Genomic DNA, 144,179 nt, shown 5'->3' on the forward strand with positions numbered 1-144,179 from the left:
ATAACTTTATACAAAAGAGCTGTACATTGTACTTTTCAGTACAAGGGATTAATGACGCTTGGCGCATATTCAAATCCACAGGTGAAGTCTTCAGCGAACTGAGATAATTTCTATACTCCAAACTCCATTAATTTCCACCACACCACACACACTAGTCAGATGCTAGCACCACCTCGCATGCTGTGTAACTAAGGCCCCTTTCACCCGGGCTTTCCGATCCGGTCCGCCTGATCGGATGCTCCATGCACCCCTATGGAGCAGTGGACGTCAGCGGAGACATCTCCGCTGACCCCCGCTGCTATCCGATCCGATCCTGTCCATAAAATCCAGACGGATGGAAACCCTATTTTACATCCGTCTGAAGGATTGGATCAGATAGGATCGGATGAAAACAGACAAGCGGTCCATTCTCATCCGATCTCCCATAGAGGAGAGCGGGTGATGTCTGGTATAAGCTTCTAATATAGGGCATAAAATACCAGGACAGTTAAAACCCTACCCAAATGACCCCTTTTTGGAAAATAGACACCCCAAGCTGTTTGTGTCTGTTGATTCCATGGAATATTTTATATTTTGCCACAAGTTTCGGGAAAATTATGTTTTTTTTTTTTTTTACACAAAGTTGTCACCAAATGATATATTGCTAATGACACTGGCTGGGAAGGGGTTAACATCAGGGATGATCAAAGGGTTAAATGTGTTCCCTGGGAGTGCTTTCTTACTGTGTGTGGGATGGTTGCACTGTAGGAAGACCGAGATACATGTTCCTGCTTAGCAGAAATACAGGATCTCTGTCTTCCTTACTAGTAGAATGGCGATCTGCCTTGTTTACATAGGCAGAACGCCATTCTTCCTCTCTCGGGAATGATTGGCTGGTCCCGGCAGACATCTATAGCAGAGCACTCTCAGTACAACAAGTACTGATGAGAATTTTCCTTTAGTTTTCTGTTTGGGTTGGATCTCAGGGGAGCAAATCATGAGCAGTTTTTACGGTTAGGCTTTGGTATGTCTCCTCTTGGCCAGTAATGCCAGTTTGTACCCCTACAACAGTTCAGAAAGCCAGAAGTAGGCAGGAGTCATAAAAGCTGAGGTTCCTTTTGGAATGCCGGATGGCCCCAGGATTTTAGGAATTGCTGTGCACATTTCCCTTTCTGTGTCTCAGTCAGTGACGTTCATCGGAGGCTATATACATACACATATATATATACTGTATTTTTATATATGTGCAAATATATATATATACATATACATATATATATATATATATATATATATATATATACATATACATATACATATATATATATATATATATATATATATATGTGTGTGTGTATATAGTCCCCCACCCCCACCATCCCAGAGTTCCTGGGGCCCCCCTTGATGATTGTTCCACTTTTCCACTTTTAACTGGAACTTGCTCTTACAGTTTATATATATATGTTTATATGTATATATATATATATTTTTTTTTTAACCACTTCTGACCGGAAGATTTTCCCCCTTAATGACCAGGCCATATTTTGCGATTCGGCACTGCGTTACTTTAACGGACAATTGCGCGATCGTGCGACGCTGTACCCAAATAAAATTGATGTTTTTTCCCTACAAATAGAGCTTTCTTTTGATGGTATTTGATCACCTGTGCAATTTTTATTTTTTACGCTATAAACAAAAAAAGAGCGACAATTCTGAAAAATAAAACAATATTTTTCACTTTCTGCTATATAACATTCCCAAAAAAAAAAAAAAATCTAATTTTTTTAACATTTTTGGCCAATTTGTTTTTTGCTACATATTTTTGGTAAAAAAAATCGCAATAAGCGTATTTTGATTGGTTTGCGGAAAAGTTATAGTGTCTACTTACTACGGGAAAGATTTATGTCATTTTTATTGTTTCGCAGAACGTCGCCATTACTGAAGGGGTGGGGGGGGGTCAGCCTGTCAGTGCTCAGACCATACGCCGCACACTGCATCAAATTGGTCTGCATGGCTGCCCAGAAGGAAGCCTCTTCTAAAGTTGATGCACAAGAAAGCCCGCAAACAGTTTGCTGAAGACAAGCAGACTAAGGACATGGATTACTGGAACCACGTACTGTGGTCTGCTGAGATAAAGATAAACTTATTTGGTTCAGATGGTGTTATGCGCATGTGGCGGCAACCAGGTGAGGAGTACAAAGACAAGTGTGTCTTGCCTACAGTCAAGCATGGTGGGGAGAGTGTCATGGTCTGGGGCTGCATGATTGCTGGGGAGCCACAGTTCATTGAGGGAACCATGAATGCCAACATGTACTGTGACATACTGAAGCAGAGCATGATCCCCTCCTTTCGGAGACTGGGACGCAGGGCAGTATTCCAACATGATAACGACCCCATACACACCTCCAAGATGACCACTGCCTTGTTAAAGAAGCTGAGGGTAAAGGTGATGGACTGGCCAAGCATGTCTCCAGACCTAAACCCTGATGAGCATCTGGGGGACATCCTCAAACAGAAGGTGGAGGAGCGCAAGGTCTCTAACATCCACCAGCTCTATGATGTCATTATAGAGGAGTGGAAGAGGACTCCAGTGGCAACCTGTGAAGCTCTGGTGAACTCCATGCCCAAGAGTATTAAGGCAGTGCTGGAAAATAATGGAGGCCACACAAAATATTGATACTTTGGGCCCAATTTGGACATTTTGACTTAGGGGTGTACTCACTTTTGTTGCCAGCGGTTTAGACATTAATGGCTGTGTGTTGAGTTATTTTGAGGGGGCATCAAATTTACACTGTTATAAAAGCTGTACACTCCCTACTTTACATTGTAGCAAAGTGTCATTTCTTCAGTGTTGTCACATGAAAATGTAGCACTGCCCCTGTAGGAACTGCTGGATATTCACTCCGTAGGTTCCCCCCTGGCTACCAGCACCCCACCATAAGTAAAGACCAGTCCTTGATTTTCATTGACTCACATTTCAATAATCAATCTAGGGGTATTTGCTTGTTTTGTAGTTTATTGTAAAATGGGGATAGGAGAAGGAAATAGTGGGATACTATTTACTATTCACAGTAATTGAGGACTCCTCTCTTCTCTGCTTTACAATAGATTTGGAACAGCCAGGCCATTGATTCATCCTGCCACTTTGGATGAATGTGGATTAGGCCTCTTATCCTTGAGATGACTTGGTGAACAAATAGTTATCTTCAGGACACTCTCCCTAGTATCCTCTCGCTCCTCTTCAGCTGACACCCATCCACTGACTGTCCTACTAACAGGGGTGGCCCCCCTCATGTCAGGCCCCTTGACATGAGTCCTTGTACTCATGATACTGTAGTCCCAGGGTCTCCAGTGTCTCCCCTCTCAGTTAGCTCTCCTGGACCTCTGGGTTCAGCTCCTTTCCACCTCTCCTCTGGTCCTCAGGACAACTTCCTGCGACCGCGTGCCACTTCGAAAGAGGAGGAGGCAGCCACCCCCTCCCTCCGGAACTCTGCTCTCCAGCCAAATACCCCGCAGCACATGTGCGCCTGGCTTTTATACAGTATCCCAGAATGCACCGAGGCGACCTGCCTTCTGCCAATCATCAGGACTGTATCAAAAGCCTATGGACCCATTCGTCAGGTTTCCTCCCACTGTCCAACATGCCTCCCTATTGGACCAGCGTGAAACACTCTCTAGACTGAATGAATCGCATACTGAGCACAAAGAGCAGACCTAACTGACAGATCCTGCACTCTGGTAGGCAGGGAACAATATAGATTTACCTGCAGCCCCTCGTGTAAGCAGACAAAGCTCAAAACTATACTTTCTCACTAGCACCTACCAAGGAGGGTGCTACAAAAAGATATAATAAAATATTTACAAAAATGTGAGGGGTGTACTCACTGTTGTGAGATACTGTATGTATAGCTGACATGAAAAAAAGATTCCAGGATCCTGCTGTACAACAGTATTTTCTCAGTATTTGCATTTCCATGTTAATGAATACTTTGTCCAGTTTTCTGAAGTGACAGGTGACACTGTGGCTGTAGAGTGTGGGACAGATTCAGGAGCAGATATCACTGGGGTCTTATTTCTTCTTACCTGATTACTCCATTTCCTCCTCCCATGTCTGTCTCCATTGGGAATGGCTGACCAGCAAGCAACAATAGGCGCCAGCCTGTCTTTCTCTTCGAACTCCCTTGCTGGACTCCAAGGTGGATTCAAATAGGGTGGGCTAATGATAGGAGAATATATGGGGTATTGGAGGTTCAGTCATGCCAGTCCCCATTGGTTGAAGGAATGAGATGGAGGAAGCACAGCTGTAGTAATCCCGTGTCCCTCCTCATCCTGGGCTGGCCTGGGGTTGGGGGTGCTGGAATATTTGTTTTGAGTGACTGTCCATACTGACAGAAGTCTGAATGCCACCCTGATCACTGCCACTGCTGGGGAAAGAATTGGGGAAGCTTTCTATCCAGAGGCAGTCTCCTGAAAGTGAGGTCTGTCCCCAGAAACCGGGGATGTCCGGTCACTTTCTGATACCAACTAAACTTTATTGCAATAGCAAATCACATACAAAATTGTGTAGTAATGACTGAACACTTAAACAGGAACACATATGTGTCCATAATGACCCCCTTTGATACTGTAAATAAAACAAAGCAAAAATTTGGACATGAATTCCTCTTAAACTGATTTTAGCTTAAAATTGTCGAAATAGCAGATCAGGAGATAACTAAACTGCTGACTGGGTGCTGATATTTGTCCCACCTGGAGGCTAGAAGGTAAATGTTTTAATAAATACACGTGGTATGAGGTGTGTGAGAAATTAAAGATGTGACTTCTAAATTAAACTTAAATTAAAATTTATCTTTGCTTAACTTGTTTGCCTTCTATTATATAAGCCAACCCCATTCTTTGTAGGGTAGACCACCAACTGAAGTTTTCCAGCTGTCTACGTTCTCAGCACCAACTGAACCACCCGGTAAGTATTTGCTGGAATATTGTTATCTTACTGTATATTATTTTGAATATTATTATTATTATCATTATTATTATTATTATTATTATTATTATTATTATTATTATAAGGCAATAAACATTTATATTTCAGGTAAAGCTTAAATGACCCAATTCCAAAACTACCATAATGGCTTACTTTGCACAATGTTTTTTTAGGCAATTTCTCTTCCCAACTTTCTTCAACCTTTAACTATATTTAATTTTATATATAAAAGATGAATCAATTGTTTCACTATAATGGGTGCTAAAGGGGTACGGTCAGTTGTATGGTATGGTAGAAAATGTCTGTTTGTCAAAAATGATGACCTGCCTGCTCATGTCTGCATGACTTTTTTTATACCAATGTTCTTAGTGATTTATTTATAAAGTAGATCTACACATGTGGACTCTTGTAGGCTCTCTGGACTGTATTTAGTTTAATTGTTAAAGTTCAGACAGCTCTGAGTCAAATATCTTTTCGATAGAAAAATGTCATATACTTGCCAAATCATATTAGTTTCATCTCCGTTTAATGTTCTTGGGCATGCAGTATATTCTCTGCCCTGTGAAGATTCAGTAAGAAAGTCTTCTCAAAACAAAAAGGGCCATGCCTCTTCTTTCCCTGGTTAGCTTGAGTTTCAGCCTCTAAAGTTCCTTCTCAGCTCGTAGTGGGGTCCCGTAATAGGCTGATCAGTGGTCCTTTGTTTAACTTTATTTGTAGTACCTAACTAACTTTGAAGTAATACTCTTTAAGGATTAGAAGTGTTTAAAGATAAAAAGATACTTATTTACTTGCATAAAAGTAAAAAAAAGTGATTAACAGTACATTTTACTGAATAAGCAAAAAACAAAACAAAATAAAAAAACCTAATATACATTAAGGTATAGTAGAAACAAAAAATCTTTGATTAGGTCAGTTTTATGTGTGCAGAGTCTTTGTTACCAGCTGACCAGTAGAAAAGGGAGATGAGATATTGCCCTTCAATACATAGCAAAACCTAACATGCACCCACTGAATTACAATTTCAATAATTTTACTCAAATATGATTAAATATGCTAATACAGTTATACATGAAATATTGTCCTTCCATCATTTATGTCCTTATTAGCAAACAGTACAGTAGAAGGATAACACCCATAAGTTATATTCCTGATAATGATCAATTATTTTCACATAATCTCACTAGTCTCATTCTCATTCTCTCCAAACCTGGAACAAATTGAAATCACAGAGACAATTATCTGGGAACTCTTCTCATTGATACTAGAAAAATCCTAAATAAATCCTTAGTCCAGTTAGTAAAAACAGATGCATATACAGTAAAGTTATTTGAAAGCTAACATCCTTTAGCACTGCTTGAGTGAGGGTCAGAGTGTGTAGACCAGGTGAGGCAAAAGACATCCCCATATAAGATACAAAGCCCTGGAATGGACCACACACCTCACCTGGTCCGGATGGTTAGCAGGTAAAAGCAGTCTCAGCCAATTCTTCCTAATTCTGCAGTATGCTTTGGGTCTGGACGGACCTTTCCTTAGCCTGCACCCTCTTTAGTCAGCGGCATCCAACTCATTGGACTTTGACAGCCTGAATGGGGACCCTTAAACATTTATCATGGGTCACAAAAAGCCCTGGAAACCATAAATAATGGAGATTGGAACTTCGGTTTTTGTGAAGCATCTCCAATGGCATCTAAGAGCCTGCTGTGCTCTTTCTTTTGTGGGATTGAGGAATAAAAGAGACCACTTATTCATTGTTTAATCCATGATTAGCCAGATCCATCAAAGTCTAGAAAGCATCAAGCAAATCCATTAAAAAAAAAAAAAAAACGCTCAACCAGCCAATAATGAGTGTCAGGTGTATGTGATCTATAGGAGATAAAAAAGTGTAGCGCTAATACATAGTGAATAAGAGACCCACAAAGGAATATTAAATGGTTATGAAAGTAATCAAATAAGAAATACTCATAAAGGTGATAAAATGGTGTAACCAGTCCGATAAAAAGTCCAAATATAAGACAAATATATTTTGATTAGACTTAAAATCCCCAGTGTAAGAGTGACATGACTGTCCAAATGCAGTGATGATCAGGTGGAAAAGGAATCCCAACACCAACTGAAAGATGGAGATGTAGTTTGCTCACCAGATCTGTAGGACACAGAGTGCCATATAGCACCTGGGTCAAAACCGCTTGACATATATTAGGAAAGGAGATCCAGATATTCAGCAAGTCATGGGTGTCCAAGTGATGGTATACAGCAGATAAAACACTCAAAGCCTCTCGGTCAACCAAATGATGGTGCATGGAACCAGGGAAGGAGGAGAAGCAAAAAATAGTATAATACTGCTAAAAAATGGTATTACGCAAGTAAATAAAATTTACTCTTACAAACATTGCATGTAAAGAGGCATGGAATATGTAATGGTAGGCTGTCAGTAGCGTGGCCTTAACGCGTTTCTGCAAATATGCTTTCATCAGAAGATAATGTATATGTGATCCATTATGATGGATTAGATCAAGTGAACATTGTACCTTTTATTGTATTTGAACAATTATTTTATTTGTACCTAACATTAGGGTGCCTCATGATATGTGTTTTCAATTTTGTCTTTCCGTGATTACAAATTATCCACAGAGCCCAAAGATGTTCACCTTGAAGAAATCCCTCTTACTCCTTTTCTTCCTTGGGACCATCAACTTATCTCTCTGTGAACAAGAGTAAGTATATAAAATATGTTTTTAAACATTAAAAGTATAGACTTTTAAAGCTTAAAGTGGTTCTAAAGCCTAAGTAGGTTTTACCTTACTGCAATTTTTGCGTTAAGATTCACAACTCCCCATTATAATATGCACAGCATCCGTGCGTATGGGCCTACTTCAATATTATACCTATAACTAAAATATCCAATAATCAGATGTGGGAATATCAAAAATGTGCAGCAGCAGCTCACCACATGAACCCCTGTAAATGTATACAATGAATTATTAAAAGAGAATGAGCCACACTTAGCATGAACCTTAAATACATTCAAAGTCCAAATTTTTACCCAATTTGTGCCAACAAATTTATGATTTAATGTATGTGTGAATGTAATAGTGATAACTGTAACATAAATTACAAACAATCTTAAATTGTGATGTAAAAATATAAATCAAAAACATGCAGCAGCAGCTCAACACATGAACCCCTGTACATGTTTGCAAGGAATTATAAAAAGAAAGCCAATCTTAGCATAGACCTTAAATAAATCCAAAGTCTTAATTTTTACCCAATTATGTGTTACAAAGTTATGTGTGAATGTGATAGTGCTAAACTGTGCTAAATTTAGCTAGTGCTAAAACAATCTCAAATTGTGATATAGAAAAAATAATCATGTGTACAAATCAATGTGCTAACCCCCACAAAATATATGTTAAAAATTTCAGTCCAACTGTGACATAGTTTCCTAAACAAAATAAATCACATTACCATAAAGTCCAATGCCTCAATTTCCTTGTAGCTCGTGATCTCAAAATAATCCTTTATAATGTGAATGCACAAGACTTATAACCAGTTCATCACACCAGCATTCTGTGAATAAATCTTTACCACCTTTAACACCAATTCCTGCTTCAAAGGGCCCCGTTAAGTGTGCCCACTCAATGGATTTAATTGATCTCTTATATATAATAAGTAGGTCCAGCCAGCGCCCAAAATCACGTTTTCCTCCTCGAAGTCAAGGACACTCCCAGAGGGACATGAAGTTGGCCACCCAACAGTATTTATTTTATATATTAGTATGGTACATAGGAGACACAGACCCAAAATAACATCATTCTGCAATGCCTTTTTATTAGAAAATGCCCAAAAAGCATGCACTCACAATGCGTGGGTGCCCATCTGGCACCCAGAATCATGGCACAGTAATGTATCCAGGAAACCATTGCAGCCTGGAGCCAGCGTGCGTTCCATCTTCAGGAAGGAGATGGTCCAGGGCCATCTCCGCTCCAAATATTTACTCATTAACCCTCACTTTACCAAACCGAGTCACAAATATATTTAGTAATTTCAGGCATGAATGGTAATTCACTGGTAATAGTATACAAAAAAGATGTAAAGTAAAATGTGCCGTAATATATTACCCAAGTAAACCTGTATTGAAATCTCTATTTCAAACCGTTCAGCACCATCTTGTGGTTAAAAAGTCTACTACCCCCTCTGTATCTAATAGGTAAACCTTACCGCATCTAACATCACATTATGGTTAAAAAACTATCTATCCTACAGACTCATACTCATATCTATCCTAAGTAGTCATGTAGTTAAAAGACTGTTTACTATCTATCCCCCAACTCATATTATATATAAAAAATAAACTATCAAATTTACAGGATAAAATAATAATTTTAGTAATATTCATAATACATATTATGCACATAAAATATGAATATCAATGTTATAATGCCTTAAAAATCCCCTTATTAAACCTTTAAAAATCTCCAATAAAACAAATTAACAGTATTGATTTCTCCACATGGAGCCACAGAAGATGCTGAACAGCAGAGGTTCTAATCCTTCCATGTTCCAACCAAACCAAACTAAAAGACAATTTGACTGGGTGTCCCCTTTTAAAGAGACCCTGTCACTAACATAAGAAATTACAGGTGAGGTTAGATGTGATGATGTGAGCAGGGGAGAAGTTTGGTTAGGTGTACAGGTGTTGCGGTGGGAGTGGTGGGTGCAGAAACAATGTTGACAGTAGAAGGATGTGCAGGTGAAGTAGTGACACAGAGCAGCATGTGGATGGAAAACTGACCTGCCAGTCTTTGCTTAGCCCTGCAGCCCAACTGCTTCTGCAGCAAATGGTTCTGCAATACAGGGTTATGACAGTTACGGAATATTCACAGGATGTCATTGCAATATAGCACACTTTACCACAATGTAGGTAACACATTACTATACATGTGTTAGGCGATGTGGTGTCAATCATTTAAATAGCATCATAACACCTTGTCAAAAGATAGCAGCAAAGCATGTACTGTTTAAAAAGGTGAATGCAAGTTAGCCCACATGGAAGATAAATATATTTAAAATATATTTTTAAAAAAATTCATTTTTTTCCCCAAAATATATTATAAATATATTTGAAATGCTACAATTTTGGCCATATTCAATATATTTCTAAACATTGTTCCCTAAATATATTGGAAATATATTTTTCTTCCATATGGGAGCCTTTTTTACTGCAAAGCATATCTGTTGGAAGGTGCGTTAGGGTGCCTTTCACAATCAATGGCACTACATCTCACCAATGACAAGGAGTAATCAGGCGCTTAAGGAGAAGTGCCATGACCACACTTTCACCTCAGGCTGGGATGATGGAGTGGTGGCCAGACGTTATAAGCGTTGATGGCAGAGTTTGCTGTCAACAGGAGTATTAATTGTTCAAACCACAAAAATACAGAAAGAAGCACCAGACCAAAAACAGATAAATCAATCCAAGGTAAATGTTGGTAAGTATCTCATACATGCCTTGGATGGACTTCAGTCCTTCAGTATTGGAACATTTGAGGTGAATGGGGGAATCCTCCCTGCTGTTTCTTTGTATTCTAAAATTGGGAGACTTTCCCGCTGTCAGAATACACAGATCAGTACTGCAGACAATAGCCTATATTCCAACAGGGCGGCTGAATATAAGTATGTTGGTACATTGACTTCTATTCAACCACAGTGGCAATACAAGGATTGGAATTCGGTCGGTCCCTTCTGAACTTTGATCTATGTATGGCCAGCTTTATTCCATGAAGAGAGTTTAATATTGGTTCTAATATAGATCTTTGAAGTCACTGAATCCACCCAAAGTTTAACCTGTGTTGAGCCCCGATAAAGGGGGAGTGATGTGGCCCTAAACACATTCAACATTTTTGCATAATTTGTTTACAAGCAATTCAAATTACCTTGTACTCTTTCATCTGTCCTCAGTGCCTCTTTAAATAGGGTATTTTGGAGTAGAAAGATTGAAGGTGGAAAGTCCAAGGTCATATACAGGATAAGCAAAAAGAGAGGCACCTATGTCAGAGACTAATGTGTCTAGCAATTAGGCTGTACACAAACCATCAGGAGACCCATTAATATAGTCTAATGGTCTCAATTGATAAGTAGGGAGCCACCATATACAGGATGTCAATCTGGAATAGACAGGAGCAGAACCGTGAAGCAAGCCAGATTCAGAGCCAGGAGAGAAGCCAAAGCAGGTCAGGAGTAAGCAGAAGCACAAGGCATAGGAACACAGGATATTAGCTGACAATAATCCAGCAATTTATGATAGCCAATGATGTCCTTATATAGGCCAGTGGACACTGGCAATTAGCACGCTTTGCGTACGCGGATGCACCGTCGTGTATGACAATTTGCCATTGCGTGCCTTTCGCTAATGCGCATGCACAAATTAGCACAGCCATATTGGGCATTGGCATATTTGCCAGTTCTTCTTGGAATTCTTCCCTGACAGTGCTGCACTGTGTCCTACCGGTTGTGTGATATTTTCAAAAGAATCAGTGTTACCAATAACACTGAGAGTAGAAAGGTCAAGGATGATATAGATGTGATGTTAGAATCCATAAATTTGGGTATGATCGATACCATACAATAATCCAGATGGAGACAAAATTCCTAGAAGTGTACAAGGGGAGAGTGGAGTTGCTGATGTGAGAGATTAATTTGGGATGTCTGAGAGATGCCTGATCTCTTCTAAGGGACAAGGTGGGGTACAAGCAAGGGTATGGCAGAAAGGGTGTAACAAAGAAAGGTAGGGAAGGAAGGGAGAAAGGGAAAAGGAAGAGGAGGGTGGATAAAGGGCGAGAACGAGAACAGGGCAAGTGGATTCCAAGGGCACACCATCATTCAGAGGCCCAATAGGTCCAGCTTATATCCCACTGGAAGATAACACAAGGCCCAGGGGCATTACAAATATGTGTCCATTGTATCAGTCAGTCTGGCTTCTATTTTTTTAGGCAGAATGACTAAGATAACCCTGAATTTGGTTTCAGCCAAAAAAGGGGAGGACAGTTTCTAGGCCTTATCAGTTGTTTAGCTGAAGTAAAAACATTAAGTAGTTTGAATTGGATCTTGGAAAGGCCTGGAGGCTTGAGGTTTAAAGCAATATTAAACACAAAAGCAAACATTTATTATATTGCAGCTTACCAATTCTTGGATGTGGTGGCTGCATTCGTTTTCTTTTTTAGTCGTTGTTTTATTTTCACCTGGTGATCTGGCCAGCCAGTCTGTTGTTTTTCAACAGAACAAGCAGTTCTTCAGATGAATCAGTTAGAGGGCTGAGACAAACCATTTAAAACTAGCTATTCTGCTGACAATTATCAGCTTTTATTTATGTAAAGCCTTTATTCCAAAAGGACACAAACTGTTGCTGTAAATGTTTTTACTTTAATTTGTTTCGTGTATCTAAATCTGCTAGTAACCGCCCCCTAGACTGATAAAGCTGCTGTCCAAAGATGTCTGTTGCTCCTTCATCCAAAGTGTATGCTCCTTAATACAGGAAGCAAGTTACTGGTCAGATCACAAGGAGAAAACATGGGGAATAATGCCACCACATCTAATTCATCCACCACATCTAATGGTTGTTAAGGTGCATAATATTACATTTTGGCCATACACTGGAAAAATGTCTGAAGATTTAAATTTTTAAAAGTTTGGTTTGATTTCTTAATGGTTAGTGGGGTTATATTGATGATTGTTTTTTTATCGTAACAATGAGAACATTTGATGGAAAGTGATTTCCTTTATGGAAAGCTCGCACATATTGTAATGAGCATGTTCTAGCGCACAAAAGAAACCTTTTTAATACATCTGGGATTCCATTCCAGTAGAAGGTTGGGATGAATTTTTAAGGGGATTAAAACAATATTAGTTGGCTTGTTGATGGTAAGATCTAATGCTCTGGTGAATGAGTTTTCAGAATTTCCATATAAATAAGAAATTAAACCAACCTAAGTTTTCTCATTGTTTTGGTAAAAAAAAAAAAAAAAATCATTTATGACCCCACTAACCATTAAGAAATCAAACCAACCTTTTAAAAATGAAAGTGGACATTTGTTGGACTATAATTTTTCATATATATCTTTAAAAGAGATTCCTCATAATTTGATTTTTGATGCATATTTCACTAGATATATGTTATGTAATTTTGCACTGTTGCTTTAAGATATTTACATTCATGGGAGAGTTGTGCTACACCAGTTTGGGGTAAAGTTTATGTAATAAGTTTGAATCGATTATAGGTGTTGGCTTTCAATTCACTCCACACAGATTTTATCCTATAGATTATGCTGATTGACAACCCACACTATTTTTTTATTGTTGTTTTATTGACCGATAACTGTGTCTTCTCCCAGGAGAGATGCCGATGAGGAAGAAAGAAGAGATGATCCTGATGAAAGGGATGTTGAAGTGGAAAAACGATTTTTCCCAGCTTTTTTAAAAGTGGCTGCTAAGGTTGTGCCGTCAATAATTTGTTCAATTACCAAAAAATGTTGAAACTTGAATTGGAAATCATCTGATGTGAAATATAATTTAGCTAAATACACAACAGATGTCTGTTGAATAATAAAGATGTCACATACACTGAGTTTTCTTTTTTTTATTATTTTTATAAGAGAAATCTACAGTAGTTGGGGGGGATTCCTTCCCAGTGAATGTAATCATTTATGGACTTTCAGTTGGGTACAGCAGCCCCACTGATCTGGATAGATCCTTCACTTCAAGATAAAAGTATATAGAACGGATCAGTCCACACTATCTCTTTATACTTTCACTTCCTCTCTACTAATTTTTATGAAACATTTTCCATCCAGCTAACCGCTATTAGTAACGCTCACTGGAATTCATTGCAGCAACACTGATATTGCTATTCCCATATAAGATTAGCTGTATAGGAGTAAACCATTTCTCTATTTTCACCCGCCGTCCATTAAACATAGCAGCACACTATGTATAAAGATTTCAGTGAAGGAATGTGACAAAATGTTGCTATTCTTACTTGTCTGCATACAGAGTTACCCACGTTGTTGCTGGTGCAGTTAGCCTGCCCAACACTAGATGGCGCTGTTCCCATTATAGTATGGTAAGGGAAGAGTTGTAATTGGGTTATGGCTCCCTTTTAGTAAAGCCCCTCTACTGATGTCATGGTTGTAGTGAGTGCCAATAAAAATGTCAGTGTAGGATGGACCAAAGGTAGATGGGGAATGGGCATGGGCATAAGATACCCCAGTACTGATGAAGATGTAGTCCCTGCAGAACTGAACTAAAGAGCCCTATACAGGGCTGAAATCCCAGGTGAAGTAGTACAGAGCATGGGAGGATTAGCTGTAGTTGCTGGTCTGCCCTTACTTTCTTCTGAGGGTCCTGCAGTTGGGTGCTTAAGGCCTTGAAGGTCTAGACATAGTCCTCTTATGTGAGCAGTGGTGGAAGCCTGGGAATTAGTGTGCCATCTGGGAGTGTGCTCGGCTGGGCAAAGCTATAGAAGGAAATGGGAAAACAGCATTTAGTGCAGTGCAATCAACTGAATTAAAAGAGAGCAGCAGTGCTCATCATATTTCGTGTAAAAATGTGTTGTGCTGCCCCTTTAAATCACATGACTTAAACGAATGCAATCATAATAAATGTGATAATAATAATAAAGAAAAAAAACCTCAAATGTCCACATAAATTACCAAATCAGTGATTCTAATATTATATACATACATATAAAAATTAATAATCTAGTGATTCACAGTATAACAATGTCCATAAATTGTGTGATCAAATTCCAAGCAGCTTCTGTTATCTTCAGTGAGAAAACCTCCAGTGCTCCACCACCACTCACACTTATCAGAAGCTTAGACCCCAGATTATAGGAGGGCTGCAGCCAGTGCTTTAAGTGGGCCGGTATGCACTGGTACTCAGTACCGCCACTTCCAAATATGGCTCTTGAGCATACCGCCACCTCTCCGTGTGCCTTTGCATACCAGTTCGCTCATTTTGGACATCTGCGCCCTCAATTGCCCCCCCCCCAAGAATATTTCCCACTCCAGAGCTAGACCAATCACCACCAGTGAGTCCCCCTGCTCCAGGGTCCCAGCCCAGGCCAGGGGGGGTGCTCTGTGGGGACCCCCTGATGTGGGGTGGGGGGCGAAAAAATTTATAGGCTATAATAGAGTACCGGCACCTCTTTTGGGCCACTTAAAGCACTTGCTGCAGCATTTTGCAATATCCCAATCTAGTAATTGTGTAGCACTACCCCCTTGAGGTTTGCTGGTAAGTGTGTATTCTTCTGTGCCGCTTTGACCCTGTGAACCGTTTAGCCCTCCTGAACCCCTACTGGGTTCAGACATGTGTTAACCTTTAAATGACACAATGCACTGACCACTGACACAATGCAAATAGGTTTTGACTCTTTAGCTTTGCTTTACTCAAGAAAAAGGCTTGAAAAGAGTATTAAACAGCCAGGGCTCAGTTGAAGCAACACTAGGGAACAGTGAAAACAAGTTATCATAACAAGCAATTACATCAAATATACACAGTATCTTGCAGTATGTGAATGAAAGCTGTAAATTGCTATAATAAATGTTTTTATAAAGGGGAACCCCCGGGCCAGCCTATAATACCTGTATCCTACTGAGAGATGAGGTAATCTAGATACCAGTAATATGTCCCCTTTAAAAGCAATGTTATAGCAATGTTCTATTTGCAAGGCCTTGCTATGATCTTTACCGGCAGTTGGGGCTCAGTGACAAATGATTCCCCGGTGTGACACAGTGTAAAAAAAGGCAATGCAAGATAGCTGATTCTGATTATCAATGATCCTCTGACTGATCCAGATGTAAAGTGTCTGTGTTCAGTGTCTAAATAAACTGTAGTAACTGGTAACTGAACTCTGAGCAGGTGTTCTCTCACCAATCCTGCTGTCCTTCTTTATGAGTCCTGGAAGAACAGGCAGCAGCAACTCTCCACGCTGTGAGAGCAGATCCCTTTATAGTCTGTCCCACAATCCTCCTCTCCTGGAGCCCAAAGGTTTGCTGGGAAGTACAGTTCCTAAACAGTTCAGCAGTGCAGTAATATCCTTGTAGAAGACTACAGTCTTGACGATGCCTTTCTTCCAGTCTCAGGAGCATGATGCATGAAACCTGAGACCAACACTAGAGGAGTATAGAGACAGTCTGAGGGAACGGAAAGTAAGTCTGTAGTATCAGATAATAGTAGTCCGCTCCCGGCTACATCCTCCCCCCACTTGAAAGTCTTTGGTCCCCAATGACAAAATATAACTTAAAAAAAACTGACTGGATGATATCTAAAAGAATTCTGCTAATCAGAACTAGGGATGATCGAACGGTTCGGGTCGACCATAGGTTCGACCCGAACATTGGGTGTTCGAAATTCGGCCGAATTCCGAACTTTTTGCGGTACAAGTTCGGAATTCGGCCACCAGAACCGCACAAAATGCAATGGGACAGGAACTGGGCTTTAAAAGCTTGTGATTGGCCCAGAAACATCAGTAAAAGCCAATTGAGGGGGCAGGAGTCTGCTAGGAATGTGATTGGAGTGACTAGGGGGTCCAGAGGCCAATCAGGAGTGAATACGCCCCCCATACGCCCCCCCAGTAGATAACATAGCCCCGCCAAACCTCTAGCACTGTAATACAGAGGCTGTGGAATAGAGTGGAAGCTTTCTGCTACTCCTGCTGCTTGTAAAGCTCCAGTGTCATTTTGCAATTATTAGTGTGAGGAAAGGGATATGCAGTGTAGTTAGGGTACTATATACCACTATAGTTAGATTCAAAAATCTCGTTTTTGTAGGGATAGCTTTAAGTGTCAGGGTGACCGTATTGTAGTTTAGGGTGATCTGACTCTGCCATGTCAGGGTGACCGTAGTGTAGTTTAATGTGATCTGACTCTGCCACGTCAGGGTGACCGTAGTGTAGTTTAATGTGATCTGACTCTGCCATGTCAGGGTGACCGTAGTGTAGTTTAATGTGATTGGACTCTGCCATGTCAGGGTGACCGTAGTGTAGTTTAATGTGATCTGACTCTGCCATGTCAGGGTGACCGTAGTGTAGTTTAATGTGATCTGACTCTGCCATTTCAGGGTGACTGTAGTGTAGTTTAATGTGATCTGACTCTGCCATGTCAGGGTGACTGTAGTGTAGTTTAATGTGATCTGACTCTGCCATGTCAGGGTGACCGTAATGTAGTTTAATGTGATCTGACTCTGCCATGTCAGGGTGACCGTAGTGTAGTTTAATGTGATCTGACTCTGCCATGTCAGGGTGACCGTAGTGTAGTTTAATGTGATCTGACTCTGCCATGTCAGGGTGACCGTAGTGTCGTTTAATGTGAGTATATAACATAGCCCCGCCAAACCTCTAGCACTGTAATACAGAGGCTGTGGAATAGAGTGGAAGCATTTCTGCTACTCCTGCTGCTTGTAAAGCTCCAGTGTCATTTTGCAATTATTAGTGTGAGGAAAGGGATATGCAGTGTAGTTAGGGTACTATATACCACTATAGTTAGATTCAAAAATCTCGTTTTTGTAGGGATAGCTTTAAGTGTCAGGGTGACCGTATTGTAGTTTAGGGTGATCTGACTCTGCCATGTCAGGGTGACCGTAGTGTAGTTTAATGTGATCTGACTCTGCCACGTCAGGGTGACCGTAGTGTAGTTTAATGTGATCTGACTCTGCCATGTCAGGGTGACCGTAGTGTAGTTTAATGTGATTGGACTCTGCCATGTCAGGGTGACCGTAGTGTAGTTTAATGTGATCTGACTCTGCCATGTCAGGGTGACCGTAGTGTAGTTTAATGTGATCTGACTCTGCCATTTCAGGGTGACTGTAGTGTAGTTTAATGTGATCTGACTCTGCCATGTCAGGGTGACTGTAGTGTAGTTTAATGTGATCTGACTCTGCCATGTCAGGGTGACCGTAATGTAGTTTAATGTGATCTGACTCTGCCATGTCAGGGTGACCGTAGTGTAGTTTAATGTGATCTGACTCTGCCATGTCAGGGTGACCGTAGTGTAGTTTAATGTGATCTGACTCTGCCATGTCAGGGTGACCGTAGTGTCGTTTAATGTGAGTATATAACATAGCCCCGCCAAACCTCTAGCACTGTAATACAGAGGCTGTGGAATAGAGTGGAAGCATTTCTGCTACTCCTGCTGCTTGTAAAGCTCCAGTGTCATTTTGCAATTATTAGTGTGAGGAAAGGGATATGCAGTGTAGTTAGGGTACTATATACCACTATAGTTAGATTCAAAAATCTCGTTTTTGTAGGGATAGCTTTAAGTGTCAGGGTGACCGTATTGTAGTTTAGGGTGATCTGACTCTGCCATGTCAGGGTGACCGTAGTGTAGTTTAATGTGATCTGACTCTGCCACGTCAGGGTGACCGTAGTGTAGTTTAATGTGATCTGACTCTGCCATGTCAGGGTGACCGTAGTGTAGTTTAATGTGATTTGACTCTGCCATGTCAGGGTGACCGTAGTGTAGTTTAATGTGATTTGACTCTGCCATGTCAGGGTGACCGTAGTGTAGTTTAATGTGATCTGACTCTGCCATGTCAGGGTGACCGTAGTGTAGTTTAATGTGATCTGACTCTGCCATGTCAGGGTGACCGTAATGTAGTTTAATGTGATCTGACTCTGCCATGTCAGGGTGACCGTACTGTCGTTTAATGTGAGTATATAACATAGCCCCGCCAAACCTCTAGCACTGTAATACAGAGGCTGTGGAATAGAGTGGAAGCATTTCTGCTACTCCTGCTGCTTGTAAAGCTCCAGTGTCATTTTGCAATTATTAGTGTGAGGAAAGGGATATGCAGTGCAGTTAGGGTACTATATACCACTATAGTTAGATTCAAAAATCTCCTTTTTGTAGGGATAGCTTTAAGTGTCAGGGTGACCGTATTGTAGTTTAGGGTGATCTGACTCTGCCATGTCAGGGTGACCGTAGTGTAGTTTAATGTGATCTGACTCTGCCACGTCAGGGTGACCATAGTGTAGTTTAATGTGATCTGACTCTGCCATGTCAGGGTGACCGTAGTGTAGTTTAATGTGATTGGACTCTGCCATGTCAGGGTGACCGTAGTGTAGTTTAATGTGATCTGACTCTGCCATGTCAGGGTGACCGAAGCGTAGTTTAATGTGATCTGACTCTGCCATGTCAGGGTGACCGTAGTGTAGTTTAATGTGATCTGACTCTGCCATGTCAGGGTGACCGTAGTGTAGTTTAATGTGATCTGACACTGCCATGTCAGGGTGACCGTAGTGTAGTTTAACGTGATCTGACTCTGCCATGTCAGGGTGACCGAACTCTGCCATGTCAGGGTGACCCCACTATGCAGATTCTGGGTTAGGGGTATATATATATACATATATTTATATATATATATATATATATATATATATATATATATATATACATACACATATATATACATACACACACACACATATATATATATATACATATATATATATATACAGTGGGTACGGAAAGTATTCAGACCCCCTTAAATTTTTCACTCTTTGTTATATTGCAGCCATTTGCTAAAATCATTTAAGTTCATTCTTCTTCCTCATGAATGTACACATAGCAGCCCATACTGACAGAAAAACACAGAATTGTTGACATTGTTGCAGATTTATTAAAAAAGAAAAACTGAAATATCACATGGTCCTAAGTATTTAGACCCTTTGCTGTGACACTCATATATTTAACTCAGGTGCTTTCCATTTCTTCTGATCATCCTTGAGATGGTTGTACACCTTCATTTGAGTCCAGCTGTGTTTGATTATACTGATTGGACTTGATTAGGAAAGCCACACACCTGTCTATATAAGACCTTCCAGATCACAATGCATGTCAGAGCAAATGAGAATCATGAGGTCAAAGGAACTGCCTGAAGAGCTCAGAGACAGAATTGTGGCAAGGCACAGATCTGGCCAAGGTTACAAAAAGATTTCTGCTGCACTTAAGGTTCCTAAGAGCACAGTGGCCTCCATAATCCTCAAATGGAAGACGTTTGGGACGACCAGAACCCTTCCTAGAGCTGGCCGTCCGGCCAAACTGAGCTATCGGGGGAGAAGAGCCTTGGTGAGAGAGGTAAAGAAGAACCCAAAGATTACTGTGGCTGAGCTCCAGAGATGCAGTCAGGAGATGGGAGAAAGTTGTAGAAAGTCAACCATCACTGCAGCCCTCCACCAGTCGGGGCTTTATGGCAGAGTGGCCCGACGGAAGCCTCTCCTCAGTGTAAGAAACATGAAAGCCCGCATGGAGTTTTCTAAAAAACACCTGAAGGACTCCAAGATGATGAGAAATAAGATTCTCTGGTCTGATGAGACCAAAATAGAACTTTTTGGCCTTAATTCTAAGCGGTATGTGTGGAGAAAACCAGGCACTGCTCATCACCTGTCCAATACAGTCCCAACAGTGAAGCATGGTGGTGGCAGCATCATGCTGTGGGGGTGTTTTTCAGCTGCAGGGACAGGACGACTGGTTGCAATTGAGGGAAAGATGAATGCGGCCAAGTACAGGGATATCCTGGACAAAAACCTTCTCCAGAGTGCTCTGGACCTCAGACTGGGCCGAAGGTTTACCTTCCAACAAGACAATGACCCTAAGCAAACAGCTAAAATAACGAAGGAGTGGCTTCACAACAACTCCGTGACTGTTCTTGAATGGCCTAGCCAGAGCCCTGACTTAAACCCAATTGAGCATCTCTGGAGAGACCTAAAAATGGCTGTCCACCAACGTTTACCATCCAACCTGACAGAACTGGAGAGGATCTGCAAGGAGGAATGGCAGAGGATCCCCAAATCCAGGTGTGAAAGACTTGTTGCATCTTTCCCAAAAAGACTCCTGGCTGTATTAGATCAAAAGGGGGCTTCTACTAAATACTGAGCAAAGGGTCTGAATACTTAGGACCATGTGATATTTCAGTTTTTCTTTTTTAATAAATCTGCAACAATGTCAACAATTCTGTGTTTTTCTGTCAGTATGGGGTGCTATGTGTACATTCATGAGGAAGAAGAATGAACTTAAATGATTTTAGCAAATGGCTGCAATATAACAAAGAGTGAAAAATGTAAGGGGGTCTGAATACTTTCCGTACCCACTGTATATACCCCTATACAGAAGTTAAAAAAAACACCCAAAAAATGCCTGAAAAATGCTTGAAACAAAAACGCCCAGGTGTGAAAGGAGGGTAACACCATCCCTGCGCTACTGAAATTCTAAGAAAAATGATCTGTTTTTTTTCTGGTTCTGGACATGCTGCAGAGCTGAAACTTTACAGGTACACTTTTTAGACCCCCCCAGACACTAAATCCAAAGAAATCTAATTTTTTTCAATCATTTTTTCAATAATTAGCTCTCTATCAAAAACGACAATTTTTAAGAACTTTTTTTGCCTGATTCATAGTCCCTGGGGCATGACCCAGAAGCCTAGGCACTTTTTAGGGACATTTATTGGGTTTTAGGGCTTCAAAATTGTGTTTTTTAAATTACAGAAGTTTGGGTCCCATTGATTTCAATGGGGTTCTGGAATCCGAACCGAACTTTCGGGAAATTCGGGTGCTCTGGACGAACCAAACTTTTCAAAAATGTGATCATCCCTAATCGCCTGTACTTGTTCTGGCCTCAACATTAGGCACATTAGGCCCTGCCAAATACGGCTGCAGGTTCTGTCGCTTACTCGCAGCTGAGGAATGTGTTTCACCTGTGCGTGTAGCTAGCACAGATCCTTGCAACAGGAGCTCCACCAGCAACACCACGACCCAGGCCATGTCCCTTATTTGACCTTCTCCTCATATTTATTGAATTTTGGATCTTCCCTGAAATGGGTTTTTATTTCAAGGTACAATACAACAGTATGCAATGGATGTATCTCACTGTAACATATGCGGACAGGGCCGCAATAAACTCTTTTGTCCCCTAAATAGTTTTTTTTATTGCAAGGCGCAATACAACAGTATGCAATGGGTGTATCTCACTGTAAGATATGCAGACAGGGCCGCAATCAACTTTTTTTGCCCCTAAATGTTTTTTTTATTGCAATGCGCAATACAACAGTATGCAATGGGTGTATCGCACTGTAATGTATGAATGAAAAACTGAAAAATAATTGTCCCCTTAATTGGTGCTTGTTGAAAAGCAGATTTGAAATGCAGTGTCTGTCTAAACGCTGTAAGTCACAGTAAAATATGAAGGTAAAAAGTTTTTTTCTTTTTAAAATGCAGATTAAGCAGACACATATGCACTGAGCTTGCAGGAAATGCCCGCTACACACCGCACGCCTAACAGGTTGGATACTGTTGTTCTATTCCGCTATTGAATAAAAAAAAAAAAAAAAAAACATTTGAATGAAAAACTGAAAAATAATTTTTTTACCCTAAATACTGAAAAATAATTATTTTCCACCTCACATTGGTGCTTTTTGAAGAGCAGGTTAGAAAAGCAGTGTCTGTCTAAAGACTGTATGTCAAAGTTAAATATGAAGAAAAAAATGTTTTTTCTTTTTTAAATGCAGATTAATCAGACACATATGCACTGAGCTTGCATGAAATGTGCAGCACCGCACGCCTAACAGACTAATAAAAAAAAAAAATGTTCTCCTTTCTCCTCCTCACTTGGCTCAGGTCACGGCATAAAGATCGTGCACTGCACCCCCACACAATCAAATCAATGTAGATCGCTGTCTGATTAAAGAAGATTGTTCCTATCCTATGCTTTCCCTACAAGCAATCTCTCCAGCCTGGCCCTACAGTAAACTCATATCTCTCCCTCCGGGCAAAAAGATTGTGTACTGCACCCACCCCCACACAATCAAATCAATGTAGATCGCTGTATGATAAAGCAGATTGTTCCTATGCTTTCCCTACAAGCAATCTCTCCAGCCTCGCCCTATAGTAAACTCCTATCTCTCCCTCAGCAGCAGCAGCAGCAGTCAGGAACCTGTCCCTAGTATAGCTATAGCAGAGTGAAGCGCGGCGCTGTGTGACTCCAGCTTATATAGAGTCTGGGTCACATGCTGCACTGGCCAATCACAGCCATGCCATTAGTAGACATGGCTGTGATGGCTTCTAGGGCACACTAGTTAAACGCTTGCTGATTGGCTGCCTTGCACCTGTTGAAAGCGCGCCATTAAAACCGCGCCAAAACATCAAATAACGTTACCGAACAACGGACAGTACCCGAACATACAGTGAAATGTTCGGGTCCGGGTACTGAATACCCAAAAGTCCGGTATGAACACAAACAATACAGTCCGGGTTCGCTCAACCCTAATTATATTATCCAGAATATTTTTAAACACTAGGCGCGTAGAGTACACTTTCTTTTAAGTGTTACTTTCTACCTATACCTTTTCTTTGACCCACGCAGCCATGGAAGTGTATAACATCTTCAATTAATTGATTAATTCAATTAATTCAATTAATGATGTTGGAGTCGGGAACCCGGAACACCCATCCAAACCATCCAGTACCGCAGACTCTACTGACGTTTAACCTTGGGCCCAGGTGAAGAGGAAATAAAAGACACATCTGGACCCTTGCCACCAGAGGCCCCTGATCCACCTTCTGAAGATGCTCACTTGTCAGGTGACTCAGCAGATAAATAAGGTAGCCAGAGTCCTTTGTGGTCCAACCTTGGGAAGCATCCTGCAAGATATTCTGAAAATATTGTGTGAATTTGTTTACTGTTCTTCGCATTTATCACTTTTGTTATGGTTGTGTACATGTTGAGATGCTGAGGACATGGTTTCTCTGTTTTTTCTAGGGTCACTAGAGAAGCTATCCGATTGGATGCTGCTACCCCATGTGACTCTAGCAGCCATCTTGGGTCAGGCAGAGCTTATTTAAGGCTCCGGCTCCCAGGTTTTGCGCACAATTACGAGTAGGTAAAGTATGGACAACTACCCTGTCTGTTAGGGATAGAATTAGTGGCAGGGAAAGGCTTCTGATGAGGAGGGAAAGCATGAGGCTCACAACTTCTCTCAACATCTTTCCACTTGGACACATGATGGCCAGGCTGCATTCTGCCCCTCCTAATAGGGGCTGTCAGTTTGGCTGAAATCTGCTCTTCACAAGCTGTTAGAACCCGTGAGTGTTCCCGGTTGGGCTAACTTCCCATCCAGTTTTTTGTGAACTGTCTTTGCAATACTTCAATGCAAGTTCTTTACTTTGCACTTGGTATATGTGTGTTATTGCCACCACATCATGCTGCACCTCACCTATAAGCTGCTTGAAATTTGATCACAGAATTTATGGACTTTTTTGTACCATGATTTGATTTTGTGATACTCAGGGTAATGCACCGGGACACCTGCACCACTCCTATAGGAAATTGAATCCTAAGTTTAAAAAGAAAGTAAAAACCTGGTGGGACATATTGCCTCCAAAATGGTCCCAAGACATTTGAGATGGGATCAGGGCCAGTCCTTCCATGTGTTCCACTGTGTCCATCGGGCCCAGGTGGAATTTTAGGAGGGGTGGCAAATGTCATCCATTGCAGCGCTAATGCTCTCGGCTCGGAACTGCGCATGCCCAGTTCCAAAGCCGACCAAGAGACTACGATGATTATGTCAACTCTGGGTGCTTATGCTGCTATTTGTTCTCTCCCCCTTGCCAAGTGCACCTTATTTGACTTCATCACAGCAGATGCCCTAAGGCCGAGGAGTGGAGCCTGCAGTGGAGGACGGAGTTCAGCTTAGCAGAAGGTAAGCTGGCTCTGGGCTCAGCAAAATGTAGTAATGTCAGTGTCTTAGTGGGCAGGAGGAGGAGAGGAGGGATGGGCTCTCTGTAGCAGAATCCTCTGATGCAGTTAGATCTTTTTAGGTTTTTATTTTTTTGTGAGATCTGCTCTGCCTCTTAAGAGAGGATGTTTAATGAGATCTCCCCAAATCTTTGTTACACCATTCCTACCCATTACAGGCTCACCAGTCCAGTACACAGGCACAGCCTCCTCTCCTGCATGACCACCTCATGTGTCTGTGGCTGGAACACTACAAATCCAAGCATGTCAGGAGTGGGGAGGCAGCAGCAATATGACCAATCAGGCTGTTTTTTAGATGAAAAGTGCTGGTGTATAGTATGTGTTTGTACAGTGTGTCTGTAGTGTATGATCATTATATATTTGATTATTTATTTTGATGGTCTTAAGGTGTTTATTATGTATATACACTGCTCAAAAAATTAAAGGAACACTTTCGTGTAGCATCAAGTCAATTAAACTCCTGGGATATTCATCTGGTCAGTTAAGTAGCTGAGGGGGTTGTTAATCAGTTTCAGCTCCTTTGGTGTTAATGAACTTAACCACAGGGGCACTAGATGGGCAACAAAAAGACAACCTCCAAAACAGGAATGGTTTTACAGGAGGAAGCCACAGGCATTTTTTCCCCTACTCATCATTTCTGACTATTTTTCACTAGTTTTGCATTTGGCGAAGGTCAGTGTCACTGCTGGTAGCATAAGGCGATAACTGGACCTTATGAAGGTTGCACAGGCAGTCCAACTCCTCCAGGATGGCACATCATTACATGCCATTGCCAGTAGGTCTGCTGTGTCTGCCAACACAGTCTCAAGAGTATGGAGGAGATTCCAGGAGGTAGGCAGTTATTGTAGGGGAGCTGGACAGGGCCGTAGAAGGTCCTTAACCCATCAGCAGGACCGGCATCTGCTCCTATGTGCAAGGAGGAACAGGATGAGCACTGCCAGACCTCCAAATTACCTCCAGCAGGCCTGTGATGTGAATGTCACTGACCAAACAATCAGAAACAGACTTCATGAGGGTGGCCTGAGGGCCCAACGTCCTCTAGTGGGCCCTGTGCTCACTTCCCCGACACCGTAGAGCTTGACTGACATTTGCCATTGAGCACCAGAATTGGCAGGTCCGCCACTGGCTTCCTGTGCTTTTCACAGATCAGAGCAAGGTTCACCCTGAGCACATGTGACAGACATGAAAGGGTCTGGAGAAGCTGTGGAGAATGTTATGCTGCCTGCAACATCATTCAGCATGACCGGTTGGGTGGTGGGTCAGTGATAATCTGGGGAGGCATATCCAAGGAGGGATGCACAGACCTCTACAGGCTAGACAATGGCACGTTGACTGCTTTTAGGTATCGGGATGAAATCCTTGGACCCATTGTCAGACCCTACGCTGGTGCAGTGGTTCCTGGGTTCCTCCTGGTGCATGACAATGCCCAGCCTCATGTGACGAGTGTATGCAGCCGGTTCCTGGAGGATAAAGGAATTGATACCACTGAATGGCCGCCATGCTCGCCTGACATAAATCTTATAGAACACCTCTGGGACAATATGTTTTGGTCCATCCGACACCTTTAGCTGGCACCAGGAGCTCATGGACACCATCCGCTGTCTTTAGTTGCATGCCCGACGTTGTCAGGCATGCATACAAGCATGTGGGGGTCATACAAACTACTGAGTACAATTTTGAGTTGCAGCAATGACATTTAAGCAAAATGGGCAAGCCTGGGGCATAATTTTTTCACTTTGATTTTCGGGGTGTCTTTAAATTCAGCCCTCTGTAAGTTGATAGTTTTCATTTCCATTAAACGATGTAGCATCCTTTCATTCCTAACAAATTACCCAGTCCATATTAGTATAGATATCCAGCATGAATTTTTTTTCCAATTGAGATCTGATGTGTTTTCAAAGTGTTCCTTAAATTTTTTTGAGCAGTGTATTTTTTTATCTGAGTAAGTAGTGAGCACATTTGGTGTGGCAGAACGCTAGAATATTTTTATTTGATAATGGAAAGACAGAATGGTGGAGTGATAAGGGAGGGAGAGGGAAAGAGTGAGGAGTGAGTAAAGGATGGAGGTATAGATTGGGTGACAGCGAGACCGATAGATAAAGGTATGGAGCAAAGCATGGAGGGATAGTGAGAGAGACAGAGAAATGGAGTGATGGAGCAAAGGATAGAGGGATGGGGTGATGGAGTTAAGGAAAGATAAAGAGAGAAAACAGAATAATAGAGGGGGTGATGGAGAGAGAGAGCAAGTGAATAGAGTGGTGGAGTTATGGAATGATAGAGGGGGAGAATAAAAGAGGGATGAAAGTAATGAAGAATAGAAAGGGTGGAGGAATATAGGGCACAAGGATTGTTGTATGGACAGTATTATGGAGGAATGGAGTAAGAGATAAAAGGATGTGATGGAGTTATGGAAAGATGAAAGGAGGGATGGAGAGAGCGATAGAGTAACAGAGGGACGAGAGTAATGGAGGGTAAAGAGGTTGGAGTGACCTACAACAGAGGGATGGTAGGATGGACAGGAGGTGATGGAGGGATGGAGTCAGGAGGTGATGGAGGGATGGAGACAGGAGGTGATGGAGTGATGGAGACAGAAGGTGAAGGAGGGATGGAGTGATGGAGACAGGAGGTGATGGAGTGATGGAGACAAGAGGTGAAGGAGGGATGAAGTGATGGAGACAGGAGGTGAAGGAGGGATGGAGTATTGGAGACAGGAGGTGAAGGAGGGATGGAGTGATGGAGACAGGAGGTGAATGAGGGATGGATACAGGAGGTGAAGGAGGGATGGAGTGATATAGACAGGCGGTAATGGAAACAAGAGGTGAAGAAGTGATGGAGTGATGGAAACAGAAGGTGATGGAGGAATGCTAAGTATGGAGCTCCTAATGTTAAGGGGGGACTCATGATGTGAAGTGGGGGTGCTGTTGAATGTAAATCTGACTTTCTGATAAAATACATTTTAGTTTTTTGTTTTTAATTATCATGATATAAAACAATTAATGTGGGGGTCTTTTGGTGGGCGTGATTTTTTTTTGGGGGGGGGGGGTTGGCAGCAATTGTTATTGTTAAGTGCCTGTATCCCATTGTTCCATTGTTTCTGTCTGCACTGGGATCAATCTATTATGGGATGTATATGTGTATGTGTATACTCAAGCAGATAATCTCTCTGAAACAGCTCCGGACCTCTGCAAAGCTGCAGGCTGGGAGTGGTGTCGCCATGTGTCCATGCCCTCTGTAGAAGTCAGCCAATGACGAAACGCGTTAGAGCGTGGACACGCGGTGACCATAGCAACGTGACGTTCCGGATGTCTGACGTCACGCCGAACCCGGGAAGTCGTACGGCGGTACTAGCCGCAGCTTCGGCTCCACAACGGGGCGGCGGGAACCGTGCAGGTAGCCCGGTTCGGGACCATTGATTTCACTATTGGATGCTTTTACTTTCATCATGTTTGTGAGTGCAGTTTGTTTGTTTTATCCTAATAAATGCAAGAGTGTTTATGGAGTTACGCTATGAGCGCTTTATTTTCATTCACATCTATTTATGGAGTGATCCAGCCTGCAGCTTTGCGGAGGTCCGGAGCTGTTTCAGAGAGATTATCTGCTTGAGTATACATCTGTTTTGGCCCTGTATCCCCCGTGGTGAGGTACGTGTGCACTACTTGGGGGGTATGCCGGTGTGGTGATGGTGCACGAATATCTGTATTGAGTATGGAAACATCCTATATAGGAATTTATCATCACAGATGTTTTTATCTGGCTGGACTGTTATTATATGAATATAATATGACGCATTATGGACTATGTGATCTATTATGTAGCGCTGTTAGTTTTGACATGTGGTTTTACTAGATGTACACACCATTTTTTATGATTGTTCTTATTTATAACGGCTGCTGACATCTGAGAGGTTTTAGATGAATGTGTGATTTTATATCATTTTATAATTTTATGTATATATACCTATAATCGGATTTTGATATTTATACTTTTTATTACTGTATTTATGAGAGCTATTTATTATAGCCTGTAGCACCTTAGCGCCGAGTGGGTGAGACAAACAAGCATCCCACTGCGGTGTGTATGCTAGTTTTTTTTACTCCTTTTTTTCAATATGTGTATGAGGATTAGCTGCTCATTTTTAACATACAACATTGTATTCATTTTCAACGTGTAAAATTGTTTATGTTTTATAGTAGAGGTGCACAATAGTAGGGGTAATGGTATATAATATAAAATAATATTTAATATATTTTTAGACGTTAATGTTATTAATAAATGATAGGGTATGGTATATAATGTTTTTGTACTTCAGTCATCCTGAGGACTGTCATGTCGGGAGGTAAATGGTTTGTCACGAGTACGGCTGGCCGAGTAATTTTAGATGTCCCTGTCAGTTTGCCATTGTTACGGTGACTACCAAGAAATGACAGCATCGTCACGGTTTCCGGAGTATAAATGTGTAATGTCACTTACAGTTCCGGAGAGGGTGAAGTTCTTGTTTGAGTAAGAGTAAAATGGCAGGAGGTGACGTAGGCTGCTGTTCTCGTGGTAATGGGCACTTCCGGATCTTCCAAATTAGCCACTTGTTTAGAGTAATGGAAAAAATAAAAAGGGTGAATACTATGTCTGCTCCCCGCCTACTGAGGCAGCCCAATAGGAGGGTGTAACAGGTATAGGTGGAAGGAGCCGAGCCCGTGACGTCATACCAATGTTCGAGCATCAGCGATGAGCTGAGGATTTGTTAAGCTTGTTTTTAAGTCTTTTTTTGTAATGGTGTTCCCTAATTTTAAGTGAATACCAGGTTTTACAGAGAGCACTATGGTTCTCCCCCTTTTTTATTTCATGGCATGTTCTATGAAGGATGAGTAAAACTATACTCTGACCACTCATATTTGGATAGAGCAGAAGGCAGAGAGAAACAGGGACATCCAAAGGAGAAGTGCATAAGGCATTATAGACTCTGTAGTGGGGTCTGATGCAGGAGGTGAGCGGGCACTTCGTATAGAGTTGGAGGTTCAATGAACACAGTTGGGAAGATTGTTTTATTTGTCATAAGTTTTATGCACAATGGTGTAAAACTGAAGGACACTATCATGCATATATAGTCAAGAGTAGGGATGATCGAGTGGTTCGGGTCGACCATCGGTTCGACCCGAACATTGGGTGTTCGAAATTCGGCCGAATTCCGAACTTTTTGCGGTAAAAGTTCGGAATTCGGTCACCAGAATCGCCCAAAATGCAATGGGACAGGAACTGGGCTTTAAAAGCCCGTGATTGGCCCAGAAACATCAGTAAAAGCCAATTGAGGGGGCAGGAGTCTGCTAGGAATGTGATTGGAGTGACTACGGGGTCCAGAGGCCAATCAGGAGTGAATACGCCCCCAAGTATATAACATAGCCCCGCCAAACCTCTAGCACTATAATACAGAGGCTGTGGAAGAGAGTGGAAGCATTTGTGTTTCATCTGCTGCTTGTAAAGCTCCAGTGTCATTTTGCAATTATCTTATGCTGTATGGAGCTGTTCTTTTAGTGTGAGGAAAGGGATATGCAGTGTAGTTAGGGTACTATATACCACTATAGTTAGATTCAATAATCTAGTTTTTGTAGGGATACTTTTAAGTGTCAGGGTAACAGTAGTGTAGTTTAGGGTGACCTGACTCTGCCATGTCAGGGTGACCGTAGTGTAGTTTAGGGTGACCTGACTCTGCCATGTCAGGGTGACCGTAGTGTAGTTTAGGGTGACCTGACTCTGCCATGCCAGGGTGACCGAACTCTGCCATGTCAGGGTGACCGTAGTGTAGTTTAGGGTGACCTGACTCTGCCATGCCAGGGTGACCCCACTATGCAGATTCTGGGTTAGGGGTATACATTTATACATATATATATATACAGTATATATATATATGTGTATATATATGTATATGTATATATATATATATATATATATATATATAAATATATATATATATATATATATATATACACACACACACACATATATACACATATATACACATAAATATATATATATATATATATATATATATACATACACATATATATATATATATATATATATACCCCTATACAGAAGTTCAGATGTTATGCCTGCCTCCAAACGCCTTCAAAAAACACCCAAAAATGCCTGAAAATCGCCTGAAAGAAAAACGCCCAGGTGTGAAAGGAGGGTAACACCATCCCTGCGCTACTGAAATTCGAAGAAAAATAATCATTTTTTTCTGGTTCTGGACATGCTACAGAGCTGAAACTTCACAGGTACACTTTTTAGACCCCCCCTCCCCCCCCCCAGACTCTAAATCCAAAGAAATCTCTTTTTTTTTTTTTTTTCAAAAACGACAATTTTTAAGAACTTTTCTTTGCCTGATTCATAGTCCCTGGGCATGACCCAGAACCCCGAACCCTAGGCACTTTTTAGGGGCATTTATTGGGTTTTAGGGCTTCAAAATTGTGTTTTTTGATTCCCGAAGTTCGGCTCCCATTGATTTCAATGGGGTTCTGGAATCCGAAGCAAACTTTTGGGAAATTCGGGTGTTCTGGTCGAACCGAACTTTTCAAAAGTTCGATCATCCCTAGTCAAGAGATGAAAAGAGACTTTTACAATTCATTAGATGTTTGTTATTACTTTTCACAGGGTATATGGGTTATGACTTACTATGTTATATGAATGAATGCATTGCACTGCACTGTTATATTTATAATTTATCCAAATGAAAGTCGATAAATAATTACATTCCCTGGGAAGTGCGCTAAGGACATTATTTCCCTGAACTAAAGTAGGTTCATCACATAAAAATAATAAAAAAGAAGAATACACAATGTATGTGATATTTTTATTTTTTTATAAGACATCTGTTGTGCATTTTGCTAAATGATATTCCACATCAGATGATTTCCAATTTCATTTCCAAAGTTTCAACATTTTTTGGTTATTTGCCGAAAAGTTGACTCAAAATTCCTGCAATGGCTGGTAAAAATCGTTTTTCCACTTCAACATTACTTTCATCTGGCTCATCTCTTCTTTCTTCTTCATCGGCATCTCTCCTGGGCGAAGACACAGTTATCGGTCAATAAAACAACATTGATTATTACACAAAAACTGCATTTTACTGGGACCACAAATGTGTATTTTTAGGCCACATTGACTATTATTATTCTATGACCACATTATCAAGGTAAAGGAATATGGCACAGCGGGATGCCACAAACTCAAATTTCTTATTGAATAATCAGTTGGAGCACTCTCATGTGTTCCATGCTACGGCTCAGACCTGTCCCATCAGTAAGTGAACACAACTAAAGCTGCACATACACCAGTAGGATTTCATTCATATGGAAATTCTGAAGAATCATTCACCAGACTTGGTGTCATTGAGTCAATTATTATTGTTAAAAGCAGTGGCGTACACAGTGCCCCTTGCAGTCTGCCCTCCGTCTCTCTAATCACAGTTCCCCCTTTTGCACTCTCTGCCTCCCCTGCACAGTCCTACCTTCAGCATAAATAGATAGCTAATATTATTAGCAATGTGTTTAAGTAAGAGATTGGAGACTTGCTAAAGGAGATATTCAGAGACTACAGACATGATACAGGAGATGGTCAGAGACTGCAGACATAATACAGAAGATGGTCAGAGACTGAGGACATGATACAGGAGATAGTCAGGGACTGAGAACATGATACAAGAGATGGTCAGAGACTGAGGACACGATACAAGAGATGGTCAGAGACTGAGGACATGATACAAGAGATAGTCAGAGATTGCAGACATGATACAAGAGATGGTCAGAGACTGAGGACATGATACAGAAGATGGTCAGAGACTGAGGACATGATACAGGAGATGGTCAGGGACTGAGAACATGATACAAGAGATGGTCAGAGACTGAGGACACGATACAAGAGATGGTCAGAGACTGAGGACATGATACAAGAGATAGTCAGAGATTGCAGACATGATACAAGAGATGGTCCGAGACTAAGGACATGATACAGGAGATGGTCAGAGACTGAAGACGTCATACAAGAGATGGTCAGAGACTGAGGACATGATACAAGATATGGTCAGAGACTGAGGACATGATACAGGAGAGGGTCAGAGACTGAGGACATGATACAAGAGATAGTCAGAGATTGCAGACATGATACAAGAGATGGTCAGAGACTGAGGACATGAAACATGAGATGGTCAGAGACTGAAGACATGATACAAGAGATGGTCAGAGACTGAGGACATGATACAAGAGATGGTCAGAGACTGAGGACATGATACAGGAGATGGTCAGAGACTGCAGACATGATACAAGAGATGGTCAGAGACTGCAGACATGATACAGGAAATGGTCAGAGACTTCAGACATGATACAAGAGATGGTCAGAGACTGCAGACGTGATACAGGAGATGGTCAGAGACTTCAGACATGATACAGTAGATAGTCAGAGACTGCAGACATGATACAAGAGATGGTCAGAGACTGCAGACATGATACAGGAGATGCTCAGATTGCAGACATGATTCAGGAGATGATCAGAGACTGAGGACATGATACAGTAGATGGTCAGAGACTGCAGACGTGATACAGGAGATGGTCAGAGACTGCAGACATGATACAGTAGATGGTCAGAGACTGCAGACAGTATACAGTAGATGGTCAGAGACTGCAGACATGATACAAGAGATGGTCAGAGACTGCAGACGTGATACAGGAGATGGTCAGAGACTTCGGACATGATACAAGAGATAGTCAGAGATTGCAGACATGATACAAGAGATGGTCAGAGACTGAGGACATGATACAAGAGATAGTCAGAGATTGCAGACATGATACAAGAGATGGTCAGAGACTGAGGACATGAAACAGGAGATGGTCAGAGACTGAAGACATGATACAAGAGATGGTCAGAGACTGAGGACATGATACAAGAGATGGTCAGAGACTGAGGACATGATACAGGAGATGGTCAGAGACTGAGGACATGATACAGTAGATGATCAGAGACTGCAGACGTGATGCAGGAGATGGTCAGAGACTTCAGACATGATGCAGTAGATGCTCAGAGACTGCAGACATGATACAGTAGATGGTCAGAGACTGCAGACATGATACAGGAGATGCTCAGAGACTGCAGACATGATACAGTAGATGGTCAGAGCCTGCAGACATGATACAGTAGATGGTCAGAGACTGCAGACATGATACAGTAGATGGTCAGAGACTGCAGACGTGATACAGGAGATGGTCAGAGACTGTAGACATGATACAGTAGATGGTCAGAGACTGTAGACATAATACAGGAGATGGTCAGAGACTGCAGACATGATACAGTAGATGGTCAGAGACTGCAGACATGATACAAGAGATGCTCAGAGACTGTAGTTATGATAGAAGATAGAAGAGCACTAGCGGGGCCGGAGAGCACAGGCGAAGCAGAGAGCACTGGAGGAGCTGAAAGGCACGGTGGGGGGGGGACTGGAGAGAATTAAGAGGGGGTTTGGAAAGCATTGTAGGGGGGTTGGAAGGCGCAGGGGGTGGAGAGCACTGGGGGGGACAGGGAGCACTTGGGGGGTGAGCAGGGAAAAACAGGGGGGTGGAGAGCACTGGCGGGGACAGGGAGCACTTGGGGGGCGAGCAGGGAAAACCAGGGGGGTGGAGAGCACTGGGGGGGACAGGGAGCACTTGGGGTGCAGGCAGGGAAACCCAGGGGGGTGGAGAGCACTGGGGGGGACAGGGAGCACAGGGGGGGAGATGAAAAGCACTGTGGGGAGCTGAAGAGCATCGGGGGGGGCTAAAGAACAGGGGGGTCTAGTGCACTGGGGGGGAGGTAAGAGCACTGAGAGGGGATTAGAAGCACTGGAGGGGGGGGTTAAGAGCACTGGGGGGCCAGCGAAAGAAGTTGTATAGGAATAGGATGGGGCAGCTGCATATAGATGAATTGATCTTTCCCTATTCTTCCTGCAGGAGGGAGAGGAGGAGAATCAGTTATTCAGCAGCTGCAGGAAGAATAGGGAAAGATGATTTCCTCTATATGCAACTTCCCCCATCTCCCTCCTTTCCAGCACACACACTTGGGCAATGGGCACGCACTCACCTTCTTCCCTCTGAGGCTCCGCCCCTATCCAGTCCGTGGCTCCGCTCCCCTTATTCCCGCCACAGCTCCGCCCCCCGCTAGCAGCACAGACTGAAGGAGCTGCCACTGCAGCTGCCTTCACACTGCGATACGGGATCTGTCAGAACACGCCGGGCAGGACACCGGCGGCTGACACCCCCCAGTGCATGGCACCCGGGGCGGGCCGCCTCCCCCCCCCCCCATTGGTACGCCACTGGTTCAAAGTCCCTTAAAAGTTTATCCAGGCCTGCTGCATGGATGGAATCCCAAATGTATTAAAAAGGTTTCTTTTGTGCCTTAGAACATCTGCATTACAATATGTGAGATTTTCCCCAAATGGAAATCACATTCACAGCTAGAATTTTGCTCATTCGATCTAAATTTTCCATTTTATTTGTTTAAATTTTCTCATTGTTACGGTCAAAAACAATCATTGTTATATCGTTGGTGAAGTTGAAAAAAAAAGACACACCGGTCCATCCATTTCAACCTTTGATGTGTGTATGTGTTTATGTCAATAGTACATTGTATATCCCTGTATGTTGTGGTCATTAGGGTGCCCATCTAATCATTTTTGAAACTATCCGTGCTCCCCACTGACACCACTGCTTGTGGAAGAGAATTCCACATCCTTACCGTTCTGACAGTAAAGAACCTTTTACGCAGTTTAAGGTTAAACCACTTCTCTTCTAATTTTGGTATATGTCCTCTTGTCTTTTTAAATTCTCTTTTGCTGAAAAGTATGTTCCCTGTGCTACGGTCGCCAGTACAGTATTTGTACATCATCCCCCAGTTGAAGTCATGTGAAGGGATGTGGCGTAACGCGTAGAGGTACTAATAGGTGGGCAGGTTAGAAGTTATACATGTGAAAACGGTTGGAATTAGATTTTTTTTTTTACACGCTGTGTATTATCTTAATAAATGTGAGTTTAATGGTTTAAGCTGGGATTGTGATTCATTATAATTATTAACCCGGGTACTGCACTCTTGGAAATTGTCTTTTTCTTCCTATATGTTACTCTGGAGTATTCTTGAGCAGTGTGGAGCCATATAGAGAATGGACGCCAGAGAATACTTTCATATCTAGCTGTTCTGACCCCTTGTGGGTTTTTAATGGAGATAAGCAGGCACTTCACCTGGTAATCTGAGCACAAGATAAAGAGAGAGGATACACCCCGAGTGACCAATTTATGCACTTAATTGAAAAGAGACGTTGGAATTTGCACTTTTTTTGCACCTTAGTAGTTGTCTATTTTGGATTGAACTTTTAGTCACAGTGTCTCCTGACAAGCCTCAATCAGATAACCCAGGGGGACAATTGGTATGGTTTAATTGCTGTGTTTCCAGACAAGCCTTTATCAGATTGCCCAGGGGAAAAGTGGATGTAGATACGCCCGGACTCTGTTCACTCGTCACTCTCCCTCATGAAGATGCAAATGACAAGAAGGGGGCTCATGGTGTAGTATTTTCAAATATTTATTAGAAAAAAACATAATAACTTACATTTAAAATCTTGATATAGCTCTACCACAGCTCACGGGGTATAGGAAAGAACAACTTCCAGTCACGGCCGTAGACCAGGAAGTGACGTCACCCGGCTCCTCCCGACGCAAGGCAACGCAAGGGAGGCGTCGGGAGGAGGCGGGTGACGTCACTTCCTGTTTTTTTTTTGCTCTTTCATCCAGAGCAAGTGAGTTACTGGCCAAATCACAAGGACAAAACAGAGGGGATAAAGCCTAAAAATAAAATAAACTAATGCAGACAACCCATCTTATGATTACTAACTTGTAATATATATAAAGTTTTTAGAAGATTTTAATTTTTAGAAGGTTGGTCTGATTTCCTAATGGTTAGTAGGGTATATATATATATATGGCATGCATTAAAAAGGGGATTAATTCCAGAGATAAAATAATAATTGTTCCCCTCTACAAGACTTTGGTCCAGCCACATTTTGAGTATGCAGATCCAGTTCTGGGCACCGGTCCTCAGGAAGGATGTGCTGGAACTGGAGAGAGTCCAGAGAAGGGCAACAAAGCTAATAAAGGGACTGGAGGACTTCAACTATGATGAAAGACTAAAAGCTTTGAACTTATTCTCTCTGGAGAAGAGACGATAAGAGGGGGTATGATAGTGATGAACAAATAAAAAAACGTAAAGTAATTGTGCGCTACCACTGTGAATTGTAGGCAAAATTTGAAAAAAAAACCTAATAAAATAAATAAAGCTGCTGCTATCACCTAAATGTGTTCCCACATCCTAAGATTAATAACATGTGAATATGTGATAACGCTACTATTGATACATCCAAAAGAAATTGTAAACATATGAATAAATATGCAGTAAGGTGCTGACAATATAAAAGTGCATTGCAAAATAAAAGTCACTCTTGTCTCCATACTTCGCTTGTTACCATTCACTTTAAGGTGAGCGGCCATTTTTATCAGTGTTTGGATTCACTGCGGATATCGGTCACATCGGTGATAATATTGGAATTGAGTGCACACCACGTCAATTACATCACCGTCACAAGCTGCGGTGTTTGCATGGTTTTGCAATATATGTTTTAAGCTGGACTTTTTTTACTTAAGCACCATCACTTTTTTTTGCACTTTGATAGTAACACAGATATTTATGTTGTTGTACAATTCATGTATAAGCACTATACTGGTTACCTTTTTGTACTTGAACACTTTATTATATAAATTATTTTTCTGCTGATCAGCATTGTTTTGCACATAAATGGATACACAGATTTACCACCAGCACTTTCATTTAATCTCTTTATGATATTTTATGTGGACAACATATGTCAATTATTCTTGTTTGCAAAAGTTTAGATACATATTTATATATGTTATTAATGGAATTTAGCACTGATTTACCATATATATATACATATATATATATATTTTTCTCAGAAAATAGGTGCAGGAACTCCCCCTTCTAAGTTAATTTGTGTCTCCGCCCCTACCTACCTCCGAGCACTAACCCTTGGTTCCACCCCTTCCAACCTCCAAGCACTGACCCTTGGTTCCACCCCTTCCAACCTTCGAGCACTGACCCTTAGTTCCACCCCTTCCAACCTCCGAGCACTAACCCTTGGTTCCACCCCTTCCAACCTCCGAGCACCAACCCTTGGTTCCACCCCTTCCAACCTCAGAGCACTGACCCTTGGTTCCACCCCTTCCAACCTCCAAGCACTGACCCTTGGTTCCACCCCTTCCAACCTTCGAGCACCAACCCTTGGTTCCACCCCTTCCAACCTCCGAGCACTAACCCTTGGTTCCACCCCTTCCAACCTCCGAGCACTGACCCTTATTTCCACCCCTTCCAACCTCTGAGCAATGACCCTTGGTTCCACCCCCTACCCAGCTTCCAGTACAGCCCCTTTTAGAGAATATAGAGCCAAGTATAATTTTGTATTGGAATATATAGAATTAGGTTTTGATAACAAGAAAAGCAATAAAATAGATCCCCCGCAGCCAGCAGCAATAGACCTCCCCCCCAGCAGCAGCAAAAGATCTCCCAGCAGCCAGCATCAATGCACTCTCTAGCAGCCAGGAACAGTGGACCCCTCACTAAACAGTAGATCCCTTCTAGCAACAATTAACCCTCAGTATCAAAAGATCCTCCACCAGCAACAATAGATTGCTATGCAAAAATAGATCCCCTCCAGCAATAATAAATCTCCCAGCAGCTAGCATCAGTAGACCCTCCAGCACCCATTGGAGGTGCCGGAACTGCGTTCCCCCACATTCCCGCTGAAAAAAAGCCCTGTATATATATGTATCTATATATATATATATATATATATATATATACATTTCAGTATGTGGTGACACTACTAGAATTAGCAGATATATTCCTCATTATTAATCCCTATTTATTGCCTTTTGGGGCTATCTGCATTCTCCCATTATCATTACTTCAGTGGCAGCACATTAGGCTCTTTGTTCTTCCTTTGATAAAGCTTGGAAATGTTCTACTCTTTTTTGGCTGAAACCAAATTCAGGGTCAGCTTAGTCATGCTGCATGAAAAATAGAAGCCAGACTGACTGATACAATGGACACTGTGACAGGTCAAGACTCTGTCACGGTGAAAGTGGTCATTTAAAGGACACAGAGTGTGCACATTGGCTCTGTGCAGGACTACAGAGCGTAGATGTGCAGTGGAGAAAACTGCTTTTGCAGCTTTCTTCAGGTTTTGATATACCTCGATGGGGCTCTGTAGTTTGGAGATTTCATAGTGTCTTGGGAGGGACGGAATCTCCAACTCTGTGTTCATGTTTTATGGATGACCAGCAGGGTGTGTGCTCAGGTGCACACAGCCATTATAATGAGGGTCTAGGAAGACCTCAGAGCTCCCAGTTAGAGACTGCTCCACCCAAAGGAGACAGGTGGTCTCCAGTAGTCGGAGAGGCTGCATGTGGCAGTCAAAGCCTGAGTGTCTGTATGAGACAGTAAACGGCCTGGGGCCAGAAGAGCGTTGTACGTTAGTGTGGAGCCATGTGCGTTAGTGTGAAGTCGTCCACACCAGGGCCGGACTGGCCTAGCGGGATACCGGGAATTTTCCCGCTAGGATGCCTGCCCTGGGGCCGCTTTGGGGCTGGGAAGCTGCTGCGGTGCCTGCCCAGGACCGATCCCGGGCGGGTCACGGTGGCCGGGTAGAAAGAAGAGCGCCGTGAGATGACACAGAGGGGAGGGACGTCAAAGTCCTCTTCTGACCTGCGCCCAGGAGCTGTGAACTGAACACAAACCGACCGTCCTTTGACCAGCTCGGCTCGAAACTGCACATGCGCAGTTCCGGAGATGCTCGAGAGCCAGCCCCCCGAGACGATGTAATCCGAGTCTCTGCGGCTGCAACAATTGCTCCGCCCCACCACCTCTCAGCCAATCAGCATTAGAGATCGAATGTTACCCGCCCCCCCCCTTCTGCAGCCCGCCACATTTGAAAAGAAGATGTGGGCACTGCAGCCAGAAGATGCCTGGTGGGATGTACTGTATCGAGGTGGTGGGAGTCTGCTGTAACCAGGTAAATAAAAAAAAACTGATTTGAAGCTCTTGCAGATGTGGGTTGGAAAGAAGAAGCACTGGAAGTGAGCAGAAGTCTCTTTATTGTGTTTGCTAGGCAGGACGAGGTGGAAGCAGATGACACCTGCAGAGGGATGGGAGGAGGAGGTCACAAGGATGGATCTCAGAAATTTTTGCTGGGACTTGACCCCGTCAGATATAAGGGGTCACATCCTTAGATCTCAGGGGTTCATGCTGGAACTTGTAGTCCTGCACTTTTGGGGGATCACGTTCTTAAATCTCAGTGGCTCATGTTGGGACTTGTTGTCCTCCACTAGTTGGGGGGGGGGTGTCACATCCTCACCTCTGAGGGGTTCATGTTGGGACTTGTACTCTGTCACTTTTGGGGGATGTGACCCTCCCTAAAGCGAAGAGCTGCAAGTCCCAGCATAAACCCTTCAGAACTGAGGATATGTTACCCTCCCCCAACTAGCGGAGGACAACAAGTCCCAATAGGCGTATATTGATTGGTTTGCGCAAAAGGTGAGAGGAGGTCAGGGACAGCGCCATCAGGCAAGTCTGAAGGGGGAGGGTCAGTGATGTAAGGGGGGAAGGGGAATACAATAATGTAAGAGGGCATTAATATAAAGGCTCCCCTTATATCATTACCCCCCCCCCCACACACACACACACATTCCCAGAGGTCCTGGGGTCCCCTGGATTGCTCCACCTTCACCACTTTTAACCGGAATTTTCTTGGCGTAAATGGCGTTATGATGTTGGGTTGGTATAATAATGCTATGGGGCTGGTATGAAATTATTTCCAGGGCTGGTTTTTATTCCCAGTCCGGCCCTGGTCCACACTAAAGGAATCTGTGGTCTGTGTGACCAGAACCAAGAGCAGAGGTAGTGCTACAGCGAGAGAGCCAGGTGGGCTAGCATTTTCAGTTTATATATATATTTACTGGAGAAGAACCCCTGCGTGGGAAACTATGTTATGGACTTTCCTTATTGTTTTAATAAAAATGGGCTGCCATGCCCTTAAACCACAGTCCTGACTACAGTGAATCACTGAAAAACGCAAACTGCCTCTGAGCTAATGGTCCCCCATGTTACAACACTTATTTGCAGTGTCCCTGGGCCACGTGTCATCTTCCAGTGGGATTTAAGCTGGACCTTTTGGGCCTCTTAATGGTGGTGTGTCCTTGGAATCCATTTGCCCTGTTCTCATGCTCACCCTTCTCTCACCCTCCTCCCCCTCTTTCCCTTTTCTCTCTTCCTCCCTTGCCCACCATTGCTATGCCCTTTCTGCCATACCCTTGCCCTTCCCCCAACTTGTCCCTTTAATGATATAAGGCATCTCTCAGGACATGCCAAATTAGTCTCTCACATCAGCGACTCCCCTCTCTCCTTGTACACTTCTAGGGTTGTTTGTCTCCAACTGAATTATTGTATGTGTTGCACTCTCCTAGATAGATGCTAGAATTAGGTAAATTTAGTTTTGGCTCACTGTAGCCAGTGGAGCTGCTTTGTTGTTTGGTAAATTTAGTTGTGCTCACTGTATTCAGTTCAGCTGTATGTAATTAGTTAAGTCTGTTTCAGATGTTCTGTGTAGCAGAGCTGTGCAAATCTCAGGACTGAATAAAAAGACTTAAACATTATTTAGTAGGTAAAACAAAGTAAAACTATGCTTATATATGTATTTCCTCTATATGTTTAGCTGTTTTCCCAGAGTTAAAGTGATATTAAATGCTAAAGTAAAAAAAAAGATATACTTACCTGCTCTGTGCAACAATAGTGCACAGAGTCTTCCCTTACCTTATCTTTTGTGGTCCCAACTGACGCTGTCTACTCTTTCTTCGTCCAGGTGCCCCCCTCAGCAAGTGGAATGCTAAGGCAGTGCCTGTGTGAGTGCACTCCTGAGCTGGGCTTTGTGCATCCATAGATACACAAAGCATTGGTATGCCAAACCCTGCTTCCTCATCACAGTAGATTGACTAGCAGGAGCCTATGTCTCCTGCTGCTTTCAGTGTCTGAGTGGGAGAGAACAAGTTGTGGGAAGTTTAGTCCAACTGTGACATAGTTTCATAAACCAAATAAATTACATGCTCGCAAAGTCCTGTGCCTCAATCTCCTTGTAGCTCGTGATCTCAAAATAATCCTCCCCTATGTGAATCTACAAGACTTATATTATAAAACTTAAATAGTTATATCCCCACCAGGAGCAGCCATCACCCCCAAATAGATAAAAGGTATCCTTAAAGGCCAAATCATGAGAATACAAGAATTATGACACGCAAACCACAATATTAATCAATAGGTTTGTAGAAAAGGACTACATGGGGTCATTTAGAAAATGTTAAGAGGATGGTAGGTGAAATAGACAGAGAACAATTTTTGAGAGACCAAGTTCATCCACAACAAAAAAAATGTATACAGCATTTTTTACAGGTTTCAGGATTCAATAGAGGAAACTGGAAAATATTATTAGGAAGTATTGGCCATTTACTGAAAGATGTTATGTTGGGTAAATTCATTTATAGAAGGGCCCCAGGGCTAAGAACAAAGATTGTGCAAAATATTCCAGAACCTCCAAAAAAAAGGGAGGGACATTTATTGATCAGATGGGCTTCTTTAGATTACATTTACATTACATTTTAACCATATCATATTGGTAAACAATATAAAATAGATAAATTAATTTCCTACTATAGCTCACGTCACCTCATATTGGAGTGTCCTTGTGGCCTCCAATATGTGGGAAGCACAACTAAGAATCTTTCCAGCCAGATTAATGAATACATAAACAATATACATAAGGGTTTTAAGAAACATAATGGTTGATTTACTAATACTGGAGAGTGAAAATCATTCCCATAGTGTTTCAAGCCACTTTAGGGTATGCCATACCAAGGACTAAAGTGGCTTGATTTTTTTATGGAATAGATAAAGTAAGTAACCACTGGAGAGGATCCGATCTAAGAAAGAAGATTTCCAGGAATGAAAACCGTTAAATATATGAAATTGAAACACTTAAAGTGTTTGTAAACCTAAAAAAAAATATGTTCCTGTATTTTTAAAGCAGTATAAACTGCATTGTGATCTTGCTTTGTAAAGTTTTCTATGTTGTACAATACCTGGATGATCCTGCTTGTTCCTGTGTCCCTATCTGTAAACTAACTATGTTAATCATGGCTGTCGATCCATGATAGCATGGGCAGTTTACATCCCTCCATCATAAGTATCTCTGTACATCGTCTCTCTATATCTCTTTCCCCCTCCCCTTCCTTGTTCTCCACCACCCCCTACATTGACACTGGCAGGGTGTATCTTGCCCCGCAGTTCATACCCTGTTACACTGTCACCTCCCACACTGACACTCCCAACTCCTACACTGACACTCCTGCTCCCCCATTCCCCACATTGACACACCCCACTCCCCAACACTGACACCCCCTAAGCTGACACCCCAAACCCCCCTGCAAAGACATTTCTTACCCCCTACACTGACTGACCCCCCCCCCCCCCTACACACACACACACATCCCCCCAGGCTGACTGTGAGAAATGACAGATTGAAAATAACTAGCAGACTTCAAGTAGTGGCTGCTGGCTACATAGTGAAAGTGCCTGGCCATTGAGAGGTTAATTGTGATCCTCCTGCTCAGCTCCCTCCCCAACAGCTGTGGGATTAAATCTTTGTGTTGTCTTATGCTGGTTCTGTTGATAATGATGATTGTGAAAGCACGTATCCCCCCCTTTTCCTCCTATGTTAGTAGAGATATAAATGAAGTGTCGGCAGAGTCCGGCTCTGTAATTCCTGGCAGTTGCTCGGCTCCCTCCCCCCTATGAAATGCTGCATCTCTGTCCCTCAAATGGTGCTCGGCGATTATGGAGTTAACTGCTTTCACGTTCTCTGCAGGCTGCAGCTTGGGATGCAGAATCACCTGCTATATCGGCACAGCACCAATCAGGCACAAGGCCAAAGTTCATGGAAGGCTCTGCTGACCTATCATATATACATCAGCAGAGGACTAGCAGCCCTAACCAGATCAGTTCTGGAGCTCCAGAGAGGGACCAGAAGGAATCACGTGAATGCAATATTGGGCTACATAGAAAAAATTTTGACATTTTATTTGACAAAAAAAAACAAAACACACTGCCAAAATAAGAGCCCAAAAGTAAAACGGATAATGCTGGTTCAAATCGTTGACCTTACAACCAATTTAATCAACATGGAATGAACATTAAAATTGATCAAAATGTTTTATTGTAGATTTTTAAAGGTTTAATTAGGGGTTAAGTTTATTGTACACCTCCCCTTTATAAGGCATGAATGATCACATTGATATTCATATATTTTATGTATTTTTTTTATTAATATAAGTATGATTTTATCCAGTAAATTTGATAGTGAATTATTTAGGTTTTTCTTTTTGGTATAATATGAATTGGGGGATAGATGGTATATAATCTTTTCGATACATGACTATGTAAGATAGATATGAGTATGAGTCTGTAGGATTTAAGCATAAAGTGATGTTAGATGCAGTAAGGTGTGTATACTTTTTAACCACAAGATGCTGCAAATATGTTTGATATAGAGCAGTGCTCTCTGAACTGCGGTCCGAGGGCGGAATGCGGCCCTTTGCTTGCCTTTATTCGGCCCTTGAGGCAATATTCCTCTCAGTGACACCAACAGTGGGGAATAATTTCTGCTACTGTCAAAAATGATAGGGCACTATTCCGTCTACAAATATAAATGATGGGGCACTTATCCTTCCACTGATACCAATAAAGGGGCACTATTCCTCCTCTACTGACCACAGGTGCTATGTAACTGACCACCAACCCTGTGGAAATGTTTATTCTCACTAATGCTGGGCCCAGGACATTTTCTAACCCCACTGGCCACAATCCAGCCCCCCTAAAGTCTGTAGGGTGGTAAACTGGCCCTTTGTTTAAAAAGTTTGGAGACCCCCGATATAGAGGTTTCAATAAAGGTTTACTTAGGTAACATTTTATGGCACATTTTAATTTAATTTAATGTCACAGATGGACTAAAATGTTTTAAAGATATATTTTGTGGGGGTTATCACATGGATTTTTATTTCTCTATCACAATTTACGTCCCAATTCAGCACTATCACATTCACACATAACTTTGCTGCTAGTTTGCACAAATTGGGTAAAAGTGACAACTTTGTATTTATTTAAGGTATATGCTAAGTGTGTCTTTTTCTCTTTTAATACTTTGTGGTATACATATACAGGGGTACATGTGGGGAGCTGCTGCTATGCATTTTTGATATTCCCACATTTGATTGTTGAATATTTTAGTTATAGGGGTATAGTAATGAGGAATGCCCATAAGCCCCGGGTGCTGTGAATATTATAGTGGGAAGTTTTGTTTCTTCATAGAGAGAATGCATTAAGGTAAATCATACTTAGACTTTAGAACCACATTAAGCTTTTAAAATCTATACTTTTATTTTAAAAAAAGTCCTAACATACTTACTCTTGCTCACAGAGAGATAAGTTGATGGTCCCAAGGAAGAAAAGGAGTAACAGGGATTTCTTCAAGGTGAACATCTTTGGGCTCTTGATAATTTGGATTCATGAAAAGAAAAAGAGGACAAATTTGAAAATATGGCTCAAAAATAATACGAAGAAACCCTAATGTTAGGTACACATAAAATGTTTGTTCCAAAAGTTCCAATGTTTGTTCTAAACCTTCATAAAGGTTTACATATGACTGGCACCCATTATTGGCAGGTTGAGTGTTGTTAATGACATGGATTTGCTTGATGACTTTCAGACCTTATCAGACCTTTCAGACCTTATAGGATCTGGCTGCCCATGGATAAAAAAATGAATACGATTTGATCTATCGTATTCCTCAATACCGCAGAAAGAAAAGCACAGCAGGTTCTCAAATACTATTAGAGCTGGTTCACAAAAACCAAATCTCCTCTATCTATGGTTTCCAGGGCTTTTTATCCTAAACAGGGATGCCTCTTGCCTCACTTTGTCTACCCACTCTTGCCCTCACTCCAACAGTGGTAAAGGATGTTAGATTGAAATACATTTTACTGTATATGAATCTGCTTTACTAACTGGACTAAGGTTTTCTTTAGGATTTTTCCTGTATGAATGAGAAGAGTTCCCAGAGAATTTTTCTCTGTGATTTCAATTTGTTCCTGGTTTGGAGAGAATGAGAATGAGACTATTGGGATTATGTGAAAATAATTGATCATGTTAAGCTATGTAACTTATGAATGCTTTCTTTCTACTGTACTGTTTCCTAATAAGGGCATACATGATGAAATAACAGTACTGTATGTATAACTATATTAGGATATTTAATAATATGTGAGCCAAATAATTGATATTGGAATTCAGTTATAGCATGTTCGGTTTTTCTATGTTCTAAAGCGGAATGACCCAACTCCCTCCTCTACTGGTTGGCTAATAACAAAGACTTTAATTACACCATGTGCTACATATATCTACTCTACCAGAACTGTTCTCTAACATCCAGACACACATTTCCACAAATTGTACACACAAATATGACTTGATCAAATATTTTTTGTTTCCACTATACCTTTATGTTTATTAGGGTTTATATTTTGTTTTATTTTCTTACTCAGTAAATTGTACTGTTAAACACATTTTTGATTTTGATACAAGTAAATTAGTACTTTTTATCTTTAAACACTTCCCATCCTTAAAAGGTATTTCTTCAAAGTTTAGGTAGTTCCAAAAATAAAGTTAAACAAAGGACCACTGATCAGCCTACCAACAGGTACTTATTACTGCACTACAGAAACCCACAAAAAATGAGATCTCTGGGAGTGTAAACGGCTATGGTGCCTATACCCAAAAATGTAGGGAAGGTGCATCCAAAAATACAACATGAAAGATAAACCACAATAGGACGCAGCACCTATTAAGGCTACCATTAGTCTTTATTGAAAATGGGACATACTGTATATTCATATACAAATAACCAGTGACAACCCAGCTAAAAATTAGCGCATCCCTCCCCCTTAGACCTTTCCTACCCTTCAACCCAATCCCCCACCCCACTCAAACAAAGATAGCCCACCCCTACCCTCACCCCACTACGAGCTGTGAAGAAATTTTAAGACAAAACTCAAACATACCAGGTAAAGAAGAGACACTGTGCTTTATGGCGTCAGAAGATTATTTCTTTACTGAATTTTTCACAGGGCAGAGAATATAATGAATGTGCAAGAACATTAAATGGGGATCACACTTATATTATTTAACAATTATATGACATTTTTCTATTGAAAAGCTATTTAACTCAGAGCTGTATGAACTTCAATAGTTAAGCTAAATACAGCCCAGAGAGCCTACAAGAGCCCACATGTGTAGATCTACATCATAAATAAATCACCAAGAGCATTGGTATGAAAAAGTCATGTAGATATGAGCAGGCAGGTCATCATTCTTTCCAAACAGATGTTTTATACTTTTGGTTGATTATACCCCTATAGTAACCATTATAGCAAAAAAAAAAAAAAATGGATTCCTCCTTTACTGTACATATCAAATGTAGTTAAAGGTTGAAGAAACTTGGAAAAAGAAATGGCCTAAAGAATTCATTGTGCAAAATAATCCATCACGGTAAAAATGATATGAGGAACCTTGCCATCATTTAAAATCAAAATGAAACAGAGGAGATTTTTAAATTTTACCTGAAATCTGAATACTAATGTTTCTTTCCTTATCAATAACTATATTAAGAATAATAATAATAATAAGATAACAATATTCCAGAATATACTTACCGAGTAGTTCAGTTGGTGCTGAGAATGTAGACAGCTGGAAGGCTTCAGTAGAGGTCTACACTACCAAGAACGGGATTGGCTTATATAATAAAGGACAAACAAGTTGAGTACACAGAAGTTTTAATTAAAGTTTAATTTAGAAGTCACATCTTTCTTTTCTCACATACCTGATACCACATGTATTTACTAAAATATTTACCTTCTAGCCTCCAGGTGGGACAAATATCAGCACCCAGTCAGCAGTTTAGTTATCTCCTGATCTGCTATTTAGACAGTTTTAATCTAAAATCAATTTAAGAGGATTTCCAGCCCAAAGTTTTTTTCTTTACAGTGTCATGGGGTCAATTTGAACAGTTATTTACTCCTGTTTAAAGGATGAGTTCAGGCAAAACCTAACTCATGCTAAACCTGCTCTGTGCCAAATTCCAGGGTCCTGATGAGATACACCCAAAATTATTAAAAGAGCTTAGTGGTGAGCTGGCAAAACCATTAACAGATTTATTCAACCAATAATTAGTAACAGGAGTCGTCCCGGAAGATTGGAAATTGGCAAATGTAGTGCCCATTCACAAGAAAGGTAGTAGGGAGGAATCGAGCAACCATAGACCAGTGAGTCTGACATCAATAGTAGGCAAATTAATGGAAACCCTATTAAAAGATAGGATTGTGGAACATCTTAAATCCCATGGATTGCAAGATGAAAAACAACATGGGTTTACTTCAGGGAGATCATGTCAAAACAATTTTATAGATTTTTTTGACTGGGTGACTAAAATAATAGACGGTGCAGTAGACATTGCATATCTAGATTTTAGTAAGGCTTTTGACACTGTCCCACATAGAAGACTTATCAATAAACTGCAGTCATTGAGCATGGACTCCCATATTGTTGAGTGGATTAGGCAGTGGCTGAGTGACAGACAACAGAGGGTTGTAGTCAATGGAGAACATTCAGAACAAGGTCATGTTACCAGTGGGGTACCTCAGGGATCTGTACTGGGACCAATTTTGTTTAATATCTTCATAAGTGATATTGCAAAAGGCCTCGATGGTAAGGTTTGTCTTTTTGCTGATGACACAAAGATATGTAACAGGGTTGATGTTCCTGGAGGGAAACGCCAAATGGAAAAGGATTTAGGAAAACTAGAAGAATGGTCAGAACTCTGGCAACTGAAATTTAATGTGGATAAGTGCAAGATAATGCACCTGGGGCGTAAAAACCCAAGGGCAGAATATAGAATATTTGACACAGTCCTGACCTCAGTATCTGAGGAAAGGGATTTAGGAGTAATTATTTCAGAAGACTTAAAGGTGGGAAGACAATGTAATAGAGCAGCACGAAATGCCAGCAGAATGCTTGGATGTATAGGGAGAGGTATAAGCAGTAGAAAGAGAGAAGTGCTTATGCCGCTGTACAGAACACTGGTGAGACCTCACTTGGAGTATTGTGCGCAGTACTGGAGGCCATATCTCCAGAAGGATATAGATACTCTAGAGAGAGTTCAGAGAAGAGCTACTAAACTAGTACATGGATTGCAGGAAAAAACTTACCAGGAAAGGTTAAAGGACCTTAACATGTATAGCTTGGAAGAAAGAAGAGACAGAGTGGATATGATAGAAACTTTTAAATACATAAAGGGAATCAACTCGGTAAAGGAGGAGAGCATATTTAAAAGAAGAAAAACTACCACAAGAGGACACAGTTTTAAATTAGAGGGGCAAAGGTTTAAAAGTAATATGAGGAAGTATTACTTTACTGAGAGAGTAGTGGATGCATGGAATAACCTTCCTGCAGAAGTGGTAGCTGCAAATACAGTGAAGGAGTTTAAGCATGCATGGGATAGGCATAAGGCTATCCTTCATATAAGATAGGGCCAGGGACTATTCATAGGATTCAGATATATTGGGCAGACTAGATGGGCCAAATGGTTCTTATCTGCCGACACATTCTATGTTTCTATGTTTCTAATCTATCCAACCCTGTGAAGTAAAAATCACTGTACTTACCTATTCTGCAGCTGGTACGGTCCCTGTCAGCGGAAGTTTCAATGTGGAGGCTGGTGCAGGAGAGGCACTCAACAACAGAAGCCCCATAGTAAGTCTTTGGGTGACGTCACTTCCCATTCATTTCACAGCCATTGTCGGTCCTCTCCTGCATAGAGCTTCCATCACTGGAGACCTGACCGGATCGGATCGGCTGCAGAATAGGTAAGTACAGTGATTTTTGCTTTACAGGGTTAGAAGATTAGGGTTTAGAATGTGGCACAGAGCAGGTTTAGAGTTAGTTAGGTTTTGCCTGGACTTATGCTTTAAGTGTTCAGCCAGTTTTGTTTAAAATAGGTGACTGGCACATTAATACCCAATTTTGTATGTGGCTTGCTGTTGCAATAAAGTTTTATTGGTACTAGAAAGTGACCGGACATCCACAGTTTCTGGGTACAAACTGCATTTTTAGGAGACTACCTCTAGATAAAAAGTGACCCCAATTCTGTCCCCAGCAGTGGTGGTGCTCAGTCAGGCCAGAATTCAGGCTTCTGTCAGTATGGTCAGAGTCAGCCTCATCCTTCATCACTCAAAATAAATATTCCAGCACCCCCAACCCCAGGCCAGAACAGCATGAGGAGGGACACGAGATATCTACAGCTGTGCTGCCTCCATCCCACCACTTAAATCAATGGGGACTGGCATGACTGAACCCCCAGTATCCCATCTATTCTAGTACCATTAGCCCACCACATATGAATCCACTCCAGAATCCAGCCAAGGAGTTTGAAGAGAAGAAAAAGACAGGTTGGCCACCAGAGCCACTTGCTGGTCAGCCTCCCCCGAGGAAGACAGACAGTAAAGGAAGGAAATGGAGTAATCAGGTAAGAAGAAATACGCAGAAGCAAACACATACATAAGTCACACATGCATATGTAAGCGATGTTCGCACAACACATGTTAGATATCACGCCGAACGTTAGAGCGAGAGCAATAATTCTAGCACTAGACCTACTCTGTACCTCTAAGCACTGGCATTTTATTTCTGTTCTGTTTCTGTTTTTGATAGTTATTCAAGGGGTGCATGTTGAGTATTGGCGTATTCCTAAAGAACCTGGGTCTGTAATAGCATTATGGGGTATGTGTAACACCACTACATAAGATTAACACGCAAGATAAAGAAGAGGAGGTAGTTGCCATGGATAACCGCAAGGAAGAACAGTTGAAGTCTTTTGGCACGGTACCTGGTTAGGTGACAGGTCTTTCAGTAGCAAGGGGTTCAGTGCTAAGGTTCCCTCCCTAGCTGTCCATCTCCTCCAGTCTCTGGAAGCAGACTAGCATTACGGAGATTCAAGACCTGATCACTAGGAACGGGAAGGAAGAGTTAATTAGCATGCATGGGGTCCATTATATGCTCAGCTGGACTCCATTCTGTTACTGGGAGTGAGATAACAGAGGTACGCTGGACTGGTGGAGTGGACAAAGGCTCTGCACATCCCTCCTAATACGAACATTTATTATTGTTGCACACATGTGGCTCATCTCTGAGTCAGGGATTGCATTAATGTTTGATTCGTCCCATGACTGCAGCCTCCACCTGGTCCCAGGCATTGATGAGCACACCTTTGGGCAAGGTGTTACGCCACATGCATGGGGGGCAGTAGACCATGCCCACAACTGAACCCAACCATCCAGGGGTGATCATAGGAGACATGAAGGACAACAGATTCACCACTATCACCGATATTGTCCCAGTAATCAATCTACATAGAAGGGATGTTGTTATGTTCATTGTATATAGAGGACACATTGGTACTCTAACTATGAGACACAGCCTTATTCCTCAGGTCTGTGATGATGCTATCTTGAGGTTTAAGTGGCTTCATAAAATTGTGGTCCTCACTTTAAATTTAAAATTTTCAAGACCCAATCTTCCCTAAATTGGTGTCCTAACCAGGCCAGGCCCAACCATGGGTCATGCTGGGTCCATTGGACCCAGGCCGCACTTTGAGAGGGGCAGCAAATTGACGCCCAAGAAGCGGGGATTGGCTACCTGCCAATCGCGGTCCACCTGTCAACCGAGTGCAGGTTCCTTCTTTCCCTTCCCAGCCTCCAACCTCTTCAGCCGAACATGTCCTGCTCTCTCCCATTCTCCCCCTCCGCCTCCACAAGCCTACCACAAGGTCATAAATAAACAGCAGAAAGCAGGAGGCAGCTTAGTTCAGGACGTAGAGCAGGAGGAGGAGCTGCTAATATGGAAAGTCACTCTGCTGGATCCCGCTTCCGGCCTCTGTCCAGAACTGTGCTGCCTTCTTCTCTTGGTTGTGAGGCAGGACATGACTGTGGGATTGAAAGGGGGGGGGCGGTTGAGGGGGACCAGAGGTCACTGCTATAGGGAAAAGGGGGGCAGAGGACATTACTGTGTGTGTGTGTCGGGGGGGAGGTGATGTGAAAGGGGGCAGAGGACACTGTTATTGGCAAGGCCACCCCATAGCAGTGTCCTCTACCACCCTTTACATTCCTCCCATTGCCCTGATCCCTGCATTCTGAGACTAACGCACTGTTATCTAATCATTAAATAAAATAATAAATGTAGGGGCCTTTTGACGGACGTGTTTTTTTTTGTTTTTTTTTGAGGGGGGTGGGAAAAAATTCCATTCTTGGACCCAGGCAGCACAGTGTCTTCAGCCAGCCCTGGGGTAATTTATTGACGTATTTTTTATGTCACATTTTCAGATATATGTAAAATTATGTTCAGCAGCCCACTCCTCCAGTTCCAAATCTTTCATTCTTACTGGACCCCAGAAAAAAACTCTCTTTCTGACAGCCATGAACTCATTATTAGAAAAGCCAACAAGGGGGTGGTATAATCCTCCAGAACAAAACTGACTATTTGGCTGAAGCCCTTAGGATACTTTCAGATAAGTTCACCTACCTCAGGCTTCCCCTGGGACCCTCTACCTGGTTTTCAGTTAGAACTTAAATCCCTTTTGGATTCAGTCTTGGCTGAAAAGATCATAAATAAAAGTGAATATTTATTCATGGATAGGGAATATTTCAGACAGTCATATTTTTATAATCTCCCTAAGGTGCATAAAGATCTCCTAAACCCACCAGGAATCCCCATTGTAGCCTGTTTGGAGAGCATCACCAGCGGGCTCCCTCAGTATATTGATTTCTTTCAATATACAATGTACAATCTTTACCTTACCACGTCAGAGATTCCTACAGCTACTAAACATTCTCAAAAATTACCCTTACAGTTTTCAGGACAGTAAGGGCAGTGTACACCCCATTCTCTCCTTTTTCTCTAGCTCTGTAGCCCATGTCTTCTACTGCTTCTCCTGTCCCTGCAACCTCCTATATGTTGGCCGGACAGTTCGGGTGGCCCGGACACGATTTGGCGAGCAGGAGGTTGATTGAAGTGGGCAATATCATCATTGTGTCCTGACACTTTAGGTCCATTTGTCAGATCAGCAGATCCCCCCTGTGATTCTGAGGCGGAGAGGCACCATGCTCTGTCGCAGGGAACATTTTTGGATATGCATCTCAACACCTTATCACCAGGGGGTCTAAATGAGGAGTTGGAGGTGTTGACCATTCTCTACTTTATGGTATTTTTTTGTATGATTTTTTTATAAAGTTTTTTTTATTTTCTGCTGCTAACGGTCTGTATTACCCCCTCCCCCTTTCATCTTGTCGCAGCGGTCAATTTTTCTTACTGCACTATACCCACAATCCCTCCCTTTTTGCTAACACTATTAGTTATTTAGCCTTAACGCATGTATTACATGCATTTTAGAGGAAAGGATTTTTTTTTTCATTAGTTTGACCATGCCATTCTCCATTTTTCTTCTTTTTTATTCCCCACCCCTCTTTCCCCTTCCCTCTTTAGACCATGTATTATCAGTATTTTTAGGCATCATGTACCGTATTTCACAAAAGTGAGTACACCCCTCACATTTTTGTAAATATTTTATTATATCTTTTCATGTGACAACACTGAAGAAATGACACTTTGCTACAATGTAATGTAGTGAGTATACAGCTTGTATAACAGTGTAAATTTGCTGTCCCCTCAAAATAACTCAACACACAGCCTTTATTGCCTAAACCGCTGGCAACAAAAGTGAATACACCCCTAAGTGGAAATGTCCAATTTGGGCCAAAGGTGTCAATATTTGTGTGGCCACCATTATTTTCCAGCACTGCCTTAACCCTATTGGGCATGGAGTCCACCAGAGTTTCACAGGATGCCATTGGAGTCCTCTTCCACTCCTCCATGATGACATCACGAAGCTGGTGGATGTTAGAGGCCTTGCTCTCCTCCACCTTCCATTTGAGGATGCCCCACAGATGCTCAAAAGGGTTTGGGTCTGGAGACATGCTTGGCCAGTTTATCACCTTTACCCTCAGCTTCTTTAGCAAGGCAGTGGTCGTCTTGGAGTTGTGTTTGGGGTCATTATCATCTTGGAATACATCCCTGCGGCCCAGTCCCCGAAGGGAGGGGATCATGCTCTGCTTCAGCATGTCACAGTACATGTTTGTTCCCTCAATGAACTGTAGCTCCCCAGTGCCGGCAGCACTCATGCAGCCCTAGACTTGGAGACACTGCTGGCTTTTTTTGTCCAAAGTACCTGCTAGAGTTTTGGAGCCCCTGCTACTGCATGCCTGGCAGCCATCCATTGCCTCTGTGTACCTTCAGCTGATCGGCTCTGGTGTTTTAAGACTCTCAACCTGCTGTGTTATTATCCACTGATGGATTGGTGATTTTTGACATGAAAGTGTGGTGCTTTAGATAAAGGGGCATTTGCTTGGTATAACCGCAGCGCCCTGCATTTTGCCATTCCCTACTGGAACAGCTGGATATCCCCTTTAAATACTTTTCTCTGCCCAAACAAAGACTTCTTCACCAGCTGCTGGAAAAACACCTGCTGGTGTTTGCCATCAGTCTAGAGGACTATTGGTTCACCAAAGCCATTGATCACCTCAAGCACACGGGGGGACATACCGCCCATTTGTGAGCGGTACCATAACATTACCCCAGCCTTGTGCCAAGAGCTCAAGGAGGTACTCCACTACATTATTCAGAATTAAGTGATCAAGGAAAGCAGCAGTCCATGGGCGACTCCTGTCGTCCTGATGCAAAAAAAGGATGGTAATCTAAGACATTCAAATAACACATCAAACATCTGGACCTGGTGTTGGTAAAGAATAACAAACATACCAGAGGAAGCAAGCTGGAGCCAAAGTCTACAATCTGGTCTCAGAGGGGCCTGACACTGGAAAGAAGCGACTATATTGAAACTTGACCGGCAGGCATTTGATGCTGCGGATCTTCACCTGGTACATGAAGCCCCAAATGACTGGTTCCTGCCGCCCCTTGTACCCAAGTCTCTGGCCTTTTCTAACTCAAAGCTTAACGATGTTGGAGTCGGGAGCCCAATACCCATCCACACCATCCAGTACCGCAGACTCTACTGACGTTTAACCTTGGGCCCAGGTGAAGAGGAAATAAAAGACACATCTGGCCCCTTGCCACCGGAGACTCCTAATTCACCGTCTGAAGATGCTCCTTTGTCAGGTGACTCAACAGATAAATAAGGTATCCAGAGTCCTTTGTGGTCCAACCATGGGAAGCATCCTGCAAGATACTCTGAAAATATTGTTTGAATTTGTTTACTGTTCTTTGCATTTATCACTGTTGTTATGGTTGTTTCCATGTTGCGATGCTGAGGACATGGTTCCTCTGTTTTTTCTAGGGTAACTGGAGAAGCCATCTGATTGGATGCTGCTACCCCATGTGACTCTAGCAGCCATCTTGGGTCAGGCAGAGCTTATTTAACCACTTTACCACCGGAGGATTTTGCTGTCTTACGTCCAGACCACTTTTTGCGATTCGGCGCTGTGCGAATTTAACTAACAATTGTGCTGTCGTGCGACGCTGTACCCAAACAAAATGTACGTCCTTTTTTTCCCACAAACAGAGCTTTCTTTTGGTGGTATTTGATCACCTGTGCGATTTTTACTTTTTGCGCTATAAACAAAAAAATAGCGTTTATTTTGAAAAAACAACAATATTTTTAACATTTTTTTTTATATGAAATTCCCCCCAAAAAAATGTAAAAATCAAAATTTTTTTAAATTTTTGGCCAATTTGTTTTCTGCTACCTATGTTTGGTAAAAAAAAAATCACAATAAGCGTATTTTGATTGGTTTGCGCAAAAGTTATTGCATTTACTAACTAAGGGAAAGATTTCTGTCATTTTTGGTGTTTTTTTTTTAACGCGTAATGGCTGCGATCTGCGATTTTTTTTGCGGGATTGCAGCGGACAGTTTGGACCCTTGACTGACATTTTTGACACTTTTGGGGTTACCAGTGACATTACTGCAGTAATCAGTGCTATAAATATGCACTGTTACTGTAAAAATGACAATGGCAGGGAAGGGGTTAATTTTATTGGAGAGGGAGGGGTTAATGTATGCCTGTTGCTTACTAACGTGTGTGGGGGGAAGTGACTGAGTGACAGAAGGACAGATTGCATGTTCAACTATGCTGAACCATGCTATCTGTCCCTGCCTGTCACTTAGGAGATCCGCCCGCTCTGTTTACACAAGTGGGCGGATCTCCAAACTAGATTCCCAGACGATCGGGGAAGAGCGGCGGCGATCGCTGCCGCTCCTCCCTTGGCCCGACTCCCGCTGTGACTGAACACAGCGGGAGTGAGCCTCCGGCGGCGCGCTCGCACCGCCCACAAGGGGCGGAGTCCAGCGACGTAGGTCTACGTCGCTGGATGATAACAAACCACATTGCTGCAGTAGCAGCAATGTGACTGGAGGTAAAGTGGTTAAGGCTCCAACTCCCAGGTTTTGCGCACAATTACGAGTAGGTAAAGTATGGACAGTTACCCTGTCTGTTAGGGATAGAACTAGAGGCAGGGAAAGGCTTCTGATGAGGAGGGAAAGCATGAGGCTCACAACTTCTCTCAACATCTTTCCACTTGGACACATGACGGCCAGGCTGCATTCTGCCCCTCCTAATAGGGGGTGTCAGTTTGGCTGAAATCTGCTCTCCACACACTGCTGGAACCCGTGAGTGTTCCCAGTTGGGCTAACTTCCCATCCGTTTTTTGTGAACTGTCTTTGCAATACTTCAGTGCAAGTTCTTTACTTTGCACTTGGTCTGTGTGTGTTATTGACAGCACATCACGCTGCACCTCACCTACAAGCTGCTTGAAATTTGATCACAGAATTTATGGACTTTTTTGTAACATGATTTGATTTTGTGATACTCAGGGTAATGCACCGGGACACCTGCACCACTCCTAAAGGAAATTGAACCCTAAGTTTAAAAAGAAAGTAAAAACCTGGTGGGACATATTGCCTCCAAAATGGTCTCAAGACATTTGAGATGGGATCAGGGCCAGTCCTTCCATGTGTTCCACTGTGTCCATCGGGCCCAGGTGGAATTTTAGGAGGGGTGGCAAAATGTCGTCCATTGCAGCGCTAACACTCTCGGCTCGGAACTGCGCATGCCCAGTTCCAAAGCCGACCAAGAGACTACGATGATTATGTCAACTCTGGGTGCTTCTGCTGCTATTTGTTCTCTCCCCCTTGCCAAGTGCGCCTTATTTGACTTCATCACAGCAGATGCCATAAGGCCGAGGAGTGGAGCCTGCAGTGGAGGACGGAGTTCAGCTTAGCAGAAGGTAAGCTGGCTCTGGGCTCAGCAAAATGTAGTAATGTCAGTGTCTTAGTGGGCAGGAGGAGGAGAGGAGGGATGGGCTCTCTGTAGCAGAATCCTCTGATGCAGTTAGATCTTTTTAGGTTTTTATTTTTTTGTGAGATCTGCTCTGCCTCTTAAGAGAGGATGTTTTATGAGATCTCCCCAAATCTTTGTTCCACCATTCCTACCCATTACAGGCTCACCAGTCCAATACACAGGCACAGCCTCCTCTCCTGCATGACCACCTCATGTGTCTGTGGCTGGAACACTTCAAATCCAAGCATTCCAGGAGTGGGGAGGCAGCAGCAATATGACCAATCAGGCTGTTTTTTAGATGAAAAGTGCTGGTGTATAGTATGTGTTTGTACAGTGTGTCTGTAGTGTATGATCATTATATATTTGATTATTTATTTTGATGGTCTTAAGGTGTTTATTATGTATATACACTGCTCAAAAAATTAAAGGAACACTTTCGTGTAGCATCAAGTCAATTAAACTCCTGGGATATTCATCTGGTCAGTTAAGTAGCTGAGGGGGTTGTTAATCAGTTTCAGCTCCTTTGGTGTTAATGAACTTAACCACAGGGGCACTAGATGGGCAACAAAAAGACAACCTCCAAAACAGGAATGGTTTTACAGGAGGAAGCCACAGGCATTTTTTCCCCTACTCATCATTTCTGACTATTTTTCACTAGTTTTGCATTTGGCGAAGGTCAGTGTCACTGCTGGTAGCATAAGGCGATAACTGGACCTTATGAAGGTTGCACAGGCAGTCCAACTCCTCTAGGATGGCACATCATTACATGCCATTGCCAGAAGGTCTGCTGTGTCTGCCAACACAGTCTCAAGAGTATGGAGGAGATTCCAGGAGGTAGGCAGTTATTGTAGGGGAGCTGGACAGGGCCGTAGAAGGTCCTTAACCCATCAGCAGGACCGGCATCTGCTCCTATGTGCAAGGAGGAACAGGATGAGCACTGCCAGACCTCCAAATTACCTCCAGCAGGCCTGTGATGTGAATGTCACTGACCAAACAATCAGAAACAGACTTCATGAGGGTGGCCTGAGGGCCCAACGTCCTCTAGTGGGCCCTGTGCTCACTTCCCCGACACCGTAGAGCTTGACTGACATTTGCCATTGAGCACCAGAATTGGCAGGTCCGCCACTGGCTTCCTGTGCTTTTCACAGATCAGAGCAAGGTTCACCCTGAGCACATGTGACAGACATGAAAGGGTCTGGAGAAGCTGTGGAGAATGTTATGCTGCCTGCAACATCATTCAGCATGACCGGTTGGGTGGTGGGTCAGTGATAATCTGGGGAGGCATATCCAAGGAGGGATGCACAGACCTCTACAGGCTAGACAATGGCACGTTGACTGCTTTTAGGTATCGGGATGAAATCCTTGGACCCATTGTCAGACCCTACGCTGGTGCAGTGGTTCCTGGGTTCCTCCTGGTGCACGACAATGCCCAGCCTCATGTGACGAGTGTATGCAGCCGGTTCCTGGAGGATAAAGGAATTGATACCACTGAATGGCCGCCATGCTCGCCTGACATAAATCTTATAGAACACCTCTGGGACAATATGTTTTGGTCCATCCGACACCTTTAGCTGGCACCAGGAGCTCATGGACACCATCCGCTGTCTTTAGTTGCATGCCCGACGTTGTCAGGCATGCATACAAGCATGTGGGGGTCATACAAACTACTGAGTACAATTTTGAGTTGCAGCAATGACATTTAAGCAAAATGGGCAAGCCTGGGGCATAATTTTTTCACTTTGATTTTCGGGGTGTCTTTAAATTCAGCCCTCTGTAAGTTGATAGTTTTCATTTCCATTAAACGATGTAGCATCCTTTCATTCCTAACAAATTACCCAGTCCATATTAGTATAGATATCCAGCATGAATTTTTTTTCCAATTGAGATCTGATGTGTTTTCAAAGTGTTCCTTAAATTTTTTTGAGCAGTGTATTTTTTTATCTGAGTAAGTAGTGAGCACATTTGGTGTGGCAGCACGCTAGAATATTTTTATTTGATAATGGAAAGACAGAATGGTGGAGTGATAAGGGAGGGAGAGGGAAAGAGTGAGGAGTGAGTAAAGGATGGAGGTATAGATTGGGTGACAGCGAGACCGATAGATAAAGGTATGGAGCAAAGCATGGAGGGATAGTGAGAGAGACAGAGAAATGGAGTGATGGAGCAAAGGATAGAGGGATGGGGTGATGGAGTTAAGGAAAGATAAAGAGAGACACAGAATAATAGAGGGGGTGATGGAGAGAGAGAGCAAGTGAATAGAGTGGTGGAGTTATGGAATGATAGAGGGGGAGAATAAAAGAGGGATGAAAGTAATGGAGAACAGAAAGGGTGGAGGAATATAGGGCACAAGGATTGTTGGATGGACAGTATTATGGAGGAATGGAGTAAGAGATAAAAGGATGTGATGGAGTTATGGAAAGATGAAAGGAGGGATGGAGAGATTGATAGAGTAACAGAGGGATGAGAGTAATGGAGGGTAAAGAGGTTGGAGGGACCTACAACAGAGGGATGGTAGGATGGACAGGAGGTGATGGAGGGATGGAGTCAGGAGGTGATGGAGGGATGGAGACAGGAGGTGATGGAGTGATGGAGACAGGAGGTGAAGGAGGGATGGAGAGATGGAGACAGGAGGTGATGGAGTGATGGAGACAAGAGGTGAAGGAGGGATGAAGTGATGGAGACAGGAGGTGAAGGAGGGATGGAGTATTGGAGACAGGAGGTGAAGGAGGGATGGAGTGATGGAGACAGGAGGTGAAGGAGGGATGGATACAGGAGGTGAAGGAGGGATGGAGTGATATAGACAGGCGGTAATGGAAACAAGAGGTGAAGAAGTGATGGAGTGATGGAAACAGAAGGTGATGGAGGAATGCTAAGTATGGAGCTCCTAATGTTAAGGGGGGACTCATGATGTGAAGTGGGGGTGCTGTTGAATGTAAATCTGACTTTCTGACAATTAATGTGGGGGCCTTTTGGTGGGCGTGATTTTTGGGGGTGGGGGGGTTGGCAGCAATTGTTATTGTTAAGTGCCTGTATCCCATTGTTCTATTGTTTCTGTTTGCACTGGGATCAATCTACAGTATTATGGGATGTATATGTGTATGTGTATACTCAAGCAGATAATCTCTCTGAAACAGCTCCGGACCTCCGCAAAGCTGCAGGCTGGATCACTCCATAAATAGATATGTGAATGAAAATAAAGTGCTCATAGCGTAACTCCATAAACACTCTTGCATTTATTAGGATAAAACAAACAAATTGCACTCACAAACATGATGAAAGTAAAAGCATCCAATAGTGAAATCAATGGTCCCGAACCGGGCTACCTGCACGACTCCCGCCGTCCCGTTGTGGAGCCGAAGCTGTGGCTAGTACCGCCGTACGACTTCCGGATTCGGCGTGACGTCAGACGTCCGGAAAGTCACGTTGCTATGGTCACCGCGTGTCCATGCCCTAACGCGTTTCGTCATTGGCTGACTTCTACGGAGGGCGTGGACACACGGCGACACCATTCCTATTTGTATGGAGAGCAAGGAAGGGCGGAAGTAGTGCGCTGGAGGCATCCATAACTGCTGGCAGCCCGGAACCTTATTCACATCCCGCACATCTCCAGAAACACCTCCGCCTCCCTGCTCCCATTACCACCCTCATGGGAAGAGTGTATTAACCCTCCATCTCCCGCAAGCAGTATTAATTTGAACGGAGAACCCATCAGATTACCATTAAAGCAAAATGATAAAATTTATCTCCATGATGACCATGCAACATTTTAACAATATCCATATAACATGCACCAATTACAATCATATTATCAGTGAACATGTATCTCACATTCATATGTTAATAAATACGGAGTCGCTAAGTTAATTCCAGGTACCAACCAACAGCAAGGGGGTGCAGGGCAAGCCAAAAAGTTCAACAACAAAAAAGAAGGAGGGAAACGGAATGAAAAGGTATTATTTGAATCCTATACCATACAAATAGGAGTGGTGTCGCCGTGTGTCCATGCCTTCTGTAGAAGTCAGCCAATGATGAAACGCGTTAGAGCGTGGACACGCAGTGACCATAGCAACGTGACGTTCCGGATGTCTGACGTCACGCCGAACCCGGAAGTCGTACGGCGGTACTAGCCGCAGCTTCGGCTCCACAACGGGGCGGCGGGAACCGTGCAGGTAGCCCGGTTCGGGACCATTGATTTCACTATTGGATGCTTTTACTTTCATCATGTTTGTGAGTGCAGTTTGTTTGTTTTATCCTAATAAATGCAAGAGTGTTTATGGAGTTACGCTATGAGCGCTTTATTTTCATTCACATATCTATTTATGGAGTGATCCAGCCTGCAGCTTTGCGGAGGTCCGGAGCTGTTTCAGAGAGATTATCTGCTTGAGTATACATCTGTTTTGGCCCTGTATCCCCCGTGGTGAGGTACGTGTGCACTACTTGGGGGGTATGCCGGTGTGGTGATGGTGCACGAATATCTGTATTGAGTATGGAAACATCCTATATAGGAATTTATCATCACAGATGTTTTTATCTGGCTGGACTGTTATTATATGAATATAATATGACGCATTATGGACTATGTGATCTATTATGTAGCGCTGTTAGTTTTGACATGTGGTTTTACTAGATGTACACATCATTTTTTATGACTGTTCTTATTTATAACGGCTGCTGACATCTGAGAGGTTTTAGATGAATGTGTGATTTTACATCATTTTATAATTTTATGTATATATACCTATAATCGGATTTTGATATTTATACTTTTATGAGAGCTATTTATTATAGCCTGTAGCACCTTAGTGCCGAGTGGGTGAGACAAACAAGCATCCCACTGCGGTGTGTATGCTAGTTTTTTTTACTCCTTTTTTTCAATATGTGTATGAGGATTTGCTGCTCATTTTTAACATACAACATTGTATTCATTTTCAACGTGTAAAATTGTTTATGTTTTATAGTAGAGGTGCACAATAGTAGGGGTAATGGTATATAATATAAAATAATATTTAATATATTTTTAGACGTTAATGTTATTAATAAATGATAGGGTATGGTATATAATGTTTTTGTACTTCAGTCATCCTGAGGACTGTCATGTCGGGAGGTAAATGGTTTGTCACGAGTACGGCTGGCCGAGTAATTTTAGATGTCCCTGTCAGTTTGCCATTGTTACGGTGACTACCAAGAAATGACAGCATCGTCACGGTTTCCGGAGTATAAATGCGTAATGTCACTTACAGTTCCGGAGAGGGTGAAGTTCTTGTTTGAGTAAGAGTAAAATGGCAGGAGGTGACGTAGGCTGCTGTTCTCGTGGTAATGGGCACTTCCGGATCTTCCAAATTAGCCACTTGTTTAGAGTAATGGAAAAAATAAAAAGGGTGAATACTATGTCCGCTCCCCGCCTACTGAGGCAGCCCAATAGGAGGGTGTAACAGGTATAGGTGGAAGGAGCCAAGCCCGTGACGTCATACCAATGTTCGAGCATCAGCGATGAGCTGAGGATTTGTTAAGCTTGTTTTTAAGTCTTTTTTTGTAATGGTGTTCCCTAATTTTAAGTGAATACCAGGTTTTACAGAGAGCACTATGGTTCTCCCCCTTTTTTATTTCATGGCATGTTCTATGAAGGATGAGTAAAACTATACTCTGACCACTCATATTTGGATAGAGCAGAAGGCAGAGAGAAACAGGGACATCCAAAGGAGAAGTGCATAAGGCATTATAGACTCTGTAGTGGGGTCTGATGCAGGAGGTGAGCGGGAAGATTGTTTTATTTGTCATAAGTTTTATGCACAATGGTGTAAAACTGAAGGACACTATCATGCATATATAGTCAAGAGTAGGGATGATCGAGCGGTTCGGGTCGACCATCAGTTCGACCCGAACATTGGGTGTTCGAAATTCAGCCGAATTCCGAACTTTTTGCGGTAAAAGTTCGGAATTCGGTCACCAGAATCGCCCAAAATGCAATGGGACAGGAACTGGGCTTTAAAAGCCCGTGATTGGCCCAGAAAAATCAGTAAAAGCCAATTGAGGGGGCAGGAGTCTGCTAGGAATGTGATTGGAGTGACTACGGGGTCCAGAGGCCAATCAGGAGTGAATACGCCCCCAAGTATATAACATAGCCCCGCCAAACCTCTAGCACTATAATACAGAGGCTGTGGAAGAGAGTGGAAGCATTTGTGTTTCATCTGCTGCTTGTAAAGCTCCAGTGTCATTTTGCAATTATCTTATGCTGTATGGAGCTGTTCTTTTAGTGTGAGGAAAGGGATATGCAGTGTAGTTAGGGTACTATATACCACTATAGTTAGATTCAATAATCTCGTTTTTGTAGGGATACTTTTAAGTGTCAGGGTAACAGTAGTGTAGTTTAGGGTGACCTGACTCTGCCATGTCAGGGTGACCGTAGTGTAGTTTAGGGTGACCTGACTCTGCCATGCCAGGGTGACCCCACTATGCAGATTCTGGGTTAGGGGTATACATTTATACATATATATATATACAGTATATATATATGTGTATATATATGTATATGTATATATATATATATATATATATATATATATATATATATATATATATACACACACATATATACACATATATACACATAAATATATATATATATACATACACATATATATATATATATATATATATATATATATATATATATACCCCTATACAGAAGTTCAGATGTTATGCCTGCCTCCAAACGCCTTCAAAAAACACCCAAAAATGCCTGAAAATCGCCTGAAAGAAAAACGCCCAGGTGTGAAAGGAGGGTAACACCATCCCTGCGCTACTGAAATTCTAAGAAAAATAATCATTTTTTTCTGGTTCTGGACATGCTACAGAGCTGAAACTTCACAGGTACACTTTTTAGACCCCCCCCCCCCGACTCTAAATCCAAAGAAATCTCTTTTTTTTTTTTTTTTTTTCAAAAACGACAATTTTTAAGAACTTTTCTTTGCCTGATTCATAGTCCCTGGGCATGACCCAGAACCCCGAACCCTAGGCACTTTTTAGGGGCATTTATTGGGTTTTAGGGCTTCAAAATTGTGTTTTTTGATTCCCGAAGTTCGGCTCCCATTGATTTCAATGGGGTTCTGCAATCCGAAGCGAACTTTTGGGAAATTCGGGTGTTCTGGTCGAACCGAACTTTTCAAAAGTTCGATCATCCCTATTCAAGAGATGAAAAGAGACTTTTACAATTCATTAGATGTTTGTTATTACTTTTCACAGGGTATATGGGTTATGACTTACTATGTTATATGAATGAATGCATTGCACTGCACTGTTATATTTATAATGTATCCAACTGAAAGTCGATAAATAATTACATTCCCTGGGAAGTGCGCTAAGGACATTATTTCCCTGAACTAAAGTAGGTTCATCACATAAAAATAAAAAAGAAGAATACACAATGTATGTGATATTTTTATTTTTTTATAAGACATCTGTTGTGCATTTTGCTAAATGATGTTCCACATCAGATGATTTCCAATTTCATTTCCAAAGTTTCAACATTTTTTGGTTATTTGCCGAAAATTTGACTCAAAATTCCTGCAATGGCTGGTAAAAATCGTTTTTCCACTTCAACATTACTTTCATCTGGCTCATCTCTTCTTTCTTCTTCATCTGCATCTCTCCTGGGCGAAGACACAGTTATCGGTCAATAAAACAACATTGATTATTACACAAAAACTGCATTTTACTGGGACCACAAATGTGTATTTTTAGGCCACATTGACTATTATTATTCTATGACCACATTATCAAGGTAAAGGAATATGGCACAGCGGGATGCCACAAACTCAAATTTCTTATTGAATAATCAGTTGGAGCATTCTGATTTGTTCCATGCTACGGCTCAGACCTGTCCCATCAGTAAGTGGACACAACTAAAGCTGCACATACACCAGTAGGATTCCATTCATATGGAAAATCATTCACCAGACTTGGTGTCATTGAGTCAATTATTATTGTTAAAAGCAGTGGCGTACCTAGAGCATTTGGCACCCGGGGCGGATCCTATATCTGGCACCCCCAACTTTAAAATGTAAAAACACCCACAAAAATTTGTAATGTTTTCAAGAATATTTATTGCACAAATATCACAGCCCCCCATCACAGTGCCCCTTGCAGTCTGCCCTCCGTCTCTCTAATCACAGTTCCCCCTTTTGCACTCTCTGCCTCCCCTGCACAGTCCTACCTTCAGCATAGATAGATAGCTAATATTAGCAATGTGTTTAAGTAAGAGATTGGAGACTTGCTAAAGGAGATATTCAGAGACTGCAGACATGATACAGGAGATGGTCAGAGACTGCAGACATAATACAGAAGATGGTCAGAGACTGAGGACATGAAACAGGAGATGGTCAGGGACTGAGAACATGATACAAGAGATGGTCAGAGACTGAGGACACGATACAAGAGATGGTCAGAGACTGAGGACATGATACAAGAGATAGTCAGAGATTGCAGACACGATACAAGAGATGGTCAGAGACTGAGGACATGATACAAGAGATAGTCAGAGATTGCAGACATGATAGAAGAGATGGTCAGAGACTGAGGACATGAAACAGGAGATGGTCAGAGACTGAAGATGTGATAGAAGAGATGGTCAGAGACTGAGGACATGATACAAGAGATGGTCAGAGACTGAGGACATGATACAGCAGATGGTCAGAGACTGCAGACATGATACAAGAGATGGTAAGAGACTGCAGACATGATACAGGAAATGGTCAGAGACTGAGGACATGATACAAGAGATGGTCAGAGACTGCAGACGTGATACAGGAGATGGTCAGAAACTTCAGACATGATACAGTAGATGGTCGGAGACTGCAGACATGATACAAGAGATGGTCAGAGACTGAGGACACGATACAAGAGATAGTCAGAGATTGCAGACATGATACAAGAGATGGTCAGAGACTGAGGACATGATACAGGAGATGGTCAGAGACTGAAGACATGATACAAGAGATGGTCAGAGACTGAGGACATGATACAAGATATGGTCAGAGACTGAGGACATGATACAGGAGATGGTCAGAGACTGAGGACATGATACAAGAGATAGTCAGAGATTGCAGACATGATACAAGAGATGGTCAGAGACTGAGGACATGAAACAGGAGATGGTCAGAGACTGAAGATGTGATACAAGAGATGGTCAGAGACTGAGGACATGATACAAGAGATGGTCAGAGACTGCAGACGTGATACAGGAGATGGTCAGAGACTTCAGACATGATACAGTAGATGGTCAGAGACTGCAGACATGATACAAGAGATGGTCAGAGACTGAGGACACGATACAAGAGATAGTCAGAGATTGCAGACATGAAACAGGAGATGGTCAGAGACTGAGGACATGAAACAGGAGATGGTCAGAGACTGAAGACGTGATACAAGAGATGGTCAGAGACTGAGGACATGATACAAGAGATGGTCAGAGACTGAGGACATGATACAGGAGATGGTCAGAGACTGCAGACATGATACAAGAGATGGTAAGAGACTGCAGACATGATACAGGAAATGGTCAGAGACTGAGGACATGATACAAGAGATGGTCAGAGACTGCAGACGTGATACAGGAGATGGTCAGAGACTTCAGACATGATACAGTAGATGGTCAGAGACTGCAGACATGATACAAGAGATGGTCAGAGACTGAGGACACGATACAAGAGATAGTCAGAGATTACAGACATGATACAAGAGATGGTCAGAGACTGAGGACATGAAACAGGAGATGGTCAGAGACTGAAGACGTGATACAAGAGATGGTCAGAGACTGAGGACATGATACAAGAGATGGTCAGAGACTGAGGACATGATACAGGAGATGGTCAGAGACTGAGGACATGATAATAGACATAGTCAGAGATTGCAGACATGATACAAGAGATGGTCAGAGACTGAGGACATGATACAGGAGATGGTCAGAGACTGAAGACGTGATACAAGAGATGGTCAGAGACTGAGGACATGATACAAGAGATGGTCAGAGACTGAGGACATGATACAAGAGATGGTCAGAGACTGAGGACATGATACAGGAGATGGTCAGAGACTGCAGACGTGATGCAGGAGATGGTCAGAGACTTCAGACATGATGCAGTAGATGGTCAGAGACTGCAGAAATGATACAGTAGATGGTCAGAGACTGCAGACATGATACAGGAGATGATCAGAGACTGCAGACATGATACAGTAGATGGTCAGAGACTGCAGACATGATACAGTAGATGGTCAGAGACTGCAGACGTGATACAGGAGATGGTCAGAGACTATAGACATGATACAGTAGATGGTCAGAGACTGCAGACGTAATACAGGAGATGGTCAGAGACTGCAGACGTGATACAGGAGATGGTCAGAGACTGCAGACATGATACAGTAGATGGTCAGAGACTGCAGACATGATACAGGAGATGCTCAGAGACTGTAGTTATGATAGAAGATAGAAGAGCACTAGCGGGGCCGGAGAGCACAGGCGAAGCAGAGAGCACTGGAGGAGCTGAAAGGCACAGTGGGGGGGGGGGGGCTGGAGAGAATTAAGAGGGGGTTTGGAAAGCATTGTAGGGGGGTTGGAAGGCGCAGGGGGTGGAGAGCACTGGGGGGGACAGGGAGCACTTGGCGAGCAGGGAAAAACAGGGGATGGAGAGCACTGGCAGGGACAGGGAGCACTTTGGGGGCGTGCAGGGAAAACCAGGGGGGTGGAGAGCACTGGGGGGGACAGGGAGAACTTGGGGTGCAGGCAGGGAAACCCAGGGGGTGGAGAGCACTGGGGGGGACAGGGAGCCCAGGGGGGAGATGAAAAGCACTGTGGGGAGCTGAAGAGCATCGGGGGGCTAAAGAACAGGGGGCTCTAGTGCACTGGGGGGGGTAAGAGCACTGAGGGGGGATTAGAAGCGCTTTGGGGGGGGGGGGGGTTAAGAGCACTGGGGGGCCAGCGAAAGAAGTTGTATAGGAATAGGATGGGGCAGCTGCATATAGATGAATTGATCTTTCCCTATTCTTCTTGCATGAGGGAGAGGAGGAGAATCAGTTATTCAGCAGCTGCAGGAAGAATAGGGATAGATGATTTCCTCTATATGCAACTTCCCCATCTCCCTCCTATCCAGCACACACACTTGGGCAATGGGCACGCACTCACCTTCTTCCCTCTGAGGCTCCGCCCCCTTTCCCGACCACGGCTCCGCCCCCTTATTCCCGCCACAGCTCCGTCCCCCGCTAGCAGCACAGACTGAAGGAGCTGCCACTGCAGCTGCCTTCACAATGCGATACGGGATCTGTCAGAACACGCCGGGCAGGATACCGGCGGCTGACACCCCCTAGTGCATGGCACCCGGGGCGGGCCGCCCCCCCCCCATTGGTACGCCACTGGTTCAAAGTCCCTTAAAAAGTAATCCAGGCCTGCTGCATGGATGGAATCCCAAATGTATTAAAAAGGTTTCCTTTGTGCCTTAGAACATCTGCATTACAATATGTGAGATTTTCCCCAAATGGAAATCACATTCACAGCTAGAATTTTGCTCATTCGATCTAAATTTTCCATTTTATTTGTTTAAATTTTCTCATTGTTACGGTCAAAAACAATCATTGTTATATAGTTGGTGAAGTTGAAAAAAAAAGACACACCGGTCCATCCATTTCAACCTTTGATGTGTGTATGTGTTTATGTCAATAGTACATTGTATATCCCTGTATGTTGTGGTCATTAGGGTGCCCATCTAATCATTTTTGAAACTATCCGTGCTCCCAACTGACACCACTGCTTGTGGAAGAGAATTCCACATCCTTACCGTTCTGACCGTAAAGAACCTTTTACGCAGTTTAAGGTTAAACCACTTCTCTTCTAATTTTGGTATATGTCCACTTGTCTTTTTAAATTCCCTTTTGCTAAAAAGCATGTTCCCTGTGCTACGGTCGCCAGTACAGTATTTGCACATCATCCCCCAGTTGAAGTCATGTGAAGGGATGTGGCGTAACGCGTAGAGGTACTAATAGGTGGGCAGGTTAGAAGTTATACATGTGAAAACGGTTGGAATTAGATTTTTTTTTTACACGCTGTGTATTATCTTAATAAATGTGAGTTTAATGGTTTAAGCTGGGATTGTGATTCATTATAATTATTAACCCGGGTACTGCACTATTGGAAATTGTCTTTTTCTTCCTATATGTCACTCTGGAGTATTCTTGAGCAGTGTGGAGCCATATAGAGAATGGACACCAGAGAATACTTTCATATCTAACTGTACTGACCCCTTGTGGGTTTTTAATGGAGATAAGCAGGCACTTCACCTGGTAATCTGAGCACAAGATAAAGAGAGAGGATACACACCGAGTGACCAATTTATGCACTTAATTGAAAAGAGACGTTGGAATTTGCACTTTTTTTGCACCTTAGAAGTTGTCTATTTTGGATTGAACTTTTAGTCACTGAGTCTCCTGACAAGCCTCAATCAGATAACCCAGGGGGACGATTGGTATGGTTTAATTGCTGTGTTTCCAGACAAGCCTTTATCAGATTGCCCAGGGGAAAAGTGGATGTAGATACGCCCGGACTGTGCTCACTCGTCACTCTCCCTCATGAAGATGCAAATGACCAGAAGGGGGCTCATGGTGTAGTATTTTCAAATATTTATTAGAAAAAAACATAATAACTTACATTTAAAATCTTGATATAGCTCTACCACAGCTCACGGGGTATAGGAAAGAACAACTTCCAGTCACGGCCGTAGACCAGGAAGTGACGTCACCCGGCTCCTCCCAACGCAAGGCAACGCAAGGGAGGCGTCGGGAGGAGCCGCGTGACGTCACTTCCTGTTTTTTTTTTTGCTCTTTCATCCAGAGCAAGTGAGTTACTGGCCAAATCACAAGGGCAAAACAGAGGGGATAAAGCCTAAAAATAAAATAAACTAATGCAGACACCCCATCTAATGATTACTAACTTGCAATATATATAAAGTTTTTAGAAGATTTTCATTTTTAGAAGGTTGGTTTGATTTCCTAATTGGTTAGTAGGGTATATATATATATATATGGCATGCATTAAAAAGGGGATTAATTCCAGAGATAAAATAATAATTGTTCCCCTCTACAAGACTTTGGTCCAGCCACATTTTGAGTATGCAGATCCAGTTCTGGGCACCGGTCCTCAGGAAGGATGTGCTGGAACTGGAGAGAGTCCATAGAAGGGCAACAAAGCTAATAAAGAGACTGGAGGACTTCAACTATGATGAAAGACTAAAAGCTTTGAACTTATTCTCTCTGGAGAAGAGACGATAAGAGGGGGTATGATAGCGATGAACAAATAAAAAAACGTAAAGTAATTGTGCGCTACCACTGTGAATTGTAGGCAAAATCTGAAAAAAAAACCTAATAAAATAAATATAGCTGCTGCTATCACCTAAATGTGTTCCCACATCCTAAGATTAATAACATGTGAATATGTGATAACGCAACTATTGATACATCCAAAAGAAATTGTAAACATATGAATAAATATGCAGTAAGGTGCTGACAATATAAAAGTGCATTGCAAAATAAAAGTCACTCTTGTCTCCATACTACGCTTGTTACCATTCACTTTAAGGTGAACACTTTATTATATAAATTATTTTTTTGCTGATCAGCATTGTTTTGCACATAAATGGATACACAGATTTACCACCAGCACTTTCATTTAATCTCTTTAAGATATTTTATGTGGACAACATATGTCAATTACTCTTGTTTGCAAAAGTTTAGATACATATTTATATATGTTATTTATGGAATTTAGCACTGATTTACCATATATATCTATATATATCTATATATATATAGATATATATAGATATATATGTATCTATATATATATATATATATATATATATACAGTATATATACATTTCAGTATGTGGTGACACTACTAGAATTAGCAGCTATATTCCTCATTATTAATCCCTATTTATTGCCTTTTGGGGCTATCTGCACTCTCCCATTATCATTACTTCAGTGGCAGCACATTAGGCTCTTCCTTTGATAAAGCTTGGAAATGTTCTACTCTTTTTTGGCTGAAACCAAATTCAGGGTCAGCTTAGCCATGCTGCATGAAAAATAGAAGCCAGACTGACTGATACAATGGACACTGTGACAGGTCAAGACTCTGTCACGGTGAACGTGGTCATTTAAAGGACACAGAGTGTGCACATTGGCTCTGTGCAGGACTACAGAGCGTAGATGTGCAGTGGAGAAAACTGCTTTTGCAGCTTTCTCCAGGTTTTGATATACCTCGATGGGGCTCTGTAGTTTGGAGATTTCCTAGTGTCTTGGGAGGGACGGAATCTCCAACTCTGTGTTCATGTTTTGTGGATGACCAGCAGGGTGTGTGCTCAGGTGCACACAGCCATTATAATGAGGGTCTAGGAAGACCTCAGAGCTCCCAGTTAGAGACTGCTCCACCCAAAGGAGACAGGTGGTCTCCAGTAGTCGGAGAGGCTGCATGTGGCAGTCAAAGCCTGAGTGTCTGTAGGAGACAGTAAACGGCCTGGGGCCAGAAGAGCGGTGTACGTTAGTGTGGAGCCGTGTGCGTTAGTGTGAAGCCGTCCACACTAAAGGAATCTGTGGTCTGTGTGACCAGCACCAAGAGCAGAGGTAGTGCTACAGCGAGAGAGCCAGGTGGGCTAGCATTTTCAGTTTGATATATATTTACTGGAGAAGAACCCCTGCGTGGGAAACTATGTTATGGACTTTCCTTATTGTTTTAATAAAAATGGGCTGCCATGCCCTTAAACCACAGTCCTGACTACAGTGAATCACTGAAAAATGCAAACTGCCACTGAGCTAATGGTCCCCCATGTTACAACACTTATTTGCAGTGTCCCTGGGCCACGTGTCATCTTCCAGTGGGATTTAAGCTGGATCTTTTGGGCCTCTTAATGGTGGTGTGTCCTTGGAATCCATTTGCCCTGTTCTCATGCTCACCCTTCTCTCACCCTCCTCCCCCTCTTTCCCTTTTCTCTCTTCCTCCCTTGCCCACCATTGCTATGCCCTTTCTGCCATACCCTTGCCCTTCCCCCAACTTGTCCCTTTAATGATATAAGGCATCTCTCAGGACATGCCAAATTAGTCTCTCACATCAGCGACTCCCCTCTCTCCTTGTACACTTCTAGGGTTGTTTGTCTCCAACTGAATTATTGTATGTGTAGCACTCTCCTAGATAGGTGTTAGAATTAGGTAAATTTAGTTTTGGCTCACTGTATCCAGTGGAGCTGCTTTGTTGTTTGGTAAATTTAGTCGTGCTCACTGTATTCAGTTCAGCTGTATGTAATTAGTTAAGTCTGTTTCAGATGTTCTGTGTAGCAGAGCTGTGCAAATCTCAGGACTGAATAAAAAGACTTAAACATTATTTAGTAGGTAAAACAAAGTAAAACTATGCTTATATATGTATTTCATCTATATGTTTAGCTGTTTTCCCAGAGTTAAAGTGATATTAAATGCTAAAGTAAAAAAAAAGATATACTTACCTGCTCTGTGCAACAATAGTGCACAGAGTCTTCCCTTACCTTATCTTTTGTGGTCCCAACTGACGCTGTCTACTCTTTCTTCCTCCAGGTGCCCCCCTCAGCAAGTGGAATGCTAAGGCAGTGCCTGTGTGAGTGCACTCCTGAGCTGGGCTTTGTGCATCCATAGATACACAAAGCATTGGTATGCCAAACCCTGCTTCCTCATCACAGTAGATTGACTAGCAGCAGCAGGAGCCTATGTCTCCTGCTGCTTTCAGTGTCTGAGTGGGAGAGAACAAGTTGTGGGAAGTTTAGTCCAACTGTGACATAGTTTCATAAACCAAATAAATCAAATGCTCGCAAAGTCCTGTGCCTCAATCTCCTTGTAGCTCGTGATCTCAAAATAATCCTCCCCTATGTGAATCTACAAGACTTATATTATAAAACTTAAATAGTTATATCCCCACCAGGAGCAGCCATCACCCCCAATCTCCTTGTAGCTCGTGATCTCAAAATAATCCTCCCCTATGTGAATCTACAAGACTTATATTATAAAACTTAAATAGTTATATCCCCACCAGGAGCAGCCATCACCCCCAAATAGATAAAAGGTATCCTTAAAGGCCAAATCATGAGAATACAAGAATTATGACACGTAAACCACAATATTAATCAATAGGTTTGTAGAAAAGGACTACATGGGGTCATTTAGAAAATGTTAAGAGGATGGTAGGTGAAATAGACAGAGAACAATTTTTGAGAGACCAAGTTCATCAACAACAAAAAATTTTATACAGCATTTTTTACAGGTTTCAGGATTTAATAGAGGAAACTGGAAAATATTATTAGGAAGTATTGTCCATTTACTGAAAGATGTTATGTTGGGTAAATTAATTTATAGAAGGGCCCCAGGGCTAAGAACAAAGATTGTGCAAAATATTCCAGAACCTCCAAAAAAAGGGAGGGACATTTATTGATCAGATGGGCTTCTTTAGTTTTAAAAGGTGCCTTTGTGTAAAACTATTGGGCATAATGATCGAAAGAAAATTACATTTGAACCATATCATACTGGTAAACAATATAAAATAGATAAATGAATTTCCTACCATAGCTCACACGTCACCTCATATTGGAGTGTCCTTGTGGCCTCCAATATGTGGGAAGCACAACTAAGAATCTTTCCAGCCAGATTAATGAATACATAAACAATATACATAAGGGTTTTAAGAAACATAATGGTTGATTTACTAAAACTGGAGAGTGCAAAATATGGTGCAGCTCTCCAAAGAAACCAATCAGCTTCCAGGTTTTTTTTTTTTTTTGTCAAAGCCCTATTAAACAAGCTGAAGTTAAAAGCTGATTGGCTACCATCCACAGCTGCACCAGATTTTTCACTCTCCTGTTTTAGTAAATCAACCCCATAGTGTTTCAAGCCACTTTAGGGTATGCCATACTAAGGACTAAAGTGGCTTGATTTTTTATGGAATAGACAAAGTAAGTAACCACTGGAGAGGATCCGACCTAAGAAAGAAGATTTCCAGGAATGAAACCCATGATAGCATACATCCCTCCATCATGGGCTTCTCTGTACATCGTCTCTCTATATATCTCTCTCTCTCTCCCTCTCCCCTTCCTTGTTCTCCACCACCCCCTACACTGACACTGGCATGGTGTATCTGGCCCCGCAGTTCATACCCTGTTACACTGTCACCTCCCACACTGACACTCCCACCTCCTACACTGACACTCCTGCTCCCCCACCCCGCACATTGACACACCCCACTCCCCAACACTGACACCCCCTACACTGACACCCCACACCTCCCTACAAAGACACTCCTTACCCCCTACACTGACTGACCCCCCCCCACATCCCCTAAGGCTGACTGTGAGAAATGACAGATTGAAAAAAACTAGCAGACTTCAAGTAGTGGCTGCTGGTTACATAGTAAAATGCCTGGCCATTGAGAGGATAATTGTGATCCTCCTGCTCAGCTACCTCCCCAACAGCTGTGGGATTAAATCTTTGTGTTGTCTCTTCCGCTGGTTCTGTTGATAATGGTGATTGTGAAAGCACGTATCTCCCCTTTTCCTCCTTTGTTAGTAGAGATATACATGAAGTGTTGGTAGAGACCGGCTCTGTATTCCTTGCAGTTGCTCGGCTCACTCCCCCCTATGAAATGCTGCATCTCTGTCCCTCAAATGGTGCTCGTCGATTATGGGGTTAAATGCTTTCACATTCTCTGCCGGTGGCAGCATGGGATGCAGAATCACCTGCTATATCGGCACAGCACCAATCAGACACAAGGTCAAAGTTTATGGAGTGCTCTGCTGACCTATCATATATACATCAGCAGAGGACTAGCAGCCCCAACCAGATCAGTTCTGGAGCTCCAGAAAGGGACCAGAAGGAATCACGTGAATGCAATATTGGGCTACATGGAAAAAATGTTGACCAACACGGAATGAATATTAAAATTGATCTACATTTTTTATTGTAGATTTTTAAAGGTTTAATTAAGGGTTAAGTTTATTGTACACCTCCCCTTTATAAGGCATGAATGATCACATTGATATTCATATATTTTATGTATTTTTTTTATTAATATAAGTATGATTTTATCCAGTAAATTTGATAGTGAATTATTTAGGTTTTTCTTTTTGGTATAATATGAATTGGGGGATAGATGGTATATAATCTTTTCACTACATGACTATGTAAGATAGATATGAGTATGAGTCTGTAGGATTTAAGCATAAATTGCTGTTAGATGCAGTAAGGTATGTATACTTTTTAACCACAAGATGGTGCTAATATGTTTGATATAGAGCAGTGCTCTCTAAACTGCGGTCCGAGGGCGGAATGCGGCCCTTTGCTTGCCTTTATTCGGCCCTTGAGGCAATATTCCTCTCAGTGACACAAACAGTGGGGAATAATTTCTGCTACTGTCAATAATGATAGGGCACTATTCCGTCTACAAATATAAATGATGGGGCACTTATCCTTCCACTGATACCAATAAAGGGGCACTATTCCTCCTCTACTGACCACAGGTGCTATGTAACTGACCACCAACCCTGTGGAAATGTTTATTCTCACTAATGTTGGGCCCAGGACATTTTCTAACCCCACTGGCCACAATCCAGCCCCCCTAAAGTCTGTAGGGTGGTAAACTGGCCCTTTGTTTAAAAAGTTTGGAGACCCCTGATATAGAGGTTTCAATAAAGGTTTACTTAGGTAACATTTTATGGCACATTTTAATTTAATTTAATGTCACAGATGGACTAAAATGTTTAAAGATATATTTTGTGGGGGTTATCACATGGATTTTTATTTCTCTATCACAATTTACGTCCCAATTCAGCACTATCACATTCACACATGACTTTACTGCTAGTTTGCACAAATTGGGTAAAAGTGACAACTTTGTATTTATTTAAGGTTTATGCTAAGCGTGGCTCTTTCTCTTTTATTACTTTGTGGTATACATGTACAGGGGTACATGTGGGGAGCTGCTGCTATGCATTTTTGATATTCCCACATTTGATTGTTGAATATTTTAGTTATAGGGGTATAGTAATGAGGAATGCCCATAAGCCCTGGGTGCTGTGAATATTATAGTGGGAAGTTTTGTTTCTTCATAGAGAGAATGCATTAAGGTAAATCATACTTAGACTTTAGAACCACATTAAGCTTTTAAAACCTATACTTTTATTTAAAAAATAGTCCTAACATACTTACTCTTGCTCACAGAGAGATAAGTTGATGGTCCCAAGGAAGAAAAGGAGTAACAGGGATTTCTTCAAGGTGAACATCTTTGGGCTCTTGATAATTTGGATTCATGAAAAGAAAAAGAGGACAAATTTGAAAATATGGCTCAAAAATAATACGAAGAAACCCTAATGTTAGGCACACATAAAATGTTTGTTCCAAAAGTTCCAATGTTTGTTCTAAACCTTCATAAAGGATCACATATGACTGGCACCCATTATTGGCAGGTTGAGTGTTGTTAATGACATGGATTTGCTTGATGACTTTCAGACCTTATCAGACCTTTCAGACCTTATAGGATCTGGCTGCCCATGGATAAAAAAATGATTAGAGGATTTGATCTATCTTATTCCTCAATACCGCAGAAAGAAAAGCACATCAGGTTCTCAAATACTATTAGAGCTGGTTCACAAAAACCAAATCTCCTCTATCTATGGTTTCCAGGGCTTTTTATCCTAAACAGGGATGCCTCTTGTCTCACTTTGTCTACCCACTCTTGCCCTCACTCCAACAGTGGTAAAGCATGTTAGATTGATATACATTTTACTGTATATGAATCTGCTTTACTAACTGGACTAAGGGTTTCTTTAGGATTTTTCCTGTATGAATGAGAAGAGTTCCCAGAGAATTTTTCTCTGTGATTTCAATTTGTTCCTGGTTTGGGGAGAATGAGAATGAGACTATTGAGTTTATGTGAAAATAATTGATCATGTTAAGCTATATAACTTATGAATGCTTTCTTTCTACTGTACTGTTTCCTAATAAGGGCATACATGATGAAAGAACAGTACTGTATGTATAACTATATTAGGATATTTAATAATATGTGAGCCAAATAATTGATATTGGAATTCAGTTATAGCATGTTCGGTTTTTCTATGTTCTAAAGGGGAATGACCCAACTCCCTCCTCTACTGGTTGGCTAATAACAAAGACTTTAATTACACCATGTGCTACATATATCTACTCTACCAGAACTGTTCTCTAACATCCAGACACACATTTCCACAAATTGTACACACAAATATGACTTGATCAAATATTTTTTGTTTCCACTATACCTTTATGTTTATTAGGGTTTATACAGTATTTTGTTTTATTTTCTTACTCAGTAAATTGTACTGTTAAACACATTTTTGATTTTGATACAAGTAAATCAGTACTTTTTATCTTTAAACACTTCCCATCCTTAAAAGGTATTTCTTCAAAGTTTAGGTAGTTCCAAAAATAAAGTTAAACAAAGGACCACTGATCAGCCTACCAACAGGTACTTATTACTGCACTACAGAAACCCACAAAAAATGAGATCTCTGGGAGTGTAAACGGCTATGGTGCCTATACCCAAAAATGTAGGGAAGGTGCATCCAAAAATACAACATGAAAGATAAACCACAATAGGACGCAGCACCTATTAAGGCTACCATTAGTCTTTATTGAAAATGGGACATACTGTATATTCATATACAAATAACCAGTGACAACCCAGCTAAAAATTAGCGCATCCCTCCCCCTTAGACCTTTCCTACCCTTCAACCCAATCCCCCACCCCACTCAAACCCAGATAGCCCACCCCTACCCTCACCCAATTACGAGCTGTGAAAGGATTTTAAGACCAAAACTCAAACAAACCAGGTAAAGAAGAGACACCATATTTTGTGGCGTCAGAAGACTATTATCTTTACTACATTTAACACAGGGCAGAGAATATAATGAATGCGCAAGAACATTAAATGGGGGTCACACTAAAATTATTTAACAAGTATATGGCATTTTTCTATTCAAGAGCTATTTAACTCAGAGCTGTATGAACTTCAATAGTTAAGCTAAATACAGCCCAGAGAGCCTACAAGAACCCACATGTGTAGATCTACATAATAAATAAATCACCAAGAGCATTGGTATGAAAAGGTCATGTAGATATGAGCAGGCAGGTCATCATTCTTTCCAAACAGATGTTTTATACTTTTGGTTGACTGTACCCCTATAGCAACCATTATACCAAAACAATGGATTCCTCCTTTACTGTACATATCAAATGTAGTTAAAGGTTGAAAAAACTTGGAAAAAGAAATGACCTAAAGAGAATTCGTTGTGCAAAATAAGCCATCACGGTAAAAATGATATGAGGAACCTTGCCATCATTTAAAACAAAAATGAAACAGAGGAGATTTTTTAATTTTACCTGAAATCTGAATACTAATGTTTCTTTCCTTATCAATAACTATATTAAAAATAATAATTTTAAGATAACAATATTCCAGAATATACTTACCGAGTAGTTCAGTTGGTGCTGAGAATGTAGACAACTGGAAGGCTTCAGTAGCGGTCTACTCTACCAAGAATGGGGTTGGCTTATATAATAAAGGACAAACAAGTTGAGTACACAGAAGTTTTAATTAAAGTTTAATTTAGAAGTCACATCTTTCTTTTCTCACATACCTGATACCACATGTATTTACTAAAATATTTACCTTCTAGCCTCCAGGTGGGACAAATATCAGCACCCAGTCAGCAGTTTAGTTATCTCCTGATCTGCTATTTAGACAGTTTTAATCTAAAATTATTTTAAGGGGAATTCAAGCCCAAAGTTTTTTCCTTTACAGTATCATGGGGTCAATTTGAACAGTTATTTACTACTGTTTAAAGGATAAGTCCAGGCAAAACTTAACTAATGCTAGACCTGCTCTGTGCCAAATTCTAAACCTAATCTATCCAAGCCTGTGAAAGGAAAATCACTGTACTTACCTATTCTGCAGCTGGTCCGGTCCCACGCTGAGCTGTCAGCAGCAGCTTCAACGTGGAGGCTGGTGCAGGAGAGGCACTCAACAACGGAAGCCCCATAGTAAGTCTTTGGGTGATGTCACTTTCCATTCATTTCACAGCCGTTGTCGGTCCTCTCCTGCATAGAGCTTCCATCACTGGAGACATGACCGGATCGGATCGGCTGCAGAATAGGTAAGTACAGTAAGTTTTGCTTTACAGGGTTAGTTAGATTAGGGTTTAGAATGTGGCACAGAGCAGGTTTAGCATTAGTTAGGTTTTGCCTGGACTTATCCTTTAAGTGTTCAGCCAGTTTTGTTTAAAATAGGTGACTGGCACATTAATACCCAATTTTGTATGTGGCTTGCTGTTGCAATAAAGTTTAATTGGTACTAGAAAGTGACCGGACATCCCCAGTTTCTGGGTACAAACTGCATTTTTAGGAGACTACCTCTAGAAAAAAAAAAGTGACCCCAATCCTGTCCCCAGCAGTGGTGGTGCTCAGGACAGCATTCAGGCTTCTGTCAGTATGGTCAGAGTCAGCCTCAACCTTCATTACTCAAAATAAATATTCCAGCACCCCCAACCCCAGGCCAGCCAAGCATGAGGAGGGACACGAGATTACTACAGCTGTGCTGCCTCCATCCCACCACTTCAATCAATGGGGACTGGCATGGCTGAACCCCCAGTATCCCATCTATTAGCTACCATTAGTCCACCACAAATGAATCCCCTCCAGAATCCAGCCAAGGAGTTGGAAGAGAAGAAAAAGACAGGTTGGCCACCAGTGCCACTTGCTGGTCAGCCGCCCCCGAGGAAGACAGACAGTAAAGGAAGGAAATGGAGTAATCAGGTAAGAAGAAATATGCAGAAGCAAACACATACATAAGTCACACGCATATGTAAACGATGTTCACACCACACATGTGAGATATCACCGCGAACGTTAGAGCGAGAGCAATAATTATAGCACTAGACCTACTCTGTACCTCTAAGCATTGGCATTTTATTTCTGTTCTGTTTCTTGAAGTTATTCAAGGGATGCATGTTGAGTCTTGGCGTATTCCTAAAGAACCTGGGTCTGTAATAGCATTATGGGGTATGTGAAACACCACTACATAAGATTAACACGCAAGATAAAGAAGAGGAGGTAGTTGCCATGGATAACCGCAAGGAAGAACAGCTGAAGTCTTTTGGCATGGTACCTGGTTAGGTGACAGGTCTTTCAGTAGCAAGGGGTTCAGTGCTAAGGTTCCTTCCCTAGCTGTCCATCTCCTCCAGTCTCTGGAAGCAGACTAGCATTACGGAGATTCGAGACCTGATCACTAGGTACGGGAAGGAAGAGTTAATTAGCATGCATGGGGTCCATTATATGCTCAACTGGACTCCATTCTGTTACTGGGAGTGAGATAACAGAGGTACGCTGGACTGGTGGAGTGGACAAAGGCTCTGCACATCCCTCCTAATGCAGACATTCATTAATGTTGCATACAAGTGGCTCATCTCTGAGTCAGGGACTGCCTTAATTTTTGATTCGTCCCTTGACTGCAGCCTCCGCCTGGTCCCAGGCATTGATGAGCACACCTTTGGGCAAGGTGTTACGCCACGTGCATGGGGGCAGTAGACCATGCCCACAAATGAACCCAACCATCCAGGGGTGATCGTAGGAGACATGAAGGACAACAGATTCACCATTATCACCGATATTGTCCCAGTAATCAATCTACATAGAAGGCATGTTGCTATGTTCATTGCATATAGAAGACACTTTGGTACTCTAACTATGAGACACAGCCTTATTCCTCAGGTCTGTGATGATGCTATCTTGGGATTCAGTGGCTTCATAAAATTGTGGTCCTCACTTTAAATTTAAAATTTTCAAGACCCAATCTTCCCTAAATTGGTGTCCTAACCAGGCCAGGCCCTACCATGTGTCCTGCTGGGTCCATTGGACCCAGATGGCACTTTGAGAGGGGCAGCAAATTGACGCCCAAGACGCGGGGGTTGGCTACCTGCCGATCGCGGTCTACCTGTCAACCAAGCGCAGGTACCTTCTTTCACTTCCCAGCCTCCAACCTCTTCAGCCTCTGTCACGCTCTCTCCCATTCATCCCCTCCGCCTCCACAAGCCTACTCCAAGGTCATCAGTAAACAGCAGAAAGCAGGAGGCAGCTTAGTTTAGGACAGAGGGCAGGAGGAGGAGCTGCTAATATGGAAAGTCACTCTGCTGGATCCCGCTCCCGGCCTCTGTCCAGAACTGTGCTGCCTTCTGCTCTTGGTTGTGAGGCAGGACACTGCTGTGGGAATGAAAGGGGGGGCGGTTGAGGGGGACCAGAGGTCACTGCTATAGGGAAAAGTGGGTAGAGGACATTATTGTGTGTGTGTGTCGGGGGGGAGGTGAAGTGAAAGGGGCAGAGGACACTGTTATGGGCAGGGCCACCCCATAGCAGTGTCCTCTACCACCCTTTTCTTTACCCCTCATTGCCCTGATCCCTGCATTCTGAGACGAACGCACTGTTATCTGATCATGATATAAAATAATAAATGTAGGGGCCTTTTGATGGACGTGTTTTTTTTTTTTTTGAGGGGGGTGGGGTAATATTCCATTCTTGGACCCAGGCAGCACAATGTCTTCAGCCAGCCCTGGGGTAATTTATTGATGCATTTTTTTATGTCACTTTTTCGGATATATGTAAAATTATGTTAAGCAGCCCACTCCTCCAGTTCCAAATCTTTCATTCTTTCTTTTTCTGGACCCCAGAAAAAAACTCTTAGCTCTCTTTCTGACAGCCATGATCTAATCATTAGACAAGCCAACAAAGGGGTGGTATAATCCTCCAGAACAAAACTGACTATTTGGCTGAAGCCACTAGAGTACTTTCAGATAACTTCACCTACCTCAGGCTTCCCCTGGGACCCTCTACTGGGGATGATCGAATTTTTGAAAAGTTTAGTTCGACCAGAACATCCGAATTTCCCAAAAGTTTAGTTCGGATTCCAGAACCTCATTGAACTCAATGGGACCCAAACTTCTTGAATCAAAAAACACCATTTTGAAGCCTTAAAACCCAATAAATGCCCCTAAAAAGTGCCTAGGGTTCTGGGTCATGCCCCAGGGACTATGAATCAGGCAAATTGTCGTTTTTGATAGAGAGCCAATTATTGAAAAAATTATTGAAAAAAAAAAAGAGATTTCTTTGGATTTAGTGTCTTGGGGGGGGGGGGGGGTCTAAAAAGTGTACCTGTGAAGTTTCAGCTCTGTAGCATGTCCAGAGCAAGAAAAAAAAAATGATTATTTTTATTAGAATTTCATTAGCGCAGGGATGGTTTTACCCTCCTTTCACACCTGAGCGTTTTTGTTTCAGGCATTTTTTGGGCGTTTTTTTTTACTTCTGTATAGGGGTATATATATATATATATATCTATGTGTGTGTGTGTATATATATATATATATATATATCTGTGTGTGTGTGTGTATATATACATACACACATATATATATATATATATATATATATATATATATTTATGTATATATGTATACGCCTATCCCAAAATCTGCATAGTGGGGTCACCCTGGCATGGCAGAGTCAGTTCACACTAAACTACACTACGGTCACCCTGCCATGGCAGAGTTCGGTCACCCTTACATGGCAGAGTCAGTTCACACTAAACTACACTACGGTCACCCTGACATGGCAGAGTTCGGTCACCCTGACATGGCAGAGTCAGTTCACACTAAACTACACTACGGTCACCCTGGCATGGCAGAGTTCGGTCACCCTTACATGGCAGAGTCAGTTCACACTAAACTACACTACGGTCACCCTGACATGGCAGAGTTCGGTCACCCTGACATGGCAGAGTCAGTTCACACTAAACTTCACTACGGTCACCCTAGCATGGCAGAGTCAGTTCACACTAAACTACACTACGGTCACCCTGGCATGGCAGAGTGAGTTCACACTAAACTACACTACGGTCACCCTGGCATGGCAGAGTCAGTTCACACTAAACTACACTACGGTCACCCTGACATGGCAGAGTTCGGCCACCCTGACATTGCAGAGTCAGTTCACACTAAACTTCACTACGGTCACCCTGGCATGGCAGAGTCAGTTCACACTAAACTACACTACAGTCATCCTGGCATGGCAGAGTCAGGTCACCTAAAAAACACTACGGTCACCCTGACACTTAAAGCTATCCCTACAAAAACTAGATTTTTGAATCTAACTATAGTGGTATATAGTACCCTAACTACACTGCATATCCCTGTCCTCACACTAATAATTGCAAAATGACACTGGAGCTTTACAAGCAGCAGGAGAAACAGAAATGCTTCCATTCCCTTCCACAGCCTCTGTATTACAGTGCTAGAGTTTTGGCGGGGCTATGTTATATACTGGGGGGCATATGGGGGGCGTATTCACTCCTGATTGGCCTCTGGACCCCGTAGTCACTCCAATCACATTTTACTGATGTTCCTGGGCCAATCACGGGCTTTTAAAGCCCAGTTCCTGTCCCATTGCATTTTGGGCGGTTCTGGTGGCCGAATTTCAAACTTTTACCGCAAAAAGTTCGGAATTCGGCCAAATTTCGAACAGCCAATGTTCGGGTCGAACTGATGGTCGACCCGAACCGTTCGATTATCCCTACCCTCTACCTGGTTTTCAGTTAGAATTTAAATGCTTTTTGGATTCAGTCTTGGCTGAAAAGATAATAAATAAAAGTGAATATTTATTCATGGTTAGGGAATATTTCAGATAGCCATATTTTTATCATCTTCCTAAGGTGCATAAAGATCTCCTAAGCCCAACAGGAATCCCCATTGTAGCCTGTTTGGAGAGCATCACCAGCGGGCTCCCTCAGTATATTGATTTCTTTCTATGACCCCCCTTGTACAATCTTTACCTTCCCACGTCAGAGATTCCTACAGCTACTAAACATGTTTAAAAATTACCCTTACAGTTTTCAGCACAGTAAGGGCAGTGTACACCCCATTCTTTCTTTTTTCTCTAGCTCTGTGGCCCATGTCTTCTACTGCTTCTCCTGTCCCTGCAGCCTCCTATATGTTGGCCGGACAGTTCGGATGGTCCGAACACGATTTGGTGAGCAGGAGGTTGATTGAAGTGGGCAATATCATCATGGTGTCCTGACACTTTAGGTCCATTCATAATGGCTCCACGTAAAGTCTTTGTGTCCTCGAGCAGATCCCCCCTGTGATTCTGAGGTGGAGAGGCACCATGCTCTGTCGCAGGGAAAATTTTTGGATATGGCATCTCAACACCTTATCACCAGGGGGTCTGAATGAGGAGTTGGAGGTGTGGACCATTCTCTAATTTTTGGTATTTTTTGTATGATTTTTTATAATTTTTTTTTTTATTTTTCTGCTGCTAATGGTCTCTATTACCCCCTCCCCCCTTTTGTCTTGTCGCAGCGGTCATATTTTCTTACTGCACTATAACCACAATCCCTCCTTTTTTGCTAACTGTATTAGTTATTTAGCCTTAACGCATGTACTACATGCATTTTAGAGGAAATGTTTTTTTTTTATTAGTTGGGGGTTGCCATCCACCATCCAGCAACTAACTCCCATCCCACTACTAAACAGGCCCAATGCACACTCATCTGCAGCCCCGACTCCTGACGTTTGCAGGACCCTGCATGGATATGTAGCCACTAGCCCCACCCCCAGAGCAGTGCATCTCCCCGTACTCCACACCGCAGCTCCATAGCATGAAAAACGATCTGCTTCCACCCGCTGTAGTCATCTCCATAGTTTCCAGAACCCTCCATGGATATGTAGCCAGGCAGGTTCTGCGAGAGCATTGCATCTCCCCGTCATCTCCGCCTCCACAGCCGTCATCTCCGCCTCCACAGCCGTCATCTTCGCCCCTCTGCACTGTAGCCATCATCATCTGCCGAGTGTCTCCTTCGCTGAGTCTCCTCCTCTTCTACTTCCTGTACCGCAGACAGCGGTCATAGAGGAGAGGGGAAATTACAATTACATCTACAGCCATCTGGTGGCAGCAGATGTAATTGCAGTAACGCAGCCGAAAGTAGCGGCAGCGCCGTTACAGGGAGAGAACGAGTAATCTGATAGATTACTCGTTACCCTCAAAAGTAACTGCGTTAAGTAACACCGTTTACTTTAACGCAGTTACTTCCATCACTGCCCACAGATGCTCAAAAGGGTTTAGGTCTGGAAACATGCTTGGCCAGTTTATCACCTTTACCCTCAGCTTCTTTAGCAAGGCAGTGGTCGTCTTGGAGTTGTGTTTGGGGTCATTATCATCTTGGAATACTGCCCTGAGGCCCAGTCCCCAAAGGGAGGGGATCATGCTCTGCTTCAGTATGTCACAGTACATGTTGGTTCCCTCAGTGAACTGTAGCTCCCGAGTGCCGGCCGCACTCATGCAGCCCCAGACTTGGAGACGCTGCTGGCTCTTTCTGTCCAAAGTACCTGCTGGAGCTTTGGAGCCCCTGCTACTGCATGCCTGCAGCCATTCATTACCTCTGTGTACCTTCAGCTGATCAGCTCTGGTGTCTCAACCTGCTGTGTTACTATCCAGTGGTGGATTGGTGATTTTTGACATGAAAGTGTGCTGCTTTAGATAAAGGGGTTTTTTGCTTGGTATAACCTCAGCACCGTGCATTTTGCCATTCCCTACTGGAACAGCTGGATATCCCCTTTAAATACTTTTCTCTGCCCCAACAAAGACTTCTTCACCAACTGCTGGAAAAACACCTGCTGGTGTTTGCCATCAGTCCAGAGGACTATTGGTTCACCAAAGCCATCAATCACCTCAAGCACACGGGGGGACATACCGCCCATCTGTGAGCGGTACCATAACATTACCCCAGCATTGTGACAAGAGCTCAAGGAGGTACTCCACTACATTATTCAGAATTAAGTGATTAAGGAAAGTAGCAGTCCATGGGCGACCCCTGATGCAAAAAAAGAAAGGTAATCTAAGACATTCAAATAAAACATTCAAATAACACATCAAACATCTGGAACTGGTTTTGGTAAAGAATAACAAACATACCAGAGGAAGCAAGCTGGAGCCGAAGTCTATAATCTGGTAACAGAGGGGCCTGACCCTGGAAAGAAGCGACTATATTGAAACTTGACTGGCAGGCATTTGATGCTGCGGATCTTCTCCTGGTACATGAAGCCCCAAATGACTGGTTCCTGCCACCCCTCGTACCCGAGTCTCTGGCCTCTTCTAACTCAAAGCTTAACATCTTTCCACTTGGACACATGATGGCCAGGCTGCATTCTGCCCCTCCTAATAGGGGCTGTCAGTTTGGCTGAAATCTGCTCTCCACACGCTGTTGGAACCCGTGAGTGTTCCCGGTTGGGCTAACTTACCATTCGTTTTTTTGTGAACTGTCTTTGCAATACTTCAATACAAGTTCTTTACAATGCACTTGGACTGTGTGTGTTATTGCCACAACATCACGCTGTACCTCACCTACAAGCTGCTTGAAATTTGATCACAGAATTTATGGACTTTTTTGCACTGTGGATAATTTGATTTTGTGATACTCAGGGTAATGCACCGGGACACCTGAATCACTCCTTTAGGAAATTGAACCATACGTTTAAAAAGAAAGTAAAAACCTGGTGGGACATATTGCCTCCAAAATGGTCCCAAGACATTTGAGATGGGATAAGGGCCAGTCCTTCCATGAGTCCCACTGTGTCCATATGGAGTTTTAGGAGGGGCGGCAAAATGTCGTCCATTGCAGCGCTAATGCTCTCGGCTCAGAACTGCGCATGCCCAGTTCCAGAGCCGGCCATGAGACTCTGATGATTATGCCGATTCTGGGTGCTTCTGCTGCTATTTGTTCTCTCCCCCTTGCCAAGTGCGCCTTATTCGACTTCATCACAGCAGATGCCGTAAGGCGGAGAAGTGGAGCCTGCAGTGGAGGACAGAGTTCAGCCTAGCAGAAGGTAAGCTGGCTCTGGGCAAAATGTAGTAATGTCAGTGTCTTTTAGGTTTTTATTTTTTTGTGAGATCTGCTCTGCCTCTTAAGAGAGGATGTTTTCTGAGATCTCCCCAAATCTTTGTTACACCATCCCTACCCATTACAGGTTCTCCAGTCCAGTACACAGGCACAGCCTCCTCTCCTGCATGACCACCTCATGTGTCTGTGGTAGGGATGATCGAACTTTTGAAAAGTTCGGTTCGACCAGAACACCCGAACTTCACGAAAGTTCGGTTCGGATTTCAGAACCCCATTGAAATCAATGGGACCCGAACTTCTGTAATCAAAAAACACCATTTTTAAGCCCTAAAACCCAATAAATGCCCCTAAAAAGTGCCTAGGGTTCTGGGTCATGCCCCAGGGACTATTAATCACACAAAAAAAAGTTCTTAAAAATTGTCGTTTTTGATAGATAGCCAATTATTGAAAAAATTAAAAAAAAAAAAAAAAAGAGAGATTTCTTTGGATTTAGTGTCTGGGGGTTCTAAAATGTGTACCTGTGAAGTTTCAGCTCTGTAGCATGTCCAGAACCAGAATTACAGCATACCAAACCTTCAAAAATGACTTTTTTGCTTAACCGCACCTTTCTTTTGCTCCTAATCAACGGCTCAGCCAATGTGTATGATGGGGACATAATGCAGTGCACTGGGAACAAGATTAGAGGTTTTTTTGGAAAAAGGTGCTGTCTCTTTAAATGTGCATATAATTAACGGGTGTATTTCCACAATGGGGCTTTTATTACCAAATGTTTCAAGAAGTCCAAAGATGTATGTAATTGCACTTTATTTCATGTAAAATGGTGTTTGGTGCACTTTAACTTGAAATCTCACAAGAAACAGACATATATGCACGGATACATTGAGGGTTAGGGGTAGGGGCCACAATGTAGTGCAGAGTGAACAAGATTAGAGATGTTTTGGATGAATACTGTTGTCTCTTGACTTTGAATAGAAGTGAAGGATGCTTAAAAATTGGGCATTTGGTGGTGCGGACGATGCCTTGACACCATATCCCTATGAAAGTGCTGGTAATGAAAGCAATAATTGCCTTTGCAAGGAAAAAAATTACAATGATATGCATCTGTGTGACAGGTGCGCAAAAATTGTTGTTTGGGTGTTGGCGGAGCCATACCACTGTAAGCCCAAAGAGCTGGTGTTGAAGAAGGCGTAAAAATTATGAAGGTGTGCACCTGTGGAACAGGTGCGCAAACATGGTAGTTTTGGTGTTGGCGGAGCCTCCCCACCATAACCCCAAAGAGCTGGCTTTGAAGGAGGCCCAAAAATTGTAAAGGTGTGCACCTGTGGAACAGGTTCGCAAACATGGTAGTTTTTGTTTAGCATAGCCTCCCCACCTTAACCCCAAAGAGCTGGTGTTGAAGGAGGCCCAAAAATTGTAAAGGTGTGCACCTGTGGAACAGGTGCGCAAACATTGTAGTTTTTGTTTTAGCATAGCCTCCCCACCTTAACCCCAAAGAGCTGGCGTTGAAGGAGGCCCAAAAATTGTAAAGGTGTGCACCTGTGGAACAGGTGCGCAAACATTGTAGTTTTTGTTTTAGCATAGCCTCCCCACCTTAACCCCAAAGAGCTGTTGTTGAAGGAGGCCCAAAAATTGTAAAGGTGTGCACCTGTGGAACAGGTGCGCAAACATTGTAGTTTTTGTTTTAGCATAGCCTCCCCACCTTAACCCCAAAGAGCTGGCGTTGAAGGAGGCCCAAAAATTGTAAAGGTGTGCACTTGTGGAACAGGTGCGCAAACATTGTAGTTTTTGTTTTAGCATAGCCTCCCCACCTTAACCCCAAAGAGCTGGTGTTGAAGGAGGCCCAAAAATTGTAAAGGTGTGCACCTGTGGAACAGGTGCGCAAACATTGTCGTTTTTGTTTTAGCATAGCCTCCCCACCTTAACCCCAAAGAGCTGGCCTTGAAGGAGGCCCAAAAATTGTAAAGGTGTGCACCTGTGGAACAGGTGCGCAAACATTGTAGTTTTTGTTTTAGCATAGCCTCCCCACCTTAACCCCAAAGAGCTGGTGTTGAAGGAGGCCCAAAAATTGTAAAGGTGTGCCCCTGTGGAACAGGTGCGCAAACATTGTAGTTTTTGTTTTAGCATAGCCTCCCCACCTTAACCCCAAAGAGCTGGCGTTGAAGGAGGCCCAAAAATTGTAAAGGTGTGCACCTGTGGAACAGGTGCGCAAACATTGTAGTTTTTGTTTTAGCATAGCCTCCCCACCTTAACCCCAAAGAGCTGGTGTTGAAGGAGGCCCAAAAATTGTAAAGGTGTGCACCTGTGGAACAGGTGCGCAAACATTGTCGTTTTTGTCATAACCAAAATGAGGTTCTGTGAACGTAAAGAGAATGAGAGGAGGGTTTGAGGGTGGCACCATGGTCCAGGCTTAAACTGAGGCTCAACTGCCACATCACAACGATAGCCTAGTCTACAAGGTCTGCATCAGGTGCATCAAAGCTTGATATCCACGACTGATTCATCTTAATGAATGTCAAACGGTCGACTGAGTCGGTGGAGAGTCTAGTTCGATGGTCTGTGACGAATCCTCCTGCTGCGCTGAATGCCCATTCCGATAGGACACTGGAAGCAGGGCAGGCCAACAACTCCATGGCATACTGGGCCAGTTCTGGCCAGTGGTCTAATCTTAAGACCCAGTATGCCAGTGGATCGGATTCGTCACATGAAAAGCCCTCTGTGTCACTTTGTGCCCTCACGTAATCGTCCACCATGTGATGCAGACGGTGTCGATGCGATGTGGCAGCTGAGAGGCCTGGGCGGTGAGGACTAAAAAAAGACCGAAAGGCATCCGTCAACCGCACGCCTTCTCCAACGCTCCTCTCGTGACCACCAGTAGAATCCATGGTAGGTTGTCCCCGCCCCTGCACCCTACGGGAGTCGGGGAACATGTTCACCAGATTCCTCTTGAGACTGTCCTCAAGGGATTTGATCCTGTGGACTCTCTGGGTGGATGGGAAAAGCTCAGAGACTTTACACTTGTACCGGGGGTCAAGTAGGGTGGCCAACCAATAGTGGTTAGTCTCTTTAATGGCCTTGATTCTGGGGTCCTTTCGCAGGCTCTGGAGCATGATGTTTCCCATGCGTCGCAAATTAGCGAAGGCCTGAGAAGCTGACTCCTCGGGGTCACTCATAACGACATTATCTTCAACGGGCTCCTCCTCCTCCCAGCCACGTACTACTCCAAAGTGTCCCGAGGGAGTCAAACTAGGCCTTGCAGATTGCCGCATGTCTTCCTCCTCCTCCTCCTCAAACCCTGCAAAAGTTCCCGCAGAATCGTCCTCCTCCTCCTCTTCCACCCCTGGATCCTGCTCGGGCCTCTGGGAGCTAGGCATAATGGGGTCAGGATTCTCAGGATAAAGGGGGCCTTGAGAGGCAAGGAAGTCCTCCTCTTCCTCCTGCTGCTCTGCCTCCAGTGCCCTGTCCATAATGCCACGCAGAGTGTGCTCCAACAAAAACAGTACCGGTAGGGTGTCACTGATGCATGCGCTGTCCCGGCTGACCATCCTTGTGGCCTCCTCAAATGGCGAGAGGACAGCGCATGCATCCTTAATCAAAAGCCACTGCCGTGGTGAAAAGAAGCCCAGGCGCGCAGAGCCAGTGCTGGTGCCGTACTCGCATAGGTATTCATTGAGGGCCCTCTGCTGCGTGTACAGGCGCTGCAGCATAGCCAAGGTGGAGTTCCAGCGGGTGGGCATGTCACAGATGAGGCGGTGTACCGGCAGGTGAAACTCGCGCTGCACTTCGGCCAAACGTGCAGTGGCACTGTACGACCGCCTGAAGTGACTGCACACCCTTCTTGCCATCCTTAGCACATCCTGCATTCCCGGGTACGAGTTCAAAAACCGCTGTACCACGAGATTCAGGACATGCGCCAGGCATGGCACATGGGTTAACTTTCCCTGACGAAGGGCGGCCAGGAGGTTTGACCCATTATCAGTAACCACCATCCCTGGCTGCAGCTGGCGTGGTGTCAACCACCTCTGGGCCTGTGCCTGCAGAGCCCCAAGAATCTGAGGGGCAGTGTGCTGCCTGTCCCCTAGACACACAAGCTGCAGCACTGCGTGACACCTTTTGGCCTGAGACATAGAATAGCCCTTTGAACGTTTACGTGGTACCTCATCATATTCAAAGGACCATTCTGCAGAGGAGGGCATGGAGGAGGTAGAGGAGGAGGAGCAGGAGGGGGTAGAAGTGATCGATCTACCCGGATCAGCGACACCACCAGCTGTTTGCAGACGTGGGGGCAACACTGGCTGCAGCACCGAGCCCTGGCTACAATCCCTTCCACTGGCAAGCAGTGTCACCCAGTGAGCAGTGACAGAAATGTACCGTCCCTGCCCATGTTTGCTTGACCAAGTGTCAGCCGTCAAGTGTATCTTACGGCTGACTGACTTGGCCAGGGACGACACTACATTGCCTTCCACATGTTGGTATAGGGATGGCAGGGCCTTACGGGAAAAGTAATGCCGACTTGGCACCTGCCACTGTGGAACTGCACATTTTGCGAAGTCACGGAAGGGAGCAGACTCTACCAGGTTAAATGGTAATAGTTGCAGAGCCAGTAGTTTAGCCAAACTACTGTTTAGACGCTGGGCATGTGGGTGGCGGGGAGTATACATTTTTTTTCGTTCCAGCATGTGTGGAATCGAAATTTGGCGTCTAGATGTTACAGCGGGTGGTGTGCTGGAGGTAGATGCGACACTGCCTGCTATATCATCATCCCTGCCAGTGGAGGCTGCCAACAGGTGACGAGTGACTATAGCAGGGCCAGGAACAGACTGATGTGCAGGTGGAGCAGGTGGAGCAGATGGAGCATGAGGAGGAGCGCGAGGAGAACTAGGAGGCCGACTGACCAATCTTTGGCCCTTTTGTGGGTTCTTTAAATGCTCCTGCCAACGGGCCGAGTGGTGGGTTGTCAAATGCCTGTTTAGGCAGCTTGTACCCAGGTGGTTGACATTTTTGCCACGTTTTATACCCTTCTTACAAATCTTGCAGATCGCAACTGTTTTATCTGCATGGGATGTCTCAAAAAAGGCCCAGCAAGATGAGGTGTGTATAGTGGCCCGGGAGACAACAGGTGCGGCCTTAGATGGAGTAGGCCGTCTGCTCTCCCCTCTTGCTTGCTCTGCCTCCTCCTCAACCTCAGATCCAACATCTGACTCCATCAAAGACTGAGCATCAGGCCTGGCCTGGGAGACAACAGGTGCGGCCTTAGATGGAGCGGGCCGTCTGCTCTCCCCTCTTGTTTGCTCTGCCTCCTCCTCAACCTCAGACCCAACATCTGATTCTATCAAAGACTGAGCATCAGGCCTGGCCTGGGAGACAACAGGTGCGGCCTTAGATGGAGCGGGCCGTCTGCTCTCCCCTCTTGCTTGCTCTGCCTCCTCCTCAAACTCAGACCCAACATCAGACTCCATAAAGGACTGAGCATCAGGCTGGAGTAGATGGCCGACACTGTGGTCAAACAGCTCAGCTGACTCCTCTGCCATGTCTGAAATTGGGTCTAAGGGAGGACATGAGGTGGACATGGACTCATCTGTATTTGTTCTGACAACTGCAGAAGACTGACCACTTTTCTCTGCCTGGGTCACTGTAGTTGCAGATGATGCCGATGATGAGGGTTTGTTCATATAGTCCACCACCTCCTGTACATACTGTGGACGTATAGCTTGGCCACTGCCGGAGAACAATCCAAATGGTGGCCTGGCTGAGGACTGACCACCACGTCCACCCCTGCCTCTAGACACCCTAGAAGCTGTGCCCCTTTCCGCAGCAGGGCCACGTATGCCTTTTCTTGGTCTACCAGGCATATTTCTCACTGATGCGTTGGCAACTGTGTGCGGTGAAAAACGCACACTGCTATGCGACCCACAGTTGTCGCTGGATACAGCACAGCAGATGTGTCACGCACAGTAGCAAAGCCTTTTGCACAGTGGACCTAACGCTTTGAACAACAGGCGTTAGGTTGTCACTGATGCGTTGGCAACTGTGTGCGGTGAAAAACGCACACTGCTATGCGACCCACAGTTGTCGCTGGATACAGCACAGCAGTTGCGTGTCACGCACAGTTGCAAAGGCTTTTGTACAGTGCACCTAACGCTTTGAACAACAGGCGTTAAGTTGTCACTGTATTTTGCTGCCTAGCAAGCACGTATACCTGCTGTGATAGAGCAGCACTGTGCCACGTGCTCACTAAACAGAACCCTCACACTTTCCCTACAGAAACTCAATTTTCAAATCTAACTAATGTAGTACAAAGTTCCCTAACTACACTAGATATCCCTTTCCACTAAATAGAAAGCTCCATACAGCAGAAGACTGACACTGTCCCTTAAGTTTTTTTTTTTTTTTTTGTAACTCTAAGAACCAGCACAATCGCTGTATCTAACTACACTGGCTGTAAGCTAAATACAATTCTGCTATATGGAGCTTTAGAACCACTCGATATGTAGGAAATGTAGTGTAGCAAGCAGGAGTCAGACAGAACTGCTTCAACTCTCTTCAACAGGCTCTGGATAACTGTGCTAGGGGTTAGGCGGGGCCATCTTATATAGTGTGGGGCGTATTCACTCCTGATTGGCCTCTGGTCCTCGTAGTCACTCCAATCACGTTCCTAGGAGACTCCTGCCCCCTCATTGGCTTTTGCAGACGTTTCTGGGCCAATCACGGGCTTTTAAAGCCCAGTTCCTGTCCCAGTGCATTTTGGGCGGTTCTGGTGGCCGAATACCAAACTTTTGCCGCAAAAAGTTCGGTATTCGGCCGAATATCGAACATCCAATGTTCGGGTCGAACCGATGGTCGACCCGAACCGTTCGATCATCCCTAGTCTGTGGCTGGAACACTTCAAATCCAAGCATTCCAAGAGTGGGGAGGCAGCAGCAATATGACCAATCAGGCTGTTTTTTAGATGAAAACTGCTGGTGTATAGTATGTGTTTGTACAGTGTGTCTGTAGTGTATGATCATTATAAATTTGATTATTTATTTTGATGGTCTTAAGGTGTTTATTATGTATATACACTGCTCAAAAAATTAAAGGAACACTTTAGTGTAGCATCAAGTCAATTAAACTCCTGGGATATTGATCTGGTCAGGTAAGTAGCTGAGGGGGTTGTTAATCAGTTTCAGCTCCTTTGGTGTTAATGAAATTAACCACAGGTGCACTAGATGGGCAACAATAAGACAACCTCCAAAAAAAGGAATGGTTTTACAGGTGGAAGCCACAGACCTTTTTCCCCTATTCATAATTTCTGACTGTTTTTCCCAAGTTTTGCATTTGGAAAAGGTCAGTGTCACTGCTGGTAGCATGAGGCGATACCTGGACCTTATGAAGGTTTCACAGGCAGTCCAACTTCTCCATGATGGCACATCATTACATGCCATTGCTAGAAGGTCTGCTGTGTCTGCCAGCACAGTCTCAAGAGAATGGAGGAGATTCCAGGAGGTAGGCGGTTATTGTAGGGGAGCTGGACAGGGCCGTAGAAGGTCCTTAACCCATCAGCAGGACCGGTATCTGCTCCTATGTGCAAGGAGGAACAGGAAGGGCACTGCCAGACCTCCAAATGACCTCCAGCAGGCCTCTGGTGTGAATGTCACTGACCAAAAATCAGGAACAGACTTTATGAGAGTGGCCTGAGGGCCCAACGTCCTCTAGTGGGCCCTGTGCTCACTACCTGGCACCGTAGAGCTTGATTGGCATTTCCCATTGAGCACCAGAATTCGCAGGTCAGCCACTGGCTCCCTGTGCTTTTCACAGATCAGAGCAAGGTTCACCCTGAGCACATGTGACAGGTATGAAAGGGTCTGGAGTAGCTGTGGAGAATGTTATGCTGCCTGTAACATCATTCAGCAATGACCGGTTTGGAGGTAAGTCAGTGATGGTCTGGGGAGGCATATCCATAGAGGGATGCACAGACCTCTACAGGCTAGACAATGGCACCCTGACTGCTATTAGGTATCGGGATGAAATCCTTGGACCCATTGTCACACCCTACTCTGGTGCAATGGGTCCTGTGTTCCTCCTGGTGCACGACAATGCCCAGCCTCATGTGACGAGTGTATGCAGCCGGTTCCTGGAGGATAAAGGAATTGATACCACTGAATGTCCCCCATGCTCACCTGACATAAATCCAATAGAACACCTCTGGGACATAATGTTTTGGTCCATTCGACACCTCCAGCTGGCACCAGGAGCTCATGGACACCATCAACGGTCTCATTAGGAGCATGCCCCAACGTTGTCAGGCATGCATACAAGCACGTGGGGGTCATACAAACTACTGAGTACCATTTTGAGTTGCAGCAATGACATTTAAGCAAAATGGGCAAGCCTGGGGCATAATTTTTTCACTTTGATTTTCGAGGTGTCTTTAAATTCAGCCCTCTGTAAGTTGATAGTTTTAATTTCCATTAAATGATGTAGCATCCTTTCATTCCTAACACATTACCCAGTCCATATTAGGACAGGTTATGTACCAGGGGATTGGAGGAAGGCTAACGTGATTCCGATATTCAAAAAGGGCCAGAGGCATATCCCGGGAAATTATAGGCCTGTCAGTTTGACATCAATAGTATGTAAACTTCTGGAGGGGATGATAAGGGACTATATCGTAGAGTATGCTAAAGACAACAACATCATCAGCAGTAATCAGCACGGGTTTACAAATGGGCGTTCTTGTCAAACCAATCTCCTAACATTCTACGAGGAGGTGAGCTGTGAGCTAGATAGGGGCAGACCAGTGGATGTGGTGTACTTGGATTTCGCTGAGGCGTTTGATACATTTCCCCACAAGCGCTTAATTTATAAAATAAGGTCTGCAGGTATCGACAGCAGGGTTTGCTCTTGGATACGGAACTGGCTAAAAGGGCGTGTCCAAAGGGTGGAAATAAACAGCGCATACTCAGACTGGTCTGAGGTAGTAAGCGGGGTGCCCCAGGGCTCAGTCCTGGGACCAACCTTGTTCAATTTATTCATAAACAGTATTGACGCAAAAAAAAAAATTTGTTCATAAACAGCATTGACACAACATTGGCCAGGGCAATAACTGCACAGCATGAAGCAGATATCCTACAGAATGACCTGGACAAAATAACGGAGTGGGCAACGACATGGCAATTGAGGTTTAATGTGGAGAAGTGTAAGGTTTTGCACTTGGGGACTAAAAACATAAAAACACAATACACTTTAGGAGGGGAAGCCTTGGGAGAATCAAAAATGGAGAAGGATCTGGGAGTCTTGGTTGATGATAGATTAGGCAACAGCATGCAATGTCAAGCGGCAGCTGCCAAAGCCAGCAGAATATTAGCATGCATAAAGAAAGGGATGTATTCCAGAGATAAGACTATAATCCTTCCACTTTATAAAACTCTGGTCCGACCGCATCTGGAGTATTCTGTCCAGTTCTGGTCGCCAGTCCTCAGGAGGGATGTGTTGGAGCTGGAGAGAGTCCAGAGAAGGGCAACTAAACTGATTAGGGGATTGGAGGACCTTAACTATGAAGAGCAGCTGCAATCGCTCGATTTATTATCCCTGGAGAAGAGACGCCTGAGGGGGACATGATAGCAATTTATAAGTATCTCAATGGGGATCTCAGCTTAGAAAAAAGCTGTTCATTCAAAGGGATTGCATGAGGACAAGAGGGCATACAATGCGATTAGAGGAGAAGCGTTTTAACCTCAGGCAACGTGGGGGGTTCTTTACTGTTAGGGCTACAAGATTGTGGAATTCTCTACCACAAGAGGTGGTTTCTGGGGGAAGTATGGTGGCTTTCAAAAGACTCTTAGACTTACATCTCAAGGATCAGGACATTGAGGGCTATGTGAGATGATTACAGCCACACACACCTACACAGGTTGAACTGGATGGACTATTGTCTTTATTCAACCTCACCTACTATGTAACTATGTAACTATATCAGTATAGATATCCAGCATGATATTTTTCTCCCATTGAGATCTCATGTGTTTTCAAAGTGTACCTTAAATTTTTTTGAGCAGTGTATTTTTTTTATCTGAGTAAGTAGTGAGCACATTTGGTGTGGCAGCACGCTAGAGTATTTTTATTTGTTTATAATGGAAAGACAGAATGGTGGAGTGATAAGGGAGGGAGAGGGAAAGAGTGAGGAGTGAGTAAAGGATGGAGGTATAGATTGGGTGACAGAGAGACCGATAGATAAAGGGATGGAGCAAAGCATGGAGGGATAGTGAGAGAGACAGAGAAATGGAGTGATGGAACAAAGGATAGAGGGATGGGGTGATGGAGTTAAGGAATGATAAAGAGAGACACAGAATAATAGAGGGGGTGATGGAGAGAGAGAGAGCAAGTGAATAGAGTGGTAGAGTTATGGAATGATAGAGGGGGAGAATAAAAGAGGGATGAAAGTAATGGAGAATAGAAAGGGTGGAGGTATATAGGGCACAAGGATTGTTGGATGGACAGTATTATGGAGGGATGGAGTAAGAGATAAAAGGATGTGATGGAGTTATGGAAAGATGAAAGGAGGGATAGGGAGGGATAGAGTAACAGAGGGATGAGAGTGATGGAGGGTAAAGAGGTTGGAGGGACCTACAACAGAGGGATGGTAGGATGGACAGGAGGTGATGGAGGGATGGATTCAGGAGGTGATGGAGGGATGGAGACAGGAGGTGAAGGAGTGATGGAGACAGGAGGTGAAGGAGGGATGAAGTGATGAAGACAGGAGGTAGGGATGATCGAAAGGTTCAGGTCGACCATCGGTTCGGCCCGAACATTGGGTGTTCGAGGTTCGGCCGAATTTAGAACTTTTTGCCCAAAAACCGCCCAAAATGCAATGCTTCAGGAAATGGGCGTTAAAAGCCCGTGATTGGACCAGAACCATTAGCAAAAGCCAATTGAGGGGGCAGGAGAATGCTAGGAATGTGATTGGAGTGACTAGGGGGTCCCTAGACCAATCATTAGTGAATACGCCCCCCAGTATATAAGATCGCCCCCGCCATATTCCTAGCATTGTTATACTGGACATGGAAGAGAGTGGAAGCAGTTCTGTTAATTTTACTTTAAAAGTGTCATTTAGCTATTTATTAGTGTGAGGAAAGGGATATCTAGTGTAGTTAGAGTGCTCCTTTACACTTAAGTTAGCTTCAAAAATTTAGTTTCTATAGGGAAAGTGTTAAGTGTAAGGGGACCGTAGTGTAGTGTAGGGTTAACTGGCAGTGACTGCTATGGCAGGGTGACAAAACCCTTCCATAGCAGGGTGACCGCTATAGAGAAATGATCATTTCTCTGAATTGCTTCGGCACACCCATATGGCTTCTCACCAGCCAAGCATTTTTTATGCTGCAGGGGCTGCCACTGCCAGTGCTTTTTTGAGGACATGTTTGATGTCAGACATGACATCTGAACATGTGTATAGGGGGTATATATACACACCCATGTCTGTATATATACCCCTAGACATATATAGGTGTGATAGTAGCAGAAATAAATGCTTGCGCTAATGAAATCATTTACAGTAATATATTTCTGCTACTATCACACCTATATATGGCTAGGTGTCTATATACATATAATTATGTGTTTATATATACCACTATACACAAGTTCAGATGTTTTGCCTGCCTCAAAAGAACCCCAAAAAAATGCCAAAAAAACGCTAGCGTCAAAAAAAAAAAGAAGCCCAGGTGTGCTTTTGCTGGCATTTTTTGGGGGGTTTTGGAGGCAGGCAAAACATCTGAACTTGTGCACAGTACCACTATACACAAGTTCAGATGTTTTTCCTGACTGCAAAGAACCCAAAAAAATGCCTTCTATTAAACCGGCAAGGTGTGAAAACCGAGGAGAGAAGCTAACCCCCTGAGCTGAAAGTTTTCTAATACATACAATCCTTTTTTTTTTCTGGTTCTGGACATGCTACAGAGCTAAAACTTCACAGGTACACCTTTTAGACCCCCCAGACACAAAATCACACAAAAAACGTTCTTAAAAATTGTAATTTTTGATAAAAAAAAGCCAATTATTGAAAAAATTAAAAAAAAAAAGAGATTTTTTGATTTTTACTTTGGATTTCAGATCTGGGGGGTCTAAAAAGTGTACATGTGAAGTTTCAGCTCTGTAGCATGTCCAGAACCATAAAAAAAAGATTGTTTGTATTAGAAAACTTTCAGCTCAGGGGGTTGGCTTCGCTGCTGTAACACCTATTAAACGCCGGTTTAATAGAAGGCATTTTTTTGGGTTCTTTGCAGTCAGGAAAAACATCTGAACTTGTGTATAGTGGTACTGTGCACAAGTTCTGATGTTTTGGCTGCCTCCAAAAACCCCCAAAAAATGCCAGCAAAAACACACCTGGGCATTTTTTTTTTTTTGACGCTAGCGTTTTTTTGGCATTTTTTGGTGTTCTTTTGAGGCAGGCAAAACATCTGAACTTGTGTATAGTGGTATATATACACACATAATTATATGTATATAGACACCTAGCCATATATAGGTGTGATAGTAGCAGAAATATATTACTGTAAATGATTTCATTAGCGCAAGCATATATTTCTGCTACTATCACACCTATATATGTCTAGGTGTGTATATAAATATATGGATGTGTGTATATACACCACTATACACAAGTTCAGATGTTTTGCCTGCCTCCAAAACCCCCCAAAAAATGCCAAAAAAAACGCTAGCGTCAAAAAAAAAAATGCCCAGGTGTGTTTTTGCTGACATTTTTTGGGGGTTTTTGGAGGCAGGCAAAACATCAGAACTTGTGCACAGTACCACTATACACAAGTTCAGATGTTTTTCCTGACTGCAAAGAACCAAAAAATGCCTTCTATTAAACCGGCAAGGTGTTACAGCAGCGAAGCCAACCCCCTGAGCTGAAAGTTTTCTAATACAAACAATCTTTTTTTTATGGTTCTGGACATGCTACAGAGCTGAAACTTCACATGTACACTTTTTAGACCCCCCAGATCTGAAATCCAAAGTAAAAATCAAAAAATCTCTCTCTTTTTTTTAATTTTTTCAATAATTGGCTTTTTTTTATCAAAAATTACAATTTTTAAGAACTTTTTTTGTGTGATTTTGTGTCTGGGGGGTCTAAAATGTGTACCTGTGAAGTTTCAGCTCTGTAGCATGTCCAAAACCAGAAAAAAAGATCATATAGGTGTTAAAGGAGGGTCCCACACATCCCTGTTCTACTGAAAAATTATCTTTTTTTTTTAATGGTTCTGGACATGCTACAGAGCTGAAACTTCACATGCACACCTTTTAGACCCCCAGATACTAAATCCAAAGTAAAAATCAAAACATCTCTTTTTTTTTTTAATTTTTCAATAATTGGCTTTTTTATCAAAAATGTCAATTTTTAAGAACTTTTTTGTGTGATTTTGTGTCTGGGGGGTCTAAAAGGTGTACCTGTGAAGTTTCAGCTCTGTAGCATGTCCAGAACCAGAAAAAAAAGATCATATAGGTGTTAAAGGAGGGTCCCACACATCCCTGTTCTACTGAAAAATTATCTTTTTTTTTTCATGGTTCTGGACATGCTACAGAGCTGAAACTTCACATGTGCACTTTTTAGACCCCCCAGATATTAAATCCAAAGTCAAAATAAAAAAAAAAAATCTCTCTTTTTTTTTTTTTTTTTCAATAATTGGCTTTTTTATCAAAAATGACAATTTTTAAGAACTTTTTTTTGTGTGATTAATAGTTAATGGGGCATGACCCAGAACCCTAGGCACTTTTTAGGGGCATTTATTGGGTTTTAGGGCTTAAAAATTGTGTTTTTTGATTACCGAAGTTCGGGTCCCATTGATTTCAATGGGGTTCTGAAATCCGAACCGAACTTTTGGGAAATTCGGGTGTTCTGGTCGAACCAAACTTTTCAAAAGTTCGATCATCCCTAACAGGAGGTGAAGGAGGGATGGAGTATTGGAGACAGGAGGTGAAGGAGGGATGGAATGATGGAGACAGGAGGTGAAGGAGTGATGGATACAGGAGGTGAAGGAGGGATGGAGTGATATAGACAGGAGCTAATGGAAACAAGAGGTGAAGGAGGGATGGAGTGATGGAGACAGAAGGTGATAGAGGAATGCTAAGTATGGAGCTCCTGATGTTAAGGAGGGACTCATGATATGAAGTGGGGGTGCTGTCGAATGTAAATCTGACTTTCTGATAAAATAAATTTTAGTTTTCTGTTTTTAATTATCATGATATATAACAATGAATGTGGGGGCCTTTTGGTGGGCGTGATTTTTTTTTTTTGGGGGGGGCAGCATGGCTGGCTGGCACCAATTGTTATTGTTAAGTGCCTGTATCCCATTGTTCTATTGTTTCTGTCTGCACTGGGATCAATCTATTATGGGATGTAAATGTGTATGTGGATTAGCTGCTCATTTTTAACATACAACATTGTATTAATTTTCAACGTGTAAAATTGTTTATGTTTTATAGTAGAGGTGAACAATAGTAGGGGTAATGGTGTATAATATAAAATAATATTTAATATATTTTTAGACGTTAATGTTATTAATAAATGATAGGGTATGGTATATAATGTTTTTGTACTTCAGTCATCCTGAGGACTGTCATGTCGGAAGGTAAATGGTTTGTCACGGGTACGGCTGGCCGAGTAATTTTAGATGCCCCTGTCAGTTTGCCATTGTTCCGGTGACTACCGAGAAGTGACCGCATCGTCACGGTTTCCGGAGTATAAATGCGTAATGTCACTTAAGGTTCCGGAGAGAGTGAAGTTCCTGTTTGAGTAAGGGTAAAATGGCAGGAGATGACGTAGGCTGCTGTTCTCACGGCAATAGGCACTTCCGGATTTTCCAAACTAGCCACTTGTTTAGAGTAATGGAAAAAAAAAGGGTGAATACTATGTCCACTCCCCGCCTACTGAGGAAGCCCAATAGGAGGGTGTAACAGGTATAGGTGGGAGGAGCCGAGCCCGTGACGTCATACCAGTGTTCGAGCATCAGCGATGAGCTGAGGATTTGTTAAGCTTGTTTTTAAGTCTTTTTTGTAATAGTGTTCCCTGTTTTTAAGTGAATACCAGGTTTTACAGAGAGCACTATGGTTCTCCCCCTTTTTTATTCCATGGCATGTTCTATGAAGGATGAGTAAAACTATACTCTGACCACTCATAATTGGATAGAGCAGAAGGTAGAGAGAAATGGAGACATCCAAAGGAGAAGTGCATAAGGCATTATAGAGTCTGTAGTTGGGTCTGATGCAGGAGGTGAGCGGGCACTTTGTATAGGGGTGGAGGTTCACTGAACACAGTTGGAAAGATTGTTTTATTTGTCATAAGTTTTATGCACAATGGTGTAAAATGGAAGGACACTATCATGCATATATAGTCAAGAGATGAAAAGAGATTTTTACAATTCATTAGATGTTTGTTATTACTTTTCACAGGGTATATGAGTTATGACTTACTATGTTATATGAATGAATGAATTGCACTGCACTGTTATATTTATGATTTATCCAACTGAAAGTCGATAAATGATTAAATTCCCTGGGAAGTGCGCTAAGGACAATATTTCCCCCAACTAAAGTAGGTTCATCACATAAAAATAATAAAAAAAGAAGAATACACAATGTATGTGATATCTTTATTTTTATAAGACATCTGTTGTGCATTTTGCTAAATGATATTCCACATCAGATGATTTCCAATTCCATTTCCAAAGTTTCAACATTTTTGGGTTATTTGCCGAACATTTTAGCCAAAGCTCCTACAATGTCTGATAAAAATCGTTTTTCCACTTCAACTTTACTTTCTTCTGGCTCATCTTTTCTTTCTTCTTCATCGGCATCTCTCCTGGGAGAAGACACAGTTATCGGTCAATAAAACAACATTGATTATTACACAAAAACTTCATTTTACTGGGACCACAAATGTGTATTTTTAGGCCACCTTGACTATTATTCTATGACCACATTAACAAGGTAAAGGAATACGGCACAGCGGGATGCCACAAACTTGAATCTCTTGTTGAATAATCAGCTGTGTTCCATGCTACAGCACAAACCTTTCCCATCAGTAAGTGGACACAGCTAAAGCTGCCCATACACCAGTAGGATTTCATTAATATGGAAATTCTGAAAAATCATTTACCAGACTTGGCGTCATCGAGTCAATTATCAATTGTTTTTGTTCAAAGGCCCTTACAAAATTCATCCAGGCCTGCTGCTTGCATGGAATCCCAAATGTATTAAAAAGGTTTCTTTTGTGCCTTAGAACATCTGCATTACAATATGTGCGATTTTTCCCCAAATGGAAATCACATTTACAGCTAGAATTTTGCTCATTCAATCGAAATTTTCCATTTTATTCCTTTAAATGTTCTCATTGTTACGATCAAAAACAATCATAGTTACATAGTTGGTGAAGTTGGAAAAAAAGACACGGGTCCATCCATTTCAACCTTGATGTGTGTATGTGTTTATGTCAATAGTACATTGTATATCCCTGTATGTTGTGATCATTGGGGTGCCCATCTAATCATTTTTGAAACTATCCATGCTCCCCACTGACACCACTGCTTGTGGAAGAGAAGTCCACATCCTTACCGTTCCAACAGTAAAGAACCTTTTACGCAGTTTAAGGTTAAACCACTTCTCTTTTAATTTTAGTATATGGCCGTGTGTCTTTTTAAATTCACTTTTGCAGAAAAGTATGTTCCCTGTGCTACGGTCGCCAGTATGGTATTTGTACATCATCCTCCAGTTGAAGTCATGTGAAGGGATGGGGTATAACACGAAGAGGTACTAAGAGGTGGGCTGGTTAGAAGTTATGAAAAAATGAAAAAATTAATAAGGGTGCGCTAACCTAAATAATATGCAGCTGCACTAGAAAAGGTGAAAATAACAGTGAAAAAATGAAACAGTGCACTTACAATGTGGCATAGAGTGTATACAACCAACACAATAAATCATATAGTGATACTGAACCACACAGTGGTGATAAAAAACATAAAAAATAAATACATCAAAAGTCCATTTAAAAAAAAAAATCTCTCAAAAGAATGCATAAGCGTGATAACACACAAAGAGCCTTTTAACCACTTTACCGCTGAGTACTTGAATAGTACTGCGGCAAAGTGGCTCGTTCCCGTCTGACGACGTAGACCTACGTCGCCAGACTCCTCCCCTGTAGGCGGCGCTCGCGCGCCGCCGGAGGCGCGCTCCCGCTGTTTTCATTCACAGCGGGAGTTGGGCCAGGGGAGGAGCAGCGGCGATCGCCGCTGCTCTGCCCCGATCGTCGGGGATCTAGTGTGGAGATCCGCCCGCCTGTGTAAACACAAGCGGGCGGATCTCCTCAGTGACAGGGAGTGACAGATCGGACTGTCAGCATAGCTGGACATCCGATCTGTCCCTGTCTCACACAGTCACCTCCCCCCCCACACGTCAGTAAGCACCAGGCATACATAAACCCCTCCCTCTCCAATAAAATTAACCCCTTCCCTGCCAGTGTAATTTTTACAGTAACAGTGCATATATATAGCACTGATTACTGTAGAAATGTCACTGGTACCCCCAAAAGTGTCAAAAATGTCAGTCAAGGGTCCGATCTGTCCGCCGCAATGTCGCAGTCCCGCAAAAAAAAATTGCAGATCGCCGCCATTACTCGTTAAAAAAAAAAACACCAAAAATGACAGAAATCTTTCCCTTTGTTAGTAAACGCAATAACTTTTGCGCAAACCAATCAAAATACGCTTATTGTGATTTTTTTTACCAAACATGGGTAGCAGAAAACAAATTGGCCAAAAATGTAAAAAAAAATTGGTTTTTACATCTTTTTTGGGGGGAATTTCATATAAAAAAATGTTAAAAATATTGTTATTTTTTCAAAATAAACGCTATTTTTTTGTTTATAGCGCAAAAGGTAAAAATCGCACAGGTGATCAAATACCACCAAAAGAAAGCTCTGTTTGTGGGAAAAAAAGGACGTCAATTTCGTTTGGGTACGGTGTCGCACGACCGCGCAATTGTCCGTTAAATTCGCACAGCGCCGAATCGCAAAAAGTGGCCCAGACGTAAGACAGCAAAATGCTCTAGTGGTAAAGTGGTTAAAGAAAGAAGTGTCTTCCAATAAGACCACTGTGAGATGACAAATTTGTGACACAAGGTGAATAAGGTGGCCCCTTACCGACTGGTAACAAGAGCCAGGTGCAATAAACGATAACCTCCACTCGTGCACAAAACTTGTCACCCAAGTGGTATGCGTGACTTCTTACCAGAATTCTAAAGAGGGTAGGCCTGGAACCTCTGTTGGTATATGGGTAGTGTGGACAGTATCCAAAGTCAGATCCCAAACATAAGGTATAGGTGTCTATCCCTTCCCAGGGGCGTATCACTGTCCTTTATGGACCGAGGCTGGATATAGCTGTCTCAAATGAAGCTCCCCCAAGATGGAAAGGAGAAATGGCCAATAGTGCATTACCCTTATTAAAACACTTTATTTAAATGCGATATTGCACTTACATGGCACCAAATGTATAAGACATGGTTCCTGTAGCAAAACGTTGTCGCCTGCAGCACGGTCCATGTGGCGTGATGGCGTGGCGGCTCCCCTCGACATGTTTCTCCTTACTAGGCATCAGCTGGGACTGGAGAGGTCCCAGCAGAGGTCCCTTCTGCTCCAGTCCCAGCTGACGCCTAGTAAGGAGAAACGCGTTGGGGGAGCCGCCATGCATGATGATGCCACATGGACCGTGCTGCAGATGACCAAGTTTTGCTACAGGAGCCTTGTCTTATCCATTTGATGCCATGTAAGTGCAATATCGCATTTAAATAAAGTGTTTTAATAAGGGTAATGCACTATTGGCCATTTTTCCTTTCCATCTTGGGGGAGCTTCATTTAAGACAGCTATATCCAGCCTCGGCCCTTAAAAGAGAGTGATACGCCCCTGGGAATGGATAGACATTTATACCTTATGGTCGGGAGCTGACTCTGGATACTGTCCACACTAACCATATACCAACAGAGGTTCCAGGCCTACCCTGTTTAGAATTCTGGTAAGAAGCCACGGATGCCACTTGGATGACACCAGAAAAGTTTTGTGCACGAGTGGAGGTTATAGTTTATTGCACCTGGCTCTTGTTACCAGTCGGTAAGGGGCCACCTTATTCACCTTGTGTCACAGATTTGTCATCTCACAGTGGACTAATTGGAAGACACTTCTTTCTTTAAAAGACTCTTTGTGTGTTATCACGCTTATGCATTCTTTTGAGAGATTGTTTTTTTAAATGGACTTTGGATGTGTTTATTTTTTATGTTTGTTATCACCACTTTGTGGTTCAGTATCACTATATGATTTATAGTGTTGGTTGTATACACTCTATGCCACATTGTAAGCGCACTATTTCATTTTTTTCATGGTTCGAAGTTATGCATGTTAAAAACGGTTGGAATTTGTTTTTTTTTTTTACATGCTGCGTATATCCTTAAAGAGGAAGTAAACCCTCCTCAGGAAGTTGTACCTATAGGTAAGCCTATATTAAGGCTTACCTATAGGTACTGTAAATATCTCCTAAACATGCACCGTTTAGGAGATATTTACCTTTAATGCAGCCAGTGACGTCACTGGCGCATGCGCTCTGAAGGAACGGCAGATCGTGCCGTTCCTTCAGAGCCCCGTGCCGTGACCGTCGGCTCCCGCGCGCGTGCGCGGGAGTGAAGTCACCGCGGCTCCGGCCACTCAGATGGCCGGATGCCGCAATCCCAGAAGACGGGCGACTATACATGTCGCCCGTCATACAGGTAAGCGGACGGCACGGCGGGGGCTCGTTCGAAGGTAAGTATTTCATAATGAGCTACTATGTGATGCATACTAGCTCATTATGGGTTTCTCTTTCAGGATGTAAAGAAGAGAAAAAAATTTTTTCTCTGTGTACAACCTCTTTAATAAATGTAAGTTTAATGGTTTAAGCTGGGATTGTGATTCATTATAATTATTAACCTGGGTACTGCACTATTGGAAATTGTCTTTTTCTTCCTATATGTTACTCTAGAGTATTTTTGAGCAGTGTGGAGCCATATAGAGAATGGATGCCAGAGAATACTTTCATATCTAACTGTACTGACCCCTTGTGGGTAGCGTTATCACATATTCACATGTTATTAATTTTAGGATGTGGGAACACATTTAGCTGATAGCAGCAGCTATATTTATTTTATTAGTATTTTTTTTTTTCAGATTTTGCCGACAATTCACAGTGGTAGCGCACAATTACTTTTTATTTGTTCATCGCTATCATACCCCCGTCTCTTCTCCAGATAGAATAAGTTCAAAGCTTGTAGTCTTTCATCATAGCTGAAGTCCTCCAGTCCCTTTATTAGCTTTGTTGCCCTTTTCTGGACTCTCCCCAGTTCCAGCACATCCTTCCTGAGGACCGGTGCCCAGAACTGGATCTGCATGCTCAAAATGCAGCTGGGCCAGAATCTTGTAGAGGGGAAGAATTATTATTTTATCTCTGGAGTAAATCCACTTTTAATGCATGCCAGTATTCTGTTAGCTTTGCTTGCAGCAGCTTAGCATTGCATGCCATTGCTCAGCTTGTCATCTACTAGGACCCCCAGGTCCTTTTCCATCCTAGATTCCCCCAGAGGTTCTCCCCCTAGCGAGTAACTTGCGTTCATATATATGACCCTACTAACTATAGGAAATCAAACCAACCTTCTAAAAATGGAAATCTTCTAAAGACATTCTTCCAGTGTATGGCCAAAAATGTTATATATTACAAGTTAGTAATCATTAGATGGGGTGTCTGCATTAGTTTATTTTATTTTTAGGCTTTATCCCCTCTGTTTTGTGCTTGTGATTTGGCCAGTAACTCACTTGCTCTGAATGAAGTAGCAAAAAAAAAAAACCCACCTTTGGACAGCAGTATTTTCGGTCTGGGGGGAGGGGAGTGCTAGAGGTCCTAGCAGATTTACAAACGCTAAAGAAATCGAAGTAAGAACAGTTTGTTTCCTTTTGGGATAAAGGTTTTACATAAATAAAAGCTCATCATTGTAAGCACTCCTGTCAGGGTTAAATGGTTTGTCTTAACCTTCTACATCTCAGACATCTGAAGTACTGCATTTTCCGGTTAAACAAACAGGCTTTCTGGCCAGATCACCAGGTGAAAATCAGTGTTGCTCATCTTAGTTTAAAAAAGTAATTAGTTACAGTTACAAATTACTTCTCCCAAAAAGTAATTGAGTTACTGACTCAGTTACCACATTGAAAAAGTAATTAGTTACTCAGCAAAGTAACTGACTTTTTTTTTAATATTCTATAAGGCAATTACGTTCTGCGGCTGCCTGGCTGGTGGTGGCGTGGCACACTGGTGGTGGCGTGGTTGCTTGGCACACTGGTGGTGACGTGGGTGTGGCACACTGGTGGTGGGTGGCTGCCTGGCTGGTGGTGGCGTGGGCGCTTGGCACACTGGTGGTGACGTGGCACACTGGTGGTGGCGTGGCACACTGGACTGGTGGTGACGTGGGCATGGCACACTGGTGGTGACGTGGGTGTGGCACACTGGTGGTGGGTGGCTGCCTGGCTGGTGGTGGCGTGGCACACTGGTGGTGGCGTGGGCATTGGCACACTGGTGGTGACGTGGGCGGCTGCCTGGCTGGTGGTGGTGGACTGGTGGTGGAGTCTCCTCCTGGCCTGGACTATATTGTTTAGTAATTGTAACTGTAAGTAAAGTAACTGCCACTGGTTGACTTGTTATAATATTTATATTATATTTTGCCAGGCAAAAGTTAAGTAAGTCAGTAGTCACTAGTCAGTCACACAAGTTACATACTGCAGTGTCTAGTGTGGTGGGTGGCACTGGCAGAAGACTGGCACTGTGGGCGGCAATGGCTGGGCTCTCCCCTGTCCTCCTGGCGTGCTGTTCTGCTGCTAAAGTCAGTAGTCACACAACACAAGTTATATACTGACATTGTGTCTACTACTAGTGTGTGGTGGCAGGCACTGGCAGACTGGCACTCACTGTGGGCGGCAATGGCTGGGTCGGATTGCCGGACTCTATGCCCTCTCCCCTGTCCTCCTGGCGCGCTGTTCTGCTGCTGTTGTGTGAGCATGAGGCTGTGACTGTCCCACTCCGAGTCCTGTCCTGGCGCCGCGTGACGTGACTCACTCGATGAGTCTCCTCCTCTTCTCTCTCCAGTACCGCGGACAGCGGTCATAGAGGAGAGGGGGAATACAATTACATCTACTGCCATCTAGTGGCGGTAGATGTAATTGCGGTAACGCAGCTGGAAGTAGCGGCAACGGCATTACAGGGAGTGAACGAGTAATCTGATAGATTACTCATTACCCTGAAAAGTAACTGCGTTAAGTAACGCTGTTTACTTAAACGCAGTTACTTCCAACACTGGTGAAAATACAAGAAAGAAAGCCTACAAAAGAAAAGTAATGCAGCCTGCACATCTAAGAATTGGTAAGCTGAAGTGTAATAAATGTTTGCTTTTGGGTTTAATACTGCTTCCAACCTCAAACCTCCAGGTCTCTTTAACATCCAATTCAAATGACGTGTTTATGTTTTTACGGCAGCCAAACAACTGATAAAGCCTGGAAATGTTCTACTCTTTTTTGGCTGAAAACAAATTCAGGGTCAGCTTAGTCTTGCTGCATGAAAAATAGAAGCCAGACTGACTGATACAATGGACACATATTTGCAGTGTCCCTGGGCCACGTGTTATCTTCCAGTGGGATTTAAGCTGGACCTTTTGGGCCTCTTAATGGTGGTGTGTCCTTGAAATCCATTTGCCCTGTTCTCATTCTCGTCCTACCCTCACCTTCCCCCCCTCTTTCCCTTTTCTCTCTTCCTCCCATGCACTACATTGTTATGCCCTGTCTGCCATACCCTTGCCCTTACCCCAAATTGTCCCTTTAATGATATAAGGTATCTCTCAGGACATGCCAAATCATCAGCGACTCCACTCTCTCCTGGTACACTTCTAGGGTTGTTTGTCTCCAACTGAATTATTGTATGTGTAGCACTCTCCTAGATAGGTGCTAGAATTAGGTAAATTTAGTTTTGGCTCACTGTATCCAGTGGAGCTGCTTTGTTGTTTGGTAAATTTAGTTGTGCTCACTGTATTCAGTGCAGCTGTATGTAATTAGTTAAGTCTGTTTCAGATGTTCTGTGTAGCAGAGCTGTGCAAATCTCAGGACTGAATAGACAGACTTAAACATTATTTAATAGGTAATACAAAGTAAAACTATGCTTATATATGTATTTCACCTATATGCTTAGCTGTTTTCCCAGAGGTAAAGTGATATTAAATGCTAAAGTAAAATAAAGATATTATACTTACCTGCTCTGTGCAACAATAGTGCACAGAGTCTTCCCTTACCTTCTCTTTGGTGGTCCCAACTGATGCTGTCTACTCTTTCTTCCTTCAGGCGCCCCCTCAGCAAGTGGAATGCTAAGGCAGCGCCTGTGTGAGTGCACTCCTGAGCTGGGCTGTGTGCATCTATAGATACACAAAGCATTGGTATGCCACACCCTGCTTCCTCATCGCTGTAGATTGACTAGCCTCTCGAGATCTCTGAGGACATCACAGGAAGTGACAAAACGCGTTAGTGGAACGCATAGCATCAACACGGTACGTCAGGTGGAACGCAGAGAGGACATGCAGCCCGCACCAGCCGACCACTGATCACCACTGCTTTTATTTTTACAAAATGACCTGCTTTTAAAACCCACTATTGTGGGTAATAAACTAATCCTTGATACTACACCATCTGGAGCTTATTTTTCCTTTCCAATTGGCTCATATCCCGGTGTGAGGAGAAGCTTGTTACCAGCCCATACCAACCCAAAGGAGTTTAAAGGGGAACCCATCCCAGCCCAGGGGGCAATTAAGCGCGAGTGGTCCTAATGCTTTAAGGCATATAGGACCCACTGGTTCTGGTAAGTGATTTCATCTACCCACAAGTCATGGTGAAATGGATTGATGTCACAGAATTTATGGACACCCATGTCTGAGCACTTGCACTTTTGAACCGTTGAATTATACAGTCACAAAGGACTTTTTTGACCATCTTGAGCACTACAGTCACCTATTTTGGACTTTATCTTATGTGATTAGTCATTATTTATAATTTGTCAGCTTCCGAATATTTATTGTATTTATTTATTCCTTATTTATTTATAATTTATGAAGTCTCTGATGTAAAATTGGGGCACATACTACTATATTCATAAGATAGTGCGTTATTAATCTTCTTTGCTAATAGCACGAAGTATTCAACAAGCGCTGTAGTTAGCCCTTCGACATAAGAGCTAAATACCTGCTCAATTTCCTTGTAGCTCATGATCTCAAAATAATCCTCCCCTATGTGAATCTACAAGACTTATATTATAAAACTTAAATAGTTATATCCCCACCAGGAGCTGCCATCACCCCCAAATAGATAAAAGGTATCCTTAAAGGCCAAATCATGAGAATACAAGAATTAAGACACGCAAACCACAATATTAATCAATATGTTTGTAGAAAAGGACTACATGGGGCCATTTAGAAAATGTTAAGAGGATGGTAGGTGAAATAGACAGAGAACAATTTTTGAGAGACCAAGTTCATCCACAACAAAAAATGTTATACAGCATTTTTTACAGGTTTTAGGATTCAATAGAGGAAACTGGAAAATATTATTAGGAAGTATTGGCCATTTGCTGAAAAATGTTACGTTGGGTAAATTAATTTATAGAAGGGCCCCAGAACAAAGATTGTGCAAAATATTCCAGAACCTCCAAAAATGGGAGGGACATTTATTGATCAGATGGGCTTCTTTAGATTTAAAAGATACCTTTGTGTAAAACTATTAGGCATAATGATCGAAAGAAAATTACATTTGAACCATATCATGCTGGTACACAATATAAAATAGATAAATGAATTTCCTACCATAGCTCACATGTCACCTCATATTGGAGTGTCCTTGTGGCCTCCAATATGTGGGAAGCACAACTAAGAATCTTTCCACCCAGATTAATGAATACATAAACAATATACATAAGGGTTTTATGAAAGATAATGGTTGATTTACTAAAACTGGAGAGTGCGAAAAAAACAACACACTGCCAATATAAGAGCCCAAAAGAAAAACTGATAATGCTGATTTAAATCTTTGACCTTACAACCAATTTAACCAACATGGAATGAATATTAAAATTGATCTACATTTTTTATTGTAGATTTTTAAAGGTTTAATTAGGGGTTAAGTTTATTGTACACCTCCCCTTTATAAGGCATGAATGATCACATTGATATTCATATATTTTACGTATTTTTTTATTAATATAAGTATGATTTTATCCTGTAAATTTGATAGTGTATTATTTGGGTTTTTCTTTTTGGTATAATATGAATTGGGGGATAGATGGTATATAATCTTTTCACAACATGACTATGTAAGATAGATATGAGTATGAGTCTGTAGGATTTAAGCATAAATTGCTGTTAGATGCAGTAAGGTGTGTATACTTTTTAACCACAAGATGGTGCAAATATGTTTGATATAGAGCAGTGCTCTCCAAACTGCGGTCCGAGGGCGGAATGTGGTCCTTTGCTAGCCTTTATCTGGCCCTTGAGGCAGTATTCCTCTCAGTGACACCAACAGTGAGGAATAATTTCTGCTACTTTCAAAAATGATAGGGCACTATTCCTTCAACAAACATAAATGATGGGGCACTTATCCTTCCACTGATACCAATAAAGGGGCACTATTCCTCCTCCTACTGACCACAGGCGCTATGTAACTGACCACCAACCCTGGGGCAATGTTTATTCTCACTAATGCTGGGCCCAGGACATTTTCTAACCCCACTGGCCACAATCCAGCCCCCCTAAAGTCTGTAGGGTGGTAAACTGGCCCTTTGTTTAAAAAGTTTGGAGACCCCTGATATAGAGGTTTCAACTTAGGTAACATTTTATGGCACATTTTAATTTACATGTTATTTTGTGTATCAATACCAATGATATATATAATTCAATCCTGAAATGACTAAATATAGAATCAATCATGTTTATATTTGTAATTGGATTTGGTTAATGAGTAAATATATCGGGTAGAGATGGCACCGGACGATCTGCTTCCTGAAGACATCTGATTAGCAATGAAACACGTTGTTGAGATCTGTGTCTCCCAGGTACCATAATAATATATGATGTAAATACTCTTGGTGGCAAACTAAATGTCCCTCTAAGAGTGTCCTGGGCTTGGAGGAGGAAAATTTGATTTTGAGCACTGGCTGCACCTACTTATAATAGATAAGAGGTAAATGTGGAGTGGGCACACTTAAAGGGACACTTTGGAGCACAAATTGGTGTTAAAGGTGGTGAAGATTTATTCACAGAAAGCTGGTGCGATGAACTGGTTATAAGTCTTGTGCATTCACAGTGGGGAGGATTATTTTGAGTTCACAAGATACAAGGAGATTGAGACATTGAACTTTGCGTGTAAGTGATTTATTTGGTTAATAAAACTATGTCACAGATGGACTAAAAGGTTTTTAAGATATATTTTGTGGGGGGATCACATGGATTTTTATTTCTCTATCACAATTTACGTCCCAATTACATTCACACATAACTTTACTGCTAGTTTGCACAGATTGGGTAAAAGTGAGGACTTTGTATTTATTTAAGGTTTATGCTAAGTGTGGTTTTTTTCTCTTTTAATACTTTGTGGTATACATATATAGGGGTACATGTGGGGAGCTGCTGCTATGAATTTTTGATATTCCCTCATTTGATTATTGAATATTTTAGATATAGGGGTATAGAAATGAAGAATGCCCATAAGCCCCGGGTGCTGTGAATATTATAGTGGGAAGTTTTGTTTCTTCATAGAGAGAATGCATTAAGGTAAATCATACTTAGACTTTAGAACCACATTAAGCTTTTAAAATCTATACTTTTATTTAAAAATAAGTCCTAACATACTTACTCTTGCTCACAGAGAGATAAATTGATGGTCCCAAGGAAGAAAAGGAGTAACAGGGATTTCTTCAAGGTGAACATCTTTGGTCTCTTGATAATTTGGATTCATGGAAAGAAAAAGAGGACAAAATTAAAAATACGGCTCAAAAATAATTGAAGAGACAAGAACTCACTGCTCAAGGTGGTGTAATTGCCTGATGACTCACACCGGTGCATGCCCCGGCTCGCCTCCGTGAAAACTTGATAAATAAAAAGGAATTGGCAGCACTCCAGGTTGAGTCAAAATCCAGATTTATTGACTGGACATCCAAATATGACAATCGTGAAAAGGTAGACGCGTTTCACACACTGACTGTGTGCTTAATCATTACCAAATAATAATAATAATCGTTACCAAATAAAGTAATGATTAAGCACACAGTCAGTGTGTGAAACGCGTCTACCTTGTCACGATTGTCATATTTGGATGTCCAGTCAATAAATCTGGATTTTGACTCAACCTGGAGTGCTGCCAATTCCTTTTCCTGGCTCAAAAATAACACGAGGAAACCCTAATGTTAGGCAAACATTTCTTTGTTCCAATACAATAAAAGTTCCAATGTTTGTTCTAAACCATCATAAGGGATCACATACGACTGGCACGCATTATTTGCAGGTTGAGTGTTGTTAATGACATGGATTTTCTTGATGACTTTCAGACCTTATCAGACCTTTCAGACCTTATAGAATCTGGCTACCCATGGATAAAAAAATGATTAGAGGATTTGATCTATCGTATTCCTCAATACCACAAAAGTAAGAGCACAGCAGGTTCTCAGATACCATTAGAGCTTGTACACAAAAATCAAATCCAATCTCCATTATCTATGGTTTCCAGGGCTTTTTATCCTAAACAGGGATGCCTCTCTCCTCACTTTGTCTACCCACTCTTGCCCTCACTCCAACAGTGGTAAAGGATGTTAGATTGAAATACCTTTTAATGTATATGAATCTCCTTTACTAACTGCACTAAGGGTTTCTTGAGGATGTTTCTTGTATGAATGAGAAGAGTTCCCAGAGAATGGTCTCTGTGATTTCAATTTGTTCCTGGTTTGGAGAGAATGAGAATGAGACTACTGGGATTATGTGAAAATAATTGATAATTTTAGGGTATATAACTTATGAATGCTTTCTTTCTACTGTACTGTTTCTAGGGCATAGATTATGAAAGAACAGTACTTATTAACTTATTATAACTATATTAGGATATTTAATAATATTTGAGCCAAAAAATTTAAATTGGAATTCAGTGAAAGTATGTTCGGTTTTTCTATGTTCTAAAAGGCAATATCTTAACCCCCTCCTCTGCTGGATGGCAAATAACAAAGACTTTAATGACACCAAGTGCTACATATATCTACTGCACCAGAATTGTTCTCTAACATCCAGACACACATTTCCACAAACTGTACATACAAAACTGACTTAATCAAAGATTTTTTGTTTCTACTATACCTTTATGTTTATTAGGGTTTATATTTTGTTTTATTTGCTTACTCGGTAAGTTGTACTGTTAAACACATTTTTGATTTTGATACAAGTAAATCAGTGTCTTTTATCTTTATACACTTCCCGTCCTTAAAAGGCATTTCTTCAAAGTTTAGGTAGTTCCAAAAATAAAGTTAAACAAAGGACCACTGATCAGCCTACAAACAGGTACTTATTACGGCACTTTGGAAACCCACAAAAAATTTGATCTCTGGGAGTGTAAACAGCTATGTTGTCTATACCCAAAAATGTACGGAAGGTGCATCCAAAAATACAACATGAAAGATAAACCACAATAGGACGCAGCACCTATTATGGCTACCATTAGTCTTTATTGAAAATGGGACATACTGTATATCCATATACAAATAACCAGTGACAACCCCCCTAAAAATTAGCGCATCCCTCCCCCTCAGACCTTTCCTACCCTTCAACCCAAGCCCCCACCCCACTCAAATCCAGATAGCCCACCCCTACCCTCACCCCACTATGAGCTGTGAAGGAATTTTAAGACCAAAATTTAAACAAACCAGGTAAAGAAGAGACACCATACTTTGTGGCGTCAGAAGACTATTTCTTTACTACATTTAACACAGGGCAGAGAATATAATGAATGAGCAAGAACATTAAATGGGGATCGCACTAATGTTATTTAACAAGTATATGGCATTTTTCTATTCAAGAGCTATTTAACTCAGAGCTGTATGAACTTCAATAGTTAAGCTAAATACAGCCCAGAGAGCCTACAAGAACCCACATGTGTAGATCTACATAATAAATAAATCACCAAGAGCATTGGTATGAAAAGGTCATGTAGATATGAGCAGGCAGGTCATCATTCTTTCCAAACAGATGTTTTATACTTTTGGTTGACTGTACCCCTATAGCAACCATTATACCAAAACAATGGATTCCTCCTTTACTGTACATATCAAATGTAGTTAAAGGTTGAAAAAACTTGGAAAAAGAAATGACCTAAAGAGAATTCGTTGTGCAAAATAAGCCATCACGGTAAAAATGATATGAGGAACCTTGCCATCATTTAAAACAAAAATGAAACAGAGGAGATTTTTTAATTTTACCTGAAATCTGAATACTAATGTTTCTTTCCTTATCAATAACTATATTAAAAATAATAATTTTAAGATAACAATATTCCAGAATATACTTACCGACTAGTTCAGTTGGTGCTGAGAATGTAGACAGCTGGAAGGCTTCAGTAGCGGTCTACACTACCAAGAATGGGGTTGGCTTATATAATAAAGGACAAACAAGTTGAGTACACAGAAGTTTTAATTAAAGTTTAATTTAGAAGTCACATCTTTCTTTTCTCACATACCTGATACCACATGTATTTACTAAAATATTTACCTTCTAGCCTCCAGGTGGGACAAATATCAGCACCCAGTCAGCAGTTTAGTTATCTCCTGATCTGCTATTTAGACAGTTTTAATCTAAAATTATTTTAAGGGGAATTCAAGCCCAAAGTTTTTTCCTTTACAGTATCATGGGGTCAATTTGAACAGTTATTTACTACTGTTTAAAGGATAAGTCCAGGCAAAACCTAACTAATGCTAAACCTGCTCTGTGCCAAATTCCAAACTAATCTATCTAACCCTGTAAAGTAAAAATCACTGTACTTACCTATTCTGCAGCTGATCCAGTCCGGTCCCATGCTGAGCTGTCAGTGGCGGCTTCAACGTGGAGGCGGGTGCAGGAGAGGCATTCAACAACGGAGGCCCCATAGTAAGTCTTTGGGTGACGTCACTTCCCATTCATTTCACAACCGTACCGGCCACGGCGAAAGGATTTCGGCTCCAGCAGGACGGATGTCCATGACCGGATGATGTACACTTCTCCACACTGGAACCTTGTTTTATGGGAATGAATATATGCTTACTAACGTGAGTGCATAATTTTATTCATTAAACCTGTTGCATAAAGTCTTCACTTAGAGGCGCCTCTGTCTGTCTTTGTTTTAGCCCTGTGGAACCCCTGGCTTTTGGTTTCTGGATGGCTGCCCTACATGGTGGACTTTTTCTCCCCCTGTGCCATTAATGACTTTTAACTCCATGGACTTTTGGTTCGATATGTGATCAAGCGCCTGTTAACATTGTGTATTTCACAACCGTTGTCCGTCCTCTCCTGCATAGAGTTTCCATCACAGGAGACCAGATCGGATCGGATCGGCTGCAGAATAGGTAAGTACAGTGATTTTTACTTTACAGGTTTAGATACTGTAGATTAGGGTTTAGAATGTGGCACGGAGCAGATTTAGCGTTAGTTAGGTTTTGCCTGGACTTATCCTTTAAGTGTTCAGACAGTTTTGTTTAAAATAAGTGTCTGGCACATACCCAATTTTGTATGTGGCTTGCTGTTGCAATAAATTTTAATTGGTACTAGAAAGTGACCACCAGTTTCTGGGTACAAACTGCATTTTTAGAAGACTACCTCCGGATAAAAAGTGATCCCAATTCCAGCACCCCCAACCCCAGGCCAGCCCTGCATGAGCAGGGACACGAGATTACTACAGCTGTGCTGCCTCCATCCCACCATATCAATCAATGGGGACAGGCATGACTGAACCCCCAGTATCCCATCTATTCTACTACCATTAGCCCACCACATATGAATCCACTCCAGAGTCCAGCCAAGGAGTTGGAAAAGAAGAGAAAGACAGGTTGGCCACCAGTGCCACTTACTGGTCAGCCACCCAGAGAAAGACAGACAGTAAACAAAGGAAATTGAGTAATCAGGTAAGAAGAAATACGCAGAAGCAAACGCATACATAAGTCCCACATGCATATGTAAACAATGTTCACACCACACATGTGTGATATTAGAGTGAGAGCAATAATTCTAGCACTAGACCTCCTCTGTACCTCTAAACAGGTAACCTGTAAAAAAATGTAAAACGTCACCCATGGAGATTTTTAAGTATCATAGTTTGTCACCATTCCACAAGCATGCGCAATTTTAAAACGTGACATGTTAGGTAACTATTTACTCCTAACATCATGCATAACATCATTTTTTTTACATTACCAACAAATTGGGTTACATATTGCATTATTTTTTTGCATTAAATTTCATTAAAGTGTACTTTTTCCAAAATAAAATGTGAAAAACCACTGCGCGAATACTGTGTGACATGAAAAATTGCAACAATTGTGATTTTATTCTCTAGGGTATCTGCTAAAAAATATATAATGTTTGTGGGTTCTAAGTAATTTTCTAGCAAAAAAAAAAAAAAACAGATTTTTACTTGTAAACATAAAGTGCCAGTAAAGACTTGGTCTTCAACAGGTTAAGGTAGGCTCCCAGTCATGTTTTATTGTGTGCAGAAAAGCATTTGTAATGGAAAGGTTTAATTTTTAAAAAAGGATCCTTTGTCCCGAGGTATGTATCCGTGAGTCATTTGAGACATAATAATTAGGAGTATTTTGTGGGTACAATGTGGTCTTCCATATGTGTGCAGTGTATACAGTGACTAGACACAGGTTCTCTTTAATCATTCTGCTTTAAGCCACTTCCTCTGTTAGGTGCAATCTTGTCTTACCACCACCGTTTTTTCTAAATCCCGTCCCTGGGTGCCCCGGGTCTTTCTTAATCCTATAACACCAGAAAAAAGAAAAACATACAGTAGGACATTTTGGGTACTAATGCAACTGATTAAACTGCCTTACAAAATTGATAGTTTTACTAATAGTTCCTTAAAATGTCAACATAAAAAGTAAGGCTGGCACATACATTAATATCACATTATTAAAGAATCTCCTTTCATCGCCCATTTTATTATCTTCTATTCAACTCATAGGAGTCCAACTTTCAGTTAACTGATGGGGTCAACTTGACATCCCTTCATGTTTTGTGAACATATGCAGACACTTCCTCAGAAGACTAAGAGGAGTATTCAAATTAATGTGAAATTTAGGCTAGACACATTAAAACCTTATGGGTGTCTGTTCCGTATGCTTCTGTAGGCTGGTTGCCTACTGTGTTTAGTAGACCCAGGTGAGGTGGAAGGGGTTAATGTTTTTCCCTTGCCATGTTCGCAGTCTTTCTAGGGTCTGACTTCCCTTTCTGCATCATATAAAAGGGAGGAGGTTTGGGTCCCAAGCAGGGCTGCTGTTAGAAATCACAGGGGCCCTAAACGGCCTACCTACCTATTCTTCTGACTGGTACTTTGATCTGTTATGAAGCAATAGCTGCTGCTTGCTCCTTGTCTTTTCCACCTAGGTGGATATTCTGCTGCCCACCAAGCTCTCACCAGGAATTACTACTACACCGCAGCTTTAAACCTTCTGGACTGGACGCATGGATCTCCCCGCTGCTGGATTGTCACCCTTAGATGAGCCTTTATTTCTGTACCCCATGTAAGTTTTTATTTGGCTGATTGCCCCATTTATGTACATTAAAATATTACACTTAGAGGCACTCTTCTGACTTCCTTTTTATGCTATATAGAGTGTCGCCTTCACTCCAGAGGAGAGCTTTACCCTAGTGTATATTGACCATCCACATTGACATTAAAATTTTTTATATCTTGAGCGCTAGCATTTTATTTCTGTTTTTTTAAGTTATTCAAGGGGTGCATGTTGAGTCTTGGCGTTTTCCTGAAGAACCTGGGTCTGTAATAGCATTATGGGGTATGTGTATCACCACTACATAAGATTAACACACAAGATAAAGAAGAGGAGGTAGTTGCCATGGATAACAGCAAGGAAGAACAGCTGAAGTCTTTTGGCATGGTACCTGGTTAGGTGACAGGTCTTTCAGTAGCAAGGGGTTCAGTGCTAAGTTTCCCTCCCTAGCTATCCATCTCCTCCAGTCTCTGGAAGCAGACTAGCATTACGGAGATTCAAGACCTGATCACTAGATACAGGAAGGAAGAGTTAATGAGCATGCATGGGGTCCATTATATGCTCAGCTGGACTCCATTCTGCTACTGGGAGGTAACAGAGGTACGCTGAACTGGTGAAATGGACAAAGGCTCTGCGTGTCCCTCCTAATGTAAACATTCATTTGGCACACAAGTGGCTCATCTCTGAGTCAGGGACTGCCTTAATGTTTGATTTGTCCCATGACTGCAGCCTCTGCCTGGTCCCAGGCATTAGTGAGCAAACCTTTGGGCAAGGTGTTACCACACGTGCATGGGGGCAGTAGACCATGCCCACAACTGAACCCAACTATCCAGGGGTGATCAAAGGGGGCATGAAGGACAACAGATTCACCACTATCACCAATATTGTCCCAGTAATCAATCTACATAGAAGGCATGTTGCTATGTTCATTGTATATAGAGGACACATTGTTAATGGTACTCCAACTATAAGAAACAGCCTTACTCCTCAGGTCTGTGGTGATGCTATCTTGGGATTCAGTGGCTTCATAAAATTGTGGTCCTCACATATTTAATTTTTCAAGACCCAATCTTCCCTAAATTGGTATCCTAACCAGGCCAGGCCCTACCATGGGTCTTCCTGGGTCCATTGGACCCAGGCAGCACTTTGAGAAGGGCAGAAAATTGATGCCCAAGACGCGGGGGCTGGCTACCTGCCGATCACGGCCCACCTGTCGACCAAGTGCAGGTGACAGGTTCCTTCTTTCCCTACCCAGCCTCCAACCTCTTCAGCCACGCCTGTCCCGCTCTCTCCCATTCTCCCCTTCCGCCTCCACAAGCCTCCTCCAAGGTCATCAGTGAACAGCAGAAAGCAGGAGGCAGCTTAGTTTAGGATGGAGGGCAGGAGGAGGAGCTGCTAATATGGAAAGTCACTTTGCTGGATCCCGCTCCTGGCCTCTGTCCAGAACTGTGCTGGCTTCTGCTCTTGGTTGTGAGGCAGGACACTGCTGTGGGCTGGAAAGGGGGGGCGATCGAGGGGGACCAGAGGTCACTGCTATAGGGGTAAGGGGGCAGAGGACAACACTGTGTGTGTGTGTCATGGGGGGAGGTGATGTGAAGGGGGCAGAGGACATTGTTATGGGCAGGGCCAGCCCATAGCAGTGTCCTCTACCACCCATTACATTACCGCCCATTCCCCGGATGCCTGCATTCTGAGCCTAACGCACTGTTATCTGATCATGAATGATATAAAATAATGGATGTAGGGCCTGTTGATGGCCGTGTTTTTTTTTTTTTTTTTTTGAGGTGGTGGGGGGATTCCATTCTTGGACCCAGGCAGCACAATTTCTTCGGCCAGCCCTGGGGTAATTTATTGACGCGTTTTTTATGTCACTTTTTCAGATATTGCAAAATTATGTTCAGCAGCCCACTCTTCCAGTTCCAAATCTTTCATTCTTACTGGACCCCAGAAAAACTCTTGGCTCTCTATCTCATTATTAGACAAGCCGACAAGGGGATGGTATAATCCTCCAGAACAAAACTGACTATTTGGCTGAAGCCACTAGGATACTTTCAGATAAGTTCCCCTACCTCAGACCCTGGGACCCTCTACCTGGTTTTCAGTTAGAACTTAAATCCCTTTGGGATTCAGTCTTGGATGAAAAAAATCATAAATAAAAGTGAATATTGATTCATGTATATTGAATATTTCAGACAGCATTTTTTTTATCATCTCTCTAAGGTGCATAAAGATCTCCTAAACCCACCAGGAAGCCCCATTGTAGCCTGTTTGGAGAGCATCTCCAGCGGGCTCCCTCAGTATATTGATTTCTTTCTATAACCCCTTGTACAATCTTTACCTTCCCATGTCAGAGATTCCTACAGCTACTAAACATTCTCAGTTTTCATGACAGTAAGGCCAGTGTACACCCCATTCTCTCCTTTTTCTCTAGCCCTGTGGCCCATGTCATCTACTGCCTCTCCTGTCCCTGTAACCTTCTATATGTTGGCCAGACAGTTCGGGTGGTCCAGACATGATTTGGTGAGCAAAGGAGGTTGATTGAAGTGGGCAATATCATCATAGTGTCCTGACACTTTAGGTCCGTTCATAATGGCGCCACAGAAAGTCTTTGTGTCCTCAAGCAGATCCCCCTTTGGATTCTGAGGCAGAAAGGCACCATGCTCTGTCGCAGGAAAACTTTTTGTATATGGCATCTCAAAACCTTATCACCAGGGGGTCTAAATGAGGAGTTGGAGGTGTGGACCATTCTCTAATTTTTGGTATTTATTGTATGACTTTTTATAAAAAAAAAATTTTCTGCTGCTAAGCCCCGGTTCACACTACTGCGTGTGCGGGGTTCGCATGTCATGTCGGAGTGCACTGCTCCGACATGACATGCGATCAGCTGTGCGGTGCGAGTTTAGCCATACAGTTTGTATGGCTAAATTCGCATCGCACCCGCAGCAAACACGCACAGGAGGCATTTTTGCTGCCGCATCGGGATCGGATCGCACAGCGGTTCACACTTGTGCGATCCGATCCTGTGCGAACTGCACGATCGCACTGCGATATGCGATCAAACTGGGGGTGTCGTTAAGATTACATTGACACCCCCAGCGGATCGCATATGGCAGTGTGAACTGCCGGGGGTGTGTGTGCGATGCGGGAACAGGCTGCGAATTCGCAGCCTTCCCGCATCGCATCAGTGTGAACCGAGCCTAATGGTCTTTTTTACCCTCTCCCCCTTTTGTCTCTTCGCAGCGGTCATATTTTCTTACTGCACTATAACCACAATCCCTCCTTTTTTGCTAACTGTATTAGTTATTTAGCCTTCACGTATGTATTACATGCATTTTAGGGGAAAGGATTTTTTTTCATTAGTTTGACCATGCCATTCTCCATTTTTCTTTTTCTTTTTTATTCCCCACCCCTCTTTCCACTTTCCTCGTTAGACCATGTATTATGAGTATTTTTAGGCATCATGTATAGTCTTCACACTAACCAGGTCCCCTGTACTCTTTCATCCACATTCATTGATATATAGTTGCTCACTCTATCACAGTTTTATTATTTTTTATATTATATGTCATTTTATCATTGTTTTCTTTTATATTTGTTGATGTAGCACGTTCTACTATTGTAGTTGAGAAATAATTCATGCATTTTTCTCTGATGTACACTTTTGTGTGCAGTCTACCATAATCTGCCTGTGTATTGTATTATTGTGACATTGTCGAGAATGCAGCAGCTCAGTCTCTGGCCTTTTTCCCTCTTCTTCTCCTCCCCATTGCCCACCCCACTGGCTATTTAAACCTTTAGCTTCTGGCTTTAACTTTACATTTGAAAAAGAGGGCTGTGTCCTTTGAAATGTGACCCTGGAAAGAACGACTATATTGAAACTTGATCGGCAGGCATTTGAGGCTGCGGATCTTCTCCTGGTACATGAAGCCACAAATGACTGGTTCCTGCCGCCCCTCGTACCCGAGTCTCTGGCCTCTTCTTACTCAAAGCTTATCGATAAAATTAACACAAATAAATCACCAGGCCCGGATGGCGTACATCCGAGAGTAAAAAGCTAACGTGATACTGATATTCAAAAAAGGGCAGAGGCATGTCCCAGGAAATGATAGGCCGGTCAGGCTGACATCGATAGTATGTAAACTTCTGGAGGGGATGATAAGGGACTATATCGTAGAGTTTGCTAAAAGACAACAACATCATCAGCAGTAATCAGCACGGGTTTACAAATGGGCGTTCTTGTTAAACCAATCTCTTAAAATTCTATGAAGAGGTGAGCTGTGAGGTAGATAAGGGAGACCAGTGGATGTGGTGTACTTGGATTTCGCTAAGGCATTTGATACAGTTCCCCACAAGCGCTTAATTTATAAAATAAGGTCTGCAGGCATCGAACGCAAGGTTTGCTCTTGGATACGGAACTGACTAAAAGGGCGCGTCCAAAGGGTGGTAATAAATAGCGCATACTCAGACTGGTCTGAGGTGGTAAGTGGGGTCCCCCAAGGCTCAATTTATTCATAAACAGCATTGAGGACGGGATCAGTAGTTCTATATAAGTTTTTGCAGATGACACAATATTGGGCAGGGCAATAACTGCATGGCATGAAGCAGATATCTTACAGAATGACCTGGACAAAATAACAGAGTGGGCAACGACATGGCAAATTAGGTTTAATGGGGAGAAGTGTAAGGTTTTGCACTTGGGGACTAAAAACATAAAAGCACAATACACTTTAGGGGGGGGGAACCTTTGGGGTAATCAAAAATGGAGAAAGATCTGGGAGTCTTGGTAGAGGATAGACTAAGCAATAGCATGCAATGTCAAGCGGCAGCTGCCAAAGCCGGCAGAATATAAGCATGCATAAAGAAAGGGATGTATTCCAGAGATAAAACTATAATCCTAGCACGTTATAAAACTCTGGTCTGACCGCATCTGTAGTATTCTGTCCAGTTCTGGTCGCCAGTCCTCAGGAGGGATGTGTTGGAGCTGGTGAGAGTCCAGAGAAGGGCAACTAAACTAATTAGGGGATTGGAGGACCTTAATTATGAAGAGCATCTGTAATCACTTGATTTATTCTCCCTCGCGAAGAGATGCCTGAGAGGGGACATGATAGCAATTTATAAATACCTCAATGGTGATCTCAGCATAGAAAAAAAGCTATTTAGTGGAAAGGATTGCATGAGGAACGAGGGCATACAATGTGATTAGAGGAGAAGCGTTTTAACCTCAGGCAACGCTGGGGGTTCTTTACTGTTAGGGCTACATGATTGTGGAATTCTCTACCACAAGAGGTGGTTTCTGCGGGAAGTATGGTTGCTTTCAAAAGACTCTTGGACGTACATCTCAATGATCAGAACATTCAGGGGTATGAGAGATGATTACGGCCACACACACGTACACAGGTTGAACTGGATGGACTATTGTCTTTATTCAACCTCAACTACTATGTAACTATGTAACTATGATGTTGGAGTTGGGAGCCTGGAACACCTATCCACACCATCCAGTAACGCAGACTGTACTGACTTATCCGAGGGTTTACCTTGGGCCCAGGCGAAGAGGAAATAAAAGTTACATCTGGCCCCTTGCCACCGGAGGCCCCTGATCCACCTTCTGAAGAAGCACCTTTGTCAGATGGTGCAACAGATAAATAAGGTAGCCAGAGTCCAACCATGGGAAGCATCCTGCAAGATATTCGGACAATTTTGTTTGAATTTGTTTACTGTTCTTTGCATTTATCACTGTTGTTATGGTTGTTTCCATGTTGCGATGCTGAGGACATGGTTTAATCTTTTTTTTCTAGGGTCACTGGAGAAGCTATCCGATTGGAAGCTGTTACCCCATGTGACTCTACCAGCCATCTTGGGTCAGGCAGAGCCTATTTAAGGCCCCGGCTCCCAGGTTTGGCACACAATTACGAGTAGGTAAAGTATGGACAGTTACCCTGTCTGTTAGAGACAAAACTAGCGGCAGGGAAAGGCTTCTGATGAGGAAGGAAAGCATGAGGGTCACAACTTCTGTGGACATCTTTCCACATATTACCATACATATTACCTTTTTGGAAACATATCCATACTTGTATGATTTTATAGCCCTTGCAATCATACAGCCATTATATGTCTATTATGGAATAAGGAGCACACTGTTTTTTGACCACACATCTAATTAACTCTGATCCAACAATGAGACACATTCTGTATATATCTTTCTTCTTCATCTAGATGCTGTATTTGGGGAACTATCTTCATCTCATCTCAAGTGCCTGCCACAGTGGATACCTGCCATTTACTTACGTACGGTCCAGTCTGCACCAGTCTATCTATAGGTGACAGTTGGGGTTCATGGGCCTGTATGGTTCTGAAGTGCACCTGTTTGAATCGATACGTAATTGATGATGGTTATGAAGTATGGTAAGCATGAATATAATTGATAGAGATATGGTGCTATGTCCACTACGTCAATATTGATTGTACACAATGGTGATCTGTCTCCTTTTTTCTTATTCTCTTGAAGCTTGTAAAGGTGAACTAACCGTGTTCCTGAGCAAGCAGTGACTGGATATACCAGTCTGCAAAACGCATAGAATTGGCAGTCCATAGGACACCTTACAGCATATGTATTTCACAAATATGATATGATATATTGTTTGTACATGTTCGAATATTAAGTGGTTTTAATAATATTTTTCTTTGAATAAATATATATTATTTTACATATGCTTGCCTTTTTTACTGTAAGTACCAGACCCCATAAAGTCCCATTAACAAGCACGATCACGGTTGGATTCTAGGACCACGTGATCATGTGCCAACTTGTTTCTTTATCTATATATCTATTAGGGATGGGGGTTTGGTACGATTTTCAGAGTTGATACTTCGTACTGTTCAATGTGGACATCTTTCCATTTGGACACAAGACGGCCAGGCTGCATATTGTCACTCCTAATAGGGGCTGTCAGTTTGTCTGAAATCTGCTCTCCACACGCTGTTGGAACCTGTGAGTGTTCCGGTTAGGCTAACTTCCCATCCGGTTTATTGTGAACTGTCTTTGCAATACTTCAATACAAGTTCTTTACATTGCACTTGGACTGTGTGTGTTATTGCCACCACACCACGCTGCACCCCACCTACAAGCTGCTTGAAATTTGATCACAGAATTTATGGACTTTTTTTGCATCGTGGATCATTTGATTTTGTTTAGAGAAGTCAATTTAGAGGAGATTTTTTTCGAGTGATACTCAGGGTAATGCACTGGGAAACCTGAGCCACGCCTTTAGGAAATTGAACCATATGTTTAAAAAGAAAGTAAAAACCTGGTGGGACATATTGCCTCCAAAATGGTCCCAAGACGATTAAGATGGGATCAGGGCCAGCCCTACCATGGGTCCCACTGGGTCCATTGACCCCAGGTAGAATTTTAGGAGGAGCAGCAAAATGCCGTCCATTGCAGCGTTAACACTCTCAGCTCAGAACTGTGCATGCCCAGTACCCGAGCCGGTCTGAGAGTCTCAGATGATTATTTCGACTCTGAGCTCTTCTGCTACTATTTGTTCTTCCCTTGCCCATTGCACCTCTTTTGATTTCATCACAGCAGATGCCGTAAGGCAGAGGAGTGGAGCCTGCAGTGGAGGATGGAGTTCAGCCTAGCAGAATGTAAGCTGGCTCTGGGCTGAGCAAAATGTTGTAATGTTGGTGGCTTGTCTTAATGGGCAGAAAGAGGAGAGGAGGGATGGGCTCTCTGTAGCAGAATCCACTGATGCTGTTGGATCGTTTTGTGTGTGAGACCTGCTCTGCCTTTAAAGAGAGGATGTTTTCTGAAATCTCCCCAAATTTATATTACACAGGCATAGCCTCCTCTCCTGCATGATTACCTCATGTGTCTGTGGCTTAAACACTACAAATCCAAGCATGCCAGGAGCGGGGAGGCAGCCGCAATATGACCAATCAGGCTGATTTTTAGCTGAAAAGTGCAGTGTGTCTGTATAGTGTATGATCATTATATATGATCATTATATATTTGATTATTTAGTTTGATGGTCTTAAGGTATTATGTACTGTATATACACTGATTCAAAAAAAATTAAAGGAACACCTGGGGTTGTTAATCAATGAGACAACCTCCAAAACAGGAATAGTTTTACAGGTGTAGACCACTGGAATCTAAAGTGGTTAAAATTTCACCAATGATGTTTATTTTTCTCACCTGTCAGTTGTATCAGAAGTCATACCTTTCTTTTACATGTGATTTCAGTCTGACAAATAATAAGTTGCTTTTATTTGCCCCAAATGTTTGCTTTACGCAGTGTGTGTTGACAGGTAATCAAAGCATCGATAAATTTGATAAAATGAAATTTCAACCAGTACACCTTTATTTATCTAAAAACACATGAAGAAATAAGTCCGGATGACTGATGGCGAAAGTCTTTTACTCAAATGACCAAGTTACATCCCGTCACATAAATGATTGGTTAGTCATGCTGAAAAAATACACTACTCAAAAAAATGTATATAAAAAACACTTTTTAATCAGAGTATAGCATCAGGTCAAGTAAACTCCCTGTATATTGATCTGGTCAGTTAAGTAGCAGAGGAGGTTGTTAATCAGTTTCAGCTGCTTTGGTGGTAATGAAGTTAACAACAGGTGCACTAGATGGGCAACAATGAGTCAACTTCCAAAACAGGAATGGTTTTACAGGTGGAGGCCATTGACATTTTATTTCCCTACTCATCTTTTCTGACTTTTTTTCACTAGATTTGCATTTGGCTAGGGTCAGTGTTACTACTGGTAGCATGAGGCCATACCTGGACCCTATAGAGGTTGCACAGGCAGTCCAACTCCTCCAGGATGGCACACATATACGTGCCATTTCCAGAAGGTTTGCTGTGTCTCCCAACAGTCTCAATAGCATGGATGAGATTCCAGGAGACAGGCAGTTACTCTAGGAGAGCTGGACAGGGCCGTAGAATGTCTTTAACCCATCAGCAGGACCGTTTCTGCTCCTTTGTGCAAGGAGGAACAGTATGAGCACTGCCAGACCTCCAAATGACCTCCAGCAGGCCTCTGGTGTGAATTTCTCTTACCATACATTCAGAAACAGACTTCATGAGCATAGTCTGAGGGTCCAATTTCCTCTAGTGGGCCCTGTGCTCACTGCCCGGCACTCTGGAGCTCGGCAGGCCCTGTACTTTTCACAGATCAGGGCAAGGATCACCCTGAGCACATGTGACAGACATGATAGGGTCTGGAGAAGCCGTGGAGAACATTATGCTGCCTGTAACATCATTTAGCATGACCGGTTTGGTGGTAAGTCAGTGATGGTCTGGGGAGGCGTATCCATGGAGGGATGCACAGACCTCTACAGACTAGACAATGACACCCTGACTGCTATTAGGTATCTGGATGAAATCCTTGGACCCATTGTCAGACGCTACACTGGTGCAGTGGGTCCTGGGTTCCTCCTGGTGCACGACAATGCCCGGCCTCATGTGGCGAGTGTATGCAGCCAGTTCCTGGAGGATAAAGGAATTGATACCACTGAATAACCCCCACTCTCGCCTGACCTAAATCTAATAGAACACCTCTTGGACATTATCTTTTGGTCCATTCGACACCGCCAGGTTGCACCAGGAGCTCATGGACACCATCTGTCTTCTCATTAGGAGCATGCCCCAATGTTGTCAGGCATGCATACAAGCACTTGGGGGTCATACAATCTACTGAGGGCCATTTTGAGTTGCAGCAATGAAATTTCAGCAACATGGGGTGTCTTTGAATTCAGCCCTTTGTAGGTTGATAGTTTTCATTTCCATTAAACGACGTGGCATGCTTTCATTCCTAACACATTACCCAGTCCATATCCATATAGATATCCAGAAATATCCAGCATGATATTTTTTCCCATTGAGATCTGATGTATTTTTAAAGTGTTCCCTAAATTTTTTTGAACAGTGCATTTTTTTATCTGAGTAAGTAGTGAGCACATTTGGTGTGGCAGCACTCTAGAGTATTTTTATTTGTTTCGAATGGAAAGACAGAGTGGTGGAGTGATAAGGGAGGGAGATGGAAAGAGTGAGGGGTGAGTAAAGGATGGAGGTATAGATTGGGGGACAGAGAGACCGATAGATAAAGGGATGGAGCAAAGCATGGAGGGATAGTGAGAGAGACAGAGAAATAGAGTGATGGAACAAAGGATAGAGGGATGGGGTGATGGAGTTATGGAAAGATAGAGGGGGAGACAGAATAATAGAGGGATGGAGTGATGGAGAGAGAGAGCAAGAGAATAGAGTGGTGGAGTTATGGAAAGATAGAGGGAGAGACAGAATAAAAGAGGGATGAAAGTAATGGAGAATAAAAAAGGTGGAGGGATATAGGGCACAAGGATTGTTGGATGGACAGTATGATGGAGAGATGGAGTAAGGGATAAAAGGATGTGATGGAGTTATGGAAGGATGAAAGGAGGGATGGAGGGAGGGAAAGAGTAACAGAGAGATGAGAGTGATGGAGGGTGAAGAGGATGGAGGGACCTACAACAGAGGGATGGTAGGATGGACAGGAGGTGATGGAGGAATTGAGACAGGAGGTGATGGAGGAATGGAGACAGGAGGTGATGGAGTGATTGAGACAGGGGTTGAAGGAGTGATGGAGTGACGGAGACAGGAGGGGATAGAGTGATGGAGACTGATTGTGAAGGAGGGGTGGAGTGATGGAGACAGGAGGTGATGGAGTGATGGAGAAAGGAGGTGAAGGAGGAATAGAGTGATAAAGACAGGAGGTGAAGGAGGGATGGAGTGATGGAGACAGAAGGTGATGGAGCGATGCTAAGTATGGAGCTCCTGATGTTAAGGGGGATCTTGTGATGTGGGGGGGGGGGTGCTGTGGAATGTAAATCTGACTTCCTGATAAATTAATGTAGCACCCTACAGGTAGGTGCTAGGTAAAATATATAGTGGGCCTTGTCTGCCTAACAGCAGGGCTGTGATTTGTTAGGTAGGGTGTCAGGACTTCCAGATGTGCCTGCTGGGGGGAGAAGTATCCCCACTGGCTCCTGTGAGAGGCTTCTCATAGGGCAGTGTGGGAAGCCCAATCAGGGGACACATCCCAGCTTGTAACTACCCCAGAAGGTAGATTAGGCTGCAAAGGATTCTGGGAGTGGGTATAAGTTTGGGGGGAAGTGTGTGACAGATTGTCTTTGGCGGGAGCAGAGTCCCAGGAAGGAGAGTGCGTCTGTCTCTCCTCCTGTCTGAGGAAGGTGGATGTCTCGGGGTGTCGCCTGAGTATCCAGAGAGTGCTGAGTTGAGCTGAGGGGATATGGTGTGCCGAGAGCCTACGGAGAGAGAGAAAGGTCCAGTCCCAGTAAAGCCTACACAGGTCGTGAGTACTGAGGATTGCCCCTGGTGTTCGCCTGAAGTGTTAGAGGGGACCACTCTGGCAGAGGTTCTGGGATCCAGTGTCGGCTAGCTGTAAAGGGGGTGCCTAGGTAGAGGACCCTGAAGTTGTAAAGGGGGTACCAGCAGTCTGGGCCCTGAATTGTACAGAGAGTGTCAGTGAAGCGACAGTTACACAAAGTTCTACAAGATACTACCTCAGGCTGTACCTAGCTGGGGATAGTATTTAGTGACTTCCACAGCAGTGTCAGGAGTTCTACAGCTCAGTCTTTGATCTACAGGACTATAAGTTGGAGATTCAACACTTTTTCAGCTACACAGAGAGTTCTCAGAGTCAGTGAACATTGGCTGGTGCTGGCTGGCGTCAAGGAAGCACCAACAGGCATTTTTCAGTAACAAAGTCCCATGAGTAATTAGTTTGAGCCGCAAGGAGTATCCCACTCATTCACTTCTCCCATCCCCTTTAAATCAAATAAAACCCACAAACAAAGAAGCCGGAGTTGTCGCTGCTTCAGTTGTCACACCCAGGGCCGCAGCTCACATGGGCTGGAGAGAGTACCGGTGCTAATGGCAGACCCACATCAGGCCACAGGCCTAGAAACCTTGCTAAATTAAATTTTAGTTTTACGGTTTTTAATTATCATGATATAAATGAATGGGTGTGGGGGCCTTTTGGTGGGCGTGATTTTTTTTTTTTGGGGTGGGAGGGGGGCTGCAGCATTTTATTCTTGGACTCAGGCAGCACAATATCTTGGGATGTGCTACCAAATGATGGGTTAGTGGATCAGGATTCCTTAAGAGAGTTTTTTCATTCAAAAGGGGTAAATCTTCTGCATTAATGGATGTGGGGGCCTTTTGGTGGGTGTGATTTTTATTTTTTTTTGGGGGGGGGCGGTATTTGCAGCATTTTATTGTTGGACCCAGGCAGCACAATATCTTGGGATGTGCTACCAAATGATGGGTTAGTGGATCAGGATTCCTTAAGAGAGGTTTTTAATTCAAAAGGGGTAGATCTTCTGCATTTCCTTCTTAAAAGGAAACAGAAAAAAAAATGAAAATCATAGAGTACCAGATTGCAAAGTTGAAAAAAGCTGTAGAACCAGTTAAGGATAAATTCAAATTTAATAAACTGTCTAGCGAATTAAAAACTAAGATAATAAAAGGGGATTAATAAGTACAAGAAAAAAAATTCTTAAGAGATCTTGAAGATTATAAAACAGCAGACGTTTACAAGTGACAATCAAAATTGGAGAAATACAGATTCCCTCTAATCCGACCACACCTATAAAAGATATCCAGGAGGTCACTCCTGAGGTAATAAAAATGAGAATGACAGAGGAGCAACTACGAAACCTCCAATGAATGAGTCCAGACAGGAGAATAATGGTTATTTTAGACCTCAGTATTATAACAGCGGACCCCAGATACGAAATGGATATAATAATAGAAGAGGAAACGGGGGGGGGGGGGGGGGGGGTGGTATGGGCGACTGAATCCACCTAGACCTAACAATTATTGGAGACCAGAGAACAGGCCACCACAATATTATAACCAATCACCTAGCCAAGGTGGTTATCCCATAAATTAGTACAGACAGGATGTTCCTACCTACAACTGGTATGCAGATAGGGTTTGTTTTTTTTTAGAAACCTGGATGACCCCCCAACAGGGGGAATACAGCAAAGATTACACAGGAAACAGAACTGGAGTAAAAATAGGAGGAAGAGAGAAGGAAGGGAAGGGAAGAGGGTTGAAAAAAAGAAAATACCAGTAGGGGAAGGCATTTATAATTTAAGTGGGACTGAACTCACAAGAGAAGAACTTAAGGTTCTTGAGAGGGGTTTGAAGTTTGCCCCCACCAGGAACCTTCAAAAATTTCAAACATATGTGAACATTCAAAAATTCATAAGATCCCTGAATGTTAAAAATATTTTCTGTCTAAACCAGATACCATATCCTCTGGTAATTTAGAAGGTCATGTTACAAAGTTAAGGGACAAATCTATTTTTAACCCCCGAGTACAGATAGCAAATGCATAGAAGTTTTCTGCAATATGGTCACTAATGATTTTGATTCTTTAAAAATGTAAAAGGTACGTGATCTTGGGTATATTGAGAAAGGTATACAAACATTGGAAAAGAGGAATGATATTATAATTTGGCCTGCAGACAAGGGAGGGGGGATAATGCTGATGTCCAAAAAGTATTATAAAGAGGAAATGAATAGGATGTTGGGAGGAAGAGAGACATATCAATTGCTCAGAAAAAATACAGCTCCAGAATTTAGAAAAGAAAAAAGGTATATAAAAAAAAATATATATATATATATGAAAAAGAGGCTCAATATCTTGTGCCCTGTGCAAGTAGAAGGCCTGTGATTTATTTTTACCTAAAATACATAAGAATGCCACTAGACGACCAGGAAAACCCATAGTGAATGGGGTCAACTCCCTGTACGCCCATCTAGATCAATATATAGATATTCACTTGCAGCCATTAGCGTGTTCTACTAGAGTTTTCCTAAAAGACAACAAACATTTGCTACCAACATTAAACGATATAACAGGAGTGAGAGAGTGTTTCTTGGTTACAGCGGACGTTGGGTAGCTGTTTACAATTATAAAGCATCAGGATGCTATGGACTCCGTAAAGTGGGCGTTGGATTCTTCAAATCTGACGGGGAAACAAAAAGGGATCCTTTTGGACAGTTTGGCATTAGGATTAGGCCATAATTATTTTTGTACAGTGACCAATACTATTACCAAGTGACGGGTGTCGCCATGGGGGCTAGATTCGCTCCTAGTGTGGCCAATATTTTTATGGCACACTGGGAGGAAGAAGCCATATTTAATGATAAGCCAGAGCAATTGATCTTTTACACATCTTACATAGATGATGTGTTTTTGGTGTGGCAGGGGGAAGAGGCTGACAGTTGCCATCATAGGTCTTGGTTATTTAACATTCCAAGAGGCCAATTTGTTCGCCTTTGAAAGAATTGCACAGAAGAAGGAGAATTTATAAGACAATCAGAAATTTTAGAAAAAAGGTTCCTGTAAAAAGGTTACAATAAGAATAAGATTAAACAAGATATAGAGAAAGTGAGGCAAGATGATTGAGAGGTTTTGATCAAAGATAAAGAGCCTAGAGAGGTTGGTATAGAGAATGGTGAACAATTCTGAATTATCTTGGATTATAACATACAGAGCAAAAAAGTAAAGAGAATTATTAAAAGATACTGGAATATTTTACAGAGAGTATTGGGTATCGTGTTACCACTCCAACCAAAGTTTAACAAAAAGGCAGCAGCACTTAGGAATATATAAGCCACAGGAGCGATAGATGCCCTCAACAAGAAAAATAATGGCACATTGTTCCCATCATTAGTAGGGTTTCAGGCAGGCAGCAAATGCAAAGCTTGTAGGACAGCGAAAAACAACATTAAAAAGACTTTACAGCTAAAGCCACGGGGTAATTGTATTATGTGCTCCATGAAAGGTGTGGTATACATGCTGGAGTGCATGTGTGGCATCCAGTAAGTAGGACGCACCTCTAGAGAACTAAGAGTGTGAGTCAGAGAACATATAACTAATATTAGGAAAGGTAAGAAAGAGCATAGTGTTCCCAAACATTTTAGATTAGCACATAAAAGAGATCCCACAGGCCTCAAATTTTGAGGATTGGAGAAAGTGGAAAGACATTAGAGAGTAGAGATGGCCTTGCGGTTCACCCTGCGGTCGGTTTGCGCCGAATTTTAATTGTTCGCTACCCGCCAATTTTGCGAACACATGGCGTTGTATGCGGCGGCCATATTAGTTTACATTGGGGAGAATTTGACCCATGACACAGCCATCAGGTGGAACGGGACAGCCAATGAAACATTTCAGCACATGGACATGCCCCCTACCTTATAAATAGACCAGAGCAGGCGGCCATTTCACATTCTGCTTTTTTCAGCGTAGGGGGAGGTCTGCTGTGTTCATGAGGGAGAGATTGCCAGACACAAATAGCTCTGTGAGGATCCACAAAAATTCCTTTTCAAGGCTGGTATTTCGTATAGGTCTACTACAGTCTCTTTTGAGTTTAGGGACAGGTATCCAGTCAGTACTTTAGGGACAGTTAGAGATTGGCAGACAGTGACACAAATCGCTCTGTTAATGCCCACAAAAGTCATTTAAAGGGCTGGAATTTATTTGGCATAGGTGTACAGTCTCTGTTCAGTTTATGGACAGGTATCCAGTGCTCTCTAGGGACAGATCTGCAGTGACACAAATCGCTCTGTTAATGTCCACAAACGTCATTTAAAGGGCTGGAATTTTTTTGGTATTGGTGTGCAGTGCACTATATAGGGGTGTAATCCACGGTATAATATACTTTATAGAAAGCATATTAAAGTGGATTTATATTTTGCACTGTGCAGCATTGTGACTGGTGTGGTGAGCGTTGCTGCAGCAATACTACAAACAGTGACAAAAGCACTTTTAATGTATTATAACTAGTGTGATAGACCAGTGGCCCCCCAATACCACATATTGAAGCGGGGTGTTATCTGAGTATACTTTTACAAGTGTTTTTTTGTCCTGCAACAATATTGCCTCTTTTGCTGTGTCAAGTCTGATACAGACAGTGCCAAATTCCCTGGCCAATTTTTTAACAACTGGTGTGATAGACCAGTGGCCCCCCAATACCACATATTGAAGTGGGGTGTTATTTAACAGTATACTTTTCTAAGATTGTATTTTAGTCCTGAGAAATTTGGCCTCTTTTGCTGTGTTAACTGTGCTACACACAGTGACAACAGTTACTGGCCAATTATTTGTAGAACTGGTGTGATAAACCTGTGGCCCCCCAATACCACAGACTGAAGCGGGGTGTTATATACCTTTTTCCAGATATACTGCGATTCTCTAGAGACTTTTGTCACAGGGTAATTTAAAAACATGACAGGCAGAGGAAGAGGCAGACACTTATGCAGGGGTGGTAGGGGTAGGGCAGGAGCAGTAGGCTGGAGCCAAAGTGTGAAGTTTCAGAAGGCGCGTTCGATTACGTCAAAGGATGCACTAGACTTGGTTGTGTGGCTCACTCAGCCTTCCTCTTCTGCACCCTCCTCATCCTCTCTATTTGCACCCTCTTCACTCTCCGCTGTGTGCACCCCCAAAGACACCACCACAAACACCACCACCACCACATACCCTCCGATTGAGTCACTGGAATTATTTTCCGATCCATCACAAGACATTTGCGATGCACAGACATTGTTGGCATTGGATTAGGAAGAGGAGATAGCAACAGCCGCCACTCAGCAGTCTGACGACAGTACCCAGATCAGCCCAAGGAGGTTGGTCCCCGCTGTTGCTGCCTACTCCGAGATCTCGAATGTTAGTGGTGGGGAAGGTGATGTTGATGATGACATGTCTATGGACGTCACGTGGGTGCCCACAAGAGAGAAAGAGGAGGGGAGTTCAGAGGGAGAGATGGACCAGCAGACAGGAAGGAGAGGCATAGAGATGGCCTTGCGGTTCGCCCGGCGGTCGGTTCGCGGCAAATTTTGCTTGTTCGCTACCCGCCAAATTTTCAGACACATGGCGACAAAAGTCCTTTTCAGGGCTGGTATTTCGGTATAGGTCTAGTATCTTTAGAGCTTAGGGGAAGGTATCCTGTGGTTGCTGTAGGGGCAGTTAGAGATCGGCTGCAGTCACACACAAATCGCTTTGTCAATGTCCACCAAAGTCATTTAAAATGCTCCAATGTCGTTTTAGGGTCTATTACAGTCTCTTTAACATTAGCGCTAGGTATCCTGTGGTTGCTTTAGGGATAGTTAGATATCGGCTGCAGTCGCACAGAAATTGCTCTGCTGCTAATTTTTGGTATTGCTGTGCAGTGCACTAAAAAAGGGGGGGGGAGGGGGGTAATCCACAGTATAGTATACTATGTAGAAAGCATATTATAGTGGATTAGTACTATTATTGTGCACTGTGCAGCATTGTGACAGGTGTGGTGGTGAGACTGAGCGTTTCTGCAGCAACACTACACACAGTGACAAAAGCACTTATAATGTATTATAACTGGTGTTGCTACCTCCTCTTCCTGAACCAAAAAATGCCACATATTGAAGTGGGGTGTTATCTGAGTAAACTTTTTCAAGTGTATTTGTGTCATGCAACAATATTGCCTAGTTTGCTGAGTGAAGTCTGGTACACACAGCGCCAAACTCACTGGCCAATTTCTTGAACAACTGGTGTGATAAACCAGTGGCCCCCCAATATTGAAGTGGGGTGTTATCAATCTGAGTATACTTTCATAAGTGTATTTGTGTCCTGCAACAATATTGCCTCCTCTGCTGAGTTAAGTCTGGTACACACAGTACCAAACTCACTGGCCAATTTTTTGAACAACTGGTGTGATAAACCAGTGGCCCCCCAATACCACATATTGAAGTGGGGTGTTATCTGAGTATACTTTCATAAGTGTATTTGTGTCCTGCAACAATATTGCCTACTCTGCTGAGTTAAGTCTGGTACACACAGTGCCAAACTCACTGGTCACTTTTTTGAACAACTGGTGTGATAAACCAGTAGCCCCCCAATACCACATATTCAAGTGGGGTGTTATCTGAGTATACATGTACAAGTGTATTTGTGTCCTGCAACAATATTGCCTCTTTTGCTGTGTTAACTCTGATACAAACAGTGCCAAACTCACTGGCCAATTTTTTGAACAACTGGTGTGATAGACCAGTGGCCCCCCAATAGCACATATTGAAGTGGGGTGTTATTTAACAGTATACTTTTCTAAGATTGTATTTTAGTCCTGCAAAAATTTGGCCTTTTTTGCTGTGTTAACTGTGCTACACACATTGACAACAGATACTAGCCAATTATTTGTAGAACTGGTGTAATAAACCTGTGGACCACCAATACCACAGATTGAAGCAGGGTGTTATCTACACAGACACATGGTCTAGCAAACACGGGCAGGGAAGGTATATCACTTTTACTGCCCACTGGGTGAACCTTCTGACGGCCGTTAAGCATGCAACCCGTGGCACACATGTAGATTTAGTTGTACTGCCATGGATTGCAAGCAGGCCTGCCTATTCTTCTCCTCCTCCTCCATCCTCCCTCTCCTCCTCGGCTGACTCCTCCTCTTCCGCTGCTACCGTCTCTTCTCCTGCACCGCCCAAGATCCCCAGAACCTATTCCACATCCCAGGTGAGACGTTGCCATGCTGTGCTGTGTCTGTTGTGCCTGGAAGCCAAGATCCACACTGGTCCTGCACTCCTTTCAGCTTTGCATTCACAGGCAGATCAGTGGCTGTTAACAGCCGATGTGGACGCTCTGAGGAGTGATGAACCCCTGGACTACTGGGTGGGCAGGCCTTACCTCTGGCCAGAGCATGCACAATTTGCTCATGACAGTGTAGACTACCTCACATTTATAAAAATGAATTAGGCATGGATCTCTGAGGAATTCAACACATGTGACCAGTAGACCAGGTTTCATCGAAATTCCTCCACCCACAACAATTCCTGGTCCTTGGCTTCGCTACATACAGCGGCATAAAAGGCATTTCATATCCATTGAATGGCAAATTTTTGGGGCCTTCCAGGGCCGACAATTATTTTTTCTGTGAATGCCTAATGTACCTCAAACCATGTGAGCTAATTTTTGGAGCCTATACAGGCTGACACTTACGGTTCTGTGTACTGTGAATGCCTACCATACCTCTAGCCATCAAAAACTAAGTTTTTTGCTGTCAGTTCAAACCATGTGAGCTAATTTTTGCAGCCTATACAGGCCGACACTTACTTCTGTATACTGTGTGAATGCCTAATGTACCTTCAGCCACAGAATACTACGTACTTAGCTGTCAGGTAAACCCATGTGGGCTAATTTTTGGGGCCTGGAATGGCCGACACTTACTTCTTTATCCTGTGCATGCCTAATTTTTCAGACTGGAATTGAAAATCAATGGGTCTGTTAAGGTTCCGCCAAACTGTGGAATGGGTATGGACCAATTTTACAGATGTGTGAATGGACCCTATAAGTATTTGACATGTATTAACCGGCTGCTGTCAGTTCTGGCTGATTTATGAAAAAAAAAATTGCTATAAAAAAAAAAAAAATTTTAGGGCAACTTTTCCAAATGCAATACTTCTGTTATGACATTGTCCATGTGCTGGGACTATTTGTGCACATAGCTAGTACATCTTTTGTGGCTGCAAATATGACCTAAAGGTTTTTAATGTTCGCCTCCCATTAAAGTCAATGGGGCCCAGCGCGAACTTGCGGTTCGTGGACTTTTGAGAAAATTTGCGGCTGACATTCACGAACCGCCCCGGCCTATGTTCATCCATCACTATTAGAGAGGAGGGAACTGTAAACACGATAAATAAGAGATTATAACCTGTGGCAGGAGTCACTTTGTGCGGGGGGCTTGTGGAACCCAGATTACCTTAGAGAGGTCGGGAAACTCCTTGTCCACTTCCCCAGCCCCTCCTATGTGTAAGTCACCCTGTGTCTATTAGGAGCACAGGGTGACCAAGAATCCCAGTATGGTCTGGACTAATCATACTCACTGTACATAAGGTGCTTGTGATTAAAAGCAATCAAATTAATATATTATACAGACAATTCATGAAAAATAAATAAACAGTCCAGTGATCTTGTGCTGGAAAGGTGCGAAAGAAGGGGGGCGGAGTCTTCACTGGCAACCTGGAAGCCGACAGCCAGCTCGTTTGATTTACATTGCGGTTTTCATGCACTATTTGTAGTGCCCACACATGTGAGTTTTATACTTTATCTTATCTTGAATAAAATCCTGGTTACACTGAGAGCATTAGATCCTGTGCCTTTTTGTTTTTTATGCAACATCTACGATGAGAACTTTGTTTGGGCAGCAGTGTTCTGATTGAGAGGCTGGGAGAGAGCCCGTTAACCCCTGCTTGTAATTACTTGCTTATTCTGACCTTGAGGTGAAACACAGGCCAAAATTTAAGGTGAGAGGGCAATTGCTTATGTGTTGGTTGTGGACAGACACAGATTTATCTAAGAGCACTGGTTGAAGTACCATCTCCAAGCTTCTTTCGCACCTTTCCAGCACAAGATCACTGGACTGTTTATTTATTTTTCATTAATTGTCTGTATAATATATTAATTTTATTTCTTTTAATCACAAGCACCTTATGTTCACTATAGCAGTTTATTATTATTGCACTGATATATGTTTGATCCTTTGTTTACATATAGTCACTGAGTGCACTTTAGTAGCGCTGTACCTTTATTATTTGGATATTTGATATTGCTTTGTAGTGGTAAACTAAGTTTGTATAGCAGCTTTATTCTGCACTTTATTCGATTATATATAGTTAATTGTTTGCGCCGATATATATTCACTTTTAGACTCACTGTACAACCACACTGAACTCAGCATTTCATTTTACCCCTCTTATCCTGGGTTCTATATGTGGGTTTGTGTTGAAAGAATACCGTAGGAGTGTCTCATACACCATGAGTCTGACTAGTTTGAGGTTGGGTGGGGTTAGTTATTAATAAACAAGCAAAAAATTGGGGGAGCAAACCCTGAACATGTATATCTAAATCCGGTGCAGCTATGGACCAAGCAACATGTATATTAAAAAAGAATAGAATAGCGCACACATGCAAAAGAAATGACTATCAAATATGGAGACAATCCATAAATAAAAATGGGGATTTAGTCCCACCATATGGCCATATCGTGCTCAAGCCCACCACTGCGTCAAAGTACCCCATTATCAGTGGGTCCTACACTATCCATAAAAAAAGGGGTGAATCCAGCCTCTCTAACCCTTGGAGACAACACTCCTTGCTGGGATAGATGTGCTAATGCACTACAAAGGACTCCTCCTATATCTACTTGATAGTGGACTCTGATAGAGTACAGGTGTGTGTGGGGGGTGGGGTGCTCAACCTTAGAAGTCTGGTCAGACCGAATACATAATAAACAAGCAAAAAATTGGGGGAGCAAACCCTGAACATGTATATCTAAAGCCGGTGCAGCTATGGACCAAGCGACATGTATATTAAAAAAGAATAGAATAGCGCACACATGCAAAAGAAATGACTATCAAATATGGAGACAATCCATAAATAAAAATGGGGATTTAGTCCCACCATATAGCCATATCGTGTTCAAGCCCACCACTGCGTCAAAGTACCCCATTATCAGTGGGTCCTACACTATCCATAAAAAAGGGGTGAATCCAGCCTCTCTAACCCTTGGAGACAACACTCCTTGCTGGGATAAATGTGCTAATGCACTACAAAGAACTCATCCTATATCTACTTGATAGTGGACTCTTATAGAGTACAGGTGTGTGTGGGGGGTGGGGTGCTCAACCTCAGAAGTCTGGTCAGACCGAATACATAATAAACAAGCAAAAAATTGGGGGAGCAAACCCTGAACATGTATATCTAAATCCGGTGCAGCTATGGACCAAGCAACATGTATATTAAAAAAGAATAGAATAGCGCACACATGCAAAAGAAATGACTATCAAATATGGAGACAATCCATAAATAAAAATGGGGATTTAGTCCCACCATATGGCCATATCGTGCTCAAGCCCACCACTGCGTCAAAGTACCCCATTATCAGTGGGTCCTACACTATCCATAAAAAAAGGGGTGAATCCAGCCTCTCTAACCCTTGGAGACAACACTCCTTGCTGGGATAGATGTGCTAATGCACTACAAAGGACTCCTCCTATATCTACTTGATAGTGGACTCTGATAGAGTACAGGTGTGTGTGGGGGGTGGGGTGCTCAACCTTAGAAGTCTGGTCAGACCGAATACATAATAAACAAGCAAAAAATTGGGGGAGCAAACCCTGAACATGTATATCTAAAGCCGGTGCAGCTATGGACCAAGCGACATGTATATTAAAAAAGAATAGAATAGCGCACACATGCGAAAGAAATGACTATCAAATATGGAGACAATCCATAAATAAAAATGGGGATTTAGTCCCACCATATGGCCATATCGTGCTTAAGCCCACCACTGCGTCAAAGTACCCCATTATCAGTGGGTCCTACACTATCCATAAAAAAGGGGTGAATCCAGGCTCTCTAACCCTTGGAGACAACACTCCTTGCTGGGATAGATGTGCTAATGCAATACAAAGGATTCCTCCTATATCTACTTGATAGTGGACTCTGATAGAGTACAGGTGTGTGTGGGGTGCTCAACCTCAGAAGTCTGGTCAGACCGAATACATAATAAACAAGCAAAAAATTGGGGGAGCAAACCCTGAACATGTATATCTAAAGCCGGTGCAGCTATGGACCAAGCGACATGTATATTAAAAAAGAATAGAATAGCGCACACATGCAAAAGAAATTACTATCAAATATGCAGACAATCCATAAATAAAAATGGGGATTTAGTCCCACCATATGGCCATATTGTGCTCAAGCCCACCACTGCGTCAAAGTACCCCATTATCAGTGGGTCCTACACTATCCATAAAAAAGGGGTGAATCCAGCCCCTCTAACCCTTGGAGACAACACTCCTTGCTGGGATAGATGTGCTAATGCACTACAAAGGACTCCTTGAAAGATTGTATTAACATGCCTTATTACATTTCATATATATTTCAACTTATGCCCATTCTATGATGAAATATGGGCCTTTGCATTTACATAGTAACGAGCTAGACTGACACCCATTCATCCACCTTGGACAGCAACCAGCTGTATTTTGCATTTAGACGACATGTTAAACCACCTCTCCATTCATTCATTTGAACACTTGACAGTTGGATATTTAGCATTTAGATTACAAGACATTTTGCATAAGAGATTACTGACACCACCCATAAACAATTGACAATGGCTTACATTAACACATGACAACTGAATGCAGACGGGGCGACTCTGCCACAGGACACAGATTCAGATACAAAGACACCTCATATTGACACAAATGCATAAGGAAACCAAAGCCATTCATGTACAGTTTCTGTGAGACAAGTTCTATTGTCAAATTGACCAGTAAATTGTAAACCAGTTAAAGCAGTTTTTTCCCGCTTAAACGTGCCTTAAATAAGAGCTACACTTGCAATAAAATCAGTTGTGACTGCGCTAAGTTTGAGTGCTATGTGTCGTCATAACTCCCGGCCGGACGAGAGGGAATTCACTATCTAGGGGGGTTGGCAACTGAAGGGCTGTATATCATCGTGATTGCCTCCAGACGAGAATTGAGCTAACAGTTTTGGTGTCAGAAAAGTGGGATCTGCCAAAACACAGTATGGGGTAAGTAATTATATTTTTTATTATTATTATTACTACCCTATACTGTCAGAGCAGATAATCGGTACCCAGTTAACTGCTAATTTTAGCACCTCCCGGGAATCTGATATTCCCAAAGATGGGGTCTGATACTCCAGGGCCTGAAGCTCCAAAGATAAGATGGGGTCTGATATCCCAGGGT

At 42.6% G+C, this 144,179-nt stretch overlaps 3 long non-coding RNA genes across 5 annotated transcripts; 1 reads left to right on the forward strand and 2 right to left on the reverse strand.

Annotated features, from left to right (window-relative positions):
• The first annotated feature begins 4,867 nt into the window (after positions 1 to 4,867).
• Positions 4,868 to 13,399, forward strand: LOC309562997. The gene is made up of 3 exons (XR_014225645.1): positions 4,868 to 4,942; positions 7,595 to 7,677; positions 13,351 to 13,399. It is a non-coding gene; the product is annotated as an uncharacterized lncRNA (long non-coding RNA).
• An 18,377-nt stretch (positions 13,400 to 31,776) lies between these two features.
• LOC309563006 lies at positions 31,777 to 47,847 on the reverse strand. Its single transcript, XR_014225656.1, has 3 exons — positions 47,715 to 47,847; positions 45,413 to 45,495; positions 31,777 to 31,820 (listed from the first exon to the last, which is right to left on the reverse strand). It is a non-coding gene; the product is annotated as an uncharacterized lncRNA (long non-coding RNA).
• Positions 47,848 to 65,055: 17,208 nt separating this feature from the next.
• Positions 65,056 to 117,216, reverse strand: LOC309563012. 3 transcript variants are annotated; one of them, XR_014225663.1, is made up of 3 exons: positions 117,142 to 117,216; positions 76,711 to 76,791; positions 65,056 to 65,105 (listed from the first exon to the last, which is right to left on the reverse strand). It is a non-coding gene; the product is annotated as an uncharacterized lncRNA (long non-coding RNA). The 3 variants fall into 3 exon arrangements; XR_014225664.1 differs by having other exon boundaries at positions 76,711 to 76,793; positions 117,138 to 117,193; XR_014225665.1 differs by lacking the exon at positions 117,142 to 117,216 and adding an exon at positions 79,013 to 79,066.
• Between the last annotated feature and the right edge of the window lie 26,963 nt (positions 117,217 to 144,179).

The sequence above is a fragment of the Pelophylax lessonae genome, assembly GCF_965119305.1.
Source record: "Pelophylax lessonae genome assembly, chromosome: 9".
Classification (NCBI taxonomy): Eukaryota; Metazoa; Chordata; class Amphibia; order Anura; family Ranidae; genus Pelophylax; species Pelophylax lessonae.